The 144,179-nt window shown below is 41.1% G+C and overlaps 2 protein-coding genes across 2 annotated transcripts; both read left to right on the top strand.

Annotated features, from left to right (window-relative positions):
* The first annotated feature begins 257 nt into the window (after nt 1–257).
* Nucleotides 258–43,257, top strand: REEP3 (receptor accessory protein 3). The gene is made up of 8 exons (XM_086466740.1): nt 258–310; nt 19,934–20,006; nt 26,639–26,715; nt 27,237–27,357; nt 28,555–28,668; nt 35,176–35,323; nt 37,942–38,093; nt 38,863–43,257. The coding sequence occupies exons 1-8, from the start codon at nt 279–281 to the stop codon at nt 38,917–38,919; spliced, it is 774 nt and encodes a 257-aa protein (XP_086322866.1). The 5' UTR covers nt 258–278; the 3' UTR covers nt 38,920–43,257.
* A 2,201-nt stretch (nt 43,258–45,458) lies between these two features.
* On the top strand, nt 45,459–69,918 carry LOC104340104 (solute carrier family 22 member 15-like). Its single transcript, XM_086466914.1, has 11 exons — nt 45,459–45,548; nt 47,393–47,539; nt 51,381–51,513; nt 52,085–52,249; nt 53,846–53,975; nt 55,676–55,897; nt 57,510–57,650; nt 59,414–59,499; nt 63,886–63,994; nt 69,167–69,239; nt 69,744–69,918. The coding sequence occupies exons 1-11, from the start codon at nt 45,459–45,461 to the stop codon at nt 69,909–69,911; spliced, it is 1,464 nt and encodes a 487-aa protein (XP_086323040.1). The 3' UTR covers nt 69,912–69,918.
* The last annotated feature ends 74,261 nt before the right edge of the window (nt 69,919–144,179 follow it).

Here is a 144,179-nt window from a genome sequence, read left to right on the forward strand (position 1 = left end):
GCAGGCAGGGGCGGCCAGCTGCGGCGCTGGGCTGGGGGAAGAGCCGGCGGCCGCTGTCCTCGGGCCTGCCCGGCACCGGAGCGAGCCCTGCGGGAGCTTCCACCGCCCCTTCCCGCTGCCAGACAGGAACCCGCCCCGCACCCCGCCGCGCCCGGGCCCGCGCGGGCGCCAAGGCACATGCGCGCAGCCGCCGAGCCAATGGGGCGGTCGGAGGCGGGGCCGCGGCCATTCGGGCCCGGCTGGCTGAGGGACGAGCCGCTGCCGCGGCCCCTGCCGCGATGGTCTCCTGGATGATTTCGCGAGCCGTCGTGTGAGTGCCGGGCTGGGGGGAGCGGGCGCTCCCGGGGCTTCCCCCGGTGGGGCTGGGCCGGGGACGGCGGAGGGAGGCGGTGCCTCTTCCCTCCTTCCCCCCTGTCACCGCAGCTGGGCGCTTTGCGCGCCCGTTGAGGTGCCGTTGGGCCGCGGGCGGCGGGGCGGGCGGCCTCGCCGCTCCCGGCACAGGTGGGGCGGGGGTTGTCTTCCTCCGGTCCCGCGGCGGCGGCCGTGTCGTGCGGGGCTGGCTGGGCTGCCGGGGCGGTGAGGGGGGCGGGTGTCTGCGCCGAAGTGCTGCGGTGCTGTATCAAGCGATGGCTTAGAAGTGCTCTGTTAAAACAAACCGCTCGGCTTTTAGAAATTTAATTAGTTCAGAGCCCTTCCCCCCCCCTTGAAAGGAGTGAGGTAGCGGGAGCTGCGGTTCTGCCCAAGAGTGACACTTGTCTGGCAGCGGTTGAGCTGCCTGGTGCCTCAGAGGGTCGTTACGCTCCCACAAGTGCCCACAAAACCAGCACCAGGCTCCTGGTGAGCACAGGTTGGTTCTGCTTGTCACACCCTGTGTCTGCCGCTTTAAGTGCATGTTTCCTAAGGCTCTAGAGCCAAGAATCAGGCCGCTCATGCCTGTCACACAGTGATTGTGAGCATTGCTTGTAAATTGATCCAAATTAACCTATACAATCTGTTTGGTAACTTTTCCTTTTTAACTTGTGGCAGAGCTGAAAGGGCTAGGAGAATGCTTGGGAGTGTGAAATGGGGATCTGTGGTGAGTATAGGTCATCAGCTGATGAAGAGATAGACTGGCAGTGTTATTGTGGACTGGTCTTTGTAAAGTTGAGTTTTTGGCAACCAAAGGGGCAGACTTTCCTAAGTGAAAATTGTCATCTTGTGTGTTGTCCCCAAGTTTGTTCTGAGAGAGTAAACTCCAGTGCAACCTCTGCTCTTTTTCTTAAACATTGTGCTGTGCCTTCCTGAAACGGATGGGTTATTTTGCTCATTTCAATAATATTCCCTAATAAACGTTGAATAATGTTTGAGCAACTGAGTCTTCCTGCTTCTTGCTGAGTAGCTCTGTGACTGTGGGGGCCCCAGTGCTTATTGGGTCGAGCTGAGATTTGCTGTGTGTGACTTTTTGCCAGGCAAATGAAGTGAATCTGCTCACAAAGCAGTCCAACAAACATCTGAATTAGGGCAAAGTATGTATCAGGAGTGTATGACCCAAAGCAGGGCATAATAGGATTTCCCTGTGTTGTTGGTGACAAACATCCCCCTTAAGCTGTCTGGTGTAATTTCATCTGAAAAATACATTTTACAGTCAGGAAGCCTCCTTATACTGCCATGTACACTTTCTTGCTGCAATCTAGTCACCTAGATACATAGCAGTCCTTCTCCCTCTTCCTGCCCTCCCTGGGACTTGTCAGATGATTGAAACTTGTGAAGTAGAGCATTATGTTCCAGGATTTGCAAAGGACAACATTGGTTTGGAAGAGAGAGGCTGTGGGAAGAATTGCTGTTCCTGCACTTTGTCAGTGTGGTCTTCCCATGGGCAATACACAGCACTAGAGGCAAGAGGCATATGCTTACTTTCTATACATCAAACGTAGCTGCTGAACCTGTTTCCACTTTGTTACGTAAAAGCACCAACCAGCATTTTTTTGTTTTAACGACAGCTTAGACTGCGTTGGTTGTAAGAGTAGTATCAGCAATGCTGAGCACCTCAATTTGTAATGACCAGATTCTTGTGGAGTTTGCTTTTTTTCCCCTCTGAAATGAATTGCTAAGGGTTGTATTTGCATTTTGAGGATTAAGTCCTCTGTAGGCCTAACCAGTAGCACAGGTAGCTACTGCTATCCACAGATTTATTGCAAGAGGCAATAAAGGATGATGTATTGTGCAATTCTATGTAGTTTGGTTTTCTGGTTGCCGTTGGTCACTCACTTGTGTGCCCTAATTATTTTTGATAAAAGGGGAGTCCTTAATATTATTTATAAATCCTCTTCACCTTGTGTCCTTGTTTCCTAGCTGTGTGACTTAACTAGTTTGCCAGTGTTCAGCTTCCCATGAAAGGAGGAAGTGTCAACGAGAACTTGGACAGCTTCGAGACTATTGTTTGACTTTGCTTAATAGAGCAAAATTCGCGTGGAAAAGGAAGGTGGGAAGTAGTGCAGAAGTAGATGTGGTGTAACATAAGAGGTCTTGATTTCAGTGGTCTTGAGACTGTCCTCGTTGTCCTCTTTTCTCAGTGTCCATTATGCTATCTTCCTCTATTTGATCTGTTGTCCTTCCTGGTCTCTTTCCAGACATACCTGTTCCAGTGGCTTTGTTTCTCTGACATGTGTGTCATGAGTTTGGAAGGCACATAGTACCTTTTCCTTAAACGCCATAAGAAAGATGGAAATCTTTTTTAACCACTACGTAGCTGTTAAGACCTGAGGTTCTCTTCCTTATGTAGTGTTAATTTTGCTGTGGTGACTTTCTGTTGTATATGAGAGCTATGGATATGCTACGCTGTCTGTAGCAAGTCCAAGAAGCCCTGTTGTTGTGTGTGGGCAGCCATTCTTGTCTTGACGGGTGATTGGAAGGAGCAGCAGCTGTTTTGACTGCAGCAGAATTCTCCTGACTGACCTACTATTTTTCAGGGCCAAAAGAGCAGCACATATTAATTTGTAGGTGTGTCACAGTGCCCTCTGCTGACTTTGATATGGAGGACTTGTTCTGACACACATGTCCCAAGCAAACTGATCTGATTCAGTTTGAGAGTTTGCAATTTGGGGTTAATCAGCTGCACTAAAATAGTTTGGTTAAAGCTTTAAGGAACTAGGGAATGGAGCTAGTAGAAAATTAGAATCTTAACTGCATGTGAATTGTCTCAGAGTCATGCACAGGAAACAGGGAATGGTTCAAATTCACTACTCCACATAATAATCTTTGGCAAAACTTCGTTTTAATGAAATCTTTTCCCTTTGCTCTATAAATGCTATTATACTGGGGCATCTAAACATGCAAAATAACTTGTACTAATTGCATGTCTTGTCCTTTCTGTCAAGAAGCAGAAGACTTGAAGCACGTAACATCTTTTAATTTTAAAATTTTGTGTCTATGCTGTAGTAAGTGTAAGTCATTATTAATCCTAAAACACACTGGCTATTGCAACAGTTTTCGGAATGGTTACTGCAGGGTGTTTTGTTTTTTCACTTCCAAAACCAACAAGAAGCTAGTAATTTCTTTCAGTCTCAGAAAACTTCTCAAAGTGTGCACCACATCAAGTTCTTAGTCTTTAATGTTGGGAATAGCTTTTTAAATTTGTGGCTGACCATCTTGTTAACTTCTAATACAGCCTGTGCCTGACTTCTTGTCTGCTTTGATTGCTCATTCTTCTCATCTGTAAGGTCTGAGCAATTGTGTACACATCAGTTGTTCAGACAGTATTTATTAGTAAACACGCTGAGTACTTGTCAGTCACAGCCTGGTATGGATGAGATCAGACTATCCTCTTGTGCCAAGCAGAGATGTGAAGCATCCTAAATACAAAGTAGATGGCCATTTTGTTCTTCCAATCTGTTAAAGCAGACTGTCTGCTGTAATCTGTTAACTTTTTTCCCCTCCTCACTTAAAAATGAAAGTTACCCCATCTGTGGTTGCGTTGCAACACACTCTACTCTCATGTTTGAATACATGTTTTGTTTTCAGTAAAGTTGGTCAGCAGTCATGACTGTTGGAAGGGAGAGTTGTATATATCTTGGGTACTAGCAGTTACTTTTCTGTCTGCTTCTACTTCTAATGCCTGCCTTCCCCACCCCCATTTTGGAGCCTTGCAAGGAACAAAAGATGTACAAGTAAAAGATTCAGCAGGTGTTCCTTGGTTCTGATATTAGATTGTAACTGTAACTGCATTAAGCTGATCAAAGACTGGGGCACACAGGAGGTGACCTGAAGGTAGGTAGAGTATTAGTCTCTTTCAGCTTTTGCTACTTTACGCATCAGAGCTGTTTCTTTTACAGTAGTTTCCAAGGTGTTTTCTTTTAATAGTTTTGTTGTTGTTGTTTGACCTTTCCAGACATCCAGGTGTCCCTAGAATTACTAGACATCAGAGAGTGGGTTGTGTTGATTCGATTGTCTTTGAGAATATCTGGCTTAGCATGGTGGTGATGTTTTATGTAACTGTATGCTTTGTTTGTAAACCTGGATTGCGTCTTGCTACTGGAATACAAATATTTTAATTAAAAGCAATAAGTACAAAAATATTTATCCTCTTGTTTCCTAATCAACATGCTGTCTTGAAACAACCATAATTCATCTGATGGAATTAAGTAATGATACCACCACATGCTGTGTGGAGGGAATAGCTGTATATACAGGCTAATCTTCAAGTCAGAAGGGACATTTGTGGGAGAGTTTCTTTGACTGTTTGTAACCTGCTCTTCTCCTGGCGGGATGGTTGCAGCTGAAGTATGAAGGAAGTCGAGCGCTGTTGGATGCCGAATGCCTTCCAGTATTCTTCCAGTTTAAAGGCCTATAAATTGCTGCTGCACCTGTGGGGGAAAAAAAAAGAGTCACTGTGATAGTGCGAGTGACTGAGATGGAGATATGTGCTGAAATATCTGTCTAGCTGCAGAACTGCAAAGATTCAGTCTCCATGTATCAGTTATCCTTGGTGCTGTGTGCTATGCTTAAACAGAGCTAGCTGGCCTGTTGCTGGGAGGCGCCATCCTGCCCTTCACCCTTTCCTCATTCTCCACTTTCCACGGGATCCAGAAGTTGTGTGGTCACAGGGTGAGTCTTGTTGTTTTGTCAACCCAAGTGAAAATTAACATGCTTGAAGGAGGTTAATCTTTCGTTAGTTGCAGCGACCTGCAGGAGCTCATGCTGCTGTCATGTAGTTGCTAGGTAAGTGTTGTATTGAGAATGAAATGTTGCAGGACAAACTCAGCATTGTTTTGGGCAACCGCATATTACCGGACTGGTTAAAGCGTGCTCTGAAACTACTTGCTTCGCTTGCACATTGCTGCTTGTTTTTTCTTATAGTGAAGCTAGTTTCAGTAATAACAGTGCAGCTGTTCTAATCAAACAAGGTGTCAGATTTTTTTAAAGGTTCTTAAATTTTATAGGTTGAAAACTGTAAGTATATGTAAGTGTAGGGATTAAGCGTATTGTCTTGCCTGTGTGAAAGTTTAAAATCATTTACATAATTGAGCAGTGAAATCATCAGAGCACTTCTTTCCAATAGTTCAGCTTCTCAGTTAGGCAATCCTAGTATGTACAGCAAAAAGCGTTCACTAAACTTGACTGGTAATATCTATTCTATAAGTAGGTGCAATGCAAAATTACTGTCTCTGACAATTTGTTAGAAATAAGTGTCCCCGTTGCTTGTCTGGCACACCTTTCCTTAAATCAATGCCTGCTATGCAGCCTATCTGCTCTTTTCTCTCCCTTGTTTGTGGGATTGTGTAGATGCAGAGCATGTGTGGTCAGTGTTCACAGCCTACGGCAGGCGGGTGGACTAAAGCTTGCTCAAAACAGATGGAGCACAACTAGAGGCGTACTGTGGAGTCTGACGTTCTTACTTAATGATCTTGGCACGTACTCTGTTACAAAACGTGCTGAAATGCACATCTGTGTCCTATGCATTGTAGATAAAAAAATTACCAAAACCTGCATGGTCTGGCACAAAAGGATGTTTCTACTTAAAACAAACAGCTTCCACTCTTGAATGTTCCCCAAACCAGTGTCTGCTTCAACTAAGCATATTTTAGGCTCTTGTGCATTTCTACAACCTAGATGGCATGGCTTGTCTTTCCTGGTAATTCTGTATGTAGAGCCAACTCCTGATACACTCATGTAACGCTGAGGAAGACCCCAAGCCAAATTCTGGTGGTTTTTTTTTTTTTTTTTTTTTTTAATTTTGTTTTGGCTCAGTACCGATAATTCTTGATAAGAAATTATTAAAAAATGTATGTAAAAACACATTTGGCAAAAGCCTCTGTTCTGGTGCTTCTTGTGTAAAGAAGCTTTCTCTAAGCTTTTTGGTCGTTTTTGTTCTGCTTTTGACATTTTGTAATTTCAAAACCTGTACTATTATGTGAAAGTATTAGGTTTTTAGAGAAGAAAATACTACAGCTGAAAACAGTATGATCTCTCTGTTGTGAATCTTTCAAATTTTAAAGATCTGCCAAATGAACTTCTAACGATTTACTACTGGAGAAATGAGGTGAGATGTATAGAGTCTAGGTAGGAAATATTATTGCAGGTTTTTGCTCACCAGTCTGACTTTAAACATGACTGGCCTTAGTGGCGCTGAATACCAACCTGATGAGATGCTTTCAGACACAGGGGGAAGTAAAACATAGCGTAGTGGCTAACTGTATTGAGTTTTTTGTCAGCCATCACTGTTAGTTTACGGTTCAGTTTATCACTGACAAAATAATAGGGCATTACTTCTGTTTCTGTTGTGTTTTATAGCTAGTCTGCAAGCATCAACATGGAAGTGGCTTGTAACTAGATGAATGTTTTCCCCGTGCTTATCATCTTTGAAATATTGCTCACGTATCCTGAAGACAGTTGGAACTTGCATTTGTTGTTGAAAACTAAGTGCAATTTCTTTCCACAGCCTTTAACTGAGTGTTTAAATGCAAGGATTCCCAAAGCAGCATTTTTCCTGAAGTGAGAAGTCTGACATTATGCTTTGCTTTCTTCTGCTAATAAAGCTGTTGGAACTTATAGTGCTCCAAGGGGAAAATCAGTAAACAGTTTGTGCTTGTGCCTTCCTACTGCTGTCTGGTTTTGTTATTTCCTCTCCCCACCCCATTTTGTAACTCATTGATCGATACCATGGCAAGGAGAGTGAGCAAAATGGTCGCTAGCTTAGAGAGATCATGATCAGTTTTAATAGTATAGTAACATTACCTTAACTTTTTTTTTAACATTACAGTTTAATTCTTTGGCTTTGTGCTCCTGTTATTCACTTCTGTCTGCTAATCTTTTTTCGCAGACTAGGACTTTGTTCTAGAACACATGGTTTCCCTAATGTCTAAAAGCATGTCTAATGTTACTCAGTTGAAGTGTATTTACTATTAGACTGTTTCAGAAGGCAGAGAAGCAGCTGACCTATTCACATTTTTCATCAGCAAACACGGTATCCACAGAAAAATAAAATACATGTTTTAAATGACTGCTTTGGCAATTATGCACAGGCTTCCCATCATGACTTCTATAGCTTGATTGAAGGTAAATATGCCCGAGTTAGTGCTAACAAAGAAAAAGCTGGCCTTGGATCCTTTCAGACAACCAGAAATTTCTTTTTCCTATCACTGGAGGAGGTTAGTGCCACTTAAAATACTGAGTTATCTTGCTTTGAAACTTAGATACATTACTGATTGAGGCTACTTTAAACGTGAAGTACGTTTGCTGTAATGAGAATGTGTTTTTTTGGGTTTTATTCTGGAAATGTGGTGTTCGTGTGTTTTTGACAGCGTTTTAGCTTGTTTCTATCAACTGCAGAACTTTTGTCACTTAATTAGTGTTGCTGTTCTTCAGCTATGCTATTTTACTGCTTCTGTTCCAGTTTTGTACTGGATGAAAGACCATCTTCATATGCAAATCTGGTTTTCTTACTTGGTCATTTCACCAGGATTGGGATCTTTGAGATCACCAAGACCTGATGCTTTAAGGCTGCTAAAGGTGTTTAAAACCATGCAGGAGTTGGCAGTACTGAGATGATAGTGTTTGCTTTATTCTTTTATGCTAGCTTTGGCTCTCCAAACACCGCTCTGTCTTTGCTTGTTTCAGAATTTACTGTGTCATGGAGCAGAGAAACCTTTGAAAAGAAGTGGCCACTGTGGACTTTACATGAGTTAGTTGAAGTTACTGTAATGAACAGTTTTTCAGTATACCAGTTGGATTAAAATGGAAGGTGTTTGCAAGGTCTCTCCTGGATTCTTCTAGTGTATCCTTGATATGAAGGACTTTGTATTCTTATACGGCAATTCAGACCTATTTAATTGTAGGAGCTTCCAAAGTTATTTTGAACACACTAGACACAAAGCTAGAGTAGTAAGTAGGTAAATAAGACCTGGTAATTTTTTACTTAAATTTATCAAAGCCAAGAAACTAAGTATCAAATGCATGTAACTTTAAACCTTGTGACAAAAGTAACACCTCATTCTTGAATTTGTAATGATTATGTTAATCTTGTTCCTCACTTCATCTGCGTTAAGTTAGTGATGTCTTTTTAGAAGCACTTCAGAAGTATCCTAAATTGAGACGATCATGTTGCTCAGGAAAACTGTATGTGTAGGTTGTAGTACCTCTGAGCGTAGTAAGTGTAAAGAACTTTTTTGAAAGCAAGGAAGATTATATATGTGTTTCGCTGTCAATCACCTTTATTAAGTAAACTTTTAAAGCATAATAACCAAAAATAGACTTTATGCTATGTGACAGTTTCTTTGACCATCTATGTAGGTATCAGCTTTCTTCTTTAAACTTAAAAAATAATTGTAATCTTGTGTTCTTGTTCACCTGCTCCATGGAGTAAGCTTATTCAGGCATGTACTAAACGAAGATAGAAAGTATCTGCTGAAAACTGGTGTTGGTTTGTCCTTTTTTTAAAAAAAAAAAGAAAAATAACGAATTAGTTGGTCTTTTGTAACTGACATCTTTAATTCAGCTATCAGTCCTTGCTGATCACTAAAAGAAAAGCTAAGTTCAGAATAAAGGCACATCTTTTTCTTTGAAGAGTCATGCCAGGCTCTCGTAAGAGCTGTGTAAGAAGTAGATGTAGTCATTCCTAATAGTTGTCTAGTTCTCAGTGTTCAGTTGTGTTCCTGGCTGATGCCACAGGTGGCTGCTGTGAGGCAAATACTTTGCTTCCAGTGGTAAACAGTTATAGCAACAGGTGAAATCAGGGACTATTTAAGGTAGATTTGAAGGAAGATAACTTATTTGAGGTTTAAGTAAGTGTGAGCTGCTTTGGAAATTAATAATTCTTCAGCAGGAATGAAATTCTGCTATTGAGCTTAAGATAAGAAGGTAGGTGAAAGATTTAAGTTCTCTAATAAGGGTTACTCTGTATTATATATACTCTGTGCCAGTTTTTGCGCTTTATCACATGGAAGTGTTATAGATGCATCTTGTTTCAGTTATTGTTGTGGGTGCTTGGAAGTTATGAGCTCACCTGCTGACTGTTCTGCACATGTGGTTGAGCTTAGGAAGTCTATAAACAGGAAATAGTACAGGGATAGTCAGGATGCTGTTAGAGTAGTGGTCAAACATGCATGTTAAAATGGAGTGATGAATGTATAGGTAGGCATGCAGAAAAGTGACTACAAGTTTTACAACAATTTCTGTTCCTACTACATTTTCTATTTTGCTTTCCAGTACTAGCTTTTTGGAATTTTCTGTACTACTGGGTTTGTTAGACCTTTTAACTGTATGTTTTGAATGGGATTTGAGAGCCATTTGTTTTGGTTTGTTTTTTAACTTTTATTTTGATGACATGGTGATGGTATCTACAGGCTTATACCCTTCTGTTAAAATATGTCTAGGGTATCCAGCAGCATAAGAAAAGTTGGTTGGTCTTGTACACAGTCTCCAGACATAGGCATAGAGTCTTCTAGTGAGATTGATACGCAATAGCTTCTCCCCAAGTGCTTCTGCACTGTATGCGATATATATGTGAACAAGAGGTGAGTTGTTTCACAGGTTTGTGTACCAGTGATGCCCTGTCAACTCTGAGAAGAGAGTGGCTGGGAGACCTCTGGTGTTAGAGCACTGATGCAGCTTGTCTGTGTGAAAGACAGTCTCCAGGCTGACTTGTTAAGAGAGGGTAGCCTGGATTTTGCTTTGGAAGTTGTTTTTTAGCAGTACCTTGTGCCAGGCTGCCACAGGCCCCTGAGAGAGGGCTGTTAAGACACATGCAGCAGGTTCATTGCTGGGAGAGTGGGACTTGAGGGACTTGTGTTTGAGGTATGTTGCTAGCTGACTGAACTAGCCTCAGAGGCTGTTAAGCTGTGAGTTGGAAATTCAAGGTTAATTCTCACTGAAGGAGGTAGCACATTTAATGTGTGTTCAGGTATCAAGTTAATTGTAAATTAAGGCTGTTCCCTGATCTTTGTTGTGTTATGTAGGATTTTTTAGTAGCAAGTAGAACAGGCAGCCTAGAAAATGCTATGAGTTTCCAGTGCTTTCAACTCTTTTTGAGCATATAGAAAAACAAATGGGAATTCTTAGGACAATGCATTTATAGCTGAATTTTGCTTAAGGTAATAGGAGGAAAGGAAAATCCTCATTCTGAGTTCAAAGGCATTTCTCTGCAGAGAAAATGGGTTAAAGGTTTGAATGTTCTCTTGGCATCTAAATCTTGTTTTCTCTGAGAGAAACCTGGTGGGCCTGTGTGAATCAGTGGTCAATCTGACTGATGTATCTTGCCGGTAAGTATGTCTGTACTTCCACACATATTCCAGTGCAGAACATCCCTTATAGAAGATAATTTTTTTCTGATTTTTTTGGTGTGCTCTTTTTAGACTTCTTTCAAGGTTCAGGCAGAGCTGTTTCCGTGTTGAGAGAACTTGAATTGTAGCTGGCAACAGGTTTTGGGGTAAGTCAATAAAGCGGTATTCCATAAACACGAACGGATAGGATACCTGTAATGGAGCCTGGAGCTCTGCATTGAAAGAAAGACTTAATTGTCTCCTATCCGACTGCTTGCAGTTATTATACTTAGGACTTATTAAATAAGTGTTCCTGACATAGGAAAGTCCCACTTTCTAGTGGGATTTTGTAGGGAGGTCACTTTCCCCTTAAAACTTTAAGGTGACTTTTGAGTTGAGTAATTGCATTACTTTTGGTTATATTGTGCTTTGGAAGAATCTGGGCATTGGCTTTGGAGAATGCCAGCTTCCTAAGCTGGAAGGTTTAGTAGCCTTCTTGCTCTGCTCAAGAATGTGCTTTATTCAGATCTGTCAGTGCTTCTGGGTGTATTCTTTAATTTGTAAGACTTTTTTTTCTATGGCTTCTGGGGATCTTCTCATATGTAAGAAAGCTATGAAGATTTTAACAGATCTGTTTGTGAGCACATTTCTGTCTTTCAGTAACTGTAATCTGATAAAGGAGTTGCTGAGTTTAAGGTTTGCTACTGTTAGCAGACATGTTCTTTTAATAGGATTTATGTGATTTCTGCTGCTTGCCCAAGGTGAGGGGTGGAAGAAAAAGTAGGATACAATTTGATATGAGGTTCAGGAACTTATCTTCATGCTTCCCTGTCACTGTTACAGACTAGCATTTTGGTCCAAGTGTATTTTTTGTAATTACTTGAATGCATAGGTTTTTAATGTAGATTGTTATGGTTAGTGTTGTATCTGAATGTTGTCCAGTAGCAAAATGGAACTAAATTTTTTCAGGTGCTGGCAAAAAAAGACTTTGTTTAGTGTAGTGCCTTTCAAAAACATTCAGGAAATAAAAGCCAGGGTGAGCTTTTTTTTTTGCCTGGACGTGTAAAAACTTAGGAGTTAGCTGGCTTAGTCTAGAACTTAATACCCAGTTGTAACCCTCAGGAGGTGTTGGCAGGCATGACTGAGGGTCTTGCTTTTTCTGCTTAATTGCAGGTTTGTTGGTTGGTTTGTGTGGGTTTTGTGGGTTTTTTTACCTGAATCGGATTCTTACAGATATTCCTTAGGCCTTATTTTGAGTAGAAGGATACCACATGCGTAACAGTTATAACTTAGTGCATAACTGATTAGCCTTACTGCTTTATAGGAAAAAGAAAAAAATCCATCCAAACTGCTTATCTTTTACGGGAGTGGCTTATGAGTATACAGTCTAAGCAAAAATGTTTATGCTTTTCCGGTATGTGCCTATTGAAACCTCAGTGGACACATTGTTAAGGAGTATGGATGTATCTGCCACCTTAAAGCTAAGAACAGCCAGCCAAAGACTTGAGCATTGTTCTTCAGACTAGATTTCATTCTGCTATTTAGTTTCCATTAGCAAACTTCCCTTCAAAAGAAATCTTGCTTAAACTAAACTTGCTAACCATAACATGGAGTAGTAATTGTAGATCATGTAGAAACAAAGTCATACTAACAACATCAGATCTAGTTTCTGCATAGATACTGCAGTATGGTTAAAGTTTTCATACCACACACAGAGCTGAGAGTCATCTATGTTACTTCTGGTATTTCCATGGTGTTTGACCAGCTCTTAGGAAAGCTTGTGTGGGTATATGACAGGAATGGAAGATGCTTCTAGCATAACTTGCAGGTAAAGACTAGTATTGGGAAGGGGCACAGGGCATAGTCAGCAAAGTAAGGGAGTATAGTGGGTATTTATATTCACTTCCATGGTTTTGTGGGGATGGGCAGGATTCTTTTGTTCTCGAACCTGCCAAATGCTGTTAAATGATCCTTTAGGATGTAGGTGCATATTTTCACTGTAGATGCACATGTTAGCAAATGTCTGGCTCTGTACCAGTCTGTGCCAAGATCGTCAGTCTCTCAGTGGGTGGAGAAATCGGTGTCATCTCTGATATCAAACTTGTTAAGGAAACGGAGCTAGCAAACGGCATTGTCTTCCGAGTATCTCTTACTGAACGGGTTTCCTCAATGGTTTTTACTACTAGGGAACACTTGTGGCCCTTGTCTTTCTGCATTTCAGAGGAACAAAAGAATAAAGTGCCAAGCACCATTCCTTGCTTCGGGCAATTCTTTGGCATTGTGAACAGACTGGAGTCTTAAATGCGCTGTTGGTTTAATGGCTTAGTGTTTTGGGAGTCTGGATGCAAGTAGTCTTTTTGAGCGACTTAGTGGCTTTCATTTGGGACTTTTTTTTCTTAGTTTTTTTAAACATTGGCTTTAGAGTTGTTTACTATCAAGGTTAAATACTCTCAGTGCCAGAGCAATGTGTGTGTACAGGTGACTGATTTTTTTTCAGTTACCAGTCAAATGCAAACTTAGTTGCTTTGCTTCAGAAATTAGTTTTTCAAATAATGGTGCGCTTTAAAAGCTGTTTAAACAGTAAGGCTGTAGATTATGTGATAATGCAGGCAGTAGGTTATGTTTGCTTTAATACAACTATACAGATAGACAAATACTTTGTTTTATTCAGATTTCAAGGCTTTTTGATGCTTTTTTTTTTGCTTTCTCTTTTGATTTTAATCTTCTAGTATATTTGAGAAACAATTCTCTTTAAATGAGTAAAATGGCTGTAGAGGAAGGGACTGTACCAAAAGAGGAATGCTGCATTAGTTGCTGAGTACAGCTGAAAAGCTGAAAATGCTATGCGTACAACTGGCAGTAAAATTACATTGGTAAGCAGGATTATCCATATATCTACGAGTAAAATAAAGTAAATGACATCACACTCAGCTGAAGTCTGTTTCCATCTGTGGAAACTGGCTTTGTTTTTGTCTGCTACATTAGTGCAGTGTGCTGATACCCAGTGTGAAATACAAACTGCACTTTTAAAAATAGCACTTAAGCTTTTGCATTTGAAAAGCCTTGGGCACGTCCTTGAAGTGTGTTGTACAGTTACTATAGAAATACCAGAGGAGGGCTGCACTTATAATGTGCAGCAGTAGGCGTTGCTAACAACTTTGAGATTTTTGGGGGTATAGATGCAAACAGGAAAATTACTAGAAACTGCTTGGCTGTCATAGCTATCTATGTCAATGATACCGATTGTGCCCAGGCTCTCTGCTGCTCCTGTTCTGTGTTTCTACTTCAGTCAGCTGCAGTGATCTCTCTTGCCAGTGTACTAATCTATTGTGCACAGAATGAGGGTAAAAGTGAATTTGCTGACCTTCAGCTACACTGGCTGGCGACAAGTTGGCTTTTCTACTGTTAAATTGCCTGGTAGCTTTGACTAAGGTTAGATGACTTTGCCCGTGTGAAGGAGGTAGTGATGGCAGAGTTGGCAGCAGCATCATGCCACACTTAAAAAGTCCGTGAGGAGATAAAAACTTCATAGTACTGGTTCCTGTTATTACTGGCTAAATGTGGTGATGTTTTTAGTCCTATCTACCCCATTCTAGTGAACAAGTGGCAGTTTTTCTAATGCTTCCATGTTATAGCGGTGTTGAACACGAATGGGTAATGATATATTGTAGTGTTAAGTTTCTTGTTCTTTGGTTTTTAAAATGATTTCTGGAAGAATTCTTCAAAAGAAAATAGGGATTTTTCTGACTCCTGATTAGGCCAGTATTGAGTAACACAAAGATTCGCTAGTTGGGGAAAACCAGTTAACTTCATTGTGTTTGTCTGGTGCTTGTCTTGAGGTTGCCTCTAGCTTAGCTTTATGATCTTCTTACTGTTACTGTAATAAGCTTTCTGCTTGAAGATCAGTTGTTTCTGAAGCAGTGTTCTCAAAATTCTGTTCTGTCCCAATTCTCGTTTCTACCAGATTTTGGAGGATGAAACATTCAGAGGATAAATTACTGTTTAAATTTAAAATATCACTTTTTTTTTTTTCTCAATAGAAGTGGTGCTACTTGACAGTAAAGTGAGTGGAAATGTATAGACCAAAAAACCACTAAATAAAAGATTCAAACTGTTTCTCTTTCATGTGCTTCATAGCAAGAATCTTAACATGTGCTATTTGAATAACTTTGGACTATTTTTTGAGAATTTGGGAGAGGTGCATAGATGACCAGTAACTTCTGGTGTATACTTATGCAGCTGTCTGACAGTTGGTAGTGGTTATGATGTTCAGGAACCTCTTTTGTATCTTTTCTTTCAACAAATCATTTTCCGCCCCTATAAAGTCTGTGTTATGTTATTAGGATTAACAAGGCCTTTATCTCTGATAACTTCAGCCAGAAGAACAAGGGAAGATGAGAGCCATTAGAGCTGATGGGTTAGTGAACAGGGTATTCCATAGTGACAAAAATGAGAAGAAGAGCTGTGGTGTACAGAATTTCATCAAAATAAAGGTTATTTGGTCTCGTGTTCCTTCTGTTTCCAGATCTCCTGTTACCTGGGTAGTGAGGTTTTTAACTTGTGTTGTCAGGCTTCTCTCCTAGTTGGGAATAAAACCATTCAGGGGTTTTTGACTGTTGCTTTTCTTGGCTTTAGGATGAAAGGTCTTCGGATTGTAGTAGAGCTGTATTTGGATAGGCTTCTACAGATTAGTATGCTGAACTCAAATTCAGGTAGTCTGGACTCTTTCAAAAGGCATTTCAACATCTGAAACATGTAGGTAAGCTCTGCTGCAGTGGAGTAGCAGTATGCCTATACATATTAAAGAGCTTCAGGATCCATCTTTTTAACTCCAATTTAGCATAAATTGTGAAATTCCGAGCATGGAGATCCAGGTTTTAAACTGCTGCTACAGAACACCAGTTATGCTTTTTCATATCAATGTTGTTTTAAGTGATCTGCAGTGCACAGTCCCTTCCCACTACAGAGGAATCTGATCTTGTGGAGACCTGCTTGAACTGCTGTTTAGCTCCGCTGCTGCCGTTGGCCATTTACAACTCTGTTGTATGGGTAAAGGCCCAATGTATGCCAAGATTGCAAATGTACTTCAGAAGATTTGTTTAGATTTAGTCTTGTGTGGTGGAAGTGAATGTGTCTTAGGAGAGAGCTATATGTGATTAACTAGTTTTGACACTTATTCAGGTAGTAATTCTTTTTATTGTCCTAAATTCAGTTAAAACCAATTATTTTTCTTAGAGCCTTCTTTGTTCTTTAAAGGTAGGAAAATATATGGTTCAGTGTTTGGGGATTTTTCTTAAGTTGAGTTTTATAATTTTTAAATTAAATGAGGAAAATATGTATATATTACACATTGCACGTTCAGGAGAGGATGGGGACGTAGGTGTCAGATTTACACATTTGACTGTGTCTGGCTTTGGACTGCTTAGTGCAAGAAACATGTTAAGTTCAGTGGAGGCCACCAAGGTGGTCACAGCACATGACTTGTGAGGAGAGTGTGAATGAACTGGGCTTGTTCAGCCAGAAAAGAGAAGGCTTTAGGGAGGGGCTTGGAGGTTACGAGAGCCAGGCCCATTCTCTTGCTCAAGACAAGAGAAAAAATGGTCATAAACTTCGTGTTCTGACTGGGTATAGCTAAAACTTTGCACTAGGAGGCTCATTAAGCATTGGAACAGGTTGCCCACAGAGGATGTCAAATGTCTCTTTGGAAGTCTGCAAGGCCTGACTGGCTGAAGCCTAAAGTAGCCTGGTCCAAATCTGATGTCAGCCTTGGTTTGAGCAGGAGATTGGACTAGGTGACTTCATAAGGACCTGTCAAACGTGAAGGGTTCTGCAATTGTGCTTTCATAATTTCGTCCTCCCCCCTCACTTGTGTCTCTTATAGCTTAACATCAGTACTTCTGCCAGTATCCCCCTGCCACTGGTTTCCTTCCATGTGTAACTGTGTTTTTGCCTTGCACTGAAGATGGAGAAAACCTCTCTGTATGGTATCTGTGATGTTGAAGAAAGTATCTCACCTTTGCTGTTAACAATTCCATATTTTTTTTCATTTGTGTGCTATATGTTAACTGTCAGAGATTACTTCAGTACTTTAAATTGGTTCCTACCAAGCAGAAGACTTCTGCCTACATATCAGAGTGGTGCTTGGAAGATGATGTAGATCAAACTGATTGAATTCAAACTCACATTGATGTCTTGTATGCTAGGAAAGATCTGTGGTAGTCTTTGCAAATAACATCTTGTAGATGATGAAGGCTCTTGGAGTAGTTGCTTTAAAAAAAAAAAAGGTAAATCGGGCTACAAGTTCTTAGAATTCTTTTGTAAACCTTGGTAGTATCATGCAGTCTTCTGCAGTGCCTCCCTTGTCCCACAAGCAGGGTCTGGTACCCAGTGTTCAAAACGGCAATATACACAAAGAGTCGATGTATTTTATTTCATTGATGCGCATCAATGGGTGTCTGTCCCAAGACAGCACACCTGGCCTAAGTGTTTCCCCTAATTACACACTTAACATACATATTTATCATTATTCCCTTCGATGATTGGTGGTTCTTCCTCGCTTCTGATGCAAATTAGTGTGCAGACTCTGTCTTCTTTTATTGTCCTTTTTGAGTAGGTGGTCTAATTTGGGTAGGTGGTCAATGAGTCGGTGGTCACGATCTCCCCTTTCCAGAATTACCTTTTCCCTACTAATTCTCTAATCTTGGCAGTCTCAAGCAGTTCTTTGTGGTTTGCTGGCCAAACCACAATCCATCACCCTTTCTGACAGAGCCACATTGTCTAATAGTTCTTAAATCTGATCTTAAATCATGTCTAGTTACTGTTTCACCAAAATTGGATCAGGACCATACAAAGGACTCTTAGCAGCTTCCCAGTTGCTTCAATCACATTTTACTTTTTTTTTTTAATGCCAGTCACAACACCTTTGTAGGTAGAACTGCTTATTTAAAGCTACCTGACAGAACTATAAACCTTTTTATTTTAGTTAATTTTTTACTTTGGTAAACTTCAGCCATTTGAGTTGAAATCTTACATGCCAGATATGTCCCAGGTGGACTCTTACCAAAAAAACCAAACCCAAAACAGGTGGTGCATCTTCCTTTGCTTAACTGTAAGAAGTTAAATTACTTAAGATTTATGAGCTTTCTTAGAAAGTCTCTATCCCTAGATAGGAGGGATATCCCAACAAGTGTAAATTTCTCCCACATAACCATCCTGAGCAAGTTGTAAGTGATACTGCAAAGATGTAGCCAGACTTTTCTGTAATTGCTGCTTTAGGTCAGGTGGAACTAAGGGCAGGCAATTGTTTGGATTTACATAGCGTATCAAGTTGGTGAGGTAAAAGTATGGAGCTCTTGCATTTGTCAAGGAGATGGCAACTACTGCTGTTCAATTCCTCACAAAGAACTGTTCCACTAGTCCATGGCCAAGACTATTCCTAGAAAATGCTGTATTGTGACAAAGTTGTGTTAGAGCAGATCTTTTTCTCTGATCATGTTCTCAGCATGGGTTGCTTGGTACCCTCACGCCCTGCTCTGCACCTTATTTTTGATAAATTTTCTCAGACGTTCTCTGTCTGAACAAAACTGGATTAGTTCCCACTTGCCTTCATTTCCATGTGTTGCTGTTGCAGAGTTCTAGCAGAAGAACTCTGTAACTCATCTTGTTGTCTTAAAATTGCTTTTGAAGAATCTTCTGGTAATCTGACAAAAGTAGATGATTCTGATTACCTACCTATAGCTGGTTGTGGTGGGTTGACCCTGGCCAAAATGCCAAGTGCCCACCAAAGCCACTTTATCACTCCCCCTCCTTCTCTGGACAGGAGAGAGGAGAGGAAAAAAAAATAACAGGCTTGTGGGGTTGAGATAAGGACAGGGAGATCACTCGGCATTTACCGTCACAGGCAAAACAGACTCAACTGAAAGGAAATGTAATTTATTGCCAATTAACTCAGAGAGGAGTAATGAGAAATAAAACCAAATCTTAAAACACCTTCCCCCCCACCCCTCCCTCCTTTCTCGGGCTTAACTTTGATCCCGATTTTCCTCCCTCCTCCCCCGCAGTGGCACAGGAGGGAAACAGGGAATGGGGGTTGGGGTCAGTTCATCACACTGTTATTTTCTGCTGCTCCTTCCTCCTCAGGGGGAGGATTCCTCACACGTTTCCCCTGCTCCAATGTGGGTCCCCCTCACGGGAGAAAGTCCTCCATGACTTCTCCAGCGTGAGTCTTCCCACGGGTTCAGTCCTTCATGAACTGCTCCAGCGTGGGTCTCCTTCATGGTGTGCAATCCTTCAGGGACCGACTGCTCCAGCATGAGCTGCCCTCACGGGGTCTCTAGCAGCAAACCTGCTCCAGCGTGGGCTTCTCTCTCCATGGGCCACAGGTCCTGCCAGGAGCCTGCTCCGGTGCAGGCTTCCCATGGGATCACAGCTTCCTTCAGGTATCCACCTACTCCGGCGTGGGGGCCCTCCACGGGGTGTAGGCAGTCATCTGCTCCACCGCCCATGGGCTGCAGGGGGACAGCCTGCCTCACCATGGTCTTCAGCATAGGAATGGCTGCTCTGGTGCCTGGAGCATCTCCTCCCCCTCCTTCTTCACTGACCTTGGTGTCTGCAGGATGTTTCTCTCACATATTCTCACTCCTCTCACTCGCAGCAATTACTGCTGTGCAGCAACTTTTTCACTCTCTTAAATACATTATCACAGAGGCGAAAAACGCTGTCGCTGATTGGCTCGGCCTTGGCCAGCGGCGAGTCCGTCTTAAAGCCGGCTGGCATCGCCTATATCTGACATAGGGGAAACCCCCCGCTACCAAAGCCTTGCCACGCAGACCCGTTACACTGGTACAGGTGCTTTAAGTGTGATAGCACTTTCAGTGTGGAAACAGTCTTGGTATGGACAGACTGCAGGACTGGTTTTACTTGTAGCTGAACTAGAAGAGCTACTAGTTTTATGTTATCTATTAGAGGCAGCAGTCTTACAAAACTGTTGTCTTCAGGGCATAAAGCTGTTTCTGTTCATGTTGCTGTATTTTTGTGTATTGCTAAACTTACTCCAAGCAACCTATAACATTGTGTTTCTTTTTTCTGAGCTAGAGAATGTTTGGTTTTTTAAGTTGGCTGCATTGCTCTAATGATGAATTGTCAATGTTTTGTCATATACAGTGTAACAGATTCTGAAAGCTCTTTTCGTTTTCCAATAGGCTTGTGTTTGGGATGCTGTATCCTGCATATTACTCGTACAAAGCTGTGAAGACAAAAAATGTGAAGGAATACGTAAGTCTCATTCCTTTTAATTGCTTAATTAAATGCCTCTGCTGACATAGAGCTGTGAAATTTTTATTATGCAGTGCAATAAATCATATGAAAGCTTGATTTGACTGTCTTAGTATTAGATACACCTGTGTGAATGTAGTGGTATCCTGTGATTTTGTTTGCAGAGCTAAAGTAAAGGTTTCTCAGACTTTACATAGACTTTCCTGAAATGTGTCCAACCCACTACTCTGTATATGGATATTTTTAGGAGGATTTTTAGACATAGACCTTAAAATGTTGGCTGCATTTCAGTGAAGTGCACAAAATAATGCCCTTTTGGTCAGGGGGTAGAAAAAAGGTTTCCTAATTCTGCCAACACCTGTAGTATAAGTAATGACAAATTGATTCTCAGTGACCACTTGAACAGTAGCAGCAATTTAATTGTCACTGTATGGAGCTTAACGGGGGATTCAAAATCTACCTGAGGAAAGAGCAGCTCTGGTTAATCTATTGTTCCTCAAGGAGGAGGAAAAAAAAATAAATCTAACTGGGGAAGGAAAAGATTTGGTTACAGTGATGTGGAGGAAAGAAGCAGAACAGACAGAAGGAGGAGATAGAGGAAAAATACGATTACTGTAGTTAGTGCAGTTTAGAATTGATCTGTTAAATCATTTAATTTTCACTGTGAGCAATGATTATTACCACAAGAATGTTACTAAGTTGCAGTCACAAGGAGCTTTGGTCACTGAGTTACTTCCCTGTTTTAAGGGGCGCCTAACTTGATTTTAGCAACTAACCTATATTCTCTCCTGAACCTTGTTCTTAACTCGGTTGCCTGACTCAGGATGGAGTCAGTGCTACAGTTACTTTAACTTGGCAGCTGTAGCTGTGACCTAACGCTGCTGTCTGGATGTGTGATGTCTCTGCTTTGTACTTGGTTGTAGCTGTAGGATGCAGTAGCTGTTGTTCTCCCCATGTACGTCTTACATTTAGTCTGATCACTCCATCAAGGCTCCAAAGTGGACTTCATATACTTCTGGTTTCTATGTACAAGCTGGTTAGAGCTTATTTGTGCATATAGAGCTAATGCCTGCCAGAGCTAAGCTTCTGGGAGAAAAACAAAAAAAAACAAAAAAAAACACGAGAATTTCCTCTTCTCGTGCTTACTTTAACCTGTTGGGAAAGTATATAATGCAAAGAATTTATAATCTGCTTTTCCTTGCTGCTCACTCAGAAGGGATCCACAGGCTAAGTAGAGGATAGCAGTTTCAAACTTTTAATTCAAGAAATCACTTTAAGAGGTTACCATTGCCTCTTGCAATGTCTTTTATAGAGAAAGAAAAGTAATGTTTGTAGAAAGCTGAGATTTTGACTTTTATTTCAATTGTCCAGTTAGTTGTGACTTAGCTGTCTGTCTTGGGCATCTCCGTTTTTAGAGATGTCTGTCACGTACACAAGACCTTTAGTGAGGCCTGGAACCATATTTTTCCAACTGCGTATTTTCATTTAGTGTGAAAACACTGCTTTTCAGTCACCTATGGTCTTTGAGCAGTCCCTGAACTTCCAGTTGCATACAAAATGTTCATGGGGCCAAGATGAATGAGAGCCATCACAGTGACTTTCATGGGCAGGGGATGTCATTGATTCATCAGTGAATTACTATTGCTGTTGGGTTGGGTGTCCACATAGATCTTAGGGACAACCCATGGCTTTTATCTTCCCAGCTGGGTCATTTTCTTTCACGGAGAGGTTGTAGGTTTAACTACAGTCTTCCAAATGGCATGCTCTGCTGCCAATCATGTTATGGCCCCAGCACAACTTCCTTTCCAGGGTTACGAGTGGCTCAGGAGCCATCAGTTTTTGTTGGCTGGATTGCAAGAGCTTTGTAACAGTCAAATCTTTTACTTAGCCATTGCTTCCATCAGTAAAAAACAAAGTACAGACCTCTTGAGTTGCTGTGTAGGTCGTGATGCAGCAATTTATTTAAAGATTATTTCTGGGAAAAAAAAAGTGGTGGTGCTGGTTTTGGTAATTTAAGACTTATGGACTTTAGTTGTAGAAATTAGGATCTGTGCCTTTGAGGAGATCTATTTGTTCTTGTAATTACCCTGGTTTAATGGAGTTGACTAAGATCTTTGAGGAGTTTTTTACTGTGTTACACCAAAGTGCTTATAATAAGGGTCTGAAACATAATTTAGAAGTCTGAGCAACCAGTCTTCTCAAATCCTGGCTTCAAAAACCTGACTTGAAAGGATGTACTTCAGCCAAAGCCAACAAAGATGAGCTTAACACTTGAATGGTAGGAGAAAAGCTCAATAAAAAAATCTGTAATCACCCTTTTAACATAAAAAGCAAAACTCAATCAAAGCTTCTGTAACTTCATCTTTAAGAGTTAAGTAGATGATAGTCTTCTGGTCAGTGTTAAATATGACCTTCTGTTTTTCCTGTGTGTTGTGGGTGTTTGTTTTGGTTTGGTTTGTTGTGGTTTTTTTTTTTTTCCTGGTGTGAAAGCCACTGTAAATCATTCAGGTTCATTTGTCAAGGATACTTTTGGAACCTAATGCATTAGTTGTACTAATATATGATTTGACTTGTGGTTTTTGAGAACCTTTGCCCAGGTCTCAGCAGGACTCCTGGCAGATCTCATGTGCCCTTCTGCAGAGCATTTCCTAGCAGCCCAAGAGAAACTCTACTTCTACTGTTGTTCCTAATTGCATAAATAGATGTTGATTAACAAATGAATAGCCTGGATAAAATGTATTGGAAAAAAATCAGTCTTGCATGCCATCCTAAAAATTGCTTTGCATCATGCTTAGGTTGATGGGGCAAGGGTGGATGTTTGACTTTATTTTCATTCAGGTGTTGACTGGTTCATGGAAGGGTCACCACTCTAAATATCACACGGCCTGTCAGAGATGACTTCAGCTGTTGTGTAGTTTGTCTTAGTTCATTCAAGCCTGAAATACCTAAATCCTCTGAGAGACTGAAGTGAAGAATGTCATCACATGACTGAGTTTCTTTTCAAATTGAAATGTAGAAAAGTGTTTAAGATAAATGGGTCTCAAGTTGTGACAAAGGAAGTGGTTTTAAAGCATAGTGCACAGCTATGAAATAGGCAGGAGCGCATTACATTTTGAGTACTGATTTAAGTCCACCTCTAAACTAGATAGCTTTAAAAATGAGGGTTAAATCTGAGCCAGGTAACCTGTAGGAAAGTTATAGAATCATAGAATGGTTTGGGTGGGAACAGACCTTAAAAATCATCCAGTTCCAACACCCCTGCCATGGGCAAGGAACACCTTCCACTAAACCAGGCTGCTCCAAGCCCCATCCAACCTGGCCTTGAACACTGCCAGGGAGGGGGCAGCCACAGCTTCTCTGTGCAACCTGTTCCAGTGCCTCACCACCCTCACAGTGAAGAATTTCTTCCTAATATCTAATCTAAATCTACCCTCTTTCAGTCTGGAACTGTTACCCCTCATGCTATCACTAGACTCACAGAATCACAGAATGGTAGGGGTTGGAAGGGACCCCTGGAGATCATCTAGTCCAATCCCCCTGCTAAAGCAGGTTCACCTACAGCAGGTTGCACAGGGCTGCATTCAGGCGTTTTGACTGTCTCCATGGAAAGAGACTCCACAGCCTCTCTGGGCAGCCTGTTCCAGTGCTCTGCCACCCTCACAGTAAAGAAGTTTTTCCTCATGTTCAGGTGGAACTTCCTGTGCCCCAGTCTCTGCCTGTTGCCCCTTGTCCTGTCCTTGGGCACCACTGAAAATGCCTGGTTCCATCCTCTTGACACCCACCCTTTAGATATTCATAAGTGTTGATAAGATCCCCTCTCAGCCTTCTCTTCTTCAGGCTAAAGAGCCCCAGGTCTTTCAGCCTTTCCTCGTAGGAGAGAAGCTCCAGTCCCCTCATCATCTTCATAGCCCTCCACAGGACTCTCCCCAGTACTTCTCTGTCTCTCTTGAACTGGGGGGCCCAGAACTGGACACAGTGCTCCAGATGAGGCCTCACCAGGGCAGAGTAGAGGTGGGGGAGAACCTCCCTTGACCTGCTGGCCACACTCTCCTTAAGACACCCCAGGATACTGCTGGCCTTCTTGGCCACAAGGGCATGTTGCTGGCTCATGGTTAACTTGCTGACCACCAGAACTCCCGGGTCCTTCTCTGCAGAGCTGCTCTCCAGCAGGTCAACCCCCAGCCTGTGCTGGTGCATGGGGTTATTCCTCCCCAGGTGCAGGACGCTACACTTGCCCTTGTTGAACCATATCAGGTTCCTCTCCATCCAGCTCTCCAGCCTGTCCAGGTCTCACTGAATGGCAGCACAGCCCTCTGGTGTGTCAGCCACTCCTCCCAGTTTTGGGCCATCAAGAAACTTGCTGAGGGTGCACCCTGTCCCTTCATCCAGGTCCCTCCCTGCCTTTCCTGTAGGCCCCTTTAAGTACTGGAAGGCTGCTATGAGGTCTACCTGGAGCCTTCTCTTCTCCCCGTTGAACACCCCCAACTCTCTCAGCGTGTCCCTGATCATCTTCATGGTCCTCCTCTGGACCTGCTCGAGCAGGTCCGTGTCTGTCTTGTCCTGGGGGCCCCAGAGCTGGATGCAGCGCTGCAGGTGGAGTCTCACCAGAGCAGAGGGAGAGAATCCCCTCCCTCGACCTGCTGGCCACCCTGCTCTTGATGCAGCCCAGGATGCAATTGGCTTTCTGGGCTGCTAGTGCACATTGCTGGCTCATGTTCAGTTTTTCATCCACCAGCACCCCTAAGTCCTTCTCCCCAGGGCTGCTCTTGATCCACTCATGGCCCAGCCTGTATCTGTGCTTGGGATTGCCCCGACCCAGGTGCAGAGCCTTGCACTTGGCCTTGTTGAACCTCATGAGGCTGGCCTGGTACCACCTCTCCAGCCTGTCCAGATCCCCCTGGATGGCCTCCCTTCTCTCCAGCGTGTTGACTGCACACACAACTTGGTGTCATTGTCAAACTTGCTGAGAGTGCACTCAATCCCACTGTCCATGTTGCTGACAAAGATGTTAAACAGCACCAGTCCCAATACCGAGTGTTTAGGAACAGCACTCATGACTGGTCTCCACTCAGACATTGAGCCATCGACCGTGACTGTCTTGAGTGTGACTGCCCAGCCTATTCCTTATCCACTGAGTGGTCCATCCATCAAATCCATGCGTCTCCAGTTTAGAGACAAGGATATCGCACGGGACAGTGTCAAATGCTTTGCACGAGTCCAGGTGGATGACGTTGGTTCTTCTTCCCTTATCCACCAACACTGTAACCCTGTCATAGAAGGCCACCAAATTTGTCAGGCACAGTTTGCCCTTAGTGAAGCCATGTTGGCTGTCACCATTCAGCTCCTTATTTTCCATGTGCCCTAGCATAGTTTCCAGGAGGATCTGCTCCATGATCTTGCCAGGCACAGAAGTGAGACTGACTGGCCTGCAATTCCCTGGGTCTTCCTTTTTCCCCTTTTTAATTATGGGGGTTGTCTTTCTCCTTTTCCAGTCAGTGGGAACATCACCAGACTGCCATGACCTCTCAAATATGATGGGTAGTGGCTTAGCATCTTCATCTGCCATTTCCCTCAGGACCTGTGGATGCATCACATCAGGTCCCATGGACTTGTGAACCTTCAGGTTTCTTAGATGGTCTTGAACCCGATCCACTCCTACTGCGGGTGGTTCTTCATTCTCCTAGTTCCCCTGCCTTTGCCTTTTGCAACTTGGGTGGTGTGGCTGGAGCAGTTGCTGGTGAAGACTGAGGCAAAAAAGTCGTTGAGTACCTCTGCCTTCTCTGTATCCCGGGTAGCAAGGTCTCCCATTTCCTTTTGGAGTGGGCCCACATTATCTCTCGTCTTCCTTTTGTCACTGGGATACCTATAGAAGCTTTTCTTGTTGCCCTTGATGTGCCCAGCCAGAGGTATTTCTTGGCTTTCGTAACCTGATCCCTGGCTGGTCAAAGAGGGAAAAAAAAAAAAAAACATGTAAACTCCTGAAGCATTAAGATGCTTACATGCGAGCTCTTTTATTAACAAGCATTTTGTGGTTCTTGGCCTGTGAATAGAATTAAAGTTCCATGAAAGTGCTCTTTTGCAGACTTGCCCCAGTCTTAATAGTGTAAAGCTAAGCACATATGTAGACTTAACTGCAAAGTGTAGCTTAATAACATATATTGTGAAGTGAAAGCAAGGGTTACCTGACTTACTGATGCTGACTGCTGTGTGTGTGGTATAAACATATGGAAGAGTGTGGAAGAGAATAGAATATCCTTTAGTGCTATAGGGGGAATTGCACTTCATACTTATGATGATCTGCTGACTCTTTACAGGTGTGGGGTGTTTTTTTTTTTTTCTTATCACAAAAGCTTTCTAGAGGCAGAATCAAATCTGTGAAGCCACCCTGGGTGAGGTTGTGACCCTGATGACCCAGCCATTTCACTTAGCTTGCTACAGCTGCCACCAGTTCTACTTAGGAACAGAAAATCCTTACGACCTTCATATAATTTCACTTGAAACATGGTTGATACAGACTGAGATACTGTTCAATGCCTTGCTTTGACAGTTCTGAACTGGTTGTACAGTGTATAGTGTATTCTGTGCAAAGCTGAAATTAAAATTCTTACTGAAGATGGTGTTTTAATTTTCAGGTTCGCTGGATGATGTATTGGATTGTGTTTGCTCTTTATACAGTTACTGAAACAATAACTGACCTAACAGTCTCTTGGTAAGAGTGCTTTTTGTGAACTCCGCATGAAACTATATTTGTTTCTGATGTTCTTTGATTTGTAATGATTTAATTTTTATAAAGAACTTGTGCTTGTTGATAGCCCTTTTTTTTCAGGAAGAGATCTCAGTGTGTGTGAAGGATAGCATCTGTTTTCAAACTTGCTGTACACTGTCACTTGAAGTAGGGACTATAACACTTCCACCTTTGCTGTAGAAACTGAATACGTGAATGGAACTCTTAAAAGGATGGACTGTAATTTCTCTGTGCAGGAATGTGTACTGCAAAGCAAGTATATTAACGGCTTCCATTTCTTAAATGACAGTACAGTCAATTAAAAAAAATAAATGCATAGGTCTAGAACTCATTTAATTTTTGTCTAGTATAGCTTCTTGTATGTGAAGAACCCTATATGCTAATATGTAATTGTGGGTTTTGAAGAGATCTCTTCATGATGATTAATTACTGTGTGTTTTCTTACTGCAGTTGTTGATTTCATGCAACCTTTAACTTGTCTGTAGGTTTCCACTGTATTATGAACTGAAGATAGCTTTTGTAATTTGGCTCCTTTCCCCATACACTAGAGGGGCAAGTTTAATATACAGAAAATTTCTCCACCCACTTCTTTCTTCTAAAGAAAGGGTAAGAAATAACTTCTCATGTTTTTAATGCCTTATATGGAAATACCACATGCTGAAATACTAACTGTTGCTAAGTACGTGATAAAAGTAGATCAGTGTGTTACTGGTTTGCTGGGCAGCATGAACTTGGACTAGTGGAAGCAAGTGCATATGACTGTCCATTTATATGCTTCTGTTTAACTTGGATGTGCAGACAATGTACTACTTTCTGTTGACATGAGATAGCTTGGTATTCTCTGGTATACTTGCTGTGCTTTGGGGAGCCTAGTTGAGTGGAAGTGATGCAATTTTGACTTTCTACTGGAAGAACATGTGCAGTACTCTATGCAGAAGCATGAATGCAGTTTTAGTAACTGCTCTTCATGTTACCATTTTTTTTCTAGCATAACCTAGTAATAAAACTTCTCAGAATGAATGATATAGATGACTTTTCTGGTGTGCAAATTGATAGGATAAGAAGAGAAACTTTCTACTGTTTGAGTGTGTGGCAAAAGTGATTAGCAAGGGTGTGAAGGCTACCACTGAAAAACCTCACAGTACAGAAAAGAGCATTCATAAAGGTCAGCGCTGGACTTGGCCTTTATTAGTCAAAACAGGTACTTGACTCGATTGCCACTGATACGAACAGTGAGGTCATCTTGACCTTCTGAAGGTTGAACTATAAACTGTTTGCAACTTCATAAGCTAAAGGGATTTTCCCCTGTAGTCTGCCAGCTGTTGTGAACTGCCTTGAAGTCCTTATATCCAGCTCCAGGTATTTACCACAGCTGGGAATAAATGGCATGACTGTATTGTCTTTGGTATTTAACTATGTCAAAGCTCTAGCTTTGGAGGTTCTTGTGATCTGACTCTACCTTTCTAAGGGGCTCTCTGATTTAATCTTAAGCATGTTATTTCCTGAACAACTTTTGTCTGAAAAGTTAAGCTTGCTCTCTGTAAAGAACTTGCTATGTAGCTGCAATGTTTGAGCTGGACAGAAGTGTTCTATTTTATCTTCTTATTTGATCAGACATAATCCTTGTTAAATGGGAGAGTATAAGTGAATGAAGCATTAGTATACAAAGTCAAGAGTAATTGTCCCATTAAATATTGTCTTAAAGGTTTCTTCTGTTTTCCTTTATTGATGGAAAAATAATACTGTGGGCTAATATGACTCTTATGCACAGCCCTCTAAAATTTAAGTATGTTTTACTTTTAGGAGATTGACGAGTACATCGTACAAGCCAAAGAAAGAGGCTATGAGACCATGGTGAATTTTGGAAGGCAAGGGTTGAATTTGGCAGCAACTGCTGCAGTGACAGCAGCTGTAAAGGTAACTTTCTGCTTGCATTAACTGCTTTTGTCCTTGATGTAGAACAGTGTAGTTGTACTGAGGATTGCCATTCCTAAACAAAAAGATTAATTCTGCAGATGCATTGAAAACCTGGAACACAGTGTAAGGGTTGCAGCCATCTAGTCATCCTCATACTATGTTTAAGATGGCTTGTAGTTATTTCTTGGATGATGGGGATCAGTTTACTGTAATTCAAAAGATACTGTGCAGTTTTCTATGCAGGCTATTGGTAAAGATGACTATTGTTTCTTTTCTGTCTCTGTTGTGCTTTCTTGTTGGTAAACACACTATTTAAAGGATTTCTGGCTTTTCTGCTGTTTTTCTCCAATCAACTTGAGGTAACTCCATATATGAAATAAGGCATGAAAGCTTACTACCACAGATAAGTTATCTTGACACAATTAACTTGTTTGCAACTTGTTGATAGAATTATTAAATTAATACACTAAGCATAAGCTTGCATATTGCTGTTTAATATACTGTTGCTTTGTCATTTAATTTCCATTAAATCATGAAGAGGATTTTAGCTTTAGAAAAACAAAATACAAGCTTATAAAGTAAGATTCTAAGCAACTTGTGGCCCACCAAAAGGGGTATAACTTAAGGTGATGTGTATCCTACCTAATAGTCATTTAAACCAAAACACGAAAAAAAAGTATGGAAAGAAAGATGTCTATGTCCTAGTTAAATTTCAGTTTTAAGGTGATCAGGAGTAATTTCTTCCTGGGAATAAATTAAGCTGCTGTATTCATAGTTACAGGACTGAAAACCTGAACACTGTTAGTAGATAACATAAAGCAATGTAGAGATCCCTGGCTGTCAAAGTTAAGTAGGCACAACTAGCATTTAACTTAAATGTCTGTGTTTGTATGTGAACGTCTTGTTTTGTAAACCAAAGACGCTTCTAAAACCTACATTTTCAAATGCCATCTCAAAAAGGTTTGTAAAAATTGTCATGTGTATCTTGTTTGTTCATTTTCTGTCTTTTTAAAGATGTCTGTGGGTGGTAGTGTAAAAAAATCACTCTTAAAAATATGTACATAATGAGCCTAAAACACTGACAATATGATTCAGTTTGATCACTTGTTTGTTGTGCGTGTGGAGGTTTTTTTGTTGTTGTTCACATTCTTAGTATTCCTTGAGGCATGAAATAGAGTACACCTCTACAGCAATGAAAGTATCCAGAGTGAAAATGGGTTATTAAAAAAAAACAACCAACAACCACAAACAAATACAAAACCGAAACAAACCCAACAAACAAAACCTTAAAAGTACTCTACTGGGAAAAAGTTTTAGAACAATGCTAAATGCTAAAATGCAAATTCTTTGCCAAACAGCAAATCATGATTTATAACAATGTGCACCTGTAACGATATGTATGGTCTGTGTGTTTTCCTTATGGTTGGCTGGCTAAGGTTGGCTGTTTCCTTGTTAATCCTTATGGTGTTACAGAAATATTGTAAAATAAATAACAGAAATACCTCCTTCCACTTTCTTCGGAAATAATGAATAACTTTTTTCCTAGATGTCTGTGTTTAGATTTCATTGCTATTCAGCTGTGACTGGCAAGATGCCTGCACTGTTTGTTAAAACTTGTTAAATATGCTCATGAATATTTGTACAGAATTAGTTCAGTGCAGATGAGACACTTGGGCAAAACAACCACCGCAATACCAAAGACCTAAAATAGACATGATTTTTAAACAGTACGAAAGAAGAGACTCTCTGAAAATCTTTATTTTGGCATTGTAAACCTCTCCAGTTTGTCATTCCAAAAAGCTGAGCGTGACTGCTCCATGCAAGCAAATGGAGACAATGCATGTGTTCTTGATTTTGTTCTATGTTTTTCAAGAGTTGACTGCTGCCTCCAGCAGGTGAAAAGATTATCCCTTCAGCGTGAAATGGTGGAGCATGCTATAGGATTTCAGGAATGGAATCCTATTAGTGGGATCAGTTTTGATGGGAAGGAGCCACACTTTCATCACTTTTTTTTTAAGGAGCAAGCATGCTTATTCTGACACATTGGATCTCAAATTAGGAGTAGAGAATGTGGGAGATTAAACTCAAGAAGAGGTCCAAAGAAAGCTTCTGTGCACTAAAGTGTGCAAGCAAAAGAAGCTACGATGGCTATTTATGTTTCTTTTAGAAGGGTGGTAAAATTGCTTGGAAACTGTGGAATATTTTTAAGATCAAGTGTGGGAAAGAGCAGTTTCTTCCAGGGCTGTCAAAGGAATAGGGGATTAGTATTAAAAGGTTAGCTGGCTGTGTAGGAAAGGCTGGAGCAGCCAGCCAGCACAGTCAGTCTACTGAAATTTGACATAGATTTAAACGTGCTCCACTGTAGTTAAGTTGCAATGTAATTGGCAGGAGTCATGGCTTACGGCTTACATTCCTATACTGATATTTTTAGCTGGCAGTAGCTAGCTCCTGTTCTTATAAAATTTAGTGTTTCAAAACCTGCTAAACAGCATATGTTAGCAAAAGAAGTTGTTACTTAAATTAACATGACAGAAACCAAATCTTTGTAAAACCCTGATTTCAGGAGACTTAGAGATGAAAGATACGTCTACACTGACTTTTACAGTTTACTAATAAAACTTTTCTTCAGGATATAAAAGTCAGCAACAAGATGCCTTTAATGATCAGAAAGTAGTTGGAGCTCTTTGAGCTCAATAGGATATGGATTTGTGGAAATTATATCCACAACACTAAGTTCCACTGGTACATCTCGTGTTTGAGCCATCTGCTTTCCAGATCCTCTAAGATGCTGGTTACCTGTACATTCCAATTTTTGCCAACACATAAATTCTGACTTCTCAAGCTACTAGTGAAAACCAGTTTCTGTATCGCCACGTGTGGGACAGCTGCTAATTAAGCTGTGAAATGCACTGTCCTTCTTTATGGGGTTACATAAATATTGCTCATTTGTAAAGTATGACTTGGTGTTCAATAATAATAATAATGTATTTTGAGGGCTGTGTTTCTGCATGCCTTTTTAGTCATCCTGAATCTGCTGCCTGTTTGCTGGTTGAATATTGTTCTAATGACCTTGCTCAGACTTCCCTGTCTTCCCACTTGGCGCATGGCAGAGGAAGGAGGTATCTCACAGCCAGCTGTGGCATACAGCCAGTGTCACTATGAGTAGCTCAGCTCACCAGCCATGTTGCTTTCATCCCTCCTCCCTGTTGGGACTGCCTGGCATGCTACAGAGGTCATTCACAGGACAGCTCACAGGTTGAGCTGGAACAGAAGTCATTCCCTGTTAGCCTGGATCAGATCAGGGGGAAAACAGCTGGGAATGTGAGTGCTGCACACCACAGCTCTGCGGCCACAAAGCTCCAAGCAGCTCTGTGGACGCAGAGTCCGTTGAGAACTTGTCCGATGAAGGTAAGCAGCTTTATTCAGTGATCCTGACCACTGAGGGGATGCAAGTCTTATTCAAACAACAACAAAGAGTCCCTGAGGCAGGCATACTGTGTAGTGTCTGTTTACAGCAGCTTCTCTGGGTTAAGTATGTAGGCTATAAAAATACATGCTCAGCAACAAAACAGAGATTTGCATTTTGTGTATGAGGGTCAACTGATGAGATAGGATAGTAATAGCTTACTAGAGTCTGAGTAGTCTCAAAAGAAATCCCTTAAGTAGGCTGTATGTATTAAAAAAACTGGGTTTAGAACCCTATTACAACTTCAGTGTTTCAGATTGGTCACTGGTAATGAATGGGGTCTCTGAAAAGCATTTAATATGTTTTAGGAACTACTGTTGAATAAATAAGCAAACTCATTCTTTTTTTTTGGTGTAAGACAAAAACTTTACAGTTCATCTCTCTTCAGCATTCACTTACATAGAAATTTGAGCACTGAAGTTGTTCTGTGGGGTTTTTTGCCTGCATCGTAATTGTAAATGTGTGTGTCTCAGTCTTTTGTGGTGTAATTTAGTTGGCAGTCTCTGGGCTGGATACAGCCTGCTGTATTTCTTCCTTACTGGTAGGAACTGTTGAATTAATTGGACACCAGTGCAGGCGTGGCAACTGCTCTGCCATCTTCTTTTGAGCAGCATCGTGGGGCTCTGTGTGTGGCTGGGGAGAGGTGGTGGCTGCTGCCATACCCATGGCATGAATGTGGAAGCAGCAGATACCCGCTTGGCTCTACCTGCAATTGAATTGCGCTGCGTTCTGTTTTGCAGGGAAAAATCTTGCTTTCAAGCTGTGGCTAGTAGCTCTCTGAACTTTCAAACAAGATACCAAAGCTCTTAATGCATTAATATTCTAAATGTGAATGTTACTCTTGCATGTTTTGCAGTAGGAGGACTATATCTACAGTGGAATAGGGAATACAGGCTTGTAATGTGAATTCTTCTTAGCATGTTAGTTGTTATAATCTTAGTTACATTATCTTTTACAATTTCCAGATGTCTTTCTGTAGTATGTCACATGATGAATGAACTCGCTGTGCAACTGTTAAGCAAGTGTGTCTTTCTATACTTTTGCTTCTGTCACTATTTTATAGTAGAATCTGTCCACACTTAGTGAGTGGAGTTGTGCTGAATTTATATGGATTCTGCTGAAAACCAACTGGGTCCATTTTATACATTCATCAGTGTTCAGTGATTGAGATCTGAGTTCAGTTGTATCTCTTCAAGCAGTGGACACTGACTCCTCAACAGTCTGTGTTATAGCAGATACTGTAAGCTGTTACTTGTCAAAAGAAGCAGTCCTGTTTCTCCAGTTCTCTTTTTTCTCTGGTTTCCTAGCAATAAGTTCTGTGAGTTCTCGGGTATAGCTGGTTCCTGATTTGGTTTACTGTGCAAATGCTTTTCAATGCAAGGAGTGGAGTGGTGGAAGGGCCGGGTTCCTGCCTTAAAGCAAGACAGACCTGCCTTAGATAAGCCATTTCAGGGAATAAAATTAGCTTCAGAATTTCTACAATAGCTTATCCACAGACTGTACAGTGTACGTAGTGCCTTTTAACTCAAAGGCAAGCTGTAGTTGTCTTCTTCAGAACTGTTACTCATCCTGCATGTATGTAGGAAGAACTAGAACGGTAAAGGCTTCCACTTCTCTCATAAGAAACCCTTTCTTTGTTATTGTTTAGTGGCAATGTATGAATGGTGGCGTAAGAATTAAAATAGGTTCTTGCCTGTGTAACACATAGTTTTACATTCTGTACTAATGACTATTCATTAGAGAATTAATACTAGGTTTCACCCACTCTCGCCTCCCCCCCGCCCCCACCTTTGGTAGCCATGCAAGCTTAAGGAGTATCACTCCACTGTCTCTTCAGTTTACATGGCTATTTTTAACATGGAATAATTTAGTGTGCTGGTCTACCATCTGTGAACAGCTCGCCGTGAGAGTGGGAACAAATGGCTATGGCCAGTGGTGCAAGAACTGCCTTATGCTGGTGCTGTAGCAGAGAAAAGGTGTGTGGAATTGCACCTAGGCTTCTGCTACTGCTAGCTAACATAATGCTCAAGCAAGGAATTTTACTTAAAAGCTGCATTTGTAAAAATGAAACAAAATCTTGAACCCTTGCTCAAAGTGGGATTCATGCATAGGCTTGTCAGCCTTCCTCTGAGGCGGTTATTTTTTTGCTTCATATGCCAGAGAGGAAAGAATTAAATGTTATTTTAACATAGCACTGAGTAATGTGCTTGTTCTTTTAGTTGCTTATACAATAAATTAATCTTCAGTGCTTTAATAATAACATTGTCTGATGTAAGATGAAAGAGCTGCTTGATGGCCCTTCTTTCCAAAGTGGAACTTTGTCCCATGTAGAAGAGATGTAAAGATGATCAGAGAAGGAATACAAATGTTCAAATGTGATCAACTATTCTTATACATAGCATTAGATTTTGGGTTGATATTATGTCAGTAAAGCTACATTTGTAAGAGAACCTGCCAGCCTGTAGTCCAGGCAGGACCTCTGGTTTGTGGTTTTGTTTCTGTCAACTAGAGCTTTTGTGGTGCTGCCAGTTTCTCAATTACTTGACTTAATGTAACAGAGTGTATTTTTAAGGCTTTTTTCCTTTCTTATGCACATTCAAATTTGTGGAGGGTAAAATATAAAATCTTCATTTATCTTCAACCGTGCTTCTTAAAATGGAAGTGTTAAACCTACTGTCACACTAGCTAGCACTGTTAGAGAAATACCGTGTTTGAAGTGAATTGAGCATTTCTGATCTGTGTGGGGTTGTTGTTTTTTTTTTTTAGACACTTCCCCTCACCCAAAAAGCCTTTATTTGCTCAGATTAAAGGAGTGAAATGAGACATTTGTAATGAAACTGCTAGCTTATTTGTAACTTTTTTGTCTAGGAGCAATATACAGTTAACCTTGGGTAAAAGCAGTATTTAAGACAAATGTAAATCTACTGCATGCTTATGTGCAATGAATTTTGTAGTGCAACAAGGAAGCATGGGCTTAAACATCTTAACCCAACTTAAACAGCAAATGCTTTGTTTTCAAAGATATCATTGTTGTATTTCAGAGTCAAGGTGCAATAACAGAGAAACTGAGAAGTTTCAGTATGCATGATTTGACTACTATACAAGGAGATGAGCCAGTAGGACACAGACCCTATCAGGTATTACCAGAAGCAAAAAAGAAAACCAGAGCCTCTGCAAGTGAGTCTTCAGGTAAGCATCTCTCTCTTCCCCTGCCCCCTCCCCCCCCCCCCCCCCCCCGGCTAAAAGAACATTTCACTGAAGACAAAAGTGGGAAAGCAGAATTACATTTACCCCATTTAGAAATGGAAAAGGCCTCAAAGAATTCCAGTACGCTTGAACAGAATTGACTTGAGCAAGATATGAGTTGAGATATCCTCCCTGAATGACTTTCTTCTCCCAGCTACTAACAGTATAGTCATAACTACACTCATTACTCCTATCTCTGTGAATTAGCAACAAAAATTCTTTGCCAAAATAAAGCTTATTTGGAAGTAAAAAAAATACGTGATTAAATGGTGTTTCTGTGACTAATATACAAAAAGTTAAACATGAAAATTTATGGAAGCACAATAAATAGGAAGAGAAAATTAATGGAAGTTAATTCAGGTCTGTAATGATAGTTCAAAATGTAAAATTGGTTGTGGTGATAGGAATAACGAAGGCATTAAGTTGTCACAATGGACTGATGCACATAACAAGATGGTGTGTGGTGACGAATATATGTTTTTGCAGAGATACTTTATTATTAGTCTTATTATTTTATTATTATATTACATATATTATTAGTATTATGAATATCGCCATCACTTTGCTCTTGAGCTTATGATGCTTGAAGGAAGGTTTCAGTGGAAGGCTGTCAATTGCACGTTTTTAAATGCTGAGGCTACAATGTAAAGTAGTTGAAATTTCCCACAAAAGTAGCAGCTCTGGTCTATTTCATTTTTCTTACCCAAGCCTGTCATTTCTTGTCATCCCTCCATTTTGGGGAGGGGTGGTGCTTGTGGTGTACAAGGAATTCCAGGAATTGCATGGTAGCCCATGGTGTTTCTGAGGAATAAATGGCCACCTGAATGGTCCTAAACTGAATTGCTGGTTGAGCCCAGGAGGTATCCTGTGCAGGTCAGTGTAAACTTGAGGTACTGGCCAGAGAGAAAGCCCCAACATCAAGAGTTGCCTTAGGGATGATGTCACTGCAGCTGTTGTGCAGGGGCTGTTCCTCAGTGAGAGAGTATTAGTTATCTATATGAAATAGCTTGAAACCCCTCAAAATTCTATTTAAAAAAACTGAGGTACAGTTGATACTGTGTAAATAACCATTGATTGTGAGATTCAATCTCACATGTCAAAATGCTTTCTTAGAGCTAGTTTAACTTAATTGTTTCTACTTCTGGACCCAAATCTAATTACACCTCTTCTGTTTTCTTTGAATATTCTTCAGCATTAAAGGTGTTAATAAAAAAAACAAACAACAACAACAACAAAAAAACCCCAAAAAAACCTCACCCAAAACAAAAACAAACCAACCAAAAAACCCAAACCGCAGATGCAGATAGAGTTAGGAACACTACATAGCAATATTCTGTTGCAATTATCAGAATGTTATTTTTTCTGATCTGAGCTGGGAATTCCTGTGCAAATTAGTTGAAAAGACCTAGTTGTGGAAGGACATTGATCATAAGGTGACTAAGCTGCCAGTATGTTTGCTACAAAAAAGGCAACTGTGATTTTGGTGCAACAGAATACGTGTTACAAATAGGTAAGGAAGTATTGGTGTCACTGCAAACATCCCTAGTTAGAAATGATATAAGTAAGAGATGCAATTCGAATCTTCTGTATTGACAAAGCATTGAAACTGTAGTGGAGACAGAGATGTGCTGTCTCTAGAATGGCAGAAGAGGCAAGTCTCCTTTAAGTGGCTGTGGAGTAGGTGAGTGTGATTGTAGCTTCAGGAAAAAAATAAAATGACCAAAGGAAAATAATCTAATTAAACCTAAACAAAATATTGGTTTAAGATGAAATGTACCTGGATCATGAATAAAGTTGGGTTTGGAGCCTAAAAGGTGTCCCTGCGTCTTACAGCTTGTAGGATCTGGAATGGCCTTATAAAAGGAGAGCTTGGCGCGGTGGGAAAGAAACAGACTACATTTGGGGGCTTTATGATACGTCCGTGATGGGGATTCAGGGCTTTTGGACCCGCAGGAGCTTTTCAGGACGTGTTTTTAAGCAGTTTGCGCCCTCTAGTGAGAATCTTTGGTAATAATCTTTGTCCTATTTTTGCAGGCTGTCAACAACCGTTAATAGCACTTTGACCAATTTTATCGGTCTGAAAGGAGCTTTGGTGTTAAATATGCAGAGAGGTACACAAGTATGAAGAAAGATCCTATGAACCAGAGAATCATAGAATAGTTTGGCTTGGAAGGGGCCTTTAAAGATCACCTAGTCTAATCCCACTCCCATGGGGATTGTGGCCAAAACCCTTAAGTACTTCTCAAGATGACCACTGAGGGTTTTGCAGTTCAGTGTAAAGCAGAGGATAGTAGCAAACAGATGGTTTAATTTTTGACAATTGAGGAACCACTGCATTACATACCTATGGAGCAAAGTGGCTTGTTACTTACAAATGGCAGAATTGTAAGCAACAAGCTCCTGGCAGATTAGATGTTTTGCTGTTTTGAAACAACTGGCAGACTGACCATATCTTATAAAAGAATAAAGGCTGTATGTTAAAGATTAAACTCATGGCTTTCTTCGAAGTCTAAAAGTTACAGATACTTCTTATTAAACATTTTTATGAAACTTCTTTAAAGGTTATAAAACTCCACTGGAAAATAATCCTGGTGATGATAAAACAGATGAAGAGATGGAGGGGACACATTCAGAAGATGAAATGTTTGCTCAGAGAGGCCTTCGAAGAACTCAGAGCATGAAATCTGTAAAATCTATTAAAGGCCGTAAAGAGGCAAGTATGATTTTAGTTAAGTGTGAGTTTGGTTTTAACAATGTACCATGGCATTTTTAATAATGCAGAAATTACTTTTTCCTTAATGTTAGAGGGGTTATCAATGATAACTGGGTTGGGTTGCAGAATGCTAAATGGAGAAGGAAGTATGTGATAACAATAGCTAAGCTTGGAGCTTTTGTACTTTGGGGTGTTTAAGGGAAATACATGAATGAAATGAACTAAGTAGGGAAAAGGGAGAGGAGATGAAATGGAGTCTGAGCTTGTAATGCTAATTCTGGCACCACTGAGCCCAAATTCCAGGAACTGCTCACCTTGAAAGGGGTGTAGATAGCGGTATTGTCATCTGCATTTGCATGTCTTGGTTGTGCACACTTAAACATCTGCTGTTTAATGGTTTAAAGAAGATTCAGAATTCCTACCTGCTTTGACTTATAACCTAGAAGAGAAGATCCTATGTAGGGTTCAAAGTGCTTCATGTTTGCATGTGTCACTAAATTTAAAGGTACTTCAGGATAAATCTCTATGGAATCTCATAAAAGTTTTTGGGTAATTCTGGGAAAACAGTTGAGACTTACCCTTCTTGCCCAATTCCGTTGAAACTATCTCATTCAGTCATAGGTAGATTCTCTTACTGAAACTGTGGAGTGTCCAAAGCACATTTAAAATTGCTTACTAGATTGAATTAGTGGAAAGGTAAATAATATTTCTGCCTGAAGTAATCTCAACTCTTTATTAAGTTATGATTTTTTTTTTTTTCCCCGCTCAGATACGGTATGGATCACTGAAATACAGAGTAAAGAAGAGACCCGCTGTATACTTCTAAGTTTATTGCACAATGCCTGCAAGACAAACTGCTGTATTGTAATAACTTGAATTCAGTGCATCAAGTGTTAAAGATCTGTGTATGATTCATATAGCAAGTATATGTGAATAGATATGGTAGGACTTGGTTTTATGAACCTAAGTGGTCAGATAAAGTATTACTCTGCTTTTCTGTAATTGCTTATTGTTTAGACTTAAGTTGGACAAGTTATAATATGACTTTCAGCACTCCTTAAATGGGAGTTAAATGAGTAACAGGAAACAGCCTTTTTCCAGAGGTTCTGAACAGACCAAGATAACTACAACTCCAATTGAATTAGCAGAAGTTGTAAATATTTGGAACTTGTGAAAATTGAATCCATAGAGTCCCCAAGTTTACATGGAAAGATAGGTATACTTGAAATATTTTTCTGAACTACAATTCCTGAAAAGGCCTTTGTGTAATTCAAAAATGTACAATTTAAAGGACGGTGGATGATGGTGAGGAAGGAAAAGGAAAGACGGGCTAGATATGGTACATCCTTAAGATCATCATCTTGCATCATATTGCCAAGCTTAACAAAGTTATAGAAATAGGTGCAAACTGGGGGTACATTTAGCACTTTATGCAAAACTGTAGTTTTGCACGCTCACTGATTTACAGCTGCAATGTCATTTTAGTGACTTAGGCTAGACATCTTTTGAATGCCAGCAATTCTTGTATTTCATGATCTCTTTAAACTTATCTTAAGTACACGTAGGATGCTGTAGATAATTGCTACTAACACTTAACAATATTACCAGGTGCCTTTCTGTGTATTACAAGGCTGCGTGGGGTTTTTTTTGTCTGTGTGTGGATTTTTGTTCTGTTGTGGTTTTGTGTCTTTCTCCCTCCTTCACCTACAGAGATGTAACACAATTTAAGTCAGTTTTTGGTTAAAATTGTGGAAGTAAAACTTATAGCAATTCCAGTGATAGACCTCAGGGATCTGATCAGCCCATCAGCTCTGTATTAGAAGTCATGCTGACATGAAGGCAGGTATGATAGATCATTCAGGCCCTGGTGTGGTTTTGCTCTGCATTGCTTTAAGAATGGATGAATATATATACATACATATATATATATATATAAACATGTGCGTGTGTATATTTCATATCATGTGGATTCCGTAATGGGCTGTGTAGTACTTTCTTTTATTGCTAAAGTTATTACTGAAAAATTTACATACAAATAGCTTTTTCTAAAAGTCTAGCTGATTTAGTCAGCCATTTTATAACCTAGAGTCCCATGGCATAACTGTTTGCATAGAGATGAATTTTGGAATGTCATTCAAGGCAGGGACTTGTCAAAATGACTTTTTGAGGTCCTCTTTGGTTCTGTTTTCTGCAATTCTAAGAATTGGGCTGATTTTAGTTTTCTGTGTGACTATATTTCTACTGTGGATTCAGGGAGAAATCACCCACTTTTTGTAGATAGTATTTTATTACTTGGCATGGGGTGAGATGGTGTTACTTTTCTTGAAGAGAAAATGGTGTGTGATCCCTCTTATCCTTGGATTTCAGACTCCAATCCTTAGACCTTCCCCCAGCTATGACAGTCATCTGCAAGTCTGCTGCAGCACTTTAAACATATTCTTAAGGCTTGGGCTTGCTGCAGTTCTTTTTCTTTATATTACAGCTATAGCGGGTTCACTGCTGGCAGGCACTTGATGGCCTGTTATATACTGGCATGTGAAGTAGTCTTCTGTAGACTTTGGGCCAGGGTTTGAATTGTATAAAATTGGATAAAAATGCAGCTGGTCTGTATTGGCATTGTGCGTTGCTTGCTATTGCAGGCTTTTGTAAGCCAAGTGCAAAGCCTTGGTCAAATATAACAATACTGATGGCACAGTGCTTTTAGCATCTCCGAGGCAGTTAAATACTTTAGTAAGGGGTTGCAACAGTCCATATATGATTAAAAGGCTAAAGCTTGTATCGCTTTACTTGAAGACGCAGTTTCATACCAGAAGACAGGAAGGCTGCTCTCCCCCTAATAAGTGTAGTGTAAAAATCCCATCCTCTAATGAAAACTGTAACTTGTGATCTAGCTTTGTCTGTGGGGGAGGCAGTGATGAGGAAGGCAGCCTCCCCGGGGCGCAGTTTGTCGCTTGTGCCCCGGGAATGTTTGCGCTTCTCATCTGTTTCCCTGAATGTAGGGAAAGGCTGGCTGTGTGTTAAGGTATGTAAGGTGTTAGAGGAAACAGAGGCTTTTGTATTTGCATCTTGCCCTTCTTTGAAAATTAGACTAACCTGGGCCTTGGGTGGAATCTCTAAATGTTACTGTCCAGGTGAGCGTCCTCCTTGAGCACTTGCTGCCACATCTGGCTATAACTTGTCATGCCTGTTTTATCAGCAAGCATGGCAATCAAGTTGTCATCTTTCTACAGATCAGAATCCTGCATGAAGGAGCAGGGTAAGCCCTTGTTTCAGAATTACAGTTCCTGTCACAGGTTCATGTAGATCCTGGTTTGGGTGTTGTGTTCTTTTTACATTTCCAGGGCTAGAGATCATTTGGGTAGTTAAGGCTCTACCACGCTTGCGGTCAGTAAGTTGCTCTATGTGTAATTATGTACTTGAGGCTGTAACTTCTGGCAGACTTAACTTGCTAATCAAGTAGTGACAAAGGCTAAATAAACTCTCTTTTTTTCTGAACTATGCATGGAACTAGGAAAGCTGGCGATCATTACTGTTTGTAGTCATTACTGTTTGCATATAAATGTAGTTGTGTTCTCTCAGATACTGTCTTAAGTGATAAATCTTCCAGTGTTTCCTAGCTGTTTTTTTCAGTCTAATGCGTTACTGTAAAATTCTTTTCTTGACAGCTTGATTTTGCTCTTTGAATTCATCCTGAGACTGGCTCACTATATTATCTTAACTTTTTTTTCCTTGCTGTTCCTTGTCAGCTGATGCTTGGCAGGGCACAATGGCATGATTAGCTTTCATCCCGATGATCTGTATTTCTTTCTGCTTGTTGAATCTAAATGCAACAGTTTAGTTTGGTTTTGAAATATTACACGACCTTTTAAACTTTGTGTACAGAGAATTTTCAAACTTTTTTGCCTTAGCAACTGCAAAAGTGGTCTGTCTAGCTCTTGCCAGTAAACTTCTTGGAAAAATGTTAAACAAAAATCAAAATTCAACTTAACATTCTTTTGGGTTTTGGGATGTAAAAGGTAGTTCATGTCAAATTATATAATCTTATGAACAAAGTGTTTCCTGAGAACTGACTGACTGCTGCCAATGGGACTGCTGATAAAGAGGAACTTACATAGATCTTAGAGGTACTTTAAAAGAGAATACGTATTTCTTGTTAAATCATACGAAGTTTCAAGCCTTTCCAAAATATGTCTGAACTGACTCGGATTTCTTAGCAAGAGGCTACTGTACTTGTTAAATACAGTTTCAGAGGAGGATTAAATTGATGGCCTCAGTTGCAAATAAGCTTAGGCCAGACTGATTACAAGGTAATTGCCAATATTAACTACTTAATGCAAATTGCTTTGCTGTGTGAAAGTAACTGAATATTATCCAAGATACTTTTTGCAAACTATAATGAATTTTAAAATGAACAGGAGATAATTTGGTTAAACAGAAAGGTGGAGTAAATGCTAGATGCATTTGACACAGTATTCATGACAAAAGATGAGTTTTATTTTTGGTGTTGCTTTTATTAATGGGAAGTTGGTATTTTTAAGTATTTTTCTACGAAAATGTGTATGTGCAAAGGCAATACTTTAACGTATTTCAAAAACTCATATTTTTAAATGCAACAGACCAGAGGCTGTCTACATTGAGACTGAAGTTAGTAGCTTTAAAAAAATGTAATGTAAGCTTTAATTTTTATATTTTAATAATAACTTGCTGTCAACTTGTTTACATATTTGTAGGAGGGAAACCTTCATTATGCATTGATTTATCTTGATACTGTCTTTAATAAATGTTGCTTTGAGCGGGATGCAGTGGATATTTTATTACCTGAATTATGATTAACAAACCAGTTGCTATGTAATCTGTATTCTATTATTTATTCTAATGATTCCAGTACTGGAACAACCTATCTGAATTTTGAAAAGACTTTTAAAACTGTTCAAAGGACGACTAAACTGTCATTGAGGTTTTACCATGGAGCCTGATGCTGATTTAGACTTAAATTAAACTTACCCTGCTAAAGGCAACTTGAAAATGCTATAGTGTTACCTGTTTGGATTAGATGTTCAGTTTGGAGTAAATTCAAAATAAGATGCTTAGTCTCCCAAAAGAGTACGGCTTCCTGGGGAACTGTTGAATTTTTTTTTTTTTAATTAAACCACTTCTCATGCTAGCCTCTTTTATTTATTGGTGCAGCTTTACTGTCATTTGTGACAACAAACAGATTTTGTTTTGTATTTCCTAGTCAAATGAAAGTTCTTCTGGTAAGCCACAGAAGGTGATGCATAGGTAACCATGAGCCTTTCCTTTTTCAAGCCTCACCTCAAGCTGTTAACACACCTCGCAAAACCCAGGAAAAAAACATCAGTAGCCACATTTTCTGGACCTTTTTTGCAAGCCTTCCTGACTTACTTCCTTAAAGAAAAAAAATTTCTAGATGTGGTTGATTGAGGAAAAAGACTTAAAAACTACTGTTTATTGCTATTGTCTCGTAAGCATTATGAGAATACATGCCAGAAGCAGACTGGCTGTAAGTGACCTTGCAGTGATTCAATTCCTAATGTCAGAACAGTTCGTACAGTTCAAAGCCCCTACCTACTGAAGAAATTGTGGATGTCAGAACGATGCTGATTTTTTTTTTTTTCCTTTATTTGTTCAACTAATGTTTAGCAAGTAGCAGGAACATTCATGAATGTGAGCTCAAAGCTGTCTTCCTACTGTTTAACATGATGCTGGTGAGACCTGCTCAGGGAATGAGGGAATGATTACGTGGCGATTCTAAAATAATGCTAGTATGTATGTCCTAGGCTAAAATGTTCAAGATGAAGCAGATGCAGCAATGGTGACAATTTTTTGGAAGCCCCCTCCCCCCCCCCCCCCTTTTTTTTTTTAAGAGACCTTAAGTGCTGTGTATTTTCCTCACTAAGGTGGGAAAACAGATGGTTGAACATGAGGGGTAACCTAATAGGTCTTGTAAAATCAGTAGACTTGCAAAATTATTTTCATCCTTTCTGTAGGTCTATTCAGGAACAAAATGGGAGCCTGTCATCTTTATGTCTGCCTGCCTTTGGCAAGGTTCAGCAACAGATTTGTTCTGTTTGAATTAGGGTAGGAATCATGAAAGCAGCTGGAGCAGAGACTATAAGGACTTCAGATAAAACCTAGGATTTCACTACTGCCTGCTAATGTATGGTCACTACATGGATGAGGAAGCTCAGATATCAAAGTTCCTTTTATCCAAGCTGTCACAGCTCCAAGGTAAGCAGCACTTTGACCCCCACTTAGCTCTTCCTGGCCAGATACCTGCTATGTTGTGTGGCACTCACTGCTTTCTCGGTGAGCTGTGCCATCCCATCCAATCTTTCCACTAATTTTAGTTCTCCTGGACTAAGAATACTAAGGACAGGTCATCCTAACTTGCTGCCTCACAGGAAAGAACTTCTTAGTATGGCTAACTGGGGAGAAAGACTTCAAAAAAACAAAGCAAAACAAAACCCCTGTATAAAGCTAGTGTAATAGTAAAGCTGTGTCTTCAAATGTAATGCTAGGAAAAATGCAAGCATAACTATGCGTATTATAGTCTTGAAGGAATTGCACTGAAGGCAGCTACTCACTGCTTTTGTCAAACCCCTCTTCCACAGGTCTAATTAGTAATCATGTCTCTCTTCTTAATTCTAGAATTGCCAACTAAACTGGGGTTTCTTCTGTTGCCCATAGGATGTGGAGCTTTTTGGTGCACTTTGCAAACTGGATGAAAGCCATAGGGTGAACAGAGCATTTATGGTAGTTTAATTTGTTTTATTCAATCAGTGAGCAGAACTGACTTGATCTGTAGGTGCCCAATTACCAGATCTGGCCAGAGACAGCAGCCTGGGGAGAAGGCTATGGAGCCAAGTTAGCCTTTGGTAGCAGCCTGCAGTTATCTAGGGTACACTAAATCCTGATGAAAAATCCTCCTTCTCTTAAAATCGAGGTCATGGAAGAGGGAGAGCTGCTCCCAGCCCTGGAGCAGCTGCTGAGCTGTTCTGCTTTTCTCTGGGGCATCTCCTGCAGCTGCACTTCGAGTGCCACCTGCTGATGCTCTCCACTCTGCTCAGCTCGTACAGTAATTAAACTGATGAATATTTCGCCCTGTGAAGCAGCTGCCTAGAGCACTGCTGCTCTGCAAGTAACCGCCTCTCGGGGCGCCAAGGGCCGGGGGCGTTACTGCTCAGCCGGCACTTTGGTGAGCTGTTTGCCCCCCAACCCTAAGCCGGGGCTGAGCCCCCGGGGCCGCCGTTGCCCCCTGCGGCGGGGCCGCGGGTGAAGGCGGGCGGGGCGGAGCAGGGGGTGCCAGCGCCAGCTCAGCGCCGCGGCGGCCACGGCGGGCGGACCATGGCGGTGGGGCTGGAGGAGGCCTTCGGGGCGGCGGGGGAGTTCGGAGGCGGACAGCGGTGCCTCACCGCCTTCCTGGTGCTGCTGCAGGTGAGGCGGGGCGGCGGCGGGAGGCACTGCGGGCCGGGCCGGGGGCAGCAGAGCCGCCCGGGGCAGGGCGCGCCCGCCGGTCCGCCTGTGAGCCGCCTCAGGCAGCGGTCTCGCTCTTCCGTGTTTCTGGTTCGTTTGTTTGGGTTGGGCTGGTTTCTCTTTCCCTTCCGCGGCAGCCCGGGCAGCATCCTGGGACGGCTGAGAACGGAGGAAGAGCCGGGGCCAGCGTGTGCCGGCGCAGCCGCCTGTCGCCCGGCAGCGGGACACGCTTCCAGACCTGCCGGGGAGCGCGACGGGGCTGCGAGGGCCTGCCCTTCTGCCGCACCCCCGCCCCGCCGAGGTGCATCCGTCTAGGACACGGCGCAGCAGCGAGGGTCCAGGCCGGGGGGCACGGCTCCTGCCCCCGCAGCTCCTCCGCCTCTGGGCGCCTTCCCCCGCGCTGGCCCTGGCCCTGGCCCCGGTGCTTGTCCGTGTGCTCCGCTGAGGGCGCTCTGGGGAGGGACGCCTGGGGAGCGGGGCAGGGTAACCCTCTGGCATTCCTGCGGCGATTCAAAAAGGATTTGGCGGGTTTTGTTCCTTTTACAAGTTGCTGTTCAAACCTTTTTCTTGCCTCAGTGCTGTCCCACGTGCTTGACTTCTCAGAGTTACTCTTTTCCTTGTTTCTATGCACATCTTCCACTTTTTGAAGAGTGCCTTTTAAGCTTCTGCTGAGTGGAAGGAAACGGGAATTTGACCACGGCAACTGGGTTTTTTTTTTTGGTGTGTGGTTTTTGTTTGTGTGTGTGGTTTTTTGTTGTGGTTTTTTGTTTTTTTTTTTTTTTAAATCTCTTGCGAAAAGTGGTATTTTGGGTGCTGTCTTTAAATAGTGTCCACACCCACACGTGCAAACATCTATCTGTTTCACTCGCTTAGTTTGCCTGTGACAGCCTTCCTCCTGTTAGTGCAGTTCTGCATTTTCAAGTAAAACACTGTTGTGAGGGAGGGAGATTGTGCTGATTGCAGTTTTTTGTTTACAACTTGTTTCTGCAAGAACGTCCAAGGTAAGCACAGGATAAAACAGCACATTAAAAGTGTCCCAAAGACTTGTGGCCCAATGGAGGAAGCCATTCTAGATTCAAAACTTTTTTGTCAGTGCTAACATGCTGAAAATCACTAATATGTGGATAATTTTAAGGGTAATGTTATTTTAAGTTAGAGAAAATAAAATCACATGAAAAGCCCAGAAGACATTCAAAACATCCTGAAGCCCATATTGATGAATAAATGTTGTTGTAAGGGTTTCTTTATGACAATCCTTTTTTTATTTGTGCGAATTGTAGTTTTCCTTATGATCAGGTTAAGGTTTCGGTCTCTGCAATGCAAAGAACTAGCAGATACTTTTAAAAATATAATCTTAGATTTTTTTTTTTAACTTGTCGCCACAAATTCTTTGAGTTGCCACTATATTCTTTGACTATAGTAAGTAAAAAAAATTTTTTTATAATAATATTGGTCTAAGTGTTGTATCTCAGCTCTGAAACTGTGATGAAGTTCTTAATATCTTCCTTTCCTGTGCCTGGCTACAAAACTGCAAGAACAAACTGAACAACTTTGCAACAGCAAAGGAGGGTGTCAACATGAAGCTTTTACTAGAAGTGCACCAGGGTGTCTGGAGTGGTACCCCCACTGCTCTCAGCTGCCTCGATGCACACATCTGTGGATTTAAACACAGTAGACTGACTGCATTTTGTTTGTGATGCTGGGTAAAGGGAAATTGATAATTGTTAGTTTAATGAAAAGCTTACAGTATTCTATCAGGTCTCCTTTAGATTGTTTAGGGTAAATGATTGTGTCTTTATTTGAAGGTATATGTGGCTTGTCAGTCGATGCTTACTGTGCTTGTGGGAGCTGTGCCCAAGTATCATGTAGACCAAGAAGGAATTCCAGTGAGCAGAGCTGAGCTTGCCAAGCATATCCATTTTGCGAACAACTTCACGTCTATAGTAACTGAGGCAAGTACTTCCATCACGCCTAACCATTTCTTCTCTTGGGATTTGTGCCACTAGTGCAGCATGTGGCGCTTGTAAAAGCCGAGGAGGGCTTAGTGTAATGTTTTGCTTATGCTATTAAAAATTACTGGAACCCACCCATCTGACTGTTTAATTTTATTGCTATTATTTTTACATCTGAAAGTGTATGACTAAATTATTAGTTTGGCTTTCCTAGCGTAAATAAAATACTAATTTAGGTTAAATTTTCTGTATATTATTTGTTTTCAGTTTTCTTTCCCTTCTGATGTTTTAGAAAGTCATTACTAATGAAGAGTGATCATTTAAACTACAGTTTATAACTCTGGAATTTAGGATGAGCTCCTCCTAATGTCTGTTTTCTACCAAGAAAAGGTTCAATTTGTCATGTCTGCACAATCTGCTGTGCATGTAAGCTTTACTGTAAGTTGCGTTAGTTTCTCACAGAAGATACATCTTAAAGATTAAAACTAGTACGAAAATGAAACTTGGGCACTGCATGTCTGGATAATTTAATGTGTGATGAGAGTGGGAGATGGAACAGATTGAAGTTTGCTGAGTGGGACAGAAGCTTGACCCTTCATCCTCACGCCTTGTGAATTCCATGCAAAAGGCCGCATTTCCTTCTTGGTAGTCCCTGGGCTATAATCATGCAGGCAAAGTGACCTCAGCATCGCTGCCAGTGCCAGAAAAAACACTGTGTGGGTGGCCTGGCTTATGGTGTGAACTGTCAGCGTTCTGCTGATTGAATTCTTGGAGCGGTTGTCAGTAAACTTGTATAAGACAGGCTAGCACTTGCTGTAGCCGGTGCCAAATTTTTGCTTCCTTCCCATTATCCCAAATGTGACTCTATAATGTTTATCTTAGAAAAATGTAGTGATTGGCCATAAGAAGGAACGATGCAATATTGGATCATATCCTCTGTCAGAAACAGATTTTTTGATTAATCTGTTTTTCAAGATCACTCTTCAGTTTCAGGCTCTCAGCAGGATGCATGATATGGGGTAGTGCTTAATTTATACTCAGGTATCAGTAAATTTTAACTAATAGTGTGCTTTTAAATGTAGAAGTTGATGTCCTTATTTCCAGAATATGTAGTAATTCTTGAGACTCGTCAAAACAAATTTAGATTCCCATTCATTTCAGTAACTATTGTAAGATTATTTTTTTTTTAAATTATGTTGTTAATAGTCTTTTCATGGAGTCTTTACATACGGGCCAATATTTTGCTGTATGCTAGTGGTCTAGTAACTAAATCAAACTGCCATGTGGATTTAAAGAGCTGAGAGGATGTCTGTTTTCGTGATAGCAAAGTTGGCAACGCTTTTGTTGGCAAGCTACAGTTAATTTTAACAAATACTTCACAAGTTCCTTTTGTGCAAATAAAATGACACATTCTTAGAATAATCTGTGAAGAGTGTAACTTTTAAATCTGACTTGTTAAAATATAAGCATCTTCCAGTGATACGTTAAGCAGCACAAATAAAGGTTTGCAAAAGCAATCTTTTATCTTCTTCTGTCCTGAGAGAGGAAGCTGCTTTTGTAAAGTTTATTTCCTTTATTTTAGTGATGGAGCTTAAACTAAGGTGTTTTTTTTGTTTGTTTTGTTTTGTTTGGTTGGGTTTTTTCCTAAGTTCTGTTCTGGTTTGGCAGGCACACTGTTCTGCTCTGGAGCTTAACAAAACTCCAGAGCAGTTCTTCAGTTCTGCTTCAAGAACTAATCATTATAATTAATTTTGGCATAACTAAGACATCATAAATAATAGTGCAGACTTGGTTCATGGAAAATACAGTTAGAATTGCTTCTTGGTCTGACATCAACTCAGTCTGCTTCTTTAACAAGTGATGATCCTTAGGAAGGCGAGTTTAGGAGTATCTTATATTTGGTTTAGAAACGATCATTTACCTTTTGAGAAGTTGATTTTTACAACTGTATCCAGGAGCATAAAGTTGTTCTGTCTCTTATATCAGCCTGAAATGCTCTGCAAATGAGAACTTGGAGTTTGAAATTTGTGTGCTGTGGAGTGTTAGCATGGGGAAGAATGGCTTATGCCAGCAGTCCTCTGTGCCTTGGAGAGCATGTGCTGTGATATTTTTATACTTGAAGCTTCCTGAGGATTTATGCTCAGGAATATTTCATTAAGTCTCCTCAGGAAGTTAAGAAACCATAAGCTTTGGGGCTACATCTTTATGCAATGTGATGGAGTAGAATCTACTACCCAGCGGGTATAGTAGAAACCTGCTGCAAATGCTGCTGCACAGGAGCTTTACCTTCCAAAAGGCCCCCAAAATGCTGAAGTGCTGGAAAAGTGGGTACGCTGCACTAAAGAAGGTGTCCTGTGAATGCATTAAATTTTGTCCTGTTCCCACAACCTGCATCTTGCAGGCCGCTCGACCGGTAGAGCACAGGTAATTGGTGGGTTATACTCTATTCTGTGCTACTATGTGAGTTCTGATTGAGTAGAAGCATATGTTTCTTGAGATTGCTATAATCAAAAGTTTCAGTGAATTCCAGTAATTGGGGATCTGTGTTGATTCAAGGCAGACACTTCAGGGCTGAGGTCCTAGTATGCTATATTGGATTTTGGTCATGGGCCTCTTCCCTTAGGCTTTTTTTTTTAAAAAAAAAACAAACAAACAAACAACCCAAACCCCAACATGTTCTACTTAAAAAAAGCAAATGAGATTAGGATCCTTCTTGCTTTTCCCAAAGGACATACTGCACATGTCATTTAAAAAGTCAGCATGACACTCATCCAATTTTTTGAAAGTGAATTTTCCAGTAAATAAACGGGGAATGATTTGAAATACTCAAATAATGATTAAATATCTTTTGGGATAAAGCTTTGCATTGAATTAGTTAAATTATTTTCCTAGAAAATCACTTAGGATTTTCTGATTGCTGACATCATGTACTTGAGAAAGAATGGCAATGTTTGTAATCTCAACAGTGCATTTCTATACATGTTCGTACTCCTTGGTTGTAGCAGAGGAGTTGCACAAGCTGTCTGTGTACCTTGCCCTGTCAGGAAATAAAAGAAGTTTCACTCCAATTTGAACCCACTCTCAGTTCATTTTCTTATCTTCTGAAAATTTTTGATTATGCTGCCTCAGTTGAGCTTTTGGAGAGGTAGAAAGTACATTTTATGAAGAAACCCATTATTTGTTTGTAACTTTTGTTTTATTATAAATGCATATGAACGATAAGATACCATTGATAGGATATCAATGAGTAGTCCTTAGAGTTTTTATAAAACAAGGACATCTTTCCATAATCCCTTCCTGCTTTTCTTCAACAGTTCAATATGTGTACGATGAGGCAAGGCATCAGGGATTACTCATGGTTCAGGAAGCATAGCTGCACAGCATTAAGTCTCTTAAGTACTGCAATAGTGAACATGTGTTATTCTCGTTAATGAGTAATTTTTATTACCTGTTCATTGAAATAGCTAAGCTTGTTCAATGCTGAAATGGCTAAGCTGTTAACAATTCAGACTTTCCTTGTAATAACTTAAGATAAGTTGCATTGCCAAAGCTTGGGGATTGGGGTGTAACTAACTATATTTATCCAGTTGAAAGCTTATAATGTATTATAAAAAAATTTCTTGGGGGAAAGTAGGGAAAGATGTGGGAGCCTATTAGGGAGGAAAAAGTGTGACTACCATTGGCTCACCTATCCCAACTGTGAACAAAACTTTTAATTGGATATAAAGCAAGAAGTAGGAAATGGCAAGAGAAGCCTTCTGATTAGTTTTTTATTATTTTTGAGGAAGCCAGCAACTTGGTGTTAATACTTTTAACACAGGAGATTCTTTTTTCTTGACAGTGGTACCTAATTGAACAGGAAGCCTACAAAGTAAGCCTTGCATCTTCCTTATTTTTTGCTGGATTACTTATTGGAAATATCACATTTGGCCCTTTGTCAGACAAACTGGGCAGGAAACCAGTGTATATTTCAGGTAAGATTGTTAAAAGGTTTTTCTTAAGCATTCTCTGTGGATAGTGTGATCTCTTTATCTTCTGCCCATGGGCTTTCTTTACCTGAAGGCTGCCTGTGGGTCACCTGCTCTGTCAATGATACAAAGTCAATGATCTGTATCAGCATTTCACTCAGAGCAGCACAAAAACTGGTTCGTATGAGTGTGCTGAGCAGCATACCTGGACTGTCAATGGGAGATGAAAAATAAGCTGGTTGTTTATTGGAGGGGGTGTGGGAGAATTATTTAACTAAACATCTTCAGAGTGGGTTACTCATGTCCTGGTGTTTATTTTTCTGGCTGCATTTGTGGCCAAATGTCTTTTTGTTTAATGATAACATTGTCTCAAGGAAACACCATCTTTGGCATCTCAGACCTCAAGCGTGTGACTTGAAAATGGTTGTAATTTTCATATGGTGTGATTTCAGAAAGCCAAATGTGAGAGATTAGAGACGAGAGTACTATAGACTACTGATTACAGTCAGTAACAGGCTGTGGTCTCTGCCTTTCTTCTGAGTTTATAAGTACTAATTATGTTTTATTCTCTCTACAGGTCTATTTTTTGATGTAATTTTTGGGTATGTCACAGCATTAGCTCCAAATTACGACGTATTTGCAGTTTCGCGGTTTTTTGTTGGAATTATGAATGGTGGAATGGCTCTTGTATCTTTTGTCCTAACACAAGAATATGTAGGAAAATCATTTTGGTCATTTACATGTGGGATTTGGGAATATTTAATCGTTCTTATTGTGCTACATGTTGTTCTGACTATCAATACCTTACCTTTTATGTTTGTACCAAGTAAAGTCAGTTTGTAGCATAAGTCAAATAAGTGTGGTGTGATTCATCCAGGTTCTGATTTCTGTGGGAAGGGTGGCTGAATAAGGAAGATGGGATTGAGTTTGTTTGATAAATAGCAAAACTGAGATTTTAAAGTTGGTACGTTGAGTCCTAAAATGTCTCAATTTGTACATTAAAAAAATAATACGTGTTTTGGCAGATCCTGCCAACTTCTGAACGATGCTGTATGCTGTCTTGGGAAGGTATTCTTGAAAGTGTTCTCTGAAGTTTCCCTGCACCACAAAATGACTTAGTGCCTGGACAGTGTTTTTTCCACTGCTGAAGGTGCTGATCATCCAGTATTTTTAAATGTCCTATTTCATGTGCCACTGCCAAGACTTAAAATGTATTTAACACTTGCCTGTCAGACAGTTGTAAAGCTGGAATAGCTGAGACTGTAACGCCCTTTTAGCTAGCACAGCATGGGGAAAAACAGGCCCAATGCTGGCCTGCTGTGGCTGTGTATTTCTCTCATTTCTTCAGTTACCTCATTCTACTGTTTTTCTTATTTCTTCTCTGGCCTCCTGGGGATGTGTGAGACAGTTGTAGTTTAGTTATAGCTTTCCACTCTTTTTTTTTTTTTTAAAGTAGTGAATTTTCTTTTCCCGGGTTCACTTTTTTGACTCTCGCGCTCTCTCTCCTGCCCCTCCTTCCCCCTTGCCCTGTTGTCTCTGCTCTCCCCAGCCTTTCTCCCTGCAGGACCAGCCTCCTGATGGACCGAAGAGACAGTCCTGTTTCCTGACGCTTGTTGCTCTATCTAGTTCTGCTCAGCTGTTGAGAAAGAGGTGCTGAACAACGGAACAGAGGCTGAAGGAGAGGGAGCTGCTGGATGCAGCTCGGCAGTGTTAAAGAAGCTCTCCTAGGTGTGGGCTGTGAGCTAGGCTTTGTGGGCGATAGCTGAGAGATTCTGGGTTAGTACAAGATCTCCTGTGTTAGACTGCAGAGGGTTGGTTATCATTAGGCTTTTGGAGTTCAAGTTGACCCCATATTTTTAACACTTTTATTTGTGCTTGTTCATTGGAAGTCTGCTGTAATAAACCTCTGGCTTGCAGCTGGTTTTGTACTGAAGTCAGTCCTTGTACTTTTGTAACTTCCAACTTCTGTTCCAGCCTGTCACCTCTGTTCAAGATTACCTTAATAGACCTAAATAAATCACTCTCAACAATTGCCCTTCCTGTCCTCAGGTCTTCTCTGTAGTCTGTAGGTTCTTGTTCATTTCTTGCTTTCTCCTATGTACCACCCTGTATTTTTTTGAAAGGAGAAAAAAGCCCCAACCCCCCCCATACATTATACAAAGCTACTCTTCATTGGGATTGCATAATACACTTAAACCAGCTGGTTCACAAGTGCTGTGAAGATACGTCATAAAATTATTATTTTATGTAGGTATATCATGGGCTAGGAATTTCAGGCTTCTGCTTAAGAATTTTTTTGTTTGTTTTTGTAGTCAGTGTTTTGGTCTTGTATTTTCAGGTTCGTTAACTAATTTGACATTTGCAGTTGGCATTGCTGTTTATGCTTTACTCGGTTACTGTGTAAGAGAATGGCGCTACCTTGCCTTGGTATCGAATACTCCAGGAGTTACCTTCCTCCTTCTTTCTTTGTAAGTGGTTCACATGCGTTAAAATGATAAGAAAAAATACGCAGCAATTTAACAGTTACTTTTTCTCATCATCGTATGATTTTGTGAACCAAGCAAGAGAAAAATCATGTTGTAAAGGAAGAAGAGTTTTTAAATGAAGCAGAAGGTCAGGGTTATGCAGAAGACACACTTGTGTTTCTGCATGCTGTTAGTTGTGGTGGCCAACGTTGCAAAGAGCAGCTGTGTGCCAGCTGTTCGACAAAACTCAATTACAAATCTGCTTGGGGAAGGGAAGGCCTGCCAGAGGCTGTGATCTGGAGCATCAGCCAGGAACACTGCCTTCTGCCAAGGAAGGGCTTCAGCGCTTGAAGTTTTGAAAGTGATCCTAGAGGGATTTTAGTTTCTTTTCGTGCGACCCATGCATGCAAAGGGAAATAAGTGAGAGCACTTGGCCTTTTCAGCATGATATGCTATGTATCTGCTTGCTTTTGAGGTCCCTTCTGTCTGTCTAGCACTGTTGTGCTTGAGTGCCTCTATTTAGAATCCCTATGTGGACGTTATGAAAATGATTATGAAATGCATCAGTATTTAAGGAATTAAAAGTGCTAGCTTTCTCTGGCGTGTGTTGTTACAAAATATTCTTTTAACATATCAAGTAATACTCCTTGTATACCTCTGATCATTAGTTAAAGCTGTAGAAGAAATAAAAACTAGTGTAAAGTGTCTACACATTAATATGGGGAATGTCTAGCATACAGCATAGATAGGGAAAAAAAAACCCTTCTGATTTTTATTTCTATTATTTAAAAAAAAAAAAATCTACTATTTTTTAGATAGATCTGCTCTTGAAAGAAGTTCTGTTAAAGAATACACAAAAAAAAAACCCAAACCCCTCTTCCTTAGTCAAGGTAAACAAAGCCTGTGGGCTGAGGAAAGAAATTCTGCATGACATACTTTTCTCTATGGTGTTCTGTTTCTGATGGAAATAGAATTACTCCCCCCAAATACTAAAGATCCTCTGAAGTAAGAGAAGTTTAGTTTGGTTGTAGGATATATATTTCTGTTAGGAGTACCAGAGAAAATAAAGGTTCAGTTAAAAATATTCCATTCTTCATTTTATGGCTCCTATAAAAGCAGCAGCATGCTTCACAATCTGAAAAAAACCCATAAACAAACCAGGAATAATGAACTGAAGTTGTGGTAAGCAAGGATATTCTGATTATACTTGGGAGTAACAGATTTGAGATGTAGGTGGGCAGCAGTGAGCTAGTACTGGAGCCTGACAAATAATTCCCCAGTAAGATTTCTTTTCTCTCCACTCCAACTCACAGCCCTTCTGCTAATGGAAAAGCTTGAAATAAGCTTCATGAAAACAAAGTTTTGTCTGGGCTGTTCAGATAACTGGGATTTGAGATGCTTCTTGGATCATGCTAATGCAGTGTTTCCTAAGAAGTCAGTTGAGCAGAAGTCAAGATTCACGTTTGAACTTCTCTAACATAACTGAGTGCTTTGTAAAGCATCTCCAACAATCCTTCTGTAAGGTTAACTGTATTATTACCGGAGTATGCGGAATTTAATATGCAGAAAGTGCAAATAGAATGTTTCTCTCTGAATTTTCTGTTGTATTTTAAGTATTGATTTGCAAAATGGAAAGATTGACTTTAGTGCTGTGCTCATAGGAATGAACTTGTCACCGTTGATTTTCTGTTCTTTCCTATTAGTACGCTCTCAGAATCACCACGATGGCTGTATTCCCAAGGGAAAACGGCAGAAGCTGAAGATGTGTTGCAATATATTGCCCTTGGTAATGGAAAAGAAAGATTAAATCTAAAATTAAAACCAAGTGCAGGAACTTTGAGAAAGGATGAATCGGCACCTGGTATCCTAAACTTAGTAAAACACCCAGTCCTTCGGTGGTGGACTATCATCCTGATGTATGTTTGGTATGTAATAACAAGACACTGAGGTGCTGTGAATGAGTCAGACATGAGGAAATTATTAAGATTTTCATCCTTTTCTTTTAAAAATTCTGTCCTCAAACTAAATCGTAAATTTGTCAGTTGATGGCAAACAATAATAATCTGAACTGATATGTTTTAAAGTTGATGTTTCATTATTATTGCTGTTGCATTTTATTTTCAGTCTTACTTAAACTGCTTCAAAACCTACTAAGAAATAATCTGTCGAGAACATAATATTTACATTGGATGAAATGAGAAGCTGAAGCAGCAATTGCCGAAAGGATGTGTATTTGAACCAGTTTTAAGAAGAAAAGGACTACGTGGATTAGACAACAGTAGAGATCTGGAGTAAGGATAAGTGCTAAGAGCCCAAAAGCCCATTACACAGGTTCAGTGGAGGAAAACTGTGGGCAAGATGAAGTACAGGTTGCATAGATTTATATTGGGTGATGTCTTGAAAAGTGATACAACTTGCAAAAAAAAACCACTCCAAAGTGCAGGAAGTTGTAACTTATCAGCAATAAATGGCAGTGCAGTGGAGAGGGAGATTCTGGGGTGGGGAGGGTGGTGGGTTGGTTGTTACAGCAGCTGCTGTTGCAGATTGGCTTGAGCTAAAATCTCTTGGAGGAACAGCTCTTTTCCAAAATGCCAAGAGCAAGTTTTCCCTTCAAAGCTCAACAACATTTGAGACGATTGTCAGGATGTAGATGGCACAAGTCCATTGTTTGATGTGTGGGGTAAGCAGAGATGCACAGGATCCAGGAGAAGCAGCAGGAACATCTTTGCTGAGTAGGAGCTTCCCAAAGCATCTTAGTCTCTTAAGTTGCTGGTAGCTAAATGTAAGTACAAGATGAGAAATGACACAAAGGCATTCTTACTTTCTGGAAGAAGAGGTTGCAGCAGTTTTTCTATCTCAGACCCTGTTAAGATACAGTGCATGGAGCTGTTGAAGTGGTGTCGCCAAGCTCCTTGTGTTGTTGCTCAGGAGCCTTAGCCTTTAGTCAGCTGTGACTGATAGAGGACATACTTCTCCCTGTATCAGGCAAAACTTTCCTTTTCTACATCACTTGGCCCAGACTCTGCTTGGACAGTAAGGGAATAACTAGGGAATAGGCAAAATGTCGCTGTAATATCTGGTGGCTTTTCTAACCCAGTGTTGTTTCTTGTGGGGTGGGGATGTGGGGGCTTAGCTCTTTCCAAGCAAAGTGGTAATAGATTTGGTGGGGAAGGCACTTTGTGTTAAGCAATGGATGTACATGTAACTTTCTTTCATAGGATTGCTTTGCAACAGTTAAGCATCAGCTGCTTACAGTTAAGCTTATTAGATTTGCCAAATAACCTAGGAGAAAAAACCAACCTAATAGAAAATTCTGAAAATTATGCTGAGCACTTGTTTTCTTTCAAAGAATTTATTTTAATTAAGTGGGAACTATTATCTTTGCCTTGTTTGCCTTTTGGGGGGAAATAAGAGTTCTCTTCCTAGTATGTCACTCAGTAGAGCTAATCTGTAACTTGACGTAATTTACCTTTTAAATACTTTCTTAGCCCTACAGACTAGTTATATTAGTAATACAACTTTTATGGTTATTTTTAGGTATGTCTGCAGTTTTGTGTACTATGGACTAACTTTAAATGCTGGTGAATTAAGAGGAAATCTGTATTTAAATGTGGCTCTTTCTGGTCTTGTAGAAGTTCCAGCATTTCCTCTCTGCATGTTTTTTATTGAGAAGTCCTGGTAAGAAAAACTTACCTCCTAGTTTTCTGCATATAGTTGTAGATAGCCTAGAAAAATACTAGTATTTTTCTCAGTAATATACTTCACTGTTTAGAAAAGTGTTGATTCTTTGGGGATTTACTCCACTGCAGGGGTTTCTGTAGTTGATACCTCTTCTGTTTTCTGGTTTTGTTCATCTTTTGAATTACTCAAGAGATGAGCTTTTCAATGATTAATGTTGTTAAAAGACCTTTGGTCTTTATGAGAAAAAATGAGTAGCCTAGTTATTTACGTATGTATAGCTTATATATCTCTTACATATTTTATTCAGAATGACTTGCTTTTGTACTGCCTACCAAATGCAGTTGAAAGCAGTTTTCAGCACTGTTGATTTTTACTTAAACTTTTCAAACAGAACTTTGAAGTGAGAGCTGTTCAGTTTGTGTTCAAGCATGAATGATCGATGTCCGTGTATTTTCATACTTTTCGGGTCCATGTATTTTCATACTTTTCGGTATCTGAAGGCCATCCTTTATGTGGGTGCTTATTTCCAAAGGCCAAATGATCCAATAACCCGGAGCTAGTCAGGGTTTCGTGCAACCTTTGAGTATCTTTGTAATCATACTTTGGCCTCTACTGAGGTCAGTGGCAAAAATCCCATTTTATTTAGTTGGTGAGGGTGTCACCTTTTGGGTGTTTTGGGCAGGAAAAAAACTATCAGTTCCATCAAGCTAAAAAGCAAAACAACCAGCCAACCTTCGCCTCAAACCTGAGAAGCCTGAGTCAAGGACATGCACTTAAACCACAAACTGCACAAGTCCTTTTCTACCTGTTGTGGTTTGATTGGTTTTGTGGTGGTTTCTTTTTTTTTTTTTTCCCTCCCTAATTGAATTTGTTGATCTAATTGTAGATTTCAAGCTTTTGGTTTCCTGAAGTAAGGATATGTGTAGTTTTAGGGGCTTAATGCAAAACAGACAAGCCAGCTGCTCTGTTTTCATTCTATTTTAGCAAGCAGTATCCTTAAAGCATGGCTTTTTTTTGTTGCAGAAGTATTTAGAAGATTTTAAAAACAAGTATTGTATGTTTGTTTCAGATAAACTGTAGTTCTACTAGTATGGAATAGTAGTTAGAAATAGCTGTGAGAGTTCGTGAAGTAACAAGCGTGTATAGTATTTCTACATTCTGCAAGCTGTTACTGAGAATATCTTTATTTGTGTTCCTTTGCACATAATTATGAAATATTTAAGTATGGCAGATGTGGAGATGGGCTGCTGATTTTCTGTCCTGTAGTCTTCTCTTACTTTAAAGCATACCAAATAGTTTTACTGTGTGTCATAACTGCATATATTTATGCAAAGTTGTGAAAGAGAAAAATAAATTAGGAAGCATTAGAATTACATTTTCTTGATCAGTATTACTTTGATCCTTGTGTGTATGCACTGTAGTACCCTTTCAGGTACAGGGTACAGGGCCCATTGCCTTGCTCAGTATAGAGAAGAAAAAAGTCTGAATTCTTGTTGCTGAAGTAGATGGGTTCTTCTCAGGGCTACAAATTCAATAGCTTAAAAATCAAAACTTGGCTGGAAATAGGAAAGCTTTTGTGGGAGGACTTCAGTACACAGAACTAGGAAAATAATGAAAGATTTGAAGCACTTACCAAGATACAATAGACTTACAACTGTTATTAATGCTGCTGTGTACTTTAGTTGGTATTTTGCAGACAAATTTAAAAAATACTCAAGGACTTTGTTTCCATCTTTATCTGGGTGCTCTTTTCCTTCTAGGTCTGGAAGACGTAAAACTGTGACATGTTTTCTGGTATTTGCAGGATTTGCCTGTGTATTTACCGTGTTTTTACCAACAAATGCTGGTAAGTGTGTACTGCTGCTGAAGCAGATGTTTGTTAATTCAGGTAAAAGCTGACAAGACAACTTAATGAGTATTTTGTGACCAAGTGTATCGGGACCTAAAGCCCTATCCATTTATACCTCTTTCTCCTTCTGAGGCTGGTGTGGGAGCCATGATCTTGTCTATGTTGCTTTTAACTTCTTGCAGGCATAATTTGACCCTGTTAATTGACTAAGTTTGACTGCAAGCCCTTGGCTCTTTGAAAGTGAGACCAAGCTATCATGTTCTGTCTCAAATACTGATGCTGCATTAATTTATCACTGTTAAGCAGTTTACCTTAAAATACTGGATTTAATAGCCAGACTGCAGTGCCATGTAGTGTTAGTTTGACTGGATCTTGACAGTGTGAGATGCCAAGTTTAACTTTACATTTGTTTTGGTGGCATGTGATATTTATAGAAGTAGGAACTGAGGTCATCCTGAATTAATAGCTTAATTCATCGTAATTCAAACCACTAAAAATGGAAGTCAGAATTGCAATATGGAAGCTATAGGGAGGACAAGAAACTTGCTGCCTTTCTCAGTCTCGTGCTGTGTATTGCTGTGCTGTGCAGTTGTGAGGACACTTCATGATAACAGTGGAGGATCACCAAGTGTATTTCTCATCTCGAAAGATGTGTTTTTTCGAACATTGTCAGTGACCTTCTCCTAGGCTTGGCTTTCTATTTTCACTTTTCTTTCCATTTCAAGTACAGTTTTTCTGTGCTAATAGTTAGTTTAGCTACTGAAAACTTACCTCTATATGACACTAACAATTAGAAGTGGCCACTCTCTGCTTGTATTTTAGTTTCACTTCAGTAGAAAGGCTTTAGCCTTAACAGTGTTTTGACTGAGGAACACCAGTGATGTGATTACAAGGTAGCCTTCTAGAGGTTCTGTTTATCCTTAACAGTTAGATGCTGTCTGGCATCCATTTTAAGCTGATCTCAGAAAAGTCTTGGGAGGAAAACCAGACAGAGATAAAATATCCCATAGTCTTATTTGCCATGGTTATGTTAATTCAAGTCCTTGGACGTTTTGTTGTTCCATTTATTGAGACAGTTTCATTCTTTCTTCCAACAAGTTTGCTCTTTGTGATTCTTTTTATATATTTTAAAACAAAATGAAAGAAAAGCAGTAGTGACAAATCAGGATAGGGGAATAATTCCTGAGGAGCTGCTAAATTTCAGGAAATCTTCTGCCTTTTCCAGTTGACTTGACTTTAGCCCCGTTAAAATGTCTTACTTTCCACTGTCATAGACTAAAGCTGGTTCTTGGCCCAATGTGATCTGAGTCAGTTAAGCAGAAAGAAGTTCATCTCTAAGCATGATGAAGATAAGTCACTTTGGATGAAATGAGGATCGTTGCATCTCTAGTCTGACCTCTCTCCTATTACTAAGGAGAACACTTCTTACGCTTGTTTAAGTCTGCATTCTTCCAAGTGATTGATAAGATCCTTGATTTTATTACATTGGATTTAAGATTTTAATGAGATACTGGGTACTTGCCTGTCATGTCTGTAACCTTGATTTCTAACCTCTGCTAACTTGTGAGAATTTGATCCAAGTTATTTCCCTTGTGGTATAAGCCAAGAACATTTCCATTATTGAAGATGTGCACTGAACTTGAGATTAAAAATCTCTCGGTGGTTAAGTAAAAACTGATGTATCCCTCAGCCCCCTCTTTCCTTATCACTTAGAATTAAATGTGTGTGAGTATCACATTGGAAGATAGTGAGGAAGAATGGCAGCAGAGGGGGAATGGAGCTGTAATAGTCTTTTCTTTCAAAGCCTGCTGTAAAGCACGAAGACATCTTGTGCATTTTGTGTCTGCTTTGTACTGTAGCAAGCAAAGGAGACTTCTAGTCTAGGGGTAACTAGATTTTAACTTTGATTTAGATTTATCTGCTTGTGCTGAACACAGAATAACTTCTTGTGACTTGATATGCTTTCCACTGAAGAAGGAAGGAAAATTTGCTGTTCTTTAAATGGATTTTGTCTCTGCTTTTGTTAATGTTGGGTATTTCCTTTTGTGTGGAGACCTACCCTTCCTTGGTGGATATTTTTTCTGAAGTAAATTTAAAGACTTCTGTAGTTTCAAAAGTACTGCTTAAGTGAACTTTTACTCATGAAGATGACAGCCAGGGGGTGAATCTACATAGTGCACTGAGAATGAGACTACTAATGGCATTGATGGCATCAAAATTTAATCACAGAGTAACTCCTGTTCTAGGAGGTCTTAAACATCAGTACCATTTGTTACCATTTCCACCCATTTTACTTCTCTACAGTCTAAAGATCAATTAATGGAAGATTATCCCTTAGCAGTAAAACTCAAATGCATTAATTCAGTAAGAATTTAGAACTTTGCCTTTTACCAAAGTTAGAAACAGTTGCCCTGACTCTGTTTCAGGCAGAATTGTGTGCATACTGCTGGTACTGGATGTTCAGGTGAAAGGGTGTTAGACAAAATATAAGAGTGTTAAAGGTGCTGCATGGACATTCTTGGCTGGACCTAGCGAGTGACCTGTAAATGGTCACCGGAAGCCTCATGGGAGAAACTGCATTCCTGCTTAATGGCATTACATTTATAGATGTAAAGAAAATAACGGACTGTTCTGCAAGAGTTGCTAAAAAATATCACAGAATTATAGAATGGTTTGGATTGGAAAGGACCTTGAAGATCATCTAGTTCCAACCCCCCAGCCATGGGCAGGGACACCTGCCACTAGACCAGGTTGCTCAAAGCCCATCCAACCTGGCCTTGAACACTGCCAGGGAGGGGGCAGCCGCAGCTTCTCTGGGCAACCTCTTCCAGTGCCTCACCACCCTTGCAGTAAAGAGTTTCTTCCTAATATTGAACCTCAATTCTCCCCTCTTTCACTTTGGAACCATTACCCCTCGTCCCGTCACTACACTCCCTGGTAGAGAGTCCCTCCCCATCTTATGTTCCAAGACTCTGAAAATATAACGACTCTGGGCTTACTTACCTGAGAAGCTGATGTGCAGTGAATTTCCAGTGTGCTTCTAATCCTAATAATTCCCCATATGGCAAGCCTTCAGCCTCCCCTGAGGCTGGAGAAGACAGTGCAGTTTAAATTCACTCCTGAGCTTCTGTTAATTTCTGTCTAGACAGACTCTTTGTTCTGTTGTGATAGTAAGACCAAAACATCACAGGTGCACTAATGCTACATTTCTAATACATGGATATGCAGTGTTCAATTTAAGTCTCCCTGGGAGAAATCCAGCAAGTTTTAGAACACATTTGAGAATTACAAATCTCTTCATCAATTCATGTTTGTTAGATGGGAAAAAAAGGGATGTCCCAGCTTTCTGATGGCACCCAGCGGGGCTCTGAGGACCAGGTTCACACCTTTTTGTCTGGCGACTGTATCTAATATTCCGGTTCTTACTGAGCAGAAGGAGAACTTGGATTAAGATGTTACATCTGTTTTGCATGAATTACAGAAATAACTGCATCACACTTAAAGAAATTAAATCAAGTTTCTGAGTTTCAGTTTATGTACAAATGAACTTCCGTTAAAATAGAATCTGACTTGATCAGATGAATTGAAATGAAAATATTCAAGGGCAAAATTAAAAGAAAAGCAGTTAAGAAGCAATCAGACTTTCCCATTACTTGATTAACATCATTTGATCCAAACTGAAACATGCCGAACTCAGTCCTGAGGAAGAGATTCTGAAATGCAGCTAACCAGAGCTTTTGTTCTTTTTATGCTTAAAGAGCTTAAAGAAATACATTAAATTCTCTTTTTATTAAAATGGATGGTGCAAACATAACCGTAACCAAAATCAGGATGATGAAAGCCAGGTTTCTTTCTGACATTAAAAGATACACACTTCAGTTTAGCCAACTAAACTCTGTTAGTAAACTGGGCTGCACTTGTTCTTTCCAGTTACAAAGCTGTTGCATTTTAAGTCTCAACAGGATGGCCTTGGGGAGCAAATAAACTGTTGAAGAGAATCAAGTTTTATGCTTTTGATGTAATAAATTAATCAAGGAGGGGATATCTGTTTGTGCTCGTCAAAAGATGCAGTTACCTGGTAAGGTATTCTGACTGCAGAGCTGGAAACTTTAGCCCTTCTGCTTAGAGCTGTGATAGTTTTATACTTTTCCCCCCAAAATGGGCCAGATCATCTTGGTCCTAAATATAATTTTATGTATCTGTTCTTATGCTAGCTCTTCAAATGATTGGGAAGAACTGAGATACTTGTAGTTGAAAAAAGTATGGATGAAACATTGCTTTTGTGTGACAGTCCCTTAAAGGGGACTGGATATTTTCAACATTGTGTAAAAAAAGAGTATGAAAAGAGACTATGCTTACAGTTTGTTTTCTCTTTCCTGAAAGGTCTGCTCCTCAGTCCCACTTTGTTAGCTTTGTGTGGAAAAATGATGGTCAGCGCTGCTTTCAACATCGTGTATATTTATACATCTGAACTATACCCAACTGTACTGAGGTAACTTAACAGAGCTTCTGGGTAAATGAAAATACTTTTCACACACAGCAATATTGATTGCTGGTGTGCTTATCTCTAATTATTTTTACCTGAAAGATCGGTGAGACTCCTTTTGGTAATTAAGGCAGCTTGCCAGGGCTTGACAAGGCTTCTCCTATTAGTCACACGTTTTGCAGTAGTGCACTTCTCTAGGCTGTTTGTGGCAACTTCCTCCAGGTCTGAATCCAGAAGAAAAATATGAAAACCAGCTTCTTACACTACAGTACTAGGTGCCATATTTCTCAATTCTGCTGTTGATTTTTGAGAGTAAAAGTACAGGCTGCAAAACCAAACATAATGATGGGATGGAAGTGTATGCTAGCTTATTCCTAAATACAGACTATGCAGTGAGGACTATTTAGAGTCCTTCTGTATACTTATCTCCCATATGATTATGTTTGTTTGCCTGATGAAAAACAAGTGCTTTCCTGTATCTTTGTTGTTTAATTAAATATTCATAATGCAACTCATCTTAATAGTATCTGTAGGACAGTAATTTGCTTTACACCATTTAATACATGAACAAGTGGGCTAAAACCTTAGTTTATTTTTCGTAGTTCTCACCAACTGTTTGTGAGGTTGCTCTCTCTCCTGTTGTCCCAAGATAAAGCTGAGATAGGTAAATATAATACCTCACAGTCTTGTTCTTCTCACCCCCATCTTGGTTCCATGGTACTCTGTGTTCAGAATTTGAGCCATATTGCAGTAGGTGGTGCAACTACAAAACTGCTGCAAAAATTGAGCCCTCTTTAGAGAGAGCAGGGAAGTTTGAAAGCTGACATGGAGTAGGAAGGTGTTGCAGCTGGGACATGTGTCCTGTAGTGCCGTAGAGGTAATTAGGATGGTGACATAAATCACTTGATTCGAGGACATGGAGGGCTTTGGGCGGAATATGTGGGTGACTCCTTGGATTGGCTTTTTTTTTTCTTTTGAGGTTCACAAATTACCGTGTGTTACAGAGACATAAAAGCTAGACTGTGAATGCATTTTTTTGCAGTAAAACTTGTGAGGATGGAAGTGGATTTACTGTTTCTAGATACTGAGCTTGTGATTCTTGGCACAGGTTTAGGTTTAATATGCAAGTCTCAAGCACACTGACTGAAATTGGATGTGGGGGTTTGTTTACATTCTCCCTGTCCAACCTTTTGTATTCTTCAAGGCCTTTTTTTTTTTTTTTAAAAAGTGGCTGGTTTTTTAGTTTTTGTTTTCCTGTCCTCTCTGCTTTTCTGGAGTTGAGAATCAAGAGAATTAAATCTGAAAATTATTTGATTTCTCAGATTTTGCTTGTTTCACTGTGTTTTCATGTTACACTGTCATTCCTAAGTCGCATTGATACTTGGTGCCAAGTATGTGGCAGCTTATACTCAGCAGGAATTACAATAGTGTCTCTGTGTGTTTGAAACATAATTGTTTGTGATTAGGAAGATTTAAAAAAAGGATAAATAAAAATTAAAGTGCTGCTTCATTTCAGAATCTGCACTGCTATTCTGACAAAAAAGTAACTTTATGTGTCAAAGACACAGAGCGTCAGTGGAGGAAAATGCAAGTATAAAGACAGTTAAAAAAATTAGCAACTTTATTAGACCAGTTATGTGTAATAATATGGCAATCTGTTATGTTTAAGCCATATGAAAATTCCTCACGTGACAATTTATACATTTAAAAATGTTTGATGTCTCTCTGGTACTTTAATTGCCAATATTACTGTTTATGCAAGAAAAGCAGTGATGGGTGAGTGTTTAATCTAAAGCAAAACGTCAGCACCATCTGGTGGTCTTTGCAAAGCTTTGTAGTGATCCTGGCGTGGCTCTGACAGCGGAGCTAAGGCACGCCATGTGATGAGATATGTACTATTTATTCAAAGGCAATGGAGAGGAGGTGGAATAAGCTCTCTTTTTTTCCAGTTGAATGTTTTGCAGAAAAATCGAATGCCTCCGGTATTACTGCTCCTTATTTAAACCTACTTGTTACTTTAAGCACGAGGACTGTTAGGCATTTTTTTTTTCAAGTTAACTGGAACATGGAGTAATGTATACAGCTCATGCTAGAAATGGGGAGGTACTGCAAGCTGTTGAGTGTGTACATGCTTTAGGCTTTTTTCTTCTTTGATGTGTCTTTAAAATACCTGCTGGGGAACAAAAAAAATTTAAATGGAAAATAGCACTACTGTTGCATTTTGGACAAAAAAAGAAGGTTGTATTTGGGAACAAAATGTAATCATAGCTCTAGTAACACAGATGTAAATACAAATCCATGGTTTTTAATGAGAAAATGGTTGCAAAATGATGACATCTTGTATCTGATGGGTGAGATCAGAGTGGGGCCATTGGGCTATCTAGGATAGCTTTGGAAAGCTTATTTACAGAGTGGGGAAGTGTCCTGGGTTACAGTGTAAAATGTGCCAAAAGGAAAAAAAAAATATTCTATTACCATCTTCAGGAGCTGTTGAGACCAGGTGGGGCGGTGCTCCCTGCCTCCCCCCTCTGGACTATCTCCTGTTACTGGGCACAACAATGCCTTATCGCCTGACCCATCGATAACTCGCTCCTGGGCTATCTCTTGTTAATGGCCCATCAAGGAACTGCCTCACGACTCCCCATCCCATTGTGAGATGCTCCGCCCGGGGAGGGGGGGGGGGGAAGGAGCCAAGCAGTCCATGCCAAATAAAAACGGAGATTTTGAACACCCTAGCAGACTTTCTTCCACTGGATTCCCAGAGGAGCTTTTCCCCCCACTGGAGTTCCAGAGGACAAGAGCTACCTACCGACCACTGGACCTTCGGAGGAAGACCAGACTCTTTTACCTGATTGCTGCTTCCACAGAACTACATCCATCGCTTCAGGAGGACTGCAGCCAGCATCTTATCAGACTGCTACTGCCACCCTAACAGGGTGTCAGGTTGTATTCCTGACTCTGTCAGTGTAAACCAGTGGGTTGTTTGTTTTTCCCTGCCTTGTGTTATATATATATATATATATATATATATATATATATATATATAAGTAAAGAACTGTTATTCCTATTCCCCATATCTTTGCCTGAACGCCCGTTAATTTCAAAATTATAATAGTTTGGAGGGAAGGGGGTTGCACTCTCCATTTCAAGGGAGGCTCCTGCCTTCCTCCACAGACACCTGTCTTTTCAAACCAAGACAGGAAGCTATTGTATTTTCACTTAATATCAGTGGTGCTAGGTAAGTTTGTACTTTAAAATACTTGTCCTTTTGATCTCTGACTTTCCTTGCAAGGAACTCTTTATTTCTTTCTGTTGAACGGCCATCCTTGGTGGGCATAGTGCAATTTTAGAGCTGCCAGTACCAGCAGCAGAGAAGCTCTTGCATTTGTGCAGGGCTGTACCCTGCTCATCAGACAGTGCTGGGCAAGCAGTGCAGCTAGAGGAGTGCCACATGGCATGTGTAATTTGCCAGGCAGCTGCAGCGGGACTAACTGCCTTGAGCAAAGCCCTGGGCTGATGTGATTACCCTGGTTGTAGAGCTATTGTGGCTGGTGTTAGCTCAGCACTGTGCTCCGTGGGATGGCAGGAGCACGCGCAGTCAGTCAGGTGTAGTAGGTGGTCTAGTGAGTGGGTAAAACTGAGGCAGTAAGGCAAGACAAGTGGTGGGTGGTCAGCTGTCGGCAGTGCAGCACCTCAATACTTGTACAAGTAGTTGTACAATACAAATGGTTCTTGGGTGATAATGCGTTATTCCTCTTGGGTACCATGACATTGTTCTGCATAATCCAAACTGTGAATTCTGAATTAAAGATATCCTAAAGTCTTTTAACAACTGCTTTAATTTTGCATTGGAATTGAAATGCCAGAATTTGTATTTAGGATGACATTTTGCCCTACTCCATCTCATCAGAAAGAAAGAAGCCAGCAAACCTCTGGTTATGGACAGGCTTAGGATGCTTCAAATGAATGGTTCGCACACAGACTGGTGTCTCATCTGTTCAAGGAATTTGATAGGGGAAGTGCTTGGCCTTGTCTTGTGGGGTTTGGGTTGATGTTGCCTCAATGTGAGGAAGCATGGGTTGCTATTTGCCTTTTCTCAAGAGGAGCTGATGAGAGAGAGGGTTGCTCTGTTTATTTTTACACCAAAGTCACTGGCATATTATCAGCTTCTTCCATCATCTGTTTCCCTTAATCTGGGCAAAGGGACATTAGGAAGGGATGTGCAGGTGCGTGGTCTTGGTATACTAGTGACCCATGTCACCTCTCTGCTTGTCATCTTTAATCCTGTCACTGTCTTCCTGTCTTTGGAGGAGGAAAAGCAAACAGAGTGAGCACAAGCAGCTCAGCTCAGTGGTGTGTCTGAGGACGATGATGAATGAGAGGAAGCAACCGAGACATGTTGGGAGAACAGCCGCCATGAGCCAGTTCTTGCTGTCTCACTGATGACTGTTGCCAATGTCTGTCTCTGAAAGGACTGTTAAATGCCATATTTAGAGGTGATACCAAGATGGGAGATTTTTTTGTTTATCGGGAAATGAAAGACTTTGAGGATTTTTTGTAACTTTCTTTGAAGGGGATCCTGCTGTTCCAACCTGTGCTTTATCACAGTCTAGATAAGATTGTTCTAAACTTCCCTGAAAATTGAAGGGAGTGCAGAATTCATGACACATCTGGCCAGATGTTTTCAAGCTTCACACTGGCAGATGGTTATTTTCTGTTCGGAGGTAAACACTGATTTTTCATCTGTGCAACCTGAGGTGGCAGAAGAGAAGCTGTTGCCAACAGCCTGAGCTGAAGATAGCATTCAGGATCTTCTGTCTGAAGAGCCTGCCAAATTTTGAAATCGTTCCCCACCCAGCACAGGGATGTCCAATTAGATTGGCCTATATGGCAGGTTAGAAAACCTTGGTCTTCGTTCAGACTTCCATGAAGGATTGCACAACAGGGTGCTTTTGCTAGGGTTTGAGAGGGTGTGATTTACCTTGCTAGCAGCTAGTTGTAGAAAATCTTTGGAGTAACTGTTTGGGGTCTTTAAATCCCCTCCCTTTTTTTTAATAAAGACTATTGGTAACTTCAAATAAAGAGCATAAGTTGGTTCTGACAGTGCCACCACATGTTCATGCGTGATGCAGTTGTGTATTTTGAAACTACAAATCTTTCATCCTTCGTTTGAAACAGAAATGCTGGCTTGGGTGTCTGTTCCATGTCTTGCAGATTTGGGGGCATTTTGGCTCCATTTGTGCCATCTATGGTAAGATATTTTCTATTTTTTATGTAACTCAGATTTATTAATTCTTTTTCAAAAGCACTTTACTGATTTTGGTACCATGTGTGTATATTCCTTGAAAAAAATTTGTTTTTCTGAAAAATTAAATAATGTTCATTCTTGGAATTGAGTGAACAAGATGTTTAAAAATACCTAGTACTTTCATTGTTTTTGGAAATCATTTAATGTTTTGTGTTGTGTTAATATTTCATCTGTTAGTGAAATGATTTTTACAGTGCATTCAGTACTGCTAAGGCTTACTCAGTGTCAGAGTTCTTTTAAGCACGTAAACAAAAGTTTTCATATGAAGCTGTTTCTGTGAAATGACATTTGTTAGTTTCTCTGTTCCACCAGTATATGGGTAATTGCAGAAATTGCTGGAGTGAAAAGTTGTGGTCTTTTGGTTTTGACTGCAGTTCATATGGATCATGTATTTTAAGAGCAGGAAACAATCAATGCTGGGTTTTTACTATGGATTTTTAATTTTAGAAATCTCTTAGTCCTTCTGTACCGTACGTGGTGTTTGGAATCAGTGAACTGTCAGCAGGATTCCTGACTCTCCTTCTGCCCGAAACACTGAATAAGCCAATTATTGAGAACATTGAAGATCTCCAGAGCCTCAAATACCAAGTGCTTAAAAATGAAGAGGCAGAGTAATTTTTTTTTTTAATGTAGCTTTGCATTATTTTCCCTTCTCTCTTCTGTGAGCTGTAATTTAGTGCTTATTGCTTAGATTGCGCGTGAGGTTTTTAAAGCATTCAGTGGAGATTAAATTTATTCTTTGTTTGGCTCTTAAAGATGAAAAGGCTAACAGCTTTCACCTGTATGTATTACACTATATGTAAATGAATACTATTTTGTTTTCTTAAAGGAAAACAAATTTTAGAAAGACAGTCTAAAATAATCAGGGACGCTATATTCAGCAACAGTCCTGGGCTTTTACAGTAAAACAGCTAGGCATATTTTTCATATATCGGATTGTGCCTTTTTATCACATTTTGTAGTGGAACGTAATCTAAAATCAATATATGTCTGAGGAAGTGTTTTATCCTTCATTAGTCTTCTGGGTCAGAGCCATTTAAAGTGTTGTTGATATGTACTAAATAAAACTTTTGAAGTGGGTAATGAAAGTTTTGTTTGTTTCAACAGACAATAGAATAGAAAATGTGTATCCCCCAAGTTTTGGAATCGCTCCCTAGAAGCATTAGTTTAAAAAGATGGGGGCAGGCAGCGAAATTCCTATAAGGAAGGCATTGTTAGCTTAGAACTAAGCAGGCTTAGTGTAAGTAGAAAAGAATATATGTTTTTCTTACAGTTTTTTCTTGATTTTCTAGCTTGTAAATTATTTTGCAATTATTGTACTTAATCAGTTTAATCATACTACACACGCTATTACGCTTTCTTTTTTATGCCTAATACTACATTCAGTTGAAATGGAAAAAAAGAATAATTTTTGAGCTTTTTAAAAGATCAATGAATTCTGATTTTCACATTTAATATTAGCCTATAAAATAGGACAAGAAAAGTAAGACATGTAAACTGTTTTTCAATAGTTATTTTTCTTCTGTCTGACCAGCAAACCAGTTAGAAGAAAACACTTAAGTTTGAGAAGGCCTGTCTAGTGGAAAATGAAGCCTCCGTTGAGAAGGTGCTATAACAGTTGAAGGGCAGAGTTTGCTCTATATATCTAACAGGAAATGTTGGAGGACTCGTGTATAATGCTGTTTGTAGCATGTTGAACACTTATGTGGAGGCAAATTGAGAAGATGGAAGAAGTAGATCAAAGCTTGTGAGAAAAGAGGTGGCAAATCTGTGCATTAATTTGATGACTTAACAAGAGCATACCTTGGATGTTCAGACTTCTCTACAGCTTGTTAAAATGAAATATTAATTTATTTTACAAAACATAATTGCTAGCTTCAGATTAAGCTATAATGTTGTAATTGATGTATATAATTTAACATTTAGATGGCCTTATACATTGAGGCAAGCTGTAGTTGTGAAAAGTAACAGCATGCTGTACATGCGAATTTTCTCTACAGGGGTTTTTGCCTCTAAATTACAGTATACCTCAGTGTGAAGAGACCAAAGATTTTAATGGGTTGTTTGCCTTAGTTATGTCTAGCATAAGAAACCTGAACAGGAGATCTGAAAGGAGACTAAGTGGATTTTTTTTAATACAGTGGTACATGAAAAGATCAGTAAAGTTAAAAATAATACTGTATTGGAAAAATTGTCAGGCCTTTAAGAGGTGCATTTAAAGGAGAGGATGAGTAACCTTTTGGACAAAGGTTATCAAGTTCTAGCTCTACATGTGGAACTAGAAATTACTGAACATGAGTCATATATCGTATAATATATGTAATAATGTGCGATCCAATACATTTCACATACAATTTGGAAATTCTTCCTATGAGGGAGTGTGTGTGTGTGTGTTTGGTTAACAGTTAATATATTTATGTTGCAATAGATGCATCACAAATGTTACAGTGTTTTGGTGGCCAACACAATTTTGTTATTAAAAAGAAAATTATTTAACATCTGTATTACAAGTGCCGCTTTTTTCCAGGGCGTTTATCCAGGCCTTTTGAAGAAAACTTGTATCAGTTTGATTTTGGCCCTTTATCTAATGCATCTGATAAGAAAAGGCTACTGAAAGGCCTCTGTATTTTGAGCAAGTTCCATAGTTAAATAATAGCTCTGCAAATGCACACTCACCCATGCAAGTGTGTGTGCACTTCCACACCCACACGTAAGCACAAGCAGGTTGCTCTGCCTGGGTGCCTCGCTGAAATCCATGCTGTGTCCATGTGTGCTTTGCAAATAGCCTGATCAGGTCCCCAAGAGGCTGAAAACAATTGGCAATGAGAACAACATTTAGGTAATGTTGATGCCCTTGTGTTTACTTAACCTCTGGGGCTGAAGCTTGATGATAAACAGCCTGTAGAATATGCTGCAGTCTTTTATCTTCTGAGCATTTATTTATGCATCATTTTTTTAATGTTTCACTCTTGTGAGGATTAGAATTGAGTTCGTGAATATGTTTTTCTGAATAATATTAATGCCTTCGATTGCATTAACATTTATAACCATGGTGACTGATTATACCTCTTCAAAGGATAATTGGATCAGCGGGGATATGGTAAGGACCAAGTTTTGTTATTGTTGACTTCAATTTTTTTATTACAAGAAATAAAATTTAATAAGAAATAGAATGATATAAAGCTGTTTTCCCAAAGCAGAGACAAGACTCTGGAACAGGAGGATCATAAAGGTACCATTACGTGGTGGGAGTCTATTTCTCCCTCCTGCCATGCATATTGGACTGTATCAGTGCATTGTTCCTCTGCCTTTTATTCCACATTATGTGAAAAACAGGAAATAAAGATAATTTATGTTTTGAACATGCTTATTTCTGCTTTATTTGACCTGGAATTAATTAATTAATTTGCCTGTGAATTTGGTGGGTTGATGACCAGAAAGCTGTGTGTCCCGAAGAGGAGTTAAGGATCTTTTCAGCAGCCCTGGTGTGACTCATGGTACCTGCAGCTCTTTTTATGAGCATAGGCCAGGGCAGAAGCTGGTTTGGTTCTTCATCTCCAAGATCTAAAAGAACATACGGATGGAAACATTGGCTTCCATTTTTGCTGCTTACTTTTTCAATTCAATTTAACACCTTGTTTGACTTTTTACTTTAGAGATTCTTGCTGCATTTTGCTATTGCTGGATAAAAAGATACTGTTTGCGAAAAATAAGTGTTTTTCCAGTTTCGTGTTTAGAAATAAGGAAATTTGCAGCTTTATTAGAAATGTTTTCAGTTGGACTAATGTAATCAGTGCATTATATCTTATAAGGTCCTAAACTTAAGAAACCAACTGTCATTCCTTACTGTATATGTCACAGCAAATCAGAAAAGGCAACATTTTTGGTCAAATAAATGCTTTTTTGGAGTAGATATTTCCCTTAATGCTTTTGACTTTGTAGTATTAGGAATTCTTCACTTAGAGCAGCTCCTTTTCCCATTATTTTTAATGAAGACTAAGCAGTTTTGGGGAGGAATGCCCTAAATAAATTCTTTACTCAACGTGGGACTATTATCTATTGCTTTCCATTTCTCTGTAAAAAGAACAAAGGGAGCTGAGATAATTTAAGTGGCTTAATTATACATGTTAGGTCACAATCACTATCCTTAAGCATCACTTCTAGCTGCTCTGTGCTTTATTTGTGTGTAGAAATTTGATTATAATGTTGCATCTGCATTGTTCATCGTTTCTGTGCTAGAACGTCTTCAGTGCTTTAGTGCTTAGTTGTGAAATTGCCTTTATTTCTTGATCTGTTTCTAAACTGATTTGAAGTCTTTTTACTTCAGCATTTCAGAAAATTCTGCTGCTTCCTGGATTTTATCATGTTTCAGCTGCAAATCTCAAGGTTTTTAAAAAAAAAAAAAAAAAAAAAAGAGTTGGCTGGTTTGCCACTATCCTTAAATACATCTGTGATGCTCGCAGATTGTCCAGAAAGGAAGTCTGAACTGACTTCAGTTTTTTCACTCCTTTCTGTGTTTCACCTTTAATCTTAACTGCATTTTTCCCTAAGAGATGCTGGGGTTTTTTTTCTGCCTTAGCTGCTGAGAGTGCTGAGAGAAGCGAAGCTTGAACATTCGTTTATTCTGCCTACATTTTACTGCCATTTCCCTGTCATTAGGCAATATTTATCTTTTAACTCTTGGTTAGGTTTGCTTAAGCCCCAGTCTTCCCCTTGTCAGAGGAAGAATATAAATATTCAGAAATATTTTTCCATTGCTCCTCCAGTTCATGCTATCTTAAGTATTTTGTTTCACATTTTGGTGTTCCACGGACCTCCTGGTGACTGACTCAGCATGGAGAAGCAACAGGGGTTCGGCTGAATCTACATTTTCCTGGCTGGCAAATATCATCTGCTTTGTTTTGTCATCAGCCAGTGATATACACCCCCACAGCCATATGCCATATTAAAAATCAGGTTGGGTAAAAGTCAGGGCTTGAGTTGCTTTTTCCGGAAAGTAAACTTTGCCCAATATTCATGTCAAGCTCATCTCTGATCTTTTTCATTACCCCTTTTAATGTTTAATCAAAGCTGTTTCCTCCTTTTTTTGAGCACTATGTTATTGCTTGAACTGAAGGCTATGGATTCATTTTTAGAATTCATCATTTTTAATCTGAGCAGAGTGAAGTACAAATAATCCTTTGCTTTGTTGACTAATACTCTTTCAGCTAAGCTGCAGAGAAAAGAGGAGGTGAACTTTTCACACTACCATCTGTAACCAGCTGGTTCTGCCATTCAATTTTTAGTTTGCCTGAGGCAAAAAACTGTATCACGTATTACAGCATGCAAGAGATCTAATTTTTTGCATGCAGTGAGTTATCAGCAGTTCATTGGAAAGGTCATCTTTTGTTGTATCACTTGCTACAAGAGATGTAAAACTTCCTAGAGATGAATTTTGATAGATGCAGTCCTTCCATTAGAGCTAAATTTTTGAAAATAGTGCACAGATGTACAGCTACAGGCTAACTATATGTAAATCTGGGATGGATTTTTTTTCTTAGAAGCAGAATTTCTTTGTACCAAGACTTAAGCATCTGTGAAGAAATATGCAGGCTGTAATGTGCAGCAGGAGTACTGTTTGTGCCCACCTGAGGAGCGTGGTAGATGACAGTAGATAGAGATGTTTGTGGGGGAAAGGGAATGTGGCTGAAAAGTAGCAGAGGAGATCTGGGAATCTGTTTCCAGCTCCTGCATACTTGTGACATGATCCTGAATTATGCCAGGCTCCTTTTAACTTGATGTTAAATAGTTACAGTACTTTCTTTAGTAGATACACTCCTGTTGCTCTGAATAGTCTCCTGGTTTAAAAAACAAGTTGGTATTGAGATGAATAAACCAGAAAACAAATATGTTCAGCAATTTGATAGTGTATGAAAACACAGGGTGGCTCTACCTGAACTGGTTTGACATTGTGGGTTCCTACAGTGGTCCAAAAATGTGAAGCTGTGCAGGCTGATGGCTTTTCACCTAAGAAAGGACTTTGTAAAACATTGCTTAAGTGATGACTTCTCATGTAATAGCAACCTAGTCATGCTAGTGACAGGTAAGGCTGAACAGACTGGCTGACTTCAAGTAACTTTTTCAACAGCTTCAGTCACTTGGGCTGAAAATTTCTGTACTGGGCTTTTGTCTGCCAGGTAGCAGTACTGCCAGCCTTTGGTTGGCTGTATTTAAGTGTCCTTCTCATGAAAGGCTCCAGGAAAAGCTGGTGATTACATGGGGTCTCTTTTTTTCAAAGAGATTCTGCATCTGCAACACCTCATTTGTCACAGCCTCACTCACATTTTCTACCTTCCTCAGCACTTTTTTCCCTACTATCCCATCCACAGCGGTGCAGGGCCTGATTGAATTCTCATTTGTCTGTACCGATGTGCAAAAGAGAAGAAAGAGACTGCAGTGTATTGCTGGCATACCTAAGGAAACTAGAATCTGTGCACACAAAAATGGAGTTACTCTAGATGTGTCCAGGTTGAAAGAAATCGCTGTTTCTTTTCACCACTCCATGTCTCGTGGTTGGTCAGGTTCATAAATGTTGGTGTCAATATTCAGTGACAGCTGGCTCTGAACATTGCTGCAAGAAGCCTGGCAGTAGCAATGTTACACCCAGTTCCCTCCCCCAGGCTAGGTATTTTATCTGTTTTAAACCATTCTTAAATCCTTGTGATAGTGTATGCTGTTGCTTATACAAATCGTACAAATGTCTAGTCGTTTTTTAAGGCCTCCTGATCTCTTCATTTCAAGGCTATGATGTGACAGTTCAGCAGTCTGTCATTGCATTATGTTTGTTTCCTTTTATTGTTTTAGATTTGCTGCCTCTCAGTTCCACTGGAGATACTAATGATCAGGAATAATGACAGCTAATAGGAATGTTTGACCTGAAGATACCCCCTGCAGTTTAATGCCATGTATTTTGTATTGTCTTGTTTTTTCTTAGTTTGAAAATGTTCTGATTATTTCTGTGAATGGACACCTTTCCAGGGCCTCTCACTTTTATATCTGTCTGCATGCCTTGAAATGGGTAAGCAAACGGCTGTAAGTGCTTGTGTAAAGAAACTCCCCCAGCATGTGCCCTGTTTCATTTGTGCCAAGACCTGCCGATAAAGTAGCAGCTGTAGCCTCTGTGGGGGGGTCAGAGTGGGGACTCTGACTTGCAGGAGAGTGCCCTTGGCTATGTCTGAGAAAACTATTGCCCAACCTTCCCTTTAACTAGAGGGGGGCTCTTCAGTGCTGAAATCCTAAGCTGCTGCTTTGGGATTTGAGGGGTGCTTTCAATGCTGAGATTTTCCTGGCCAATTCCCCTGTGGGTATGGTGACCCAGATGGTCAGCATTAGAGCTGGAAACCAGCTCCACCTCCTGTTACCCTTGCGATGGTCCCACTCCCCTGTGGGGTCAGCTGCCTGCTAGTCCAGCCTGACCAGGCACCTTTTATCATGGCTGGTTTTTATTCCTGAGCTTTCCTGGACATTGTGATTTTATAAGAAATTTCTTGGTAATTAGCTTTAGAGAAAGTTACTTCTGCTGTGCTTTGCAGGGTTTTATTTACCCAGCTGTTGTAGCATCCTTTGAGTGCAGAAATGGAAATACTCTTGCTGGAGTGCTGGGTTACAGGCAGGTGCAGGGCTGGCTCAAAAAAAGTCTTGGAAGCAGTAGCTTCTCTATCTCAGAATAGTTGGCTGCGCCTCACCTGGAGGTAACTTCTTAGATTTGACCTGGTAGTTCTTAAAGAATAATAAAAAAAAACCCAACCAAAAAACCCCCAAAAAAACCCCAACAAAACCAAACCAAAAACCAACCCACCAAAAAACCCAGCACGGAAACAACCTAGCACCAAAAAACCCAAACCACACAACCCCACCCAAACAACAAAACCAAAAATCCAGTGAGTTTTGGAAATGAAAAAGCCAGGGAAAACACTGACTTACAGAGCAGTCAGTCCTCTCTGTTGAAGAATCATAGATCCTTATGTCATCTCTGGTGAAGAATGTATCACAGAAAAGTAAAATTGGCAGGAGGGGACTCCCGCAGTCATGGTTTTAACAAATTGCTGTGGCTCCGATTTGGCTGTTTATTATCTTTAATCCTAGTGCTCTACCAGGAATGAAGGAAAATAATTACTAATGACAGATTTTAGTTACAGTTAATTTGTTGTGGTGGAACTAATGGTGTGTTCCAAGTGTTCATCAGCGTAGCCAGACAACATTAACTGTCACCTGTTCCAATTACAATGTGGTTAATGAAACACGATGAAAGCGTTGGGTTTGTGAACACGCACGTCATTACACATAATTGCGCCTCACGTGCCCCTGCCCCGCCCCGGCGGCTGGGGCCCAGCCGCAGGAGAGAGTGTGTGACCTGAGGCCGCAGCTGCCTGCCGGCAAGATGGCACCGAGGGTGGGCGGAGGGCTCAGGTAAACCCGTGTCCCCTGTGGCGCCTTCCTCCAGCTTTGCGTTGCTGCAACCCGCTGCTGTGGGTTGTCCCTGGGTTGTCCAAATGCTTGCGCTTTTGTCACAACTTAAAAAGTATGGTGGGGATCAAGTCTTTGATGCTTGGGTCCTGGGTTTGCTGTTGGTGGGCTCTTGATCAGTGCCTGTAGCCTTGCCCCATATGAAGTCTCAGCAGTAATCCTTTGCTTTAGGCTTGATTCCTGTCCTGATGGACATGCGTGTCACGTAATTATGGGTAATACTTTTGTTAGGAAAGCTGTCCACCTCACAGCGCTTGTAGCGAGGCCTATTTTAATCTGATTTGTGTTAAGGCTCGATTTGAACCGTGGAGAAAGAGGCACCATGGAAAATGGCTGCTAGTGCTGGAGGGGATTGCGATGGCTTAATGTGGGGAATGAGGAGCGAGCGTTGGGCAGGCCTGGTGGGGAGGGTGCCGTGTCCCTCTGGCATGGGAATCCCCGCAGGGGCCAGCAGGAGCACACCCCGGCTGTGAATGGGCCCCTCGTCCCAAGCACCAGTGCTCTCCTTTGCCTGGGACCTTGTGCAATGATGGGTGACTTCGGTTTTGCAGGACTTCCTATAGTGTTAGCTACTTCATAAATAAAATGGTCTTATTTTCTGTGCTGTAGAATAGAAAACATTCAAGCAAATGCTGACTGTAGACAAATATTACAGTGATAGCTGCGTCAAGGCTGCTTTCTATTTTGGTGTGGCCAGGTGGTTTTCATATTGGAGAAAGGAGATATTTCCTGCTTAAAGATCTGCATTTGCAGTGATAATGTACAGACTGCAATCATCAGTTCTGTCCTAATGAATTTGTTCATCACTGTATGAGAATTGCAGAGCACAGATTTTTTTGGTAAACTTTTTTGAGTTCATTCTTGCGTGTCTGAGGGTTCATGGGAATATAACACTTGCTTACCAGAGGATGTGTTTTGCACGTGTCATTGGTACCCATATGAATATACTGGAGTATGTTCAGTCCTCTTTACATACAGTTTCACAGCCATGCAATCAGAAGTCTACAATAGTATCAGGCAACAATTGGAAATCCGTAGCAATAACAGGCAACTCAGGTAAGAAATCATACCCTTTCCTCCCTAGTCATCAGTGAGCATTAGCCTAATCATTAGTAATGAAATCAAACTAATGTCAATAAATACTTCTAAATAACTTTAAATGGTGCTTTTTAATTTCAAGTCTATTTTATCCTGACACAGGTGTTTTGTTTTCTTCACTTTTTTTTGTGTGCACAAGTATATACCAGAAAGGGAGAACAGTTCTTCCTCTAATTGAAATTTATCTTTGTGCAGACATTTAGTGCCAGTAGGATATACTGGAAATACTAAAACTGCAATGGATTTATAACTGTCCTGGGTTTTTGTAAACCAGGAGAGTACTGTGTGAAGTGAGCTTGCCTTAATTTTCTTGTCCTACATTGAAATTGAATTTTGCATTGAATTTTCCTGTCCTGCTCAAGACAATTGCCTGGGCTGTGAAACACAACGTTAAGAGTAGTGTGCCTGTCCCAGGTGAGTATCTAGCCTGGCAAGGCCTCTCACCTGGGGAGAAAAGACCTTTCCTCTCCTGGATAATCCAGAGCTGGCCTTTGGGTAGAGCAAACTTTGCTCTTGACCCCTGGCCTTGCTGAGCTCATGTCTGTTTCCCTACCAGTTGCTAGAGAAAGAGTTTCTGTTTAGATAACTTATTCCAGGGACATTTGGTTGCTCAAAGAAACTTAACGATGCACGTGGCAATAGCTGGGAGATCAAATGGTCAGGATGGGTACTGTGCTAGCCCTGAATCGGTGCTGTTATGGGAGGAAATGGGAAAATGGGAAGAGGATGGTTAGTGCTTCCCTGGCACCTTTACATTACTGTTAGCAAAAGCCTTAAACAAACAAACAAAAAACCCCAGCCTTGGGGACAGCCACCTACTCGGACTTCCTGCTGCCTGTTCCCGAATGTCTGTCTGCAGGCTGGCGAGTGACCCTGCGATGAGCTCCGGTTAGTGCCAGCAGGTGTTGTCAGCCTGGGCGCAGGACAACTGTTTGGGTGGTTGCCTGTGACACCTGCAGTATCTGTGATGGTGCCCACTGGAGCGTGCTGTGCACAAGGCACAGGGACTACTCTGGCGCCTGCTGATGTGCTCCTGAACTAATACATTTCCCATCAGAGCTCCTGGTAGCCTCATGCTTGTTGCTGTGCTAGCTGTGAAGGTCTGGAAATGCCCATTAATAAGTTTAATCTTTTTTTCTTTGTCTTTTCATGAGCAACAAATTACAATGAAATAAAAAGGATGAAGATAAAATTTTATACTGTGCCTTTTAGGCAGTTTTATACTTCCCTCTGACAAGAAGGCTGAAAGAGCAAAATAATATTGACTAAGTGTCTGGTCTTTACTTAAGTGCTTTTGAAAGTTGATCAATCGACTTGTGCCCTAAACAATGTTAGCTTTTCAGTTCAGAGGGACTCGGGAAAAATTCAGCTGCCTTTAAGAGGATGGCAGGGCTGAAAGCAAACTGATGATCTTGTTTGCCTATGCCTTGATGGGATTAAGATGGGATGCTGTACTGTCGCTCAGGTGACGCTTTCTGTATATTTAATTGACAATTGTAGCTTGTGAACAGCCCATTAGCTAATACATTTATGCTTCAGGAGGCTAATGCTGACTGCTGATTGTCTCTTTATCTTGCATTTGTTATATAAAAAAAGGTAATTTGAGTGTGATTGGGGAAAGAACAGCAAAAAGGAAGAAAGGTGGGTTTTCTCTTTGTGCTTATTAATACGGATCTATAATTTGGAGGCTTTGTTGAAGAGCATTAAAATGCATAGACTTTCAATGGAACTGCAAGGGAAAACAGAATGAATCCCTATGACTTAAGTAATCTATCACTGAAACTTTGTTCTTGAAAAATAAAAAGGGAGGTAAAAGTCCTTCTGACCTTCAGACCACCCCTGGTGCTGTAGCCAACCTCTGACCACATCAAAGCAGGACTAGGCAAGGAGAAGGGTGGTCCCTGGCTTTGGGACAGCTGTGGGGAAATCCAGCTGGCTTTGAAAAAATTGCCTGGTGATTTCTGCTTCTCTGGCAGTAACATGGATGAGAGCTCCACCTCTGGTGGGCCCTCAGCCTGACTGTGAGCCATGACCCTTTATATTACCACTCGGACATGTAGGGATGGTTGTTTTCATTTAGGTAGTTTATTACCTGTAGACGTTAGCAATATTAGGGTTCTGTCTTTATGTTCATACACATATATTGGTGTGTGTAAGGTAACAGGCTTAGATGGTTTTCATTTGGAGGGTTTTTCTGTGCTAAAAACTCTAGACACACACACTCCCGCAGACAGCTACATTTTCCAGCATGAATTTTAAAAATCCATCCAGAGAGACTGTTTATCCAGTCTGGAATAAATCACCTGCTCTGGGTAGAGGGGACCTTCCTGTCTGGCCTCTGCGGTCCCACTGAGCTGCTGGTCCTGTGCTGTTGGGGTGACAGCAGTGCCTCAGCTCTGCTCCAGAGGGGACACAGCTGCTGCCTTCACAGGTGGGCTGCAGTTATTTGGGTTATAATTAATAAATCTCCCTGGTGGTTTTGGTCTCTGCAAAATACCATAATTGCATTATATGCAGTGAAACTGTGAAATGACCGTGTGGTGGGATGGGGAAAAAAGAAGGAAGGTCTCAAAATGTGGCTTTTGACGAGAGTCCTGTTGACACAGGCTTTATCTTTGAGCTTCGTTTTACTGCTTTCAAAATGAAACCCCTGCTCTTCTGTCACTCTGGTTTCCTCCCTTTTCCTGACTTGTGGCCTTACCTGATGGGTGATGTACAGTGACGATAACTTGAAGATGCCTTTGTGTGTGACAGCTGGATTAGTGGTTTTAATCTTGGTCATTTACAGCGTGCAATCCACTTCTCTCCTCTTGGGGAAGCTGCCTTCTTGTTTCGGTGAGCTTTGGTGGTGAGATGTGGATGCTGGTGGTCACTGCTGTCTTCTGGGTGAGATCTTTGCCTTCAGGTTTCTGGGACCAGCTTAATAGTGGAGCAAGCAGAAGGTTACACTTGCCCAAAGCCTGCTAAAACAGTGATGGGAAAAGGAAAAAAAGAAGAGTAAAATAAAATGCATAGAAACCTTGAAGAAACTGCAGTGAAGCCACTTAATGACTATGGAAAGGGCTAAGTAAAAGATGAAAGAAAATTACTTGAGAACACAAAATCAATTGCCATAAAACAGGTGTTTATGCATGAGCAGGTTTGTGAAGCCTTGCTCTCTGCTTTGAGTACGCGATTAATGAACAAAACCTTGAGACTGTTTTTGTTCGGTTGTGATTATTGCCAGATTTATCCATGCAGAGAGAGGAGAGATGGAAAAAAAAAAAAAAAAGGCAGCTGACTGGTAGCAGGCAGTGAAGGTGAGAAGGTGAGCCAGTTCGGCCTTGTCCTGTTCTGAACTGAGCCAGAGAGTGGTTTTGCTCTTGATGTCTCAAAGGGAGTCGTGCCATCTATGCACACAAGCAGCGCTGCTTCATAATTACTGCTAAAATAACGAGATGTGTGATCACACACCCAAGAGAGCATCTGAAGACTGTACACGTGTGTTTTACTTCCTATTTTTGCCTTTAGGAATGTGTGGGGTGCCTGCACCCAGAGGCAGCAGTGGGGCTGAGGGATCTCTTTGAGGAGAGGCTGGGGCTGCCCTGGGCCGGGCACAGCTGGTTTCAGGGGCCCTGTGGCTGGGCCCTGCTGAGCTCCTCAGCCCCACGGGTGGCACCTCGGGGGCATGGAGGCCAGAGTGGGGTGAAAACACTGCCAGGGGCCAGGAGAGGCAGAGGAGCTGGGAGCGAAGGAGGGAGGATGAGGTGGGGAGAAGGGGGCAAAGGAGAGTAATTCATCTTTGCTTCTCACTATCCAAACTTAGTTTAATTGGTAATAGATTAAATTAATTTTCCTCAAGTTGAATCTGTTTCACCTGTGATGGTAATTGGTAAGGGATCTCCCTGTCTGTGTCTTGACCCATGAGCTTTTTCACCTTGTTTTCTTACCTGCCTTGTTGAGGAGGGGGAGAGAGAGTGGCTGGGTGGATGTCTGGCAGCCAGCCATGGTCAACCTGCCACAGAGAAAGACTTAGTTGACCTCTAAAACATAACTGTGGTGGGGTTTAGAAGAAGAGGTTCTGGTACTGACTGCTGCTGGGACCTCTTGTGCTCTGTAGCATGCATGTGGTCACAGGGAGCTGCCTGCTGAGGCATTGTTCTCCAGATATGTCAGGAATCAAAATGCAAATTGTACCAAACAGGAGCCCATATACACACTTAGATATTAAATTGTCTTCCCTGAAGCAATGACTGGATCACTTATATATGTATTAGTACTTTTTAAATAGTAATAAATAAATACTTTTAGAATACTTTTATTTTAAATACTTAATAAATACTTTAAAAAAAAGTATTTTTGGTTCTTTTTAATTTTGTTTATGTGGAACAGGTGGTTTTGGGCTATCATTGCATTGTGTCGGGCAGGGGAGGGCCAGAAGGAACAAGGTGCTGCTCACAGAGGTGCCTCAGAAATGACCATGGCCCTGCCAAAATTCATGCCAGACTGGTAAGGTCAGAGAAGGAAATCAAGAAGCGCACAGATGTGGTTTGCCATCAGGGTTTGCATATTTGGATATGCACGATTCACTTACACAAGGGACAGCAAACACTGCAAGGCCAGAGTTCTAACCTGGCAGGTCTCTAGGCTGCATCCCCACTGGGTTTGGTGGCATTTTCATAGGTTTTGGGAGCGTGTGTGAGTGAGAGCAGGATGTGGCCCGCTGTCGTACAACAAGCACAAAGCCGTTAAATATTAGTTGAGGAAAGGACGATCCTTCCTGTTGCCTGGTTTGATGTGGCCCCCCAGTTTTGTACCCGGGGATGTGCCGCAGTTTCTGCTTGGAAATGGAAACTCTTAATCAGAGAGTGCATTTTATGGGAACTGCAGGTGGCAGTAGGGGCTAAGTTTTATGGAAAAAAATGTATTACGTTTCCTTTTTCCACAGTAGATTGGTATATGGCAAAAAATCTGAATCTCTGTAAGAAGCCTTCTCGTAAAGCCAACGCTCCATATATTTAAGGACTTGTCAGCTCCTTTTAGGTGTAATGTTTTCAATGACTGGAATGATACTTACCGCTCCCTTTGGGATGCCCTGCACTGCTTTCCCCCGGGGTGGGTTTCTGGTGGTTGTTTTGCAGCATTGGCACTGGTCTATAAATGCTCTTTGAATTCTGCTTTTATTTACTGTGTTCCAACTGGATAAGTAACTTAAGTGGCATGTTACTTAGGTTTACCACGATCAAAATTACATCCCTTTGAATTTAAGAAGCAGGAGAATTACTGTACATTAACCATAAGACTTTGAAGTCCCATGTATTATACAGGAAAAAAATTGAACAGTTCTGAATGAACTTAAATACAGGAGATTTTATCAGTCTCAATTTGGTTTCTAGTCACTGAGAAGATCTTAATTCAAGGATTAGCAAAGAAATAATGAACATATCTTTGTCCCCCGTGCTCGATGTGTTTTTTGGCTTAGGAGTTGTCTGTCATCTAGTGCTTTCTTATTTAGGATACACACATTTATGTGTCTGGTTCAGTCAGAATAAGGAATGTGCTTATGTCTATTGTATGGTGTGGGGAACTTCAGAGAGACAGTGCGCTGAAATACAGGTGGCTTGTGTGGTTCAGGCAGCTCATTGTATAAACAGATGCATGCCCATGTGCTGTATATGTGCTGTGTGTATGGGTGTGCGGTTTTTAAGTTACACTGCACTGGATGGTGATGAAGCTGGTAAAACTTTCCAAAACACCTAAGGCCGCTACTTCTGAGCTCTGAGGTGAGGCAGAAGAACTGGTGTCTAAAAAGTACTCATCGTTACTAGTAAAGTTGTACCATAGGCAGTGAAGATCCCAAAGGGACTCATTCTGATTCTGTCAGGGTCAGTTCAAAACCTGCAGTAAGTGTTCTTGGTAGTGTGTTTTCCAATTAAAAAGCAATAGCAAAGTACTTAAATGTATTGCTGGGAATTAAATACTTCTCTAGAGCTAATTGCTTTTGTTGGTAGTTTTTCAGATGTACACTGGAAAGACAACAGATAGTTTGGACTATGAAGGGCTTGTCGACACGTTAAAAGACTTCCCTGGCACGAAGCACTCTGATGTTGTTTTCCCCCTTGTGCTTTTTCCTTGGCACTAAGTGCTGATTACGAGCCATATATCTGCGCACTTGCTCCTGGTCAGAGGAGGAGCATCAGTGAATCTCTGTACAGGAGCCAGCGCTGTTAGAGAGCACGTCCCAGCCTCCCAATGGGAAACACTAACATACAGTATGATGTAGAACTGTATTACCTATTTAAAAAGCAATTATTTAGGGCATGTAGAAAAGAGAGCATATTATAATTTAAACAAAGAACAAGACACATTTTAATAACTGTTCCTGAGTAATGGAAAATCTCAGACTGCATATATAGGGTTTTACTGTCAGCATGCTGCTGTTGGGGAGGATCCTGGGGAGGGGGCTCAGGAGGGAGAGAGGTGTTCTGTGCATGTATTCAATCACAGTTTAAAGAGAATTATCTCAAACTGCACTCATGGACTCTTCCTGTTCCCTTATCACAAACATTTGTCTGAATTTATTTGGATGAATGTCTGATGAAAGCAAATATCGAGGTCGTGTTGCCTGCCCTGAGTGCCAAATTTGGCTTGCGTGCAGGAGTGTGCCTGTACTTGTCCAATCCAGGGAGAGCTGGAGCACCCTGTGATTTACCTTAACAATTATAATCAAAGCCACACAACTCAAATTATGAATGTTTGATCTTCAGAGCTTATAATCAACCCAGAGAAGAAACACCCCAGAAGCTGTTTTATTGAATAAATTTAAATAATGCATTAATTTTAGAAAATAATCGCATATGAGCAAATAGCGAAGTTAATCAAAGTATTAATTTTTTCAGCTCTTAGGGGTATGTAAAAACTTAAATACTGTGTAAATAGCACATTTGGCATGTGCATGCTTACCATAAAATATAAGTTACATGTAGTGCACACATAGCTGAATAGAGACTACGTAAATGTGTTTTAGTGGTGCTTAATGGGGGACTGATATGCATCACATTTGGAAATGGTATAGGTAACTGCACTAGTTTTGGTGCATAGGTTAATGCGTATTTCCTTCGTGACCAGCCTCTTGATGGAGAACCCCAGTCAACGTCATGCATGGAGACATACTTGTAACATACAGCCTTTCAGCAAAACTTCTTGCATATGGTAAATTAAATGCAAAATGTGTCTGTATTGATGAAGTATCCAAACTGTGCAACTCATCTGGAAAACGAGAGAAACAAGAGAGGTGCCATTGCCATGTGAAATGCCACTGCAGCTGGTGCCCCAGGCGATGAGAGGTGGGTGAGGCATGCGGTGGGTCATGGTTTACTCCTTTGCTGCAGTAGCAAGACCTGTGCAGCCCAAGCAGGTGAGGGTGGAGCTTTGCAGAGGCTACCTCAGGAGCTGCAATCTTTTTGAAAGTGATCTAGGAAGTTATGAACCTAACTTATGGTGGCTCCATAGCAGGTATAGGTCTGTTGGCAGACGTTGAGGGCTGGCGGCAAACTCTGATAGCCTTCACTGTAGCTTGGCCACCCATTACAGCCCATCAGGGTTTGTACTGTTTTTGCATCTGTACTGAGCAAACGGCAGCTGCGGCAGGGAGGATGGATGATACCATGCAGAGGCAAATAGTAGCACAGAAAGTGGATATTTAAAGTTGAAGTTAATGTGCCTTTAGTCCTACCGTGCCTGCTTTGTGTGTCTAATATATTCATGGGGAAAAATACTGTGTTATTTCCTAGATTGACAGGAGATTTTCATTTCTTACAACATACCAGTCTTGACCTGATTTAGCTATTTCTATCCTGGCGTGTGGCAGTGGTGTGGTATATTAACAGTCTCACAGCAGTCTTCAGTTGGCTCAATAAAATTAACACGAGTATTAGTTAAATACTGTCTGACAATTTTCTTAGGCTTGCCTCTGACAAGACTTGTGCTTAGGAAATTATGATTTTCTTTTGTTATTTCATTTCACTTAATATCAATGTGTGGGGCGATATATATGGTGGTTATTTTTTTAAATAGGCTCTTTATCCTGACTCAGTCAGGGACTGGAGTCTGGTATTTGTATTAAATATTGTATCAAGTGATTTGCAGTAGCTGTGGGGTTTAGTGGGATGAGAGCTATTTGTTTTTACACAGAAACCTGTGGTTCCTTTTGTTAGGGCTTTGGATTGCTTTTATGCTCCCTTCTCACAGGAGAAATGCAAATGCAACTGAAAAATTATATTTTGATTACAGGCACAGATAGTGAAGAAGCATTACAGAAGTTAGGTTTGTCTGCTTTTTGCCTGATTTTTTTTTTTAAAGTATGGAAATTATATTCCGCCACCCTCCTGCTGAAAAAATAGCACACAAGCTTGGATGAGAAATGCAACATTGCAGCCACTGTTGGCCTAGGCTGTAGTGGTCCAGCACCTTATGAAGTTACAGGGGAAGGCACCCCAGGGACAGCAGGCCATTAGGGGATTTTGGGGGTGATGTGGGAAGACCAGACTGAGTGGGCTGAATGTGGAGAAGCCAACACGTGATTTTTTTTTTTTTGAACCCAGACTATCAGAGATGGTGTGGCAGCTCACTCAACAGGAGGGCTGTGTCTGAGCAGGATGAGGAGGGAAGTGGGGCAGATGCTTGCTAGGGGCTGCTTTTCCCATAAGCAGAAGTCAACAGGGGCTTTTCCTGCTGGCAGCCTCCAAACTGGAGCTCCCTGCGGCTTTCCCTTGGTTTTGGTGATGGCTCTCATTTCCTGCCCAGCCTCACACTGGTGCTGCAGAAAAGTCCCTGCGGCCTCATTGTGCTCCCTGCATACATGCTCTTCTGTTCCTCCTTGGTTTATTTATCTTAACTCATTAAAGTAAATTTGTGGGTTTATTGCTGTTCCCCCCTTGGGCAAGGCTGTCCTCTCTGGCACCACATGGCACTGTCTGAATGTGATGCTGGTTACTTCACCAGATTGCCTGGCTTTCTTCATCCATGGAAGCTTCTGAAATATGCATCCTTTGGATTTGACTGTCACCAGGTAATTTGATCAATATAACGGATGGCTGACAAAATTCAAGTGAGCCTTTGGAGCTGATACGTGAGGTATATTACATTATGAGCTGACCTGTTGCACCTTAGGTTATGTCCTTGCTTGTGCAGAACAGCTATTTTATTCTGTCCTTCTGCAGCTCCTGAAGAAGAGTGGGGAGGAGTAAATCAGAGCATTTTGTGGAGGAAAAATGGTCTTTCTAGCCAGCTGAAAGACACACAAAATCCATTTCATCTTGGTTTATAAATCAGCACTAGAAAAGTGCTATAGTTCTGCTTTTCTTGTTATCTGGTACATTAGGAAGAGAAAGCGGTGCGTTTCATGGTATAGACTTAAACATGTTGGCATTTATCTATTCAGCCATGTTTACTAGAGTAATTACAATTCAGATTAGATGTGATGCTTGCTGACCTTTAAGGAAGGGACCAAAACAAAAGGCAAAACAAGTTTTACAAATGTTAGGCAGAACAAAACCCTTAACTGCTTTCCACTATCTCAGTATATTTTCATATAAGGAAAGTAAAAGACTTGATGCAGACAAAAGATACTCTGATAGGTCCCAGTAAAAATTTGAGATAAAGTGACTTTGAAAGAAGAAAAAAACCCAAACCAACCCAATGTAGTTTTCTTCTCTGATATCTAGGGGGGAAAAGGTTGCAATCCTGCAATTACAGGTTTTGCAAATACAGAATCATTGGTGCTAGCAGTAAAAATGGGATTCTCCTCATATTTTTCAGTCGTGTCTCAACTGTTAGCTTAAATACATGTTTGTTATTTAAATATGAAAATAATTTATGGTAGCACAAGATAGAAATTGGAGCTCAAAATATTAATGTTGGCTATTTATCTACCGATTGCGTCCCATGCAAGCAATTAATTTGAGCAGTCAGGTATTTTCATGCATTCTGTGGGATGCTTTTATGCAATTTACATAGAGAAATTGCTTATTTCCAAATTACATCTCATACACTGAACAAATTTCCCTGAAAGTGAAGTGGCATTGCTGGCATTGCCTGTTGAAGTTGCCCAAGGAGAACCTGCGTTCCTGTCCTGCCTGGCGGCTGCCCTGGCCCCTTCCTGGCATGAACAGAAATCCTCTTCCTGTCAGGTGGTTCTGCAAAGTGTAAGGAAAGCAGCTGGAGGTCCCTTCGGTCCCAGTTTGGGGCAGCTTGTGCTCCAAAGGCGATACGCCTTGCCCGTGGGTGAGAGTGAAACCTGGGCAACTTGGGCAGCTGAAGAAACCACTGCTGCTTTTCATTAGGGCTGAGGCCAGGTGCTCCTGCAGTGCGGTGGCAGTGCCTCTCTGAGGATGGATATTGGTGAACTTTGGCGGTGTCAGGATGACTGTTTTGAAATGGAGAAAGTTGCCTAGGTGCCAGTGTTGCCATGAGTGATCCCCTGGGTTTTTCCTTGACAGCTGATTTGATTATGGAGATTTGCTTGGTTTGGCTTCCCCTGAGCATCCATATGTATGAGAAAGAGGGAGAGAGAGAGATGCTGTATTAATTTCCCTCCATCAAATGCAGAGTCCTCTCAGCACAGTTCCTATGCATGTGTGTCCCTGTTTGAATTGCCTGGGCAACTGAACTATCATATAGATTTTAACCTTAATATTACTTTTAGAATATTTTTCCCACACCATGTGTGTTGGGCTTTTGCCTTTTACCAGGAGCACCTGGAACTGCTCTGTCATGAATTTTACTGGTGTTCTTTCTCTCCCAAAGGGAAAACTAGGGCTGATTCTCCTTTAGATGAGAGTTGACTTCTGTCACATCCCTGGCTATGCAAAGCTATACAGGCTTACCCTGGGATTTTGCAAACTCCCATCCATGACCAGTTGCATTTCCATGGCACTATCAGTTCTCTTCCCAGACCACTGCCTGTTTTGCTTTTCCAGGGGACAAAACAACTGCTCACCTCCAATGTTCCTATTGAGGCTTGGTGGAGGAAGGACAGTGAGCTGTGGGACAGCATGCTGATTGGCAGTAGCCTAATATCTGTGTTACAGGTCTTGGGGTCTCTTTTCATTGTTGTCAAGCCAGGTTTCTCTAGTTTCTCAAAAATACTTAATAAGAAGAAATTACTTTGGATTGCTTGAGCATTATACGTTGTGAAATACTGTTTGAGAAAAAAGTGGGTTCAGTGATGCCCACTGTTAGCTTGCAATATGTTTTGAAAACTGGCTCTGTAATATACGTCTTGCTTGGTATTTTTATTTTGCTGCTTATTCTGGGTACGCTGGTTTGACCAAACACCCACAGATGAAGATTGTGGGCATTGCAGTAGCAAAGCCTAGCAATTATATCCCCTTTTCTGTGCCAGCCTGGAGGCTAATCCCTTTGTTTCTCTTCCTTTGTTCCCTGGTAGAAAGGAAAATGCCCCTGGCCTGTCACCTTGGCTTTATGTTATGAAAGTTTTGTGTGTTTTTCTAAAGATGGACAGAGTTTTCCAAGGGGACAGGCGTCACATCGTGTCTGCAGGACCTCTGTCCTGAGGCAGATGCTGAATTAGTGTATTTCACATGATTGAGAGGCACATGCAGAGAGGGAGAGCAGATCGATGTTTAATTATGCAAATAGTCTTCTAGGCTTTAATATTAAATTAGAATAAACCTGTTGTTACAACTGTGCTGGGGACAGGTGCTGAGTGAGCTGCTGGGGACAGTGCTGCATTAGCAGAGGGGACATGGAGGGTGCAAGTGCAGGGGGTCAGGGTCCAGCTGGCACCTTCTGGCACGGCTGGAGAGCTGCATCCGGCTCCCACTCGTAAAGGAGAGATGAAGCTTCTGGGTGAAAACTCCATGTAGCTGGGTCTGGCTTATAGTATAGCTTTGTACAGTGTTGTTTAAAGTGCTCTCAGTATTAATTTGGGCTCTGCTTGGCTCACCTGATGTGACTGTATGAAGACACTTGTCTCTGGTGCTCTCCTGCCAGCTGTGGCTGCAGTGACTTGCATGGTGAGGACTGTGAAGTGAGAGGTACTGCACTCTGACAAGCCTGTGTTCAGTAGGGCTTTTGTAATGAGGAGACCATTTAATTGTGCTGGACTTGATGAGCTTGTGTGGGAATCCAAGTACAAAGTTCCCTCTTGGTGAGTGCTTCTCCAGGAGCGTGGGAGTTAGCTCCCTTCCTTGCAGCGCTTCCCTGTGGTTTGTGAGCAGTGTCCATGGAGCCACGAAGATTTCTGGAAGATTCAGATACAAGGGCACAAGTGTTATGATGATAGAAGAAGACTGCACCCATTTGCAATACTTGACGTGCTTTAAAACAATATTTCTCTTTAATATGGCAACTTTTCAGTTTTAATTTAAACCTTCATAGCGACATTCACAGTTCTCATTTTACCCATCCGTTTCAGCATCCCTCTGTCTCACCAAGTTGCTGGTGAGCCCCAGGAGGAGGGAGACAGCATGGCAGGCGGTGTGCACCTCCTGGCAGGGATGAGGCCATTTGAGTGTGTTCAAATCAGGAGGAAGGGTAAAAGCTGTGCACTGCAAAGAAGTTTTAAGGGAACAGATGTATCTCTTTTTTTTTTTTTTTTTTTTCTCTCTTTAATCTCTGTTTCCCCATTTTTCCTATTAGGGAGTCTCCCCACCCTCTGGTACTTACATCCAGTGAAATGAAAGGCATACAGTTAATACAGCTGGTGCATTTCTCTTAATGAGGGTGATGTTGAAGCTGTGTGGGTCTCCCTTTCCTGTGCCAATTTTTGGGATCTTTTCTGCTTTTGTTGTTTTTTCCTGTTTCTTTTTTCATATCCTGCTGGATCCTCATGTGGGTGAGCAGAAGTGCTGATCTGTGAGATGCTCTGGGGGACACTGTAGGAAGGGCACATTTCTTCTGATACTCTGCTTGCCTGGTAGTTGTGTTCAGCAGGACTCTTACCTTGTGTAGTTAAGATAATGGAGGAGGAAGAGGAATATTGCCTGCTGTTGTGTTAGATTAGGTAATGATTTTCTAGCTCTCACAAGCTATATCAGGTTTATTTCGGTGCCTACATGGTGCCTTGATTTGCTATCAAAAGAAAGTCTTGAATTATGCAAAGGGTAAGGTATAAGCAGCAGAGCTACTGCTGAGCATGGTTTTACATTGCCTCTGTTGAATATTCATGGTAATCAAAGATCACACAACTTTGTTCTAGAGTTAAAATATTTTTGATAGCCTGGACAATTCCAACCTGTACAATGGGTATTGATGCAAATAGCTCTGTTACCTCCTCTAAAGCAATGTTTTTTAGGCAGGGACTGAAAACACAAGTCATGATAGTATTTTGAGTATATGTGACAAAAATAAGCACTTCAAAATGTTAGTTTTTATTTTTCGCCGGTTCTTAATTCAAAAATCTTTGCTCTAATACAGTTCAAAGCCAGATGAGTGAAGGCGTTCCCATGCGCAAACTGAGATAATGGAGTTTAATTGCCATCTACCATGGTGTGTGGTATGGAGAGGAGGCGGAAAATGAGAATATTTGTCACTGCAGGTTTGTAGAACTGTCTCGTGCTTTAACACTTGCTTGTGGAGGGGGAGGCTCGTTGCATAACAAACACACAGAATATGTCCGGTTGTGAAGGAGGATGGTTAGAAGTGGAGTAGGACCAATATTTGCCTGTTTGCTTTTATGGTATGCTGGGGGACCTGCTTTTCCCTTTGAGATGTGCTTGTTTCATTAGTAGGGTTTTGTGGTAGGGAGAGAAGGTAATTGAATACATTTTGGGCTGTGACAATGAGCTTTTCCCTCTAACAGAGTCATGTTTTGCAGTTTTCACTCTCAGCTTACTGAGAAGATGTTAAAAGGTAGCGTGGTGTGTGTGCCTTGTTAAATAGGCACTTTACTTCCAAAGGTAGGTAGATAATTTAAAAAATGCTCTGCTTGAGGAAGGCTATGTGAGGATAGAGCTATGCAACTTTAACATGCTGTTACAGGGAGAGGGATTGATCTTTAATCAGGGAGTGGTTTAAGGGGTAGGCAAGATGTGAGAGCTGGATTTCTGGATGTCCTCTCCTGTTTGGCCTCATGTGTGGAACAGTTGGAGGCTTTTGAGGCTGCCAGTGAAGTGCTCCTTGAAATCACTGCTCCTGACTGACTGGGGTGCCAACACTAGGGAGCAGCTGCAAATGATGGGGCTTGAAGGGGTCTCTAAACACTGAGGACAGGAGGGAATTGCCCGTTAATTTAGGGGATTTTGGTCTTTCATGGTGGTTTTGTGCTAAGTAGTAGTGTCCCATTGGAGTATAAAGAAGGCAGCGCTGGTGGTTGGTTTCCTTGATGCCATTGAGGTTGAGTGAGAGCTAAGCATGAGGGGTTACATTTCTTTCTGATGCTTGGTGATAGCTGAAACCTTAGAGTGCAACTCCGTCGCATCAGCAGGTGGGCATGTTTGAAGGTGAGGAAGAATATAGATGTTAGCGGTGAAGGATATGGGGAAAGCAGAGAGGCCAAGAAGGGGGAAGGGATGAACAGATGGGAGGTAGAAAAATAGTGAACACGGTGGAAGGAGAGGAAAAGCCTTTCTGCCAGATGCTTCCCCATTCCATGCCCAGGAGAGACTGTTCCCCAATCAGGAGCTCGGGTACCTGCAGATGGCAGATGTGACCCAGGAGATGGAGCTTGCCAGGTCTCTGGCAGCAAAATAAAGACCAGTATGAATCAAAGGGGAGAAAACAGCCATATTTCTCAGTCTGCAGTCTGTCTGTCTGTGCTGCTGGCTCCTTGTTGCAAAAGGGCTTCCAGACAGCAGACCTGATGGGCAGACCTGGGGCTGTGTGGCTGTGGGGACTTTGTGATGCCCCTCTGTTGGTATTTAATAGGGGCCAGGAAGGAACCACCACTGCATCCTCATAATCCACTTAGTTAAAACAGCTGAGAAAGCAGAGGGGGAGTATTGGGCACTGCTTCCCAGCCAGCTGATGGCTGTAGCATGGAGAATGAGACCTTGAGAACTACAGATGCTTAAAGGAAAGCCCTTACAGGGTTTTGCTGTTCAAAGCTAAATCCTTCCAGCCTGGCACTGGGTGCAGCATAGCCCTGTTGTTGATGGTGCAACGCTAGGCCCAGGCAATGAAACATCCATGATTGCTTGAAAAAGCCAAAGGGGCAAAAAAAAGGTTAAAAACTTGAATAGGACAGTGGTGAGAGCCGTTAACTGAAAAATCAGCAAATGGTATGAGGAGTGAAGGATGACCTGGCGAACCCTCTCTCATCCCACTAGCATCTCTCCATCTCTATTCCTCTTTACAGCTCTGCTTTTACATTCCCTTTGGGGTCATGCAGACAACAGGCAATCAGGCAAGGATTTGCAGGGAAGATTAGGAGTAAGTGTTGTTTTGTTTTTTTTTTTTAATTTCTTGTAGCATAATAGAACAGTGCCAATGCATTTTTTTCAAAAGCACCTCAGTCCTTGTTTCTCTTTTAGTGGATCGCTGTGGATAAATGTGGTCTGATTGCTGTACTTTATATATGATGCGTTTAAATACATTTAAACACATTCTGATGTTGCAAATGGAGAAAAAAGGCTGTTTGGGGAAACATTTGGGATTTTGCAGACTATTCGGAGATAAAGCAAGGTGCCTGGTTAGCCATCCAAAATTGTCAGCAAGTCAGTATCAGGCTTGCTAAAATTGTGCACTAATGGAGGCTTGACAGCATGGAGGGAGGATCATCTGCTCTGCTTTTCTCACGTGCATGTCCATGTTGGACTCTATGCTCTGGCTTCTGGTGAAGTGGCTGTTGTGTTTCCTTGATTTCTGTGATTGTCTGTGTCCACGCTGAGATCTAAGCAGCCTACACTGTGCGTGGCTACTCTCCCCCATGTTGTGTGTGATGTGCACACTTGGTGCTGGCATCACAGGAGGATTTCAAGGTTACTCAAAATGCAGCTACATATGATGTAGCTGCACCAACCACAAACTCCTCTACATCCAGATTAAGTTTGAACTGAAGTGCATGTTTTGAACCACTGTAAGGCCGCTTCATGACCTAGACTGAATATCAGTGCGTTGAATCTGTAACAGATGAACAGATCCCTGTGCCATCTCTACATCATAGGACTGAGTGCTCGTAAACTCAGCTGCCATATTTGGTTGCTCACATAACAACTTTGTTTAAAGCACAGGTAAGGGCAAACACTGCTCTCCAGTCATCTCTTCCCTTTCAAAGAGCAGTAAATCAGGCAACTGTTGCCTTTGCAACTTCTGGTTATTAGAAACACCACATGCGTTTTTGTATCATGAGGAAGTTAACAGTTAAAGTTGCTCTGGTGCTTCCTGGTTTCGTTATCGTACCTGAGCAAAGTGAGTTTGGGAGGACCTGCGGTAAGCTGTCTTACATGTTCCTGCATGGCTCTTACAGTGAATGTCAGAGAGTAGCAGAGCTCAGCTTTGCTACTTGAAAGCTTTAAGTGTCTTACAATAACCTGAATTTATAGCTATTTGGAAAGGATGCCGCAGAGCAGAGCAAGTTGGGGAACCCTCGCTGGAGACAGAAATTTGAATTCAAGTCGTAGGCACAGCCCTTGCTGTGGTTGCTAGCAAGGAGCTCACAGCCTATATTATTTGATGGCTAAAAGCATCTTACAGCTGTTTAAACTTACAGCAGTTTGAGAAGAATTCAACAGAGTGGAACAAATTGTTTTTACGGGTGGTATGAACCCATGCGAACCTGGGCTATGTATTCTGGATGAGCAGGTGTGCCCCTGTGGGGTTTGTCATCTCCAGGGCCACCCACCAGCAGCTGGGCTCGTCCCAGCAATCCTGAGCTGCAGGGTTGGTATTTGGGCAGTGAACAGCATGATCATAAAAACAACAGCTTTAAGCAGAGGACAATTAGCATTTGGAAAATGAGGAAGTAGAAACCCAAACAAAAATGCTTTTCTCTGGAGGAAAAGACATGTCAAGGAGCTGTTCCTGCCTGAAATATCAGCCCTGAAGAGCTCTTACCTAGGTCTGAAGATGTAGCTGTCAAGTTAAATGAGTGTGACTGGGTCTGAGACAGTCTCCTTGCTGCAGGTGTGTGCGCAAGTCCCTTACGAGTCAGGACACGTCCACTGGGCATGACAGGTAACAGCCAACAGCTTATGTAAGTATGGAGTGGTGCCTAGGATGAGCTTAGCTAGGACATCATGGAAGCAAAAGCATGCTGTTAAGAATGGATCTTAACTGAGATTTTAATTCCCTGGACTGACCATAGTGGAAGTGGCTTTAGAGGTAGGACGTAGGGATTGATTTTCTGTTGGAAATGCAGTTCTCTGCCAGCACACCCAGTAAAGTGCAGAGTCTTGGCTTTCCCTCCTGTTCTTTATACTGGTCTACTGCTTCAGAATGAAGCTGAGATGCTCTGTACAGTACTTTGGCCTTAAACCTTTCCAAATATACAGCAATGCTTTAAAAAGCCTGAAACGAACAAGAAAAAAAACGCACAATAATGTAGTTTTTCCAATGTACTTTGAGAACTGACAGCTGCATATTTCCAGTGTCTTCAGGCTCTTTATGGATCAGAGGTTCCAGAAATGTATCTAGTTTCAAATGAGGCTGAGATTCTTGATGAATGTAGTCTAAGAAACCTGAATTTAAAGCAAGTATAGCACTGCAGCACCACCGTGAATTTGTGCGACCTGGAAATACCTCCAGGGAGTATTGTTCTCCCACCACTCCTGTGTACGCCTCGGTTCCTATTATTAGGAGAGAAATGTGAAAGCTTCTGCACTAACCCTGGTTCATTCTCTGTGTGGAAAGGGAGTTCAAGGTGCTGGGATAAAGGTAGTTCAAGGGTTCTCCACTGCTTATCGGTTCTGCCAACTCTCATGACTTTACTGGTGTTGTGGCATTTGATGCTAATGCCACAGCTCCTGCGGAAATCTGAATGTGTCAAAGTATTGGCATTTCTTAGGCTTGTGATCCTGTGGTAAAGGGAAAAGCTAAAAATGAGACACAACTACAAGTTAAAGAAGTAACGTTCAGAGGCGGAAAACCAAACATTTTTGAGGTTTAGGGACTTGGTTTGAGAACTCTGTTTTGATGATACACTTGCTAAGTGTGTACTAAAATAAGTCCAAAAAGAGATTTATCTGTATTCCCATTGAGATTTTGACTTGGGTGCAGTTAGTGATCTGTTGTAACACTAAATCAATCCTGTCATCTGGACAATTATTCTCTGGCTTGTCTCTACTACTGAGCTGATTTTCTTTTCTCAAGGTGGTATAAAACTTGTTTGTACTTCCTGAAAATGTAAAGATTTAACAGTGCTTTGTGGAGTGCTGTTTGGTCAATATGTGCATGGCACACAGGAATTCAGGGGTAAAAGTTCTTCTAGAGGTGCTGAGGGTTATGGTCCTGCTCAAAGTAGTTAGAAATTCAGCTACACGTTTATGAGAACCTGTAAAACTTGCCAAGTCTGCAAATATGTGATATGGGCTTTGGTGTTGACTAAACACAGTGCAAATACAGGCGGGTACAAAAGCTGGAAACAAGAGTTTAGGTACATAAAAAAACCTACACCAAAACCTAAGATGATGGAAGAGAGAAAAATGTGCTGCCAAAAATACTCCTTTAATTATTCACTGACAGAAAACACAAGGTCCAGAAGAGATTGTCATCCCAGATGCAATTGTGAGAAGAAAGGTCATTACTGAACCAAAATCATACACATATTGTAGAATGGTAAGTATATATGTTGTAGGATGTGTTAAGTATAAAATATACAAAAAGTCAGAAGAAGCCATGCCGTATTTCCTTCAGATTGTGGTTTGCCTCTCTTCCAAAGATAGTGGGTGTTTACTTGCCAAGTACTAACAGCACTTGGATATGTTTGCTGTAGGTAAATGAAGTATTTGATTTGGAGGTAAAGGCTTAAGATTATGGAGGTTTTCACATTTTTCAGCCAACAAAATGCCTAGGTGCTGAAAGAGCCAACTGCTTGCTGGTCCCAGGGTGCAGGTGAAGCTACTTTCTGATTATAGGAGATGATTCAGACTCTCAGACATTGCCTGACTTTTCATCGTCTTGGCGACGTAATGAATATCAGTAGCAGGCAGAGAAGGGAGTTCTCATGTCCCTGTGAGATGCAAAGTCATGATTTCTCCTCTCTGTCCCAGACGTGCACCTGTGCAGGTGGCTAGACAGGAGCTTTCCCTGTGTAGAGAGTGGCTTTGTGGGGTTTGCAGAAAATAATGTTTTCCACCATCTTGTTTTCAGCTTTAGGCAGGTCTGGCTTCATTTTCTGGGGGAGGCAAGAAGGCTTTCCTGCCAGGAAGGTGTTACACTGCTGCACTGTTTTGCTGGTGTCCTGAGGCCAGTGAGTGTCCCTAGTTGTGAGTAAAGGACCCTTGGTGGGACTGTGGGCTGGAGATGTGTTGCTTTTTGTCCCTTCCACCCCTCCTCTTGAAGATGTGATAGAAGAAATGCCTTTGAGAAGGGGTTTTTGCCCTGCTTCAGTGCAGTAATGGATTATTGAGAAGTAGCAGTACCAGGGAATATGAATGCAGTTTTCTCTTGCGTGATTTGGCTGAAGATGAGAAACATGCTTCAGTGAATAGGAACATCATTGATTAAAATGGCATGACTGTTGATGCCACATTACAGTGGTATCTTGCAGTATTGGTAGCTCAAATCTATCTTTTCTTGTTAACTTGAGGTTTAAACTCTGAGAAGGCTGTAGGAATTTAAAAGTCACCCCCTGCAACCTATGCAGGCCTTGAGGTATGAGCCAGACTGAGAGATAAGCAAAGGAAATGCATATTTGCTTTTCATTCACGTTTTTTTATCTAGCTGAAAGAGCTCTACAGAGCTTTAAATGCTGTTGCATCTCATTTTGATGAGATGATGGTAATAGATTAGGTCTCAGATATCTTGTGAGGGCAACTGCCTGGCAATGACATACTATTAACAATAGTTTAAATGATTGCACTTGTTTCAGAACAAAAAGTGGAGTTGTATCTATTTTTAACCTGAATTTCTGAACTGTCTGATTGGATCTTAGTACTAAGGAGGCCTTAAAATAAATAAAATTTTTCTTCATGGATTGATGGTTGTGTGTTATTTTTATTGTCAGGTCAGTGGAGTTGAAAGTGCAACCCTCAGCTGATTGTTTGGGGTGTTCTTTGTTTGTTTGTGGTGTTTGTTTTGGAAAAGATGAAGATTAAAATCTCACTGTATATACTAAGCAACGCTTCTCTATGGTTGATAGTATTTACATAAATGTTTAGGCCATTTTCTAGGCTGTTTCTTGCATGCAAGACTGTCTGGAATCACATTAAAACAAACACCCTTTTACCAGCACCAGAGAGGGAGCAACACAGCATTTGGGGGCTTCAGTGGCCTCAGTGCCTGAGGATGGCGTGTTTGCACACACACATATTTATCTGGGGTGTTTCAGCAACTCCCTAGGACATGGCTGCAGCCAGGGCCAGGGTTTGTGAACTCTGTTGCCTTGGAGGTTTCCTGGGACCATAGTGCCCACGAGAGCACAAGCAGAGCAGCGGGGAGGAGAAGCATTTAGCAATATTTAGCAGGGTGTCTCGCCAAACCAAGCTGATCAACTCCCTGGCTTCTCTTGGGGGGATCTGCTACCACAGGTGTCTCGGGTGTTTGCCGCATCAGGCGGATTGTTAGTGGGCTGCACTGGGAGTAGATTATGGGAAATAAGAGCCCATAATGGTCAGACTACAATGCTATGAGATTTTTTACAGTAATGCTCGTGCTGCAAGAATCCAGGGGTCAGAGAGGAAAATTGCAATTCCAACTTCAATTAGTAACTGAGTGCTATTAGAACTGAAGGAAATTACTGTCATTACATGTCAGACTGTCCCTCCACACCCTATGAGAGGCTGCCACCCTTCTCTGATGACAGGGAGGGGTGCAGCAGTGGCTACTGCCAGGCCAGGAGTAGCAGGTGGATGCTGCACAGTAAAATGAGAGCAGAGAGCACGCAGGCTTTGTGAAGGATCTGCTGTCCTGTAATTCATTCCCTGCCCTTATTCACCAGAGGCTGAATGTGAGGATCTTTGTTCACTGGTTGTTGGTTTTTTGGTTTGTTTTCCTGCCCTCCTTGCCCCTTTTTGTTTTGCTTTGGTGGGGTTTTTTAGGGTTGTTTAGGAGAACTGCCTAAGGGAGGCAGAGAAGATCTGGTGATTCCAAGGATCTTTTTTCAGTTGTTCATGCTGGACAGTTCTTGTTTGTTGGGGGTTTTTTGTTTGATTTGTTTTTTTGTTTGCTTCTTCCCACCCCCACACTACACCTCTGGGATCCATTCCCTTTTATGAGGATTATTGCTTTGGAAAATGGCAAGAGGTCCTGTGGCACTTTCTGCTAACCAGCCCTGCAAAAGCTGGGGAGCTTGGCTGGGAAGAGGCCAAGGAAGGGTGTAAACAGCTGCTGTAGAAATGCAGACAAGGAGTTCAGGTACATAGGAGGGATCAGGGTATAGACTAAAGGATCCACAGAGGGATGTGCTTGACTGATGACTGTTCCTCCCACCCCAGTGCTATGACGGGTGTTTGTGCCCAGGGCTTGTACCAAGGGACTGTCATCCCCCTGTGTATGGGGACCCCTTGTATACGCATCCTTCCACAATTATCTTTGCACAGTCTTGACCCCCTTCCCTGTATTCAGGGGGACCCCAAATAGTAAAACGTTTTTGGCTTGTTTTTCTGCCTTGCGTGGTGGGGATGGACCATGGCAGCATGATGTTCTTACAGTGTTGCTTGGCGGGGAGACTTGGACTTGTCCTGTACAGGCTGGACATTAACTGTGCTGCCAAATGACTTCCTAGAGCTCGCTGCAACAAAGAAACGCAGTGTCATGCGAAGGAGGATATGACAGAGCTACAGCTGGATATGTCCCTCCCAGAAGTTATAGCAGAAGAAGAGAGGGACAAAAATGAGGGATAATTACAGACTGGTTTGCAGTTATGACAGGGAGTTTAAATTTCTTGGTATAAAAGGAGTGATTAGACAATGTTAATTGCTCCTGACAGTGGTGTCTTTTAAGATCAAAATAGAGTTTTTTTTTTTCTTCAGAATTTCTCATGAAGCTTCTGGTGATGTTGGACTTTCCAATGCAGAATAATCTGAACACTGCTGCAATGTCCTGATGACAAGACTTTTCCAAGCACTCTGCTTTAGAAGATAGTCTATGGAAAGATGTCCATATCCTGGGCACCAGAATAAAATTTTTTAAAAAAAAAAATATGGAGGGGAAAGTCCTCCTTCTTCCTTAGAGCAATATTTCTTCGTGGCACTTGGAATCATGCTCAAAAATGTTGAATCTCTTTCCATTAAGTTTGAAAGATGGAAGAAAGATTTTTAAATAAGCATGGAAGAACAGCTGGTTTGCAGGTAACTTTTTATTGGGGGGGGGGGGGGGGGGGAAGTTATCAAGGCAATTGGGGTTTTTGCTATTGCTATTTAGGTCAAAGGAACCAATTTGTATGATTTTCTTAAAAATGCTTTCATGTGTAAAATTTAGGTCTTGTAAATCAAGACTCAAACATGACAATATTAAGGATGGAAATGTTTTATTTACTGGCATACCGGGGCAGACTTTTTAGCAGGCCCTGTTGAGGCAGGACAAGGGGCAATGGTTTTAAACGAGAAGAGGGTAGATTCAGACTAGATAAAGTTAGACATTTTTTACTGTGAGGGTGGTGAAACACTGGCACAGGCTGCCCAGAGAGGTGGTAGATGCCCCATCCCTGGAAACGTTCAGGGTCAGGTTGGACGGGGCTCTGAGCAACCTGATGTAGCTAAAGATGACCCTGCTCAGTGCAGGGGGGCTGGACTAGATGGCCTTTAAAGGTCCCTTCCAACCCAACCCATTCTGTGATTCTATGCTACAAGTTTGGAACAGTATCATCCAGTTCTGGGCTCAGCAGAGAGAAGTGAAACATCACTGGAGTCAGGGTGCTACTTGTTTCAATTAAACATTTTGTTAGACAGTGTTCACTTGAATCTTTTCTTACTGTATTTTGTACAGGCGTTCATCTGCCTCTTCCAGTGTTTAATATTCACATGCTGGAAGAGTAATTTAAATAGGTGATAGATACAGAGTGTAACCATTAAATCTTGTTTACAGCAATGCAAACTACTGGATGGCAACAATTGCAAATATATGCAAATATATTTGCAAGATGTCAACATGTTCACTTGGGACACAGAGCTCACCTTAAGTGACAATAAACATTTTATATTTAGGTGTTCATTGCTGAGCCAGATGAACACAAAGAGCTGCAGCATTTTTTTTTTTTGTCTTTTTGTTTTATGTAGAGGCCTTATGTGGACTCGTGGCAGTCCTGGAGAGAGGTAGAGCCTCGCTCACGTGAGATACACATGCAGTTTTTAGTCAGAAACAACAGCTATAAGGCAGCACTATGTGCAATACCTCTGAGACCTCTACCCTTGTTGGTGCTCACACTTGCATGGAGGAGATTAGCAGGATGCCTACCAAAAAAGGAATGATAACATTTGAATTGTCTGGAAGAAATGCAGGCGTTTGTTTTTAAAATTTATTTCTGCCTGTGTTTTTTTTCATTCATGTCTTTTATGCTCCTTCTGATAAGCAGTGAGGCGATGTTGTCAGAAGGATAATCTGTGAAGTGGATTAAATGAGAAAGTTTTCTTCTGAAGGGAAAATTTTGTAGTTAAATGGATTATAGCTGTCAAAGTGTTCTGTAGCTAGATGATGAGTAAGGCTGGGTCACGAACTGGAGAAGCTGTGGGTAACTGAGGAAATCTGGAGGGGTTTTTGTTTGTGGTGTGTCTGTTTTTTAAGAGCTTCTGGAGAGCTGGATAACTTCAAGAGTAATAACATACTGTTTTGGGGTCAAAAAAGAAATGTTGAATTGCCACAGGAGGAGTGTGTGGGGGTTGCTGTGTCTGAAATAGCTTGTGGGCGCCCCTGGAGGCACAGCGTTGTGGGCAGTGTGGTGGGGACACCCCCAGAGGTGCAGTGGTGTGGGCAATGGGGTGAGGGCATACTTAGGTGGCTGTGACCCCAGCCTGTTTGTGTGTGTAATTCTGTGCTTGTGTGGGAGCTGCCTGTGTCTAGGTGAACAGGACCTCAGTCACACCTTACTTCTCATGTTGTTTTAATATTACTGTATTTTAGTTTGTCACCCATTATTAATTAATAGATTGACTCTGCTTCATAGCAGGTTGGTGCTGTATACGATGATACTTTGTGCTGGAAAGTCATTGGAATGATTCAGGCACCCACTTTGGTGCTCATCCATTAGGGGAGGACTTCATGCATGCTGTTCTTTGGGAAATGAGTGTCCATTTATTTATCTGTTTAATTGGATATTTGTGAGGAGTGAGATTTGTTGATACCATTGTATCACAACCTTTGCTGGCTTGCCATAGAAATCTTCCCCAAAAGGGTTAACAGCTATTTCTAAACAAGATCTTCCAGAGCAGACACATCCTGAACAGTTGAGATGACCCGGCAAGTAGTCATAGCCTCAGATGGAGTTGCTGTTACAATCACAGTAACTCAGCTGTTCTCCAGCTCCTTGAATTGCTGATCTAAGCTTTCCGTAAGTGGAACTTCTGACTCCCTGATGTAAGGAAAGCCTCAGCAGGTTTTAGTTATCTTTTTGGCACTTTCCATCAAAATTTCTATCTAAACTTCATAGCTTCCAGCTGCCTACTTGGCACTAGCTTTAGGGAGTTGAGCCAGCACTAATGCCAGCCCCATTGGGGTCTGTGCCTACCCTTGGGCTGTGACGGCTGGTGTGATGCTGGTGGTTCTTCTGGTGCAGAAAAGGAGCCTTCCCACAGACACAAAAATAAGGCATGAGTCAGCTGGCATGCTCAGCTCGTGCTGCTGTAAATAAGCTCAAGTTTTCTAAAGGCTGGCCCCAAAGTGACAGCTTTTCCATTGCCACAGCAACACAAAAGTCAATAGTAAAGACTGTAAAGTAGCAAAAGTCCATAGTAAAGATTTCATCCTTGTGAAGCCCCCAAAGTGACCTGTGTGAGGAGTACCTGCTCTAGCCTGAAGTTATTGAAGAGAAGAGAGAAAATGTGTTAGTTAGCGTTTAGAGGGTAACAATTTTCTGATTTATATTGATTATATGAGCGAAAACCAAGAAGTACTGAGTGCTTACTTGTGAAGTACAGCAGAAAATTGAACTTAAAGGAGATTTGGAGAGCGTCTGTTGGAAGGAAAAAGTTCTGTTTTATCTATGCAATTTTCTGAAAATAAATGCACCCACACTCCGTATTCCTTAAGCTTTTATTCCCTTTTTTGTTTCTACTAGTTGTGAAAGCCATAAAACAGAAACTCATTTGTTATCCTTGTTTAGCCAAAAGGACTTCCTAGAGGAAAGAAACGTTAAGAGATGTCTAAATCACAAAACCAGCAAGATTTCTTGCAGACTAGGACAGGGTTTATCAGGCATAGTATTGGCCTGGCCACTTCACCCTCTCAGGGTTTAACAGAGGGCTGGGATTTGCCTGAATTCAAACTTGAATCAGGAGAACTGGATTTGCCCCAAACCAGGAAACAAGATTTGTAGGTTCTCAATAGATACAGTGAGATATAGCCCAGGGGAGATGGAAAACACAGCAATGGTATGTGCTAATGTTATATGGAAGGAAGAAGAAAAGCAAGTTGAGAGAAAACCTATTAGATAATGGAAATATCCAGTCATGATCTTACTGTTTGTAGTAGGGTAAAACACAGGTACTCAGAACAAACATAAATGTCAGAAACCTATGGGAGAGATGAGATCACCCAAAGGTTAGGTACAAAAGCGAAGAATCTTCAGGGTATTGAAATAAGTGGCCCTCATAGTGAATGCTAAAACTTTTCCCTTTTATCAGTTCAGTGCTAAATGGAAACTGTTAAATGCACTGATAAAGTGAATTAGATAGAGCAATGTATGTTTGCCTGCTTATTGCTAATGACTGGCCCTGGTGAAATGGTTTTCTGAGTATCAGCAGGCTTCTGCATTTCTACAGTATTTGCAGTTAATGAGATTATTGGTTTGGTGTGTGATGTATAAAAAACCCTAATATTGTACCTACAATACCAAGATGCCTGGGCAAGTCAGAGATGTGGAAAGAAAAGATCCAAAGGAAGGTATGGGGCTCATATGTGGAGATGTATATTTCAGAGATTTTGTCCGTTTACTGCTTGCACAGAATAGAGATGATTTATTACAGACTCCAAAAATGCCATTAGTATGCTGCATTTGCAATACATACCCTAATCTTATTTACCATTGTCCTGTGTGAGGAATTTCAATTATTCTCTAAGATTTAAAGGAAGAATACTGCCCAGGAAAAAAAGGAATAATGCTGCAGTAAACTGGCTTTCTCAGACATAAGCTTTCAGCAGTTACAAAAGAGAAAATGTGGAAATGTGTAAGGAACACTTTTTTTTTTTATACTACATTACTTTGTGGAAGCAGTGTACAAGAGCTATTAATGTTTCATTACAGAGATCTGTAACTATGTTTGCAGTTGACTGGTCTGATTCTATGATAAGAATTAAGTTGACAAACAAGCATTTCTCAAGTGTAGTTCTGGCTTTTTTGTTTGTTTGTTTTCATGGCAAGTTGTTACGCTGTATCAGCCGAGCCACTATATTGTTATGCAGGGTTTCCCTTTTCACACCGTGCATTTTTGTGCACACGTTGCATCTGGTGAGGTACTCAGAACAGAGAGAAACCTGCAGCCAAACGCAGATGACCTTCTCCTCTGCTGCTCACACCCCTCTCAAAAGTGATGGCATATACGTGCAGTACTTTTACTGGATACTTAGTGTCTTGGTTGGTGTGGTTTTTGGTTGGTTGTTTTGTTTTTCTCCTTGGTTTCTTGGCTTTTTTGCAGTAATACTTTGTAGGTCTGATCCAGCTGAAAATTTTCCACATCAAAAAGCCTGGATTTTATCACTGTTTTATAGAAGATGAACTAAAACTGGCTCTGGGACAGCCAGGGGGCATGGGGGCAGCGGTGCCCCTCTGTGGGACACCCTTTGGCTCTGATCTGACTCTGTGGTCCTGCAGATGGAGGGTGGCTTTCTGTGTTGGGTTTTTCTTTTTTTTTTTTTTTTCCGAAATGTGATCTTAGGGTAGGTAAATAGATAAATGATACATTCGTGTGAGTAGCCATGGTTCAAGTCAGTGGGAGCAAGAAGAGCTCTCTTGGTGAGACTAGAGCTGATATTTGCTAAAAGCAACTATGTTGGAGTAATTATGAAATTTTATTGTTAACTGAGTACACCATATACACATTTTTGGTTTTATTATGTTAATAATTTTAACTCTTTTGATCTATCTTCTGTGCAATTGTCTGTTTGCAAAAATTTCCCCAAACAATATTTTAGTAATATTCACTGATGCCTTCTTGAATCTTTATACAGGAAGAACCCCAGTAATTAATTTTTTTTGGCATTCACATCCCAAGCCCTTTGGATACAGTTAATTTCTCTGGCTCTGTATCTCTGCTTTTTCAATGATAAAAGTACTAGATGTCTCGTTTGAAAAACAGCAGCTGACAACTGCACTTAGTTTCAGACGATGTTAAACTTTTGCTTCTCATTTACTTGAGTCTGTCGAAGATGTGTTTGATATGGAAGACCTAATTCTGGCATGGTTGTGTTCTTGTAAGGTTTAGACTGTGCTGATGCAGAGGCTCTGTCACATCATACATAACAAGTCATTCTGATAATAATAGAAGAAAATTACTTTGAAAGAAATGCCACATGTACGTGTTTAGAAATACTTGGGTTAAATTGAGTCTGATTGTTGTAAGTTTCAAATGTCAAAGAAAATATCACAAGCTCAGCAAAATGAGATAATGCATATTTTCCACAGGGCCTAATAAGAACTTTGGAACAGTTTTGTGTTTGGACACCTTTCTGTTGTACTGCCTCCTTTCTGTCAATGTTGGGCCACTCTTCTCTCATAGCTGAAGTTGACTGAGATGAGAAGGTTGAGAGTGCTCTGCTTTTGTATAGCCTCTTTTTTTCTCAGTATGTGTAATGGTCCCCAGAATTAATCCTGCAGTGTGATAATATTGCTCTGAGCTCAGAGGTGAATTTTGGTCTTAAGTCAGATTGATCTTAGCTGTCTTTGGATACTCAGGATGTGGAGACAAATGCGTCTCACAAGATAAGAAATAACACATTAAGGGACCTTGGTCCTGCACTTGGTAGCCAGATGAATTCCTTCTACCTGGTTCAGCTGAGGTGAGAGGGGAACCCTTGCACATATGAGGGTGTCAGAAGGTCTCCCATTTGCCTTAAAACCTGCTTCCTTGCCTATAGGCTTATAGAGGAAAGAACAGTTAGAATCTGAGGAAAGACAGCAGCAACCCATCATGCCCAGTGTGACCTTGTAAAGCAATTTAGGCCCAAATACGTAAAGAATTTAAATGGTGATTAGACACAAATAGACACATTGGGTCTACAGCAGTCCTGCGCCTCACTTCTGCATCTCTAAAGTGGCAAAAGCAGTACTTTCTTACCTGTATTTCCACTCTTCCTGGGTGTAGAGAGGTTAAAAACAACAGGGGTTGTGAAGTGCTTGAATACTAGAAAATCTGGCTTCTCTGCATACTGCTGATGTTTTTCTGACACCATAGTTGCTGTTAGTAGGAATTTCTTCTTGTCATGTACCTATTGCTTCTCAGGCTCTTCACAGAAGCCAGTACTTATCATTGGTTAAAGTTGCTGTGATTTGATGTAAAACAGCCAAGCACCACTACTATATTGAGACAGAACGAAGGCAACTGCTGGTGACACATGCTTCAAGGACACAAAGTACATCTTGTCATTGAAATGTAATCTGATGCAGTGACACTGCTTTCCTTCAAATGATAGGGAACAATAGCCTTTGGCTGTCCCCTTTTTCACCATTAGAGAAATGCTGTTTTATTTCATCTTCACATTTTGCAATGCATGTTCCACTGTTCACTGCAGAAACTTATCAAAGGTGTGTACAAGAGAGTCTGTATTAATATCTGGGCAGGAGGTTGGCTTTTGTGGGCTTTTGGACTACTCTAGGAGTAACTTGAAGCATCCAGGCCAGGCAGGGAGATGGGTTTATATTTTCAGTAAGTTCTGTTTGTGTAGGGAGGAAGTTCCCCAGGTGTGGTTTTGGTGCTGGGCGGAGGCTGGGGGAGCTATGGACATGTTCTGGGAGCTGAACTTCTCTTAGGACCAGCCTTGGGCCTCTGCCAGCCATTGTTTGGGCACTGGAGGGATGAGGAGCAGGCACCTGAGGCTGTGGGTGCGCAGAGCCTCAGCATGTCCCCCTTGGTTTTGTGCTGTCGAGGAAGGGTGGCACCTCCCTGTGCTGCTGCAGCTGGGATTGCAGGTGGAGGACCCTGGGGGTGTGCTGCCTGCCATTGCAGGAGTGGCAGCCTGCTGCTGGTGGTGGGATGGGCACTGTGCCTCATTTGCTGCATCCTTGGGCCGGATGAACACCATGGCCAAGATGTGTGACTGAGTTTACATGAGGTTAAAACTGTGGTGTGTGAAGTGTGTTGTTTCTTTTTAGCACGTTGCAGCAGTGTGAAATGTGCTTATCTGATTCGTGTTCGTCTTTGCTCCCCTGAGTTTTCCTTCCCCCACAAGGATGTTTTAGCTATTTGATGAGCAAAATTGGTAAATAGTTAACATCTTGCCTAACGCCGAGGAGACAAAGCTCCAGATATCAAGGAAACACATCTACACGCCCAGGACACATCTACAGGATTGCTCCTTACAAGAGGAATTTGCATCAGAAAAGGGGCCCTGCCTTGTGCTCAGGGAGGAAGATTCAACTAATGCAAGGAAGATTAAGAGCGATCACCGGAGGTGTAAATGAATCCCGGGAACTTATCACTGAGGGACTGCCCTTCTCAGGAGGTCTGATTAATGTGTGTGATTTTTGTGTATATGAACCGATGTGTCTTGCTAGCCCGTTGGAAAAGAACACGCCTATTATGAATATGTAATTAATGCTAGACTAAAAAAGAAGTTGCTTTGTTTTTCATGGTGTGCGTCCTGGTAGAGCAGAGACTCCCAGCGCACCCAGTGCTGTTTGCTTATCTCTATTCACTTAATAAATTGGAAACTTTGTTTAAAAACCTGGTTTGGGACAAAATTATTTATCACAAACAGTATATTGTGTGAGTGAGTTACCAAAATATCCTGGAGCTCACCCACAACTTCAGCTAAGAATGGATTGGTTTTTTTCTTGGTGGGTTTTTTTTTTCATCCCACTCGGTCTACTCCTCCACAGTTCAGTGAAGGCAGGGATGTACCTTTCTCCACTGACGTAATGCAGCATAGCTCAGGAATATAGAACCCATTTGTCTGCATGACAATATGAAAACTTGATACTTTTAAAAAGAGATTTTTTTTTCTATGCAAGTTTGTATTATATTCTTCTGATCTGGATAAATACACACAATTCACGTAAATGACCCTCAACATAATATAAAAGTGAAAGTTGGTTCCTTTAGGCATGGAATTATTAATTTTTAACTTGCTACTGGTGCAACAAATTGCATGCAGTTTGAGGGTTGATAAGGTATTTATGTTTTTCCTTTAGACTGTAAATGAAACAAGAGTTTTCAGACACTGTTAACACCTTTAAAAAACAATTCTCTGTGAATTTTGCACTGTTGAAGCATGCCAGAAAATTTCTTCTCAGAACAGACACCATGTAATACTTGCTTATAGAAATCAAATGACATATTGGGAAGGTATGATAACAACTGAAACATAAAAAGGCAGGATTTAATATTTTTTTCTAGTCTTGTAATAAGTAACATATTGTGCTTTGTTCATTAAACCTGTATGGGAAGGTATGGATGGAAGATTTATGTGCCCGCAAGGCTTGATAGCCCAACCGAAGGACATTCTTGCATAAGTCAACAGGACCCGTAGCTGAGGGGGTTGAGTAATCACATTCTTGCATAAGTCCACCCACAGGGCAACGAGGAAGACCTTCAGCCTTCATCCTTAGGATCACCAGGAGGCAGAGAAAGACCCCTCAGCAACAGAAGGAACATGCGCAGAGTATCGACCTGATTGGGACATCACGAATGCAGGAAATGAGACTGTATATAATGTGCTTACACGAGGTGGGAAGTTGCGAGCCGTTGGCGGAGCGCAGACTCCCCGGCCGCCCAGCGCTGCCTTTGCTCTTGTTCGCTTGCTAATATAATAAAATTCGCATTGGATTTTGACACTTTAAATTGTCCGTGTCTCTACCTATCACAGTCTCTCCTCACCTACCAGTGATTGTGACTTTTCTTTTTCGCCTTGGGAGTACAATTCTTGGTGACCTTGTGATACCATTTTTTTTTTTCTGAGTTGCCTCAGAGAAATTGTCACCTGATGGAGGTGCTTCAGAATTCTCCAAATCCAGATACTGTCCAGGCACAGGTTTTGTTCTGTTATCTTCTTCTCTTCTTGACCACCCTCAATCCATATTGTACTGGTGCATGAATCACATCCAGTTTGCAAAAATATTGACTGGTACAGAATAGCCTAGTTAGTAAACAGAACCACCAGGCCAGAGAGAACTGGGATTTTTTCCCCCTGATGCTTCTCTGTATTGTTGATAATATCGTTATCGATTCCAATTCCAGCTGTATAAGGTGATTTTCTGTGGGTGTTTTTCATGCATCAGTCTGAGCTTAGGTCCTGAGGCCAATAATTTCCTGCTTTGCCATCTGTCAGTGTCAGTAGCCATAAAGATACAGTTTTTGGGGCAGCTATTCACAGGGGCCATGGTGGCAGATGTGGGGGGCTGTGCTGCATCCCCCAGGGTGGTCCTTCCCTCTGCTTGAATGGTTGCAGCTGCAGAGGCTGTTCCTCCCTACTGCCTGCAAATGCCATCTGACCTTGCCTGCAGGATGTCTGCAAATAGTTTGGGTTTGAGTCTTTTTAAATGGTCCTTTGATTTGCCCAGTACATCATTTCCTTGATTGGCATGCTACTGCATTCCCCTGTACTGCTCCTACTATGGTGAGTTCTCAGGATTTGACCCAGTGCCTACATATTTATTCTTCTCTCAGCATCTCCTGACGAAGCAGAACTTGCTGCTCATCATCAGGGCAGCACAGGGAAAGACTTGCCACAGAAAGCCCTTGTGGCGCAAAGCTAGCGGAGTTAAGTGTGGTTTCGTGCTATCTCTCGGCTTGCCACTGCTTCTGGCATTGCAAAAAGGCAAATGCCTTTGTGCTTATATGTATTTAAGACCTATGACCTGGGTCATGGAGAACCCCACAAAGAAGTAACCTGGGTGCTGTACTGCTTCCCAAGAGTCAGCTCCTCTCCAGAGAGAGGTTTCCACAGCCTTCACTGCTGTGGGCAGTATATTTGTTGCCAGGTAAAAGCTCTTTTGCCATTTTGCAATTGTGGAGTCCACCTGAAAGACCCAGATTCAGGAGGACCCTACACCCAGCACTATTGGCATGCGAAGGCAGGACAGACCTTCCTTCTAAAGATGCAACTACAAAATCCCAAATAGCAGAAATGCACTTTTGCATCACCTGTTGGGAAAGCTGTTACCTGCAGAGGTTGTAACTATAATGAACATATGGGCTGTGAGTTCTGTGGTGTATAGATAACGCCTGGGAGGTATCACTGCAATGAATATGAAAGTGCAGCATAGTGCTTGGCCTCTTAGCTGAGCTGCTGAATTTTTAGTCCCACTGCTGGCAGGAATAATAAAAATGGTGAGTTTGTGCCATTGACAGTGGCAGTGATTTCTTGTACCTTGGATTCAATAAAAATCTGATATTTCCTTCACTGATGTAAATATTTTCTCAGTGGCCATCAATGTGCGTGTGATCAGCACCTGGCTCCTCTGAATTAGAAACGGGACTGTTTCCACAGCAAATTTTGCTAGGCAGCTGTCCAGTTGACCTAAACCAATTTTAACATGGTGATTTAGAGGCAGAAGGCACTTCTATATACTTTGCTATATCCTGAATCATCTGTGCTTGTTCTCCTTGTAGTTGCACTATGTCATTTTAGTAGAAGTACTATAGCTGAGGCATTTACAGTCAGCTCCAAAACCCCTTTGAATATTCTTATAAGAAAAGGTTGCTTTATAGAAAAGTAGAGCACAAATTATTACCAGTCTGGAGCTGACATGGAGATTTGGCACTCATCTGGAGAGCTTCCTTTCAAGAGTTATTTCTATAAATTCTGCCCAGTTCCTGATGAACAGACGGTCTCTGTTGTCAGTCTCAAACTGTACGCTTGTCAGGCATGATAAAGACAAAGGAATATATTCAGTGTGCGTTGGCTGATTGCACATTGTCTGAAGCTGTATAATTTTCCTACACTGTTATTGCTTTCAGGTGATTTATTTGTACAATTTCTTGGGGAAAGTCATCTGCAGGTTTCAAAACGCATAGTGTTATGATCTTAGGGATTTATTCACACCGTGTAAATGGGGACTATCATGTCATCTGTGAAACTACACTAAGATAGTATAGAAAAATAATCAAGACTACTTTTACAACGTGGACCTCAGCAGAATGACTGCAGGTTTATATTAACAGCCTGGCGTATAATAATGTGACTGGAGAGCAGTTGATAGTCTCTCTAAGAAGTACTACTTTTGGATAAAAATTATTGAACATTAGAGAAGGTTTTAGAGGTGTAGTGTGTAGAATTTCCCATATATCTTGAAAATAAATGTCTTAGTTTCATGCTAAGTACTGTCTTTTTCATCCTCTACAGGAAAGACTTCAACTCTCATGGAAATAAGTAGGGAAGATAATTATAGTTTCTTACTCATTTTTGCCCCCAGAGGAAGGAGACCAACTTTTCTTTAAAGACTATTCTTACTGTAATTGAACCAGGATAATTACTATGCAAACAATACTTGCTTTTCTCATAGCTTCAGGAAATTTGTGACCTCATTATTTGTTTGCTTGTTTGTTTTTCACTGCCTGCAAATCACTGGCTAGATAAAGTAAAGATTAGCCTGGTGAACCTTTCGATAGTTTGGACAGTACATTCCAAATGCAGAGTTGTGAGGTCCTGGCTGCCGGAAAGGCTGGGCAGTTTAAGATGCCAGCTTGTTGCTCTCTGGTAATTTGTTATTCCTTGGCTGTGAGAAATAGGCATCTTTCTGGCTGATGTGGTGGAACAGGCCATGTGGCTCAAGCTCTGTTCTGTTGGCTGGAAGAAACCTTAAGGTATTTGCTGTATTATTCTGTATTTGTTCTGAAGTTACATACAGTGGTGTCAAAATCCTTCCTTAACTGATAGTGACTTGTCCAGCTTTTGTGTAATGGTGAAACTCCCTAAAATCAACAGAATTTTCTCTGGGCTGTGAGATGGAAAGCATTTCTAGACATAAAATAACAGTGCCTGGTGTGGGTAAAAAAAAAATCCCTTCCGTTTGCAGGGCATATGTAGAGGTAAAGTCAGTGAAATGGACAGTTTAACACAGACACATCAGAAAAAGTTAGTTCTTTTCTCTTTCTGTCCATAGCCTAGAAATATGGTGCAGTGATGTGAAGAAGCACCTTCTTGTAGTTTTCAAAAATAGTGGTTTGAATGTTGTTTCTCACAAGCTCTGCCCTTGAGCTGCTGGCAAGGCTGTTGTGGGGAGCAGCTCCTGTGGCTAGCTGGCCCCTGGCTGTCTTGGTACTGGCTCCTTCTGAGGAACAAACTCCACATTAAACATGCTGCAGCTGCGGCAGGTGACCTTCCCTCACTGCTGCCTTTCTTTTAAGATGGACAGCATTGCTAGAGTGCTTTTTTTTCCAGCTGACACAGCATGTTTTATTTACTGCAGGAAGCAGAAATATCTGTGTCACTTTTGGTCTGACTACCTCAAATCACATTCCCCCTCTCTTTTGTTTTATTTGCTTGTTGGTCATGGCAGTGCAACCTCCTACCGTTTTGTCTTTGTTGCTCTATAAATTACTGAATATTGCCACGTTTCATCAGTTCAGATGAAAGCGATTGTTGTGGTTGTAGTAGGTGCTCTGCACTTTTATATCCTTTGCTTTCAATGTAGAGATTCTATTTTCTGCTGATTGTAAAAAAAAAAAAAAAATGACAGGGGCATGTGGGAATCTTTGAATGCTGAATACGCGACTGTTTTGACCCAGGCACTGAATTCAAACAGAAATATTCTATTTATAAAGGAATTAACTGCCATATGGACTCAGATTCAGGGATCTGTGCACACTTGGCAAATGCAAGGTAAGGTTCTAGCATGTTGGACAACTCTTTCTGGAAATTCAGTTAACAAAATTCAGTCTTTTGCCCTTTCCTTGTTAAAGGTTGCTTTCTCTGTAATTTTTTTCTTCTTCAGGCATTGAAAACAAGTCACCCAGTACATTTGTCATGGCCCAGCCTGTAACATGAGTGTTGTTTCAGTGTGTCCCTCATCCTTGCATCCTACTTCCAGGGCATCTGTACTTTGCCATTCCATTCTGTGCAGCAGCATCTTTGTGTCTGTACAACTAAAATTCTGAGTCAGGTTTCATCACCTCATGTTTGGAGTTAACTAGGAGAATACTCAACCTCCATTTATATTTGTTTAAAATGCTGCTACAGAGATTCATTTCTTGCCTGGTTGATTTAAGCACTTCATCACTCTTCTTGCATCTCTTCACTGGCTTGCTTTCCTCCCTTCTATACACTGTCATTCTTCACTTTTTAAGACCCTCCCAGGCCTGCCCCATGAGTCTATGAAGCTGCTAACTCTTGTTTCTGCCCTGAGATGGTGCCAGTCTTTCTCACTCTCCTGTTTCACCTTTTCTTGTGTTTCTGACCGTGGGTGGGCAAAGTTCCTTGTAAACCCAGCAGGGCAGCTCCGCTGGGTGCCTCCTAGGCTAGCCCTGAAATTCCTCTTAGCAGTAATGCCTATGTGACAGCAGACACCCCTGTGCACTACCTTGTTCTGGCTTGTGTCTGTGCCCTGGTGCTGCTGTCTTCTAGGAAATGGTATTTGAGGGGACAGAGCCCACCTTGCTTTTATCACCCAAAATGAAGCCTTGGTAGCAATGCACTGCTATAACGTGAACAATGCAGGTTATTCCTTATGAAGATTCTGCGTTATCTATATGCATAAGCTCCTCCTATACAAATTGTTCAGAGTGAAAGTAGCTACATTTTATAAAGGTAATTCTATAAATCAAATTGTGTTCACAAATCACACTTCCCTTTTATTGCTCTTTGTTATTTGAGGGCATATGGTAGCTTTCTGTAAAATGTTGCCTTAATTGCCTTCTGGATATACCCTATAAATCCTGACAAATGCTTTTAAAGGCAAAAACAAAGGCATATTTTTCTTCTATCAGAGCTTGCTCAACAAACTGCCTGTACCTTTTCCGTGGGGCCTTGCAAAATGGTGTTATGTCAAGAAGAATAATGCTATTTAATTTATGAACCATTAATATTTATTGTACATTCAATCACTGGCATTTTGTGTGAGAGAGGTGGACAGCAACTAATAAAATTGGGAAGAGGTTATATATTTACCAGTGCTTCCCAGATAATTCATATGTGATAATTTTTGATGAATTTATTTTTTCGTGTTGACAAATTTCCTGGTAGTGGCCAATGAGTTGTTTTTTTTTAAAAACTGATTTGCTAGCTTATAATGAATGGCTCAATAATTACTATGAATAATTCAACTCCTTGATTATTTGGGATTTGTAAGTATGTTGGGGAAGACTTGCTTATACCACTATACAGTTAAGCAGTTGGATCTCAGTCTTATTTCTGAGTTGAGATGTGCTTATTTCTCACAAAGATTAGGACTGGGGATGGGACAAATATGCTGTATTTGTATAAGTGCATCCAGAGTCCCCAGTGTCTAATGCTGCTGCCCGAAACCACATATCTGATTCCCCAGTGTGAGGAACTGGTTTTGCAAAAGTTTGTACCGCTGCTTAGCTTTACAGTGAGTCCCCCTGCAAACTGTGTGTGGAATACTGACCCAAGAGAGGGCTCTGGTGCCACAATATCATAATTTGAAAACAATAGGATTAATTTTGGGGCATAAATTAGATATATCTGCCAAGTCTTTGTAGAACAGGTTGCCTGAAAATCACTTGTAACACAACCTGAATTTTAAAATATTGTTGGTTTCTACTGTTATGTGTCTGCTCTTTTCAGTTCCTGATGGAATATGGGATGATCTTATTTTCTTGAATCAGGTTCTGGTTGCCATATAAGTTTTATTTCCCTAAGACTTACTTTAGAATTAGCTGCTTCTAAGAACATTCTAGTCACCAGATTACTGTGGGAGATGCTCACAAAAACATGTGAGCATGGGTCATAGCCATCTACATAGAACCAGTGGAAATTCTAACCAGATTTGATTATTGTTTGGGAGTTCTTTTGTGTGTTTTTAAAATATTGTGATACTTGCATCTGTAACAGAGTGGAGTCTGTGACTGTATCACTGAAGAGATTGATAGAGGAATATTATGCCTAATGCGCACAATACAAATACAAATTTGATTCCCATACAAATTGGAAACCTGGAAAGCAGCAATATTGCAGCCAATTAAGAGTCACAGTTAGCAATGCATTTGTCAGAACTGAAGTGCTGCAAGATACAGTTCTGGCTGATATTGGTGTAAGAGCACAGAGATAATGGAAGCGGTCACTACATGCCTGTGTTACACAAAGGTGTTAATTGTGATTGGATCTAGGGTATTATTTTGATGAATTATTCCCAGCAAGATATTCACAGAACAAGAGGGACTTCAAGGTTGGTGAAGCACAACAATCTTATTAGCTGTTTTGAGAAGATCTGATTTAGCTTTGTCTTCTAAGTTGTCATTGCAGTCTAGGAGGGTAGAAATGGCTGCTCAGGCCGTAGCCCAGATGATAAGGTAGCAAGCAGTCCTGTTAGGAAGAGGGTAAGCTATACAAAGGACTACTTCCATACAATCCTCTGGTTCCTTGGTGCTGGTGTCCTGTTAGAACAAATTCTTGCACATTGGAAACCAGGTGTAAATGTCTGAATGTGTGTAGGGGAAAGTACTAAGTACAAGCAAGGGAGTGATTTTTAACCACTTTTTGGACACCAAATATGCAGTCTTGCAGAAAACTCTTCTTAAATGCCTTGGGAATTTTGCCTGAATAAGGCCGGACAGCAAGAGTCTCTTGCACTTTTTCTTTCAGCACACTGGGGCTGGAAAAGATTCAGGGAAAACTTGGCATTGCTAGCAACAGTAATCTTCCAGCATGTGTGGCAGACTAGGGTCCCTCACTTGCGTTTTGATGTTGCACTGAAAGGACAGTAGTTACAAAATCTTGCATAGTGTCCCTGTCCATGACAGAAGTCAGAGCCTTTAAATAGAAAATGAAGAAAAATTAGAGATATGTCATCTTTTAGCTCCTAGAAGACATGTCAGTTCTTTTGTGGAGCTAGTAGAGTTTTGTTAGTTAAGTTTGAATAGAGAAAGCAGGGAAAGCAATACAATGTAGTTATTGGCAACTTCCACACTGACATTTTAATGAGCTGATTTTTTCTGATGTGGAGAAGTAGAAGCAGCAGCAGCAGCAGCAGCATTTTATTTACTTCCATAAGGGTGCATCAGAAGCACAAAGATGTGCTTTTGAGTTATGAGGAAAGATGAACATTAATAAACAGGCAGGTCAAGAAACCTTACAATACAAAGGATTTTGTTACTCCTTCAACATTTGTCACCACATGCTAGTCCTCCAATAAATCTTGCTTTGACAAACAGTTTTTAAGTCTTGCTTAGATCTGACAACAGTAAAAGTCCCTTGTGAACTCTGAAAAGGCAATCTCAAGCCAGCTGATGGTGTTTAGGGCTACAGAAGATGAAAAGTGCTGTAAATGATGGAATCTATTTTCTAATAGATTTGACAAACAAGAGGGCTGAACCTGTGAATGATGGGAGCTTTTTTATTGACTTTCCAAAAGCAATGGCTTTTGTACCTTGCACAAATGAAATAAACAGTAAAAACATGCAGTGATGCAAGTTGCTGGGTAATCATGTATCCTTCCAGTGAGCAGTAAATACCTTTTTGCTAACTAAATGCTATGTTCAAGAAGAACAAAATGTAGAGGAGACACAATAAACTTCAGAGTAGATCTGCCTCCTAGGTGTTCAGGACCAGGCTGCAGTTACTGTGTGGCTTCGGGTAGACTGCCTAGCTCAGGCTCCTCCATTTCTTCATCTGAACCAGGCGGTTCATAAGATCCTTCAGATCACTGGATCAGGGATTATTACTTATGTTGGAGTATTGTTAGGAATTTGCTAATAAATTATTGCAGTCTTGGTAGGGTGATCTTTCTCACTTGCTCACTAAAAAAGTTTGTCCATTTTTTCCACAAAGCCTAAATAGAAGACAGGTGCTCATCATCCAGCACTAGTAGTTTTGCTGTAGTATATATGTGTGTATAAATAGATTTTTTTTTTTTTTTACTTTCCCAAAATAAACAGCTCTTTTCATTAGTGTTTTAAGAACAGTGTTATCCAGGTAATATAATTTGCAACTATAGTCACCAGCAGGTCGGCTTCTTGGAGAAACAAGCCTCACTGGGTTCATCAGTGTGAAATCTGTTGAAAACAGAGAGATTCTAACACCAGCTGAGTTTCATCAGGGACCCTTGACACCAGAGAGGAATATTGCAGGGCTGTAGTGCACACCGCAGCTCCCAGACAGGTTGCATTTCTCAGGGGTGGCTGGGCGAGCATGACCCTGATGGAGACTGGGATCCTGTGCAGCTGCTGAGTGTGGGGGCTCCGGCTGTACTACTTGCCATGTACTGCAAGCCCTCGAGCTGACTGTGGTGAGTGAACTTCAGAAGCAGTGGTGTGACAGCAAAGCCTCATTCTGAGGAACATAAAAATTCCTCGGGCAAACATTAATCTTTCAAGGGCATTCACTGTATTGGTGGCCATGCAGAGAAATCTCCCTTTCTCTAGCAAAATAAATCCACTTCCAATAACTAGAATCTGCACTTAAACCTTAATAACACAATCTGTGGTATTTTTTTAAAAAGCCATTTGCTCCCACACATGCCTTTCTAGCTAGAACTGGGGCACTGAAAAGATTAAATCTCATCATTCTGCGATTGTCTAAATGTATTAACTGTCTGCAATACATTGACATTAGGACAACATACCGAAAATGACACAACAAACACAAACTGCAGCATCTCTCTTTGGCAGATATTAATGGCTGCTTCTCAGACAAAGTGATCTGAATCACTGATCACTGATGGACGCGTTTAACTCCAGCCAAAGCCCAAACTGCCTATTGCATTCCCCCGCGAAGCGATATACAGTCTTAGTAATGAGTCTTTGCCCTTGATGCAGTGCAATTTTTTTTTTTGCACTAAAAGCTTGGCTGTAAAATGCTACACAAGTTTAACTCTTGTTCATTTCCCTTATACTTTTAATTCTCCCTGCCTTTTTAAAAATTCCCCTTTATTCTTTCTCCCTGCTGGTTTAAGATTTTGCAGCAGCAAAGAAGAGAAGCTGTTGTAGTGATTGTTAAGAGATTGGTTTCCATACAGGTATCACTGAACATGATGGCACTATATAAGCGGCACTTTATTTTCTACATGACCTAGATGTTTTCTGGTCTGCCCACACAGTAGATGATTTGGGAATCTGCAGCAGTGAGCTGGAGGAAGTGGATGGTATGGTAAATTCAGCAGAGGAGGAAACTTTGGGGTAAAATACTGTAGCTTGCTCTGCTCTAGGGAGATAAAAGTCATGGCCCAGTTGCAGTAGGGCACATAGGGATGGTGTGATATTCCCTCAGGTAAAAGCACGAACCCTTTGGCACATGGCCATCCCCACGTGTGGCAGTGAAATTTGGTTCCAGGACCATTTCTGCTTGACTGGTGGGGCTGTCCCAGCTAGTTGCGGGTTCCTGGCACCAGGCTGAGCTTTGGAATCAGGGCTGCAACTGGTGTGCAAACAGTACGCACTGGCTTGGGCTGCAGTCTGTCATGTATGTCTTATACATCTTGTGTCTCCTAATCCTGAGGGAGAAGGGTAGAATTGCCGCTGCTGAATACAGAAAGAGGAGTGTGGGGAGCACGTGTGGGTAAGTGTATGAATTTTGATCCCACCTGCAGAGACCGTGCCACTGTGGCGGTCTTGTGCTCTGTCTTCTCTTTCTCAGGTTGCAACCCACATAGCCTGGGGGTGTGCATATGCAAAGAAAAAGGTGAGAGAGAGGGCAGGGGATATGTGGTGTTCTTAACATGGTTCTTCTAAGGCACTAAGTAAGAAAGTGAAAAGCATGATTATTTGTTAATTCCGATGTATTGTAGGCATATGTGACCACAGACGTGCAAAAGACATTAAATTTGCAAAGTCAAGCTCTTGGAATACTTGTGAAACCTTGATGCAGTCTTCTGTGTGCATGTGGTTAGGAAATGGCCTTTAACTACACAGCCACAAACTGGAGGGAAGCATCAGAGTGGGAAGAATGAATAATGGACCTGAGTTGCAAGCTGTTGCCTGGGGCAGACAATGAAAAAAAAAGTGGAATGAGGGTGCAGTCCAAAGAATGAAGCAAGGGCGTGTTGAGTGGACCAGTGATCTGGGTTGCATTATAGCTGGAGACTGCAGGGCACAAGATGATGCCTTCCCAATGAAAGTGCACCTGAATGGTGCACGGGGGAGCTGGATTTGCTGAGTGCCTTTGTCAGTGTATTCTTATGGAACAAGTTGTGTGAACTAAGCACTTTTCTCATGATTGCTTGTGCGATCTTTTCGGACCTTGGGGTCTGATTTGGAGGAGTGCTGACTTGCAGCTGCAAATCAAGTCAGAGGCAGATGTGCTTTGAACTGATAACTACACTCTTGCATTAGCTGGTTCAAAAAGTCAGGCGTGAGGTGTCTCATCTGGGCACACAAAATTCCTGTGCAATATTTGCATTGCGTTCTCTTTGCCTTAATTCTTTGCCTAGAAGTGTCTGTAGTGAGGGGAAGTCCCACCTCCTCAAACAAATGGTATTTATTTCACAATGCCTCTAGCATTTATGAAGGGCTAATATTATCCCGACAGCTGCTATAAAAAACTGTAAGGAAATTAATAATTCTGTCTTCAGAGCAAACTTTAACAGTGTGCAGTAAGTATGTCTTGGTAGGCAAGGAGCATAGGGCTAAAGTGAAAATACAAATAAAATTTGGGCAGAGGTGTACTTTGCAAAGCTATTAAAACAAAAGGCTGTGAAGTTGTTTAGGTTTAATCACACAAAAAAGATATGGGCTGCTATGGAGAAAGAGGGGGATGAGCACTATGGTAGTTGATGTGTGGTCCCAGGCTAAATGGATCCTTCACCTCAGTTTTTCAGTTAAGAGGATGATTTTGAAGGAGAAAAGGCCAAGTGAGTTGTGAAAGTGAATGCATGGAAACGTGGATAACAGACCAGATGCAGAAGCCATAAGCAAGGGAAAATTTGGCAAGTTTTAACCACAGCGCTCTACGGGCCGGTCATATAACTTAAATTTCTGTTCCTGGAACAAGTACTTATTGCAGAATGATTGAGGCTGATCATGTGCTATATGGCTGCAAAGAGGTAAAGAAATTACTGGAAAGCAGGGGGAGAGGGGAAGAAGAATGTAGCTGTGATAAATAATTTTGTCCCAAACCAGGTTTTTAAACAAAGTTTCCAATTTATTAAGTGAATAGAGATAAGCAAACAGCACTGGGTGCGCTGGGAGTCTCTGCTCTACCAGGACGCACACCATGAAAAACAAAGCAACTTCTTTTATAGTCTAGCATTAATTACATATTCATAATAGGCGTGTTCTTTTCCAACGGGCTAGCAAGACACATCGGTTCATATACACAAAAATCACACACATTAATCAGACCTCCTGAGAAGGGCAGTCCCTCAGTGATAAGTTCCCGGGATTCATTTACACCTCCGGTGATCGCTCTTAATCTTCCTTGCATTAGTTGAATCTTCCTCCCTGAGCACAAGGCAGGGCCCCTTTTCTGATGCAAATTCCTCTTGTAAGGAGCAATCCTGTAGATGTGTCCTGGGCGTGTAGATGTGTTTCCTTGATATCTGGAGCTTTGTCTCCTCGGCGTTAGGCAAGATGTTATCTATTTACCAATTTTGCTCATCAAATAGCTAAAACATTCTTGTGGGGGAAGGAAAACTCAGGGGAGCAAAGACGAACACGAATCAGATAAGCACATTTCACAATCCCCCCACCTGCTTTTTCATGGTATTGATTCGTGGTTTTGTTTCCAATCGAGTCAACACTTGCTGAATTGGTATCAATTTTGGATCTTCTTTTGTTTTTATTATCATCAGAGAATGAGTTTTCTCTTTCCCCGGTTCTGGGTCAACAGTTACCACAGATATTTTCATCCCCTGTATAACCCAGTGTATTAGTCTAGTAAAACAAGGTATTAAGCATGGAATTATTAACAATCCTCCACATATTCCAAATACAACTATTCCGATTTTAGTAAGCCAATCACCACCCATATAATCTCCCCACAATCATTCTAGATTGATCCCATTCCAATTTTGTATTGGGACATGTGCAATTCTCTTCATTTCTTTTACAAGTTCACTTACAGCTTTTCCTTCATCATCAATTTCTAAGCAACAATTACTAAGGTTAAATTTTCCACAGACGACTCCTTCTTGTGCTAGCAAGTAATCCAAAGCTAAGTGATTTTGATATAAAGCAGTTCTCATTTTGGTATTTTGTTTTGCAATTAATCCAAGTGCATCTCCAGTTTTATTCACAACTATTTCTACTACAGCTTGTAATCTAATGATTCTATTTAGCATATATATTGGGGTTCTGTAGCCCCAGGATCCGTCTTCTGCCCATGTAGCTGGATTATAGTAGGCAATGATTCTCTCTGGAGGCCATTCATTATCTTTCCAATTTCCAATTTGTAGGCTACGTTTATGGCGCCTTTTTCTTAGCTCACCAGCTTCAGCATACACTGGGACTCCTAACCGCTCTCCCTGATTTATGGGTAATAGGAAAAAACTGGGTCTTATAGTTCCTAATACACAGGATCCTGTCCAGTTCTTTGGTAAACAGGCATAGGCTAGTTTGCCACAAATCCAATAATGTCCCCCAGGAGCTGGCCAACCATTTGGTATGTTTGTTCCATTGGTCTAATTCTTAAATTGATTATTCATTTCTAGTGGGCTTCCCCATTTATCCCAGCTATTTTGAGTTTCATTCCATAGGTAACCTCCTTCACACTCCAGGTTACCTATTTGTCTTCCATTTTCTTTCAGATTTTGCCAACAGCTCCTTCCAATTATACTCGTTTGAAGTACCCATTGTTGTTTCCTATTATCCCTCTCCATTGTTTTCCATATTTGGGAATTGCTTATATTGCTCTCCATAGCCTCCCATGGCCATAGTTCACCTTGATTTGTTCCACCACAAACATAACAATTAGTTATATTTAATGACTTAGCAATGTTTTCAGCAAGATCTACGAATAAATTTTTAGCAACTGTGGGAATTTCGTATTTCACTCCTGTTTCAAATTCATGATAGAATGTGTTGAACAACACCCTATGTTGTACTGATTCCTTTATATTTTTTTGATGTCAATATTAATGACTACACCTGGATCTTCTCCGGCTCCGTATATCTTAAGTCCAATTTTGGTTATTCTTTTCTGTTTCCAAGTTTTTAAATTTATAAGGGTTAAGTTTACTAAATTGCAGGCACGGGCTGTACAATTACTATCTGTTTGCACCCTAGTGATGGAAGCTTGTAAATCCCCACATTGACTATCATATCCCCAGCTTGCAGTATCCCAACATACACAAGACCATCCCTTTCTTCCACACGAGTGTCCTTTTCCCATTACTCGTGGGTCGTGATTGGCTTTTACTGAGCATCCTGGAGTACCATTGCCTGCACAAATGTATTTAGGCTGATCCTTATAGTATCGCCTCCACTCTAAATTCCCACAACTAGTGTCTAGATCATCATCTATAATATCACATGCATCAAAAATTACCGGCACTGATGAGTTCAAATTGGTTATAACCTTACTTGTTCCAATTAATCTTCCTACTTCCGAATTTGTCTTCATTTCTACCCAATATTGATAGGGGAGTTCCTTTGGATCATAGCATACAATCCTTTCATTTTCTTTGCATAGAGCATACTGGGTTTGGTTATAAATGCAGTGTCCTATTTTCTGATCTTTACAGTCATAAATAGTATGATAAACCAAGGTCTGAGAGCTTATTCATCCTCTCCTAGTAGTTACTACGCATTGACTGCAATTGCTTGCCATAACCAGAGTTAAGGCGCTTATCCCAAGTGGACCTAGAAGAGGTCCGGTCAGGGCCATAGTGATCGGCAGTCACAGCCTGAAGGGGTTGCAGCCCTTGGCAGACCTTTTAAGCTGCACCACCTGTACCCCTCCGGTCTTGCCCTCCTCCTTATTACTTTTAAGAGGTAAGCTTTAATCAAGAAATATTTCCTGGTTAAATTGGCAGCAATAGAAACCTCACCCACGGTAAATTGTATAAGGGGGTGGTGACTTCACAGCAGCGAATGCACAAGAATTCCAGTCCGTTCCTCAGATAATGTCCTTGTCTTCCTCCTGGGGGAATGATATACCTAGAACATTTAGAATATTTTGCTCTTAAAAACAAACAACACCGGTTACACAGCAGACATGCACTTGTATCAGCCCCTCTCCAGTGATTTAAGAGGGTTTGATTCCTTGCCAATCCTCCCATACACTAATAGATTAACCCTCTGTCATTACCAAATTATCTTTCCTAATAGATATGTATTCAAAAATATCCATGTTCATTAATTCTGCAGGAGTAGTTATGATGAAATTCCCACAGCAATTTATTTTATGTTCTTTGATGAATGCCTCTTTAAGTCCGTTTGATGGTTAGCTTAGTTTCTTCAGGCTTAGAGGTGACTCTCCACTCATTTACTGGACCTTTCACTCGCGACATATGTGTCCATCCTTTTTCAGCAGTTCTCACAGCCGTTTCTGTAGTTAATAAAACAAGAAAAGGTCCTTCCCAGAGGGGAGATAGGGTTTTGATAAAAACATGGAAAGGAGAAACCCTGTCTCCCAGTTTTAACTGATGAATTGCAAATCCTACTGGTGGTGTTTGAGCCATCATACCAATCTCTCTTAGCTCTTTTAAACTTTTTCCAATGGTTATTATATATTTTTGGATGCTATGATCTTCAACTACATTGTTCCCCAAAGGCATCCCTTGGAAGTAAGGTATGCCATATAACATTTCATATGGTGATAATCCAGTCTCACTGTGTGGCTTAGTTCTTATGTTTAATAGTGCCAATGGTAAGCATTTTGTCCAGGGCATCTGTGTTTCAATCATTAGTTTAGCCAATTGCTGTTTTATTGTTCGATTCATTCTTTCTACTTTCCCCGAGCTTTGTGGGTGCCACGGAGTGTGATATTCCCATTGAATACCTAATGGTTGGCATAATAATTTTATTATTTTAGAAGTAAAGTGTGTGCCCTGGTCAGAATCGATGTACTGGATTATCCCATACCTAGGTATCAAGTGTTCTAATAAAATTTTTTACCACCATTTGTGCTGTAGCTCATGCTACAGGATAAGCTTCTACCCATTGTGTTAAATGATCTATTATTACCAGTAGGTATTTTATCCTTCCTATTTCGGGCAACTCAGTAAAATCAACTTGTACTCTTTCAAAAGGTCTGTAAGCCGTTTTTCTCCCTCCTGTGGCTGTTTGTCAAAACACCTTTTTATTTATCTTTTGACAAGTTAAGCAACCTTGTGTGATTTGTTTTGCTATTTCAAAAATCCCAATGCAGCCAAATTGTTTAAGGAAATGATCACTTAACGCCTTTGTACCCCAATGTGTTTGTGCATTCAAACGTTCCAGTATTTGTCTAGTATAGTCTTTTGGAAACATTTCTTGCCCGTTGGGCAGCATCCATTTTCCCTGTTCTAACTTAGCTCCTATTTTCTCCAATTTTTCCTGTTCCTCAGCAGTAAATAAGATCCCTAAAATGGACTGTATTTCCTCCCAGGTATAAGTATTGGGGCCTAAGAATTGGTCCAGCTTTTCAGCTATTCCAAGGGGATCATCCAATAGGGTCCCCCTTTCTTTCTTGAAATTTCTTACATCTGTGGTATTTAATGGGACTGCCACAAACCCGATGCCTCCCTGATTGCCTCCGAGGGGTACCTCTCATAAGGGATATAGAGAAGTTCCCTCAGATACAGCAGTCCCGCTTCTTGTACATGCAGCCAGAGGTTGGTCTAATTCCGGTGCTGTTGGTGGGGGAAGTACTACGGGCACTGGAGTGGGGGGAGCCAAAGCAGAAGGTGGATTGTTAAGATATGGAGGCGGTAAGTTATCTAGTGGCTCCCATTTATCATCTCTTTTTTTTTTTTCTTTTTAATTTTTATGTTCTTCTTTTTCCTCAAACTTCTCATCTGTTTTTAATGTAAGTATTGAAGCTGGAAAAGGACGTGAAGTCCTGATCCATAATCCTGCATAATCACTTTCCTCCTGACTAAAAGGTTCCTTTAAATTAACATATATATTTAAGGCCTGGCAAATCTAGTCCTCAAAAGATCCAAAAAACAGGCCAAAAGACATGTAGTTTTAAAGGTTCCTTTGGCCATTCAACCATACAAAATTGAATCAATTTTAATTTACTTTTTCCTTTTCTGGGGCCCCTCTCATTCCAATTTCTAATCATTATTCCTAATGGACTTTCTAATGGTATACCTGGTAATTTGCTCCCTTTTCCTGGTCCTGGGTCTTCGATTTTTTTTTTCTGACCCATCTAGGAATTTTGTTGTGGCAATTCCGACAGCCCTTGGTTGCTGGTAAGAGTGTCTTGCAGGGGGTTTAGGACCTATCACCCACCCATGAATCCTATAGAAATCGCTTCGGTCCTTCACCGGCCAAGTCCCTCGGCGGGAGATTGGAACCGTGGTTAGAAGACCTCCACAATCACTTCGGAACCAGGTTCCGTCTCAATCACACTCTCACACACACAGGTAACCGAATCACACCCAACCGAACGGTGTACACCTTAAATACTTACGACCCCGTCGTCTTCGTTTGGATCTTCGCGCGCAGAATTACGGGCAAAAAAACCTGCTGCAACCGGCAAGGGAGTTTATAAAAATCAAATTCTTTGCTTATCTCTATTTGGGTTCAGGATGGTGTTTGTTAGTCCTGACCCGACCCGATCAGGAGCCACTGTATGGTGGGGCGCCCCTAGTAGATCAAGTCAGAATTCAGGAACTAAGACCTCCTGGACGAGCCCCCAAATTGTGATAAATAATTTTGTCCCAAACCAGGTTTTTAAACAAAGTTTCCAATTTATTGAGTGAATAGAGATAAGCAAACAGCACTGGGTGCGCTGGGAGTCTCTGCTCTACCAGGACGCACACCATGAAAAACAAAGCAACTTCTTTTTTAGTCTAGCATTAATTACATATTCATAATAGGCGTGTTCTTTTCCAACGGGCTAGCAAGACACATCGGTTCATATACACAAAAATCACACACATTAATCAGACCTCCTGAGAAGGGCAGTCCCTCAGTGATAAGTTCCCGGGATTCATTTACACCTCCGGTGATCGCTCTTAATCTTCCTTGCATTAGTTGAATCTTCCTCCCTGAGCACAAGGCAGGGCCCCTTTTCTGATGCAAATTCCTCTTGTAAGGAGCAATCCTGTAGATGTGTCCTGGGCGTGTAGATGTGTTTCCTTGATATCTGGAGCTTTGTCTCCTCGGCGTTAGGCAAGATGTTAACTATTTACCAATTTTGCTCATCAAATAGCTAAAACATTCTTGTGGAGGAAGGAAAACTCAGGGGAGCAAAGACGAACACGAATCAGATAAGCACATTTCACAGTACCCAACAGTTGTTGGCAGAAGCACAAGTGTAGGAACATGCTGAGAGAGCAAGTCGGTGGTGGGCATGACCAGCACTTGGGCATCGAGGGCAGTGCTGAGACCATGGAGTTAATTGCTAAAGCAATTCCCCGTGGCTGTGCTCTCGGTTTAAATTCAAGAAGGCAAACTGGTGCTTTGCTATCCTCTGTAGAGGGGGTGGCATTTACTTCTGGCTCTTATCTACAGAAATGTCTAATCCTCTTTGCTAGGCAAGTTCCCTTACTATTGACTGTTGGCAACACTTTTTACAAGAGTCTGTACACTGTCCTTTAAAATGAGAAGATGGGGGTTTTTATCATTTGAAAGTGTGCTTTCCAGTTTTGTTGCTTGCTTGCTTGTTTTGCATCACAGGAGGATTAACCGGAGAATTTGGCTTAACTTCTTCATGCTGTGCACACATTTGTATCCTTCCAGCATGCCCTCTCTGGTTCATATTCTTCCTGAAATAAGCAGTCCCAGTTGTTGCTGTTTTCTGGCAGTTTCACTGGATAAACCATGGTCCTTTGCGAAACTCCTGGGATCGTTCAGATAAATAGTATTTTTCTTTGTATGCAGATCACTTTCTCGGATATTAGTTACGTTTATCCTAATTGAAGAATGGGTCTTATTACTAGGTCGAGTTTCACCATGTTATCACTTAGAGATTTCAGGTGGAAAAGTGGACTGATCTTGAAATTCAGGAGCTCTTAGCCCAGCTTTGTCCCCAGGAAAGGTTCTAGGACAAATTATTAAACAGTCAGTTTATCAGCTGCTGAAGATGATGAAGTGATTAAAAAAACCCTATGGGTTTGTGATGAACAAATCATGTCAAACAACTCTGATTTTTTTTTCTTGGGCAGGATAATAGAAACAGTACATAGGGGGGGATGTATAATTTGACTTCTATTAAGCTTTAGACTTTTTCCTCATGATATGTTTATATACTACATGAGGAAATATGTCCCGCATGACAACACTGCACACAATCAAGTGGAAAGCACTCAGAACTAGTTGCAGTTCACTGCCAGAGTGAGAGGGCATTTAAAGCAGAACCAGCGTGTTTCTATTCAGTACTTTAATTAAGGACTCGGGTAATGAAATGGAGGTTATGTTGGTCAAATGCACAGAGGGCATCAAGCTGTTATACTATAAGGATGATGGAAGGCAAAACTGGAATTCAAAAGAGCCTTGTTAATTTGAAAGAAAGTGCGAAATCAATAAGACCAGGTTCAGCTTTTTGAAGTCCTATACCTAGGGAAGATAAGGGGTAAGCTGGAGTGAAAAATGGAGAATAGTAACTGCCCAGGCAGTGTGAACGGCAGGAAAAGATCTTGGAGGGGACAACAGTTGAATATAGGTCAGCAATGTGGTATTCTTGCAAAAACATATATTTCATTGTTTAATAAGGGTGAGGACACCCTTAACAAGGAGGTAACTCAAGGGAGCGTTTAGAAAGCATAGAATGTAAGTTGAAAGAAATGCTTATGTTTAATGTAAAGAAAAGAAAATAGACAGGATAGCAGTATCTCAATTTGCATCAGGTTTTGTACAGAGATGGCAGCTAATTGTTCTTATACTTATGACAGAACAGTAAAACATCAGTTTAATGTGGAAGAAATTAATTCAGGTTGGAGATTAGGAAATGTGATGTAAGTGGGAATAGATCCCTCAGAAGGGCTATGGACTCCTCTGGAGGTGCTGAGGAGAAGGCTGGCCAGCTGTTTGTTAGGAATGCGAGTTGAGATATACCCAACCCCTCTATTAGTACACAGGACTGAAAAGTACGATGCCTTGAGTACGAATTTGACCCTAGTTTTCTATGACTGTTCTTCTCCCCCACCCCCCAAGTAAATTAGTCTTTTTTTTTTTTCTTAACCCTTTGAATAAAATCATATAATACACCAAACTTCCTATCTGGATTTGTTAACTCTATGTTAGTGTCTTCCTTTCCAGAACTGTTATTTTTGTGATGCTCTGGTAGCTTTTTCTATATTCTGTCTGAAATCTTGCTCACTTGAGGTTTTTTATCTGTGGGATGGCTGTTCTGGCTAGAACACTGAAAACATGCTCCAGGAGATGATTTGAACTGTTTGATCCCATATAATACCTGTTACAATTTTAAACTTAATGAGCTAGGGCAAACCTCAATAAAGCTGGAGTGAGCAACTGATGTACAACATAGGCATGGAAGATGCTTTGTAGAGTGAGTGGCAGAAAGCCCCGCTGGACTTCACCCAAAATGAAAGCATGTGCAAGGCTTTAGTTATGCAGTCCAAAGAGGCTTTGTTTTCATGTTAGCCAATTTAAGAAGAATGGAGCGGTTGTACTGAAATAACATGTGAGAAAAGCAAGGTACATCACAGGACTAGAGATTGATAGCAAGCAAAAACTAAAGGGACATGTCATTAGGTTTGTGCCACTGAGGAAAAAGTCTGCTTTGTTTGTTTGCAGGCTGGGCAAGCCTTCAAGCTGTGAATAATGACAGGCTTTAGTGTTTGATCCTATAATCATGGAAACAGAACTTCATGCATCCTATGTAGGTAAACATGATTTCAAGCAAAAATTACTTGGTTCCATTGTTATATCCTCCTTCTAATCAAAACAACTGTCAGGATCCTGAATTTTCGTAAATTGTTGGAGTCAAAAATGAGTGAGTATTACAAAACCTCAGTTTAAAAGAAATACTGCTCACAGAATAGGAAGTTAGCTGATACCATTATTCCTCATGGTGATGACAGATGATGCCTTTTTCTTAGACAGCATGCTCCAAACTAATAAGCAACCCACTGTCCTTTTCTCAATCTAATTTCTGTGATCTTCTACAAGTAAGGCAGAGGAGAAATGCAAACTTTTGCTCGAGGATCTAAATACTTCTATTTCACTTTACTTCCAACTGACAATGAACAAGAAAACTGAAATTCTTACAATCTTATAAAGGACTATAATGGAGCAGCAAAAATACTCAGTCAATACAAAGTTGCTTAAATCTTGGAGATCCATTGGAAGGCATTTGCTTTCAAGCTGTTTTGCTGTTTTTTTCTTTCTTTTTTTTTTTTTTTTTTTTTTTTCTTCCAGCGGAAAGACACATATTCTTATAATGGAAGAAACATAAAAGATTTTTCTCTTTGGTCAGGGTTCATATTCACTGCCTTCAATATCACAATTAAAAACATATTTTTAGGTATGTTTAGTTAGAGCTCTAATTCCACTGCTGAGTATTTTACAACCACTTTCTTGCAGGCAGATCTCTTTCTAACATAAACCAACACCATTTGTTCTACCATAAACTGTAATGGTTTTGTTGTTCAGTGAGCAATCAAATGTTGTGAGATTTTCTAACTCTGGCTATGTCTTGTTTTGTACATTGCATGACAGAATCAAAGCTGATAATGGCATTTTGAGAAGGTGATTTTAAAACTGCTGCTGTGTTTGAAGGACCACAGAGCAACCTGAGACTGTCTGCGCCACATGTCATCTTCCGTGCATTTCCTGAATGAGGGATAAAACGTTTTTGTTTGTAGCAAAGGGTAAATTAAATCAAATATGTTTTCTCTGACAGTAAGACCTAGCTGTAGAACAAGTCCTGACATTAGTAAAGTGGTTGTTCTGCTCTTTCAGGAAATAGCATAGGGAATAAAATGAAGAAAAAGCTGACCTTTTGCCAATGATAATGCATTCATGTGTCTGTTTGTACAGCCTGATGTGCAGTACCTTTATGAAATTCTTTCATATGAGTGACACATGTCAGATGAAGCTCTTAAGGGATATCTAGCATCATAGATACAATTACATGTTTGATTGCACAGAATAGAGTATCAAATGATGCCAGCAGCTCCTGTTAATGTCAAAACATAAAATCAAGCCCAACTCCCAAGCATATTTTACAGACTTTCTCCAGCTGTCATTCTGTGATATCCTGTCGTTGTCTTTGATTCCTTTTCCCTCTAACATAAATGTTTATTCTACCTTCAGTCCTTGGATGTATATTTTCAAGTTGTATAGTCATTGTAATATTGAGTTGTAAAGCTCTGTATATGGGTCCCATAGGGTCAGTAGAATCTCAGGCTCTGTATGTGACCTACAGTCACATTCAGAGCTGACTTTTGGGTTTCTGTTACAGCTGCCAATCACACTCAACGGATACATGGAGCGGCATAAAGGTGCTACTGGTGCGGTAGTATTTGCACTCGTGGTGTTGTCTGTGCCAAAAGCAGGTATCAGCACCTGCATTCGTGTGATCTGTCAGCAACTTCTCTGTGATGAAATGTTTTACTTTTCAACAAAGAATTCGTAAAGATGATTAAAAATACTGGAAGGACCAGGCTGATTTACTGCTATGTCATATAATGACAATTACTGGTATGTGAGAAATGAGCTTGGAACTAGAATCAATTAAAAGAACACATATACTTTCAAAAATATGGTAGGGACTTACTGCTTCTTGATAACTGGGGGAAAGACATGTGCATGTATATATGCATCCATATGTCAGAAGATAAACAAACCTCTATAGTGAGTTGCTTATATTTGCTTTCTATTTTGTGTCATCAGCATTTGCTGATAATCATTTTACATTTTACACAACTGCAGAAGTATTTGTTATGTTCCAGTGTGTGTGAAATACAACCGATCTCCACCAAGCAAGGAGGTAGAACATTGTGTTGATTTGAAGAGGTGTGTCAAGCCCTTGGGATGGAAAAATCTAGAAAAGACAGAATATCCAGATAGTACCTTTGAGAAAACAGATCCAACAGTATATTTTTATTACTGATTTTGAACCTTGTTATTTGGTAATAGGGTCCAGCTAGTGATGGTTTCTTTCTTCTTTCCACTGTTTAGAGAATTTGAAGTGCCCCAGCCCTGAAGGAAAGGTTTTAAAATCAACTCTGTTATCCCACAAAGGTGTTTTGTTTTTTTTTTTGGGTTATCTGATTGTTGCTTCTTCCAATAGTGAAATTTCTATTCAGTCCTCATTAATGGCAAGCACCCAGACAACCCATCTTCTGTACTTTTTTTGTAGCAGTCTGATGGCAGTATCCACTCCCAAGACTTCAGTTAGATTGACATTCATGAGCAGAAGGTAGGCATTTCACCTTCACAATGCCCTCCCCAAAATCAGCATGATGTTGTGCCATATACATAATTTATCACTTACCCCATGACAGTAAATCTACACAAGGTTGTCTCTCACATTATCCAGGGTGACAAGAGAATGACTTTTTCTGTGTCACTATTTCCATCATGCTGCTTATCACCGTGCAGACACTTTGTCCATGAAAATCACACCTGTTCCTTTGTCAGAACATTGACCAAACACCAAATTAAAGGATATTTTAGGGCCCACTTTTTTCTGCCATCCCTCATCTCAACTTGCTTTGTGTACTGAGTGGCAGACAACCACTTAGACAAAGATGTAGAGATGGCACTGCTTGCTGGTAGCACATTGATTTTTAAAGGCTGAGCAGAGGAGCTTAGTCTTTAGTGCCTGTGAATTAATGCATTAGCAACTCTACTGTGATTGACAACAGGGCTGAATACATTCTTCATTTTTCATCACCAGAACCTGGTTGTGAGAAGCAGGACATGATCCTACTTCCTCTGAGGTCAGAGGTAAATTGTTTTGTTGGCTACTTGGGGGCTGGTGTTCTCCCAAAGGCAGAAAAGGGGTGAGCTTTTACGCTTTGAACCGTTCTCCTGATACATGTTGTGATTTTGGCACCTGTCTCTCCTTTTTGCCATGCCATAGTGCCTATGTAGGGCTTTGCCATTCAGTTTTTCAGAGAAGGGGAAATCAGCAATGCAAGTTTGGTGGGCAAGAGTAGTTTGTTTTACTTGAACATATGTACCCGTCCTGGAAGAGAGAGGGATGTAAACAGCAGTTCCGTCTTCCATGCTCTTAATTGGAGCTCAGACCAATCCCTGTTTCCCAGGAAACTACTGGGTCTCGATAATTACTTAATTATTTCTAGATAAAGATAGTAGGAATGTGAAACTCCTGAGCTCTGCCTCAGTCCTTTCAAAGGGCTGTCATACGAAAAGCAAAAATAATGTATTAAGGTTTTCTTTAATGATAAAAAACATATATCTTTTAAACACAGGTTTTGAATAACATTTTTTGGTCTATATACCAGGTAAGAAACACCCTGAAAAGAATTCAATCTGAAATAGTTTCTTTTGATTTTTCTACTAAAATAAGTCAGGAGAACATATATAATTTTTAAAAAAAATGTGGTTTTTTTGTTTCAGTTTTATAGTGGTTATGAAAACATAATCACATGATACATTTATATAGAACAAAAATTGAAATATATGTTTCTGAGATTACAGTTTCTGAAATGATTATTAATACTTTTGATTTTTTTCTACATTCCCTTTTTCCTCCAGTTTTTTTTCCTATGGTGAGTGAAATAGCTTGACAAGCTCAAATGTTGTTTTGTATGACTGAAATACATAGTTTTAATTGAAAGAAAGCATACAGGGTTTTTTTCTGCATGTTGCTCTTTGCGTGATTGAATATAACATTGTTTTCAATGGCAGTTGTTCGAAGAAAATTTTAAAAACTACTTCCTCTTGACGATGTCTCACATCAGGATGCCTACTAGATTTCTTTATTATTATGTCACATTGGGAATTGCTATGTTTCACTGTAAGAGAAAGAAAAGCTAACATTGTTTTTGTAACTGGCAAAGATGATCATTTTTAAGTAAATTCAAGTAGAGCTGTTCCGAGGTAAGAAATTTGCACTTAATTGTGAAGTAATTGGAAAAAAAAGTATAATACAGTGATTATTAAAAATGCTTTGCTCAGGTTGAGTGAATTATTATTAGCCAGTTGCCAGAGAGGATTTTGTAAATTGAACTATGTTAAATAATTGTACTATGATTTTGTAAACCATAGTTGCAGCACCAGTCACAGTGTAGCAAATTACACCACTGGGAAAGTAAATAGATAGTTATGCCTCAGTGGCTGTAAAGTGTCTCTGTGCTCTGACTGAGACAGTGTCGTTTAAGAGTGACAATCTTCATATTTTGGAGTTCACATAGTTTGCCTGTATTGTCTGTGATGGACAGGGGAGGAGAAGATGTCCCTAAGGTCACTTTCATTTTGTTGCATTAAGGTAAAGGCCCATGAAAATGGATTAAGAATGTTACTTAAATTGCAAAAGCATCACTGTAAAGTGTATTGGAAGAGAAAAAGACTTTTTGTTCATATTCCAGTTATTCTGCCCATTAGACACTATTTTGTTTTAAAAAAAATAAAGCCTATCAGTGCATTGTGGTGGATATGTATGAGTCGCTTCTTACTGTCTTTCCTATTGCATCATTCTACTGGGAGCACAGCATTAGCATTATTTTATTGAAAATAACATTTTCTTCAATTCTATGACATTTTAATCAAGAAATGAAAAAATATTATTTGCACTTATGCTGAAAAATATAGGTTTATTTCTTCATATTAACTTCTTTAACCTAATTTAAGCACAAATACTTCTCACAAAATTCACCAACAGCAGTATAAAATATGTACAAAGCCAAAATAAAGATTTATGAGGAAGATTTTCCACAGCATATGTCAGTTAGCTTTTCCTTTTCCTTTTGGAAATCTCTTCTACTTTATTGTGGTAAACTGACCTATTTTAATTCATAGTTATTGCATTAAGTAGGGCGCACTGAACATTATTAGCTGAGCACTGGCAAACTGGAGAACCAGAGTGGTTCTGTTTTTTGGTGGTGTTGTTTTTTTTTTTTTCCCCCGCTGCTGTATCCAACACTTTTATCTACATTTCAGCTATTCTGTAAGCATCAATTATGAGCTTTTTGCTGTGGCATACAGTGATGGTCTGTGATGTGCTCGTGGTGTGGGGTTCATCTCATGGCAGTACAGAGAACAATTTGAATGCTGCTTGAATGCAGAGATCTGCTCTGCAGGGGAGCCAGCAATGTCCCCTTGTGATAGGTAAAGACACGGACAATTTAAAGTGTCAAAATCCAATGTGAATTTTATTATTTTAGCAAGCGAACAAGAGCAAAGGCAGCGCTGGGCAGCCGGGGAGTCTGCGCTCCACCAACGGCTCGCAACTTCCCGCCTCGTGTAAGCACATTATGTACAATCTCATTTCCTGTATTCGCAACGTCACGACCAGTGTGATGTTGTAATCAGGGTGATACTCTGCGCATGCTTCTTTTGTTGCTGGGGGTCTTCTTCTGCCTCCTGGTGGTCGTAAGGATGAAGGCCAAAGGTCTTCCTCGTTGCCCTGTGGGTGAACTCATGCAAGAATGTGATTGCTTAACCCCCTCAGCTGCGGGTCTTGTTCACTTTGCCAGATGTCCCTCGGTTGAGCTATCAAGCCTTGTGAGCACATAAGTCTTTCATCCATACCCTCCCCTACAGTTTTAATGAACAAAGCATAATATGTTACCTATTACACCCTTTTGTGGGAACCAAAGCCATTTGGGAACACAACCCAAGAAAAGCCTTTACTAGAAGAAGAAAGAAGCTGCCAGGGGCTGGTTCATGGGACTCAGAGAGGCTGAGGAGGGTTTGTAACTGGGGATTTTCATGGTAACAGGCTCAGGAGGGCTTCCAAGGTAAAAAAAGAAGTGAAGGACAGAAAACGCCTGGAAGAGGCAGCAGGAGAAGGAGCAGATGAAAGCTGTCCCAAGGGTTGGTACAGGGTCTTGGAGGAGCACATGGCCTTGGGCTGCTGACTTGACACCTCACTGGGGGCATGGAGAAAGCTGGGAGAGGGGCTTGCTGGTGGTGCCTGAGAGGACGGAGATGGGTGGAGGCCTGGGTGAATATGCAGAGCTGTAAAAGGTGTGAAAATGCAAGTGGCTGAAGCCTTAGGCTTAGAGCATGCCCCAGACCAGAGGCCTGAAGGCAGCTGCAATGCCCACATCTGTCTGGGAGCTGGTCCCTATGTGGTGAGGTTGCAAACACGCTCAGGTAGAAAGTTTCAGTTGTACCCAGGGGAAGAGAATTGCCCTTTAGCTAAAAAGTTAAATATGAAGGGTAAATCAGCACTGTGCGTCACTTGGTCCTAAGTGGTGGACACCAGATGGAGCTGCTCTTATAACAGTAGTAGGAATTGTATTAATGTGAAAGAGTATTTTTTACCTGTTGTTAATTATTTAATAAGGACTGATGGAATGAACAAAAAAGATTGAGTGCAGTAAGTACAGAACTTACAGATTTCGCTGGAAATGCTTCAATATTTGATGCAGATTGTTTTTATGAGCAAATATATGGTCACAGCAGATATTAAGTAAAATGGCCTGAGAAAGCAATACGATTTTCCCCCTCCTCTCCCTGCCGCAGCGTAGCACAATGAGTTATTTTGAGTGGCTGTGGAAATCTGCAGCACAGCTCCCCCTCTCCTGCTCTTTTCAGATGTGGGTTGTTTCTTCATGATCGCTGCAGCAATGGGTTTAGCCTCTGGGAGCAGGGTTTACTTCCACAATTTATTTCTCTATTTCCAATTTTGCACTGCAAATTTCCAGAGTGTGGTTCCTGGACAGGGGTGGCTTTCCGTGAGCTCGCTGGTGATGGACGCCTCAGGGTGGTTGGGAGGAAGGAGAGGAAATGCGCTGTGCCTCTACAGCTGAAAACGTGATGGAGAGCTAGCGCGTGAGCTAGCCCTGTCACCCTTTTACACCGAATAAACCCCAGCCCGCAAACTAGCCATGGAGAGATCATGCTAGTCATTCGTGGATGGCATGCCTGTGGAGCAGAGGCATGAGAAGCGAGCCTGGAGCTGGCCTGGTGACCACGGCAGCCCTGTGGTAGGGGAGAGGCAGCCACCCACAGCTCCCTGGGTACAGCTGCTCCAGCGCAAGACTCCAAGCCTGTGTTTGAGGTATGAAAGGTGCGAAAGTGTGGTGGTTTGGTCCTGGCCAGATGCCAGGTGCCCACCAAAGCCACTCTATCACTCTCACCCCCTCAGCTGGGCAGGGGAGAGAAAATATAACAACGGGCACGTGGATCAGATAAAGACAGTTTAATGAAGCAAAAGCTGCGCATGGAAGCAAAAGCAAAACAAAAGATCTTATTCTCTGCTTCCCATCAGCAGGTGATGTCCAGCCACTTTCTGGGAAGTAGGGCTCCGGTACGCGTAGCGGTTGCTCTGGATGACAAATGCGAAACTAATGTGCCCCCTTCTTCCTGTTTTCCCCAACTTATATTGTTGAGCAGATGTCATGTGGTATGGAATATCCCTTTGGTCAGTCTGGGTCAGCTGTACTGCCTATATCCCCTCCCAAATTTTTACCCACCCCCAGCCTACTGGGGAAATGTTGGGGAAACAGCCTTGATGCTGTGTGAGCCCTACTCATCAGTAGTCAAAACACTGGTGTGTTATCTAGCTACCACTGCACAGCACGGTGAGGGCTGCATCTCAGGCAGACTCATTACAGAAAGGAAAACTTCTGTCTTTCGAACTGGCTGATTTCAGTGTGTCCTACAGCCCTCAGCACTACAGGGCACATAGGCAAAGACAGGAGTGCAGGCAGCTGTCATTTGTCTGAGGTGTCCGTTTGCCTGAGGCAGCCATTTTCTTGCAGAGCTCAATGTGTGGTGGCTGTTTACCTGAGGTAGATATTTGTTTGCCCGAGGCTCCCCATGGGTGATGGCCATGAGCTGGCTGTTTGCCTGAGGCACCTCAGTGCCTCAGGCAAAAGTGCAGCGGCCATTTTCCTGAGGTGGCTAGTGTGCTGGTTTTAATCCCTGAGGGGACAGTGTGTCCTGTAGGCTGCGACTTGAGGGTTGCAGGAGAGGAACAGTGCTGCTAACATCAGAGGGCAGGAATTGGTGACAGCCAAGAGACAAGTCGGCCAACAAAGGGCAGCTCTGTGCTACTCTCTGACCTGTTGTACATGCAAGCACAAGGCCGCCCTCAGGGAATGGCGGTCAGGAAATGCTGGTGTGGAGTGAATGATCTTGTGTCCTCCAAGGGAAGGCATGAAGCCTCATGAAGGAGGGCTGGGTTGGTGGCTCTTCTTCGACCTCGAGGCCTGTCTCTGCAAAAAGCCCAATGTTGTGTTGTTCCAGTCCAGTTCCACCGCAAACAGGAGTCATCTGAGCTACTGAACGCTGCACAGAAGTAATGCTGTTTGCTGAGTAATACAATTAGGGATGATGTTAGAAAAGAGTGTTTCTTTCCAGGGACTTCCAGGCCATGCTGTCTTTGCACTGGTAACAGCCTCCTCAATGTAAAAAGACTAGCACGGTTTTGCTCAATTACTGAACAGGAATGCGATGTGGAGATGAGGAAGTCCAGAGAGGTGGCTGGTAAAGCTGTCTGGCAGAGAGAAAAATATTTTCCTATAAAATGTACAATTTTTTATTTCCGGAAGTGATTTAGCTAAGCATCCAAAAAGTAGAGGAAATGAGAGGGTTTTTTTCCCCCCTTTTTTTTTTTTTCTTGTAAGGGAAATACTCTAAAGCAATTTTGTGTTTCTTCTAACAGGCTTGTGCTTAATTTGACAAGTTAAACTTGAATCAAGATGACTCCCAGAGTGAGAAAGGAGAGAGGATTACCTCACAATAGTAAAATAATGGCAACATTTAAAAAGGAAAGTAAAGCAAAGCAATTTAGAATAAAAGACATCAAATTAAACATCACTTAAGAGAAAACATTGAACCATGCTTTGGAAGTACTGCTTTTCACAAATGAATCTTATATTTCTTGGTATATGAAGATAAATGGGCATTTTGTTGAATAGAGATGCTGTTACTTCTGTAATTTGCCTGTGGTTTAATCCAAATTTCAATCACACACACACAAAGTTGTACATAAATAACTGTGCATCCTTATTTTTGATCTTTTAAGAACTCTGATCAGGCAGTGTGAAAACCCGTTGAATGCACAAGGAGGGAAGAAATCACTGAGGAAAGCAGAGAGAATAAAGAGGCTTCAGTAACTAAGACAGCAGAGAGAGGAAGGTGCATGTCCAGAATACCTTTGCAAGTCTGGAAACTGGTGATCAGGAAGAAGATGGGAATGGATCACAGTATAAGAAGAGAGATGATAACCATATAAGAATTAGTGAAGAAAAGGTCAGGTGAGGAATGGTGCTAAGCACAGTACTGTCACAGGAGAGTCAAACGCTCTCGTGGTTCATGGGAGAGGTCAATTTGGGTGCACTGTGCTTGTGGCTCCTTGAATGCTCCTAAAAAGCCAAGCGTAATGTCAACCACAATGCCTTCACTTCTTTGCTTGGCACTGCATTTGTAATTGATTTGTTATAGGGTTTGTCTCTGTTCTCCAAGATTGCTTCACCCTGTGACTGGTCTAGTCTGGATTTGCTTGTGTGTGGGACTGCATTTGAAGACTTTTCCCATACAGGTGCAAAACATAATGCTGCTTGGCTGCTTGGTTATTCTACATCACTGATGTTGAGAGTACCAGCTTTCCAGGCTGTGTGCTTTAGCTGTACTTATGTTGTGAGCAACATGAAAGAATAACCAGTCTGTTTGGACAGTGTGATGTTCTTACCGTTGCCTGGCATAAAGTTTGATTTGTAAATATCGGTGACATATGAGAGCTCTTTGCAGTGCAAGGGCTGCCTCGCTACCATTTCTCAAGAGAGACAGACAGCTAGATGCCCACTGCGATGGGGAAGGATGGTGCCCTGCTGCGCCCTGGGAGGATGCTTTAATGCTCTCAGCTGGCAGTGCACTTTCACTTGCTGTGGGTGGGACCTGCCTCCTCCAGCTCCCAGGGAGAAGTCTGAAATGCAGTCACTGCATGCAGAATCTCAATAAATGATGTGAGCTGAAAAACAAGCAGGAAATAAACTCATCTTTACTCTTTGAGAAACATGGTCTTGTCTAATACCTGGGCGGTTTCATCTGAATTTGGGTGAGATTTTCAGAAAACTCCTTAGTTAGCTACTGTTTCTCTGTGTCTAGGCAATTTCTCTCTCTGGATTTATCTAACCTTATGGATGCCTCCAGGAGGGAAAAGAAATCCTTTTAAATCATGATAACCACAATCATACAGTTGAACTTTCTTTTATACAGTAGTTGTTGCAAATACTGTGTTGAAAGAGGCTTTCTTTCACTACAATAAGCTCTCAAGTCGAGTTCTGTTATCCAAGTTCATAAGAGTATTAGTTCTGTTTTAATGATGTGCATTTGTGGGGGAAAATAAGGCAGAACAATAAGAATTCTGTGATGATTTACTGGTTTGAGACAGCCATTGTTAAAGGAAATATTCAGAGCAAGAGTATGCAAAACTTGACATTTGTTCATGATTAAAGAAAATTGAAGGTAGGGAGACACATTTGCAATATAAGCCAGAGTATATTGTAATAGCATGATGATTATTTTTTTTAAAAGCTCATAGACTTCACCTGTGATACACATGTTGAGGAAGCTTAATGTGAACTTACTGTCTCAGAATAGCAGATGAGTTTTCTGAGCAAAGTTGTGGGGAGTAGATCTAGCTGTGGATTGGTGGTTTGGAGAGTGCACCAAGAAACTCCATGGTAGTCGAGTTAAGGAGAGAAGGGGAAAGAGAAGATTTTTACTCAGTTCAAACCCCAATTTCAAGTGGCAGTTTTCCCCACTGCCCACAGGATCAATTAGAATCATAGAATCATTTTGGTTGGAAAAGACCTTGAAGATCATCAAGTCCAACCATTATCCTAACATGGCCAAGCTCATCACTAAACTGTGTCCCTAAGCACCACGTCTATACGTCTTTTGAACACCTCCAGGGATGGTGACTCCACCACCTCCCTGGGCAGCCTGTTCCAATGCCTGATCTCTCTTTCAGTAAAGAAATTTTTCCTAATATCCAATCTAAATCTCCCCTGGTGCAGCTTGAGGCCATTTCCTCTTGTCCTGTCATTAGTTACTTGGGCGAAGAGACCAACACTGGCCTCACTACAACTTCCTTTTAGCAGTTGTAGAGAGCAATAAGGTCTCCTCTCAGCATCCTCTTCTCCAGGCTAAACAACCCCAGTTCCTCCAGCCACTCCTCATAAGACCTGTTTTCCAGACCCCTCACCAGCTTTGTTGCCCTTCTCTGGAGCTGCTCCAGCACCTCAGTGTCTTTACTGTACTGTGGTGCCCAAAACTGCACACAGTACTCAAGGTGTGGTCTCACCAGTGTTGAGTACAGGGGCACGATCACCTCCCTACTCCTGCTGGCCACACTATTTCTGATACAGCCGAGGATGCTGTTGGCCTTCTTGGCCACCTGGGCACACTGCTGGCTCATGCTCAGCCGGCTGTCGACCAGCACCCCCAGGTCCTTTTCCGCCAGGCAGCTTTCCAGCCACTCATGCCCAAGCCTGTAGCGCTGCGTGGGGTTGTGAGCCAACTGCAGGACCCGGAATTTGGTCTTCATAACCTTCGTACAATTGACCTCAGCCCATCGATCCAGCCTGTCCAGATCAGTCTGCAGAGCCCTTCTACCCTCCAGCAGATCAACACTCCCCCTTAATCTCATGTCATCTGCAAACTTACTGAGGGTGCACTTGATCCCCTCATCCAGGCCATTGATAAAGATGTTAAACAAGACTGGCTCCAATACTGAGGCCTGGGGAACACCACTTGTGACTGGTCACCAACTGGATTTAACTCCATTTACCACGACTCTCTGGGTTCTGCCATCCAGACAGTTTCTAACCCAGCGAAGAGTGCACCTGTCTAGGCCATGAGCTGCCAGCTTGTCCAATAGGATGCTGTGGGAGACTGTGTCAAATGCCTTACTGAAGTCCAGGTAGATGATGTCCACAGCTTTCCCCTCATCCAGTAGGCGGGTCATCTGATCATAGAAGGAGATCAGGTTGGTCAAACAGGACCTGCCTTTCATGAACTCATGCTGGCTGGGCCTGATTCGCTGGATGTCCTGCACTTGCCGTGTGAGCTCACCCAATTGTAGAGATGACATAAACAAGGAGGTTCACAGTGCTGGCTGTAAACTGCTGAAATTGCCTTTTATGTCAGGGTCCATAGTTAGATCAATTTTTCAGCCACCTAGGAATACAGGCCACTGTTTCACCTAGTGATCCTTCATCATGTTTGAGAAAAGCATCGTTGACAGAAAGGCATCCAGTCATTTGAAGATATTAGGAACAGAGAACTTGCCATTTCTTTTCTTATTTCGGCAGTTTATCATTCTTACTATTAAAAGCTTTATCTAATTTCAATTTTCCTTATTTTATTTTTTTTTCTTGTCATTGGGTCTTGTTAGACTTGTTCTGCAAGATTTAAAAGCCATGATAACATGTACTTTCTCCTTTAAAAAAATGTAATCAAGGCAGCTTTTTTATCTTTTTTATTCTTTGTCCATTGGTTTGATTCCTAAAACCTCTTCAGTGCATCCTTCTCAATTTTTAAGTGTCCTTAACACGTAAGAAGTTGTCCATGTGCAGTATTTTGTCATGGGTCTCAACAGTGCTTCAGAGATGAGCAGAGCCACTTCCTGATCTCTTGTTACTTCTCCTCTTTTGTGCAACCAAGGATCACACAGGAACTTGGCACTTATTTTAGAGTTGCTGCTGTGCGAGGCAGGGTCCCTCACTCTGTAGGTGTGATGACCATCTTTATTCATAGGTTTATAACTTCAAATTGAGATGAACTACAGCTTTGGGGTTTTTGTGTAGACTCAGCTTAACGAGCATCTGGGTCCGTTCTAAATGAATACCTGCTCCTCTTCATGGTTCATTGTTCTGATTGTTCACTGCTAGTTGTATTTGCAGGGATGTAGTGTTTACCTCCAGGCTTTAAAGACTTTATTGTCAATGGGACTGACTTCTGTTGAGTCATGATTACCTCTAACAAATGGGGTTTTTTCCATTTCTTTTCTTCATGTTTTCAACACTTATGTCATTTAGTCAGTTTTTAACCCATTAGGGCTTTAAAGACCTTACGGAATTCTGATTATATTGCATTTCTGCTCTTGTCTTTATCAACCAAACTTGTAATCCTGTCAAAAAATGAGGCGCCTTTGACTCTGCAGGAACTGCTCATGGAAAATAGGCTACAAAGACATTTGGAACAGCTGTTTTGCTTGTGAATTAAAATGTTGTGGAATAATATAACTAAAAAAGATTTTAAACTATTTCAGTCCTTTAGTGTTTTCAGGTATCCATGCAGGTTAATGCTGCCATCTTTTCTCAGTGTACTGTGCATGTAGTTTATGGAAATTTGCATGACATTTTTACCAGCTTCACAGGTCTGGGCCTTTTGGTTCAATTTTTATTCAGATGTTTGGGTTAAGAGCAGTGTGTGGCACCAGCTTGACCTGTTTTCAGTAAATTCATTCCCCCTATAAATGTGACGAGTTTGCATTTTTAACAAAATGGGCACTGTTTGACTGCATTGCTGTTTCATTCCTCATGATGCTGAAAAATCAGAA

This window comes from Leptosomus discolor, chromosome 6 (genome assembly GCF_034619465.1).
Source record: "Leptosomus discolor isolate bLepDis1 chromosome 6, bLepDis1.hap2, whole genome shotgun sequence".
Classification (NCBI taxonomy): domain Eukaryota; kingdom Metazoa; phylum Chordata; class Aves; order Leptosomiformes; family Leptosomidae; genus Leptosomus; species Leptosomus discolor.

What these genes read in the sequence shown, in the direction of transcription:
- REEP3 (XM_086466740.1), top strand. Translation starts at nt 279, where the DNA reads ATGGTCTCCTGGATGATTTCGCGAGCCGTCGT. An exon ending in CTCTGCAAGTGAGTCTTCAG is followed by an intron (nt 35,324 to 37,941) that starts GTAAGCATCTCT and finishes ACTTCTTTAAAG; the next exon opens with GTTATAAAACTCCACTGGAA. An exon ending in CTATTAAAGGCCGTAAAGAG is followed by an intron (nt 38,094 to 38,862) that starts GCAAGTATGATT and finishes TTCCCCGCTCAG; the next exon opens with ATACGGTATGGATCACTGAA.
- LOC104340104 (XM_086466914.1), top strand. Translation starts at nt 45,459, where the DNA reads ATGGCGGTGGGGCTGGAGGAGGCCTTCGGGGCGGCGGGGGAGTTCGGA. An exon ending in CCTTCCTGGTGCTGCTGCAG is followed by an intron (nt 45,549 to 47,392) that starts GTGAGGCGGGGC and finishes CTTTATTTGAAG; the next exon opens with GTATATGTGGCTTGTCAGTC. An exon ending in GTTTTTACCAACAAATGCTG is followed by an intron (nt 59,500 to 63,885) that starts GTAAGTGTGTAC and finishes CTTTCCTGAAAG; the next exon opens with GTCTGCTCCTCAGTCCCACT.